Source organism: Amphibalanus amphitrite, unplaced genomic scaffold (genome assembly GCF_019059575.1).
Source record: "Amphibalanus amphitrite isolate SeventyFive unplaced genomic scaffold, NRLGWU_Aamphi_draft 001327F_arrow, whole genome shotgun sequence".
In the NCBI taxonomy this organism is placed as follows: Eukaryota; Metazoa; Arthropoda; class Thecostraca; order Balanomorpha; family Balanidae; genus Amphibalanus; species Amphibalanus amphitrite.
In genome coordinates, this window is record NW_024882820.1 from 4,211 (window position 1) to 131,922 (window position 127,712).

General features: G+C 49.0%; 4 protein-coding genes and 1 long non-coding RNA gene across 8 annotated transcripts; all 5 read right to left on the minus strand.

Moving 5' to 3' along the window:
- Positions 1–9,844: 9,844 nt before the first annotated feature.
- Positions 9,845–10,677, minus strand: LOC122372188. The gene is made up of 2 exons (XR_006254832.1): positions 10,541–10,677; positions 9,845–10,104 (listed from the first exon to the last, which is right to left on the minus strand). It is a non-coding gene; the product is annotated as an uncharacterized LOC122372188 (long non-coding RNA).
- Positions 10,678–24,969: 14,292 nt separating this feature from the next.
- On the minus strand, positions 24,970–26,360 carry LOC122372186 (AN1-type zinc finger protein 2A-like). Its single transcript, XM_043349089.1, has one exon. It carries the CDS (start codon positions 26,219–26,221, stop codon positions 25,475–25,477), a length of 747 nt encoding a protein of 248 aa, XP_043205024.1. The 5' UTR covers positions 26,222–26,360; the 3' UTR covers positions 24,970–25,474.
- Positions 26,361–31,621: 5,261 nt separating this feature from the next.
- Positions 31,622–44,372, minus strand: LOC122372182 (dual specificity mitogen-activated protein kinase kinase 4-like). Of its 4 annotated transcripts, none has more exons than XM_043349084.1 (11): positions 44,164–44,372; positions 42,626–42,755; positions 41,102–41,192; positions 40,877–40,943; positions 40,421–40,534; positions 37,002–37,121; positions 35,911–36,030; positions 35,073–35,252; positions 34,049–34,112; positions 33,540–33,702; positions 31,622–33,152 (listed from the first exon to the last, which is right to left on the minus strand). In XM_043349084.1, the coding sequence occupies exons 2-11, from the start codon at positions 42,723–42,725 to the stop codon at positions 32,993–32,995; spliced, it is 1,179 nt and encodes a 392-aa protein (XP_043205019.1). In that variant the 5' UTR covers positions 42,726–42,755; positions 44,164–44,372; the 3' UTR covers positions 31,622–32,992. The 4 variants fall into 4 exon arrangements, with proteins under 4 accessions (XP_043205019.1, XP_043205017.1, XP_043205016.1 ...); XM_043349082.1 differs by having other exon boundaries at positions 41,102–41,201; positions 44,164–44,367; XM_043349081.1 differs by lacking the exon at positions 44,164–44,372 and adding an exon at positions 44,021–44,122 and having other exon boundaries at positions 41,102–41,201.
- Positions 44,373–45,703: 1,331 nt separating this feature from the next.
- Positions 45,704–79,276, minus strand: LOC122372183 (meiosis regulator and mRNA stability factor 1-like). The gene is made up of 29 exons (XM_043349085.1): positions 79,133–79,276; positions 77,681–78,222; positions 75,828–75,971; positions 74,624–74,784; positions 73,908–74,037; positions 73,303–73,490; positions 68,811–68,920; positions 68,159–68,375; positions 67,507–67,649; positions 66,831–67,054; positions 66,241–66,419; positions 65,669–65,785; positions 64,506–64,587; positions 64,059–64,246; positions 63,351–63,517; positions 62,759–62,867; positions 62,305–62,410; positions 56,244–56,460; positions 55,830–55,936; positions 55,367–55,522; positions 54,913–55,014; positions 53,035–53,136; positions 52,520–52,642; positions 52,138–52,245; positions 51,641–51,872; positions 51,025–51,186; positions 50,474–50,520; positions 48,505–48,727; positions 45,704–48,078 (listed from the first exon to the last, which is right to left on the minus strand). The coding sequence occupies exons 2-29, from the start codon at positions 78,014–78,016 to the stop codon at positions 47,936–47,938; spliced, it is 4,323 nt and encodes a 1,440-aa protein (XP_043205020.1). The 5' UTR covers positions 78,017–78,222; positions 79,133–79,276; the 3' UTR covers positions 45,704–47,935.
- LOC122372184 (techylectin-5A-like) lies at positions 58,017–60,668 on the minus strand. Its single transcript, XM_043349087.1, has one exon. The coding sequence runs from the start codon at positions 59,858–59,860 to the stop codon at positions 58,565–58,567; it is 1,296 nt and encodes a 431-aa protein (XP_043205022.1). The 5' UTR covers positions 59,861–60,668; the 3' UTR covers positions 58,017–58,564.
- Positions 79,277–127,712: the final 48,436 nt, after the last annotated feature.

Here is a 127,712-nt window from a genome sequence, read left to right on the forward strand (position 1 = left end):
TGCAGTGTCTCCTCTAATCTCCTTTACCGTCGATCTTGTTTCTTTCTGGGGCTTCTCGATAGGTGCGACTCTGCTGATTGCATGTTGCATTTTGTGACTGCAGTTCCTTTGAATAACTGGGTTCAAATTTGTCCCTTTGATCGCAAACTTCTTGAGATGTCATGATGGTTCTTCATCTTCTTCAGTCTTCTTTCTCCCCTTCCTGGCTCGGTTAGGTGAAGCACTGTTGATTGTAGGTTCCGTGCAACATAACTGAAACGCATCTGAACAGCTGGGTACGATTCTTCATTCTTGATTATCAATGCCTGGAACGCAACGTCAATGCTTTTCTTAATTTTACCCGTCTTAGATTTCGCTTTCCTTGATTTGGATTTGTGCAACATTGCTGAGTCCATGTTGCTGTTGCATGCAATAGAACTGCAACGCCACCGTACGACTGGATCCGTCTTTCCTTCTTGCCCGCAGATTTCTTGGACCCAACGCCAATACTTCTTTTTACTTCTCCGGTCTTCGGTCTCGTTCTTCTGGATTTGGATTTGTGCAACATTGCTGGTTCCGTGTTGCATGCAACCGCATTGCAATGTCTCTGAACAGCTGGACCTGCTTCTGTCTCCTTGACCACTAACTCCGTAATTGTTAATGTTCCTCCTTAAATTTTCAAGTTTTGACCTCGTTCTTCTGGGTTTGGATATGCGTAACTTCTCTGATTGCATGCAACAGAACTGCAACCTTTCTCGATAGCCGGATTCAATTGTGTCCTCTTAACCTCAACCTTCTTGGATGTTATGAAGTATTTTTTGAATTTCTTCTGTCTTCGGTCCTGTTTTTGGCTTCGGGTATGTGCCACATTGCTAAATTGTGTTGCATGCAACGGAACTTGCAACGCCTCGAAACAGCTGAAGTACTTTCGGACATCTTGACTATCACCTCCTTGAATAGTGTTCTTGAATGTAGCTTGTATCCTCCTTGATTTCTAGCGTTTGGTTTCGTTCTTATTGGTCCCTGTATGTGCAACATGGCTGATTTTCATGTTGTGTGCAACCGGATTGCAACTTCTCTGTACTGTTGGGTTATATCCTGTGTTCATAGCCATGACCTCAGTTGATACGTGGTTCTTCTCCGTAGCTCCTCCGGTCTTCGATCCTGTTTTTCTCGGGCTCGGATATGTGCAACTCGGCTGATTGTATGTTGCATGCAACTGAGCTGCAACTCCTCTGGGCTGTTGATGACATCCTGTTTTCATAGCCAGTGGATACACCGTGTCTCTTCTCCGTAGCTCCTCCAGTTCGTCGATCGTATTTTTCTTCTTGGGCTCTGGTATGCGCAACTCTGCTGATTGCATGTTGCATGCAACTGGACTGCAACTCCTCTTCCTCCTCTGGACTGTTTGATGATGTCCTGTCCTGTCAGTGAGTACAACCTGTTTCTTCTCTATTGCTCGTTCAGTCTTCGGTCTTGATTTTTTCTTGGGTTCGGGTATGTGCAACTCTGCTGATTGCATATTGCATGCAACTGGGCTGCAACTCCTCTGGGCTGTTGATGGCATCCTGGTTTCATAGCCAGTGGATACAACGTGTCTCTTCTTCGCAGCTCCTCCAGTCGGCGATCTTATTTTCTTCTTGGGCTCTGGTATGCGCAACTCTGCTGATTGCATGTTGCATGCAACTGGACTGCAACTCCTCTGGACTGTAACTCCTCAGGACTGCTGGATTATATCCCGTCTTCATAGCTAGTGGATACAACGTGTTTGCTCTCCATAACTCCTCCAGTCTTCGAACTTGAATTTTTTTTCTTTGGGTTCGGGTATGTGCAACTCTGCTGATTTCATGTTGCATGCAACAAAGCCATTGCCCCACGTTGGGCGCCAGAGTGTGATGATGCCCCCCTGGGGTCCGGAAGCGGTGGGGAGTATGTTTTCAAAAAAAAATATTGTTTAATAAAATTTCGTTCATCGGGGGTGTTTTCTGTCCGAGATGGTTGCCGACCTGCGCCGTGCTCTGGAACGACCTCAGGTGAGTGTTTTCGGCTGGTAGATCCTCAAATGGTTGATTAATGAGTTGATTTTCTTGCTGTTTGATTTCTCTCCTGTTCAAACGTAATTTACACACCCATTTTCCAATTGCTGATCGGTCCGTTGGTTTCAAGCTGACCGATTCCTTTCTGCCACCGTTCCTTGCGCCTGGGGCTCGTCACAAACAATATTTATAATGAGGCTGGCTTGTCGCTTGTCAACATATAGTCTTCACTGCCTAGGATGGTATCTGTCTCATAAGGAATTTAGGACACGGATGTCTCCCCAAAGCATATAATTTTGATGCCTCCCTTGAGGACATAACCTGAAGCCACCATCTGATACCTGATAGCTACCCACCATTCTCTCCCTTTCTAATGCCTATCATCCCAAAGATAATCGAGTACATCCCCATTTAATGTCGCCCTCAATGCTGAGATTAGATCTCCCGCTGGTCCTTACACTATATGACGCATACCTCAATCTCCCTCAGACTCACGCTCTTTGTCATACCTCTCTCATCCCACTACAATAAATTTGATCCCGCGTCGACCTCTCAGTCCCTCCCAGCAATTGTTCTAACTCCCTCCAGCGGTACATATCAGGGACAATAAACGCAATTTGTCAATAGACTCCGTGATTAGTGTAAATTTCATCTAAGCTTACTCTTACCTCCCAACGACTTATCGCGCCCCATTCCAGCATTGGAATCGTGTGTGCTCTTCCTAGCACCTCTTGGGCTCCCTGGCCCAATATCCTCGAACACCTACATCACCTGACCCTGATTACTTGTCTAAAGGTGCAACGCAGGTAGCGATTACATTATTAGCGTTCGTCGATGGATGTGATTGGTTCAATCAATCTCTGCCGGCCCACTCTCTTCGAACACCTACATCATTTGACCCCGATTACTTGTCTAAAGATCGACGCGGGTAGCGTCAGTTATTAGCGTTCCTCAGTGGCTTATGATTGGTCCGTCAACCTCTGCCGCTCACGGCACATCTCTGTTTCCCTACTAAAACCCCGCGGCCGGACGTTGGTTACTGACCCTTGCAGCCCTTCTGTGAGAGACCGTCTTACGCGTTTTCACCTAACGAACCGGTGGACACAAGCCTGCTACCCCGACGACCGCAGTCTCACCGGGCTCATAGACAGGTACCTACTCAGTACTCTCATGCAGTCATGGCACCCGCAAGTGGCGCCTTTGAATCATTGACCGGTGTGACTCGAAGACTCCATGACTGAATCTATCCTGCAATTTTATCCGACGCCGTGGAATTCTGTCCTGCAGATGTGTTTTCAAGCGCGTTAGCGTCATGAGTGATGTATGCTGCGATCTTTCCGACGGTGGACTTATCACTTACCTCATCCCGGCGGTATTACTCCTCGCCTTATTATTCTATCATCTTCTTCGTATTTGTCACTCACCTTGGGCGGGGTGCTCCCTCGCCCCGTCTCTCTCTGACCCACCTCTCAGCTTGGGCGTCTTATGGCGTTCTTCGTTCCGATATCTGCCTAACATACTTACTTCTTCCGTAACGTGAGACAGTTCCGATCCTAGTAGACTTAGACGTATCAGCAGAGTCAAAAACACATGAAAGTGTTGCAACATACCTCCTCTTCGGCTAGCATCCATCCTTAGATCCTTTCCTCCTTGTGTAATTCCGGTTTCAATATCTATCGACCACTTCAAAGTCACTCCTTCTGTATCTCCTTACCTGTCTGATCCGTAGAATCCCTTCAGTCCATGTGCGCACCGCTGCGCGGTACGAATCAATTGTTACCCGCGACATGAACAACAGAAAAAAAAATCATTGGATAGAGAAATCTGCGCCGCCAAATACTCAGACCATCTACCATTCCTTTCATCTACACGATATTTACGCCTACCAGCCGAAACGTCTCCACCGCAGCTTGCTATATTCACTCAGTGACATCATATTCCAGGAAACAGACTGTGTTTACGCTTGTTGATCAGTAATGACGTCATAAGATCGTGTCGTCGGCGGTTTGGTACATCCTGACTTCTCATCGTCTAACCTTGGACACGCCAACTTTTGGTCGGAATTTCAACTTGACTCTCTTGAGTGTTCCACGTGGTTTCAATGAAGCAATTCTCGGTAGTGCCCAATCATTTGTGATCATGAATATTTTTTTATGTGGATTGTTGTCTGGCGTCCCTCGCCACGCTGTCGCAACTTTCTCTGGGGTCGTAAGTATTTGCATCAAGGGAACTCTAAGGTAGTGCGCCGGATTAGTCTCAATTTGGCATTTCGGTTTAAGGACAATCCAAATCATGTGATTTCATGTTATGCCACTGAACCGATTTTTAGAATCAATTGCATAATGCAGATTTTTATTGACATACTGGTCCAGATGATTTATTTAATTTGCAATGGACAATCAACTTGTGATGTTCTAATTAAAGGTAGCTCGGTTTACCGATTGCTATGGTGTTGAAGGTATACAGATTTGGCAAATTTGGTATCCAATTATTCAAATGGGGGACATCAGCAATGGGAAATGGCTATATCAAATCAGAGACAGGAGCAGTAAATTACAATAAGCTAATGGGGAACTGACCATTGGAGAATGATGCTAATTTTTAAACTAAATTGATGGCTCGGCAAAGACTGGTGTAATCAATAGTACGCTCATTGCCATTTCTCCAGTGTTAATGGTAATTTGATTTATTTACCTAGTGGGTACTTTTGCTGGCAAACCTGCTATTATAATTTCAGTCAAGGTAGCTGTCCAGGATAGAGGACAATCCGATAGACAGCCCTTCGTTGTATCTGTTCCGCCATCTGACAAAGTTTGTCATGTTCAATGATGCCTTATAAATTTCAATTCCAGGATATCCCTTTTAAGTGAAACCGCACTGGTCTGAAACTGTTTTGCTAGCATCCAAGGCCAGATATGAGATTAGTATGACCTGAGGGGTCAATGGTCATTGACATTGAAATTCCATGTTCAATAGATCATGTCAATAGAAAGAGATCAACTAACGGATGTTACTGGGAATAATATGACTTGAATTGTTGCATGTTACTGATTTATCATCTGAATTCATTAATTTCAGCGTGTCCCTCCAAAACTTTGTAAGTACAGTTGTCAGTAGCTTTTCACACCACGCTTGACATGAGATGACTGCTCTCCTAGGCTTGGGGTGGCAATGTCAAAGTTTTAGTGATGCGCGCTTAATCATAACACAATTAGTTTCCCCATTCCTGTTTTAGCCTATAATTGTCTGCTAATCTAATGTTAACCTGACTCGCGATGTAGAGTTTGGTTTCGACTGACGAAGGTAACCTGTTTCTCCCAGATTTAGACCGTAGAGTTGTTCACCAAGATTTACTAAAATTTTGATCGTATGTGACTGCTGTCAATTTCTCCCCCTTTTTTGACCACCCGCAAATTTGTCCGCCTTCCTACTGAGGTCAGCGTGGGTCAATCGTTGAAAGAGGGGTTCGTCCAGCTGTCTTACCAGATAATTCGTTTCTCTCAGCAGGTCCATGTTTGTGCATTGTTCGCGATTCCGCTGAGCTGAGGGCTTGCTGGGCCAGCGCTCTCCAATCCGACGGGACTGGATGTGAGATCTACTGCCCACGCCCTTGGCTTCCTCTGGTCTACATTAGCAATTCACACCTTGCCTACTGATTTGCAATGAAGTATCATACCCTACTCGGATGTTTACGATAAATTAAGTGTAATTTCAATGCAATGATCACTAAATGTTATTTAGATCATTTGAGAATGTGCCCTGTGATCAAAAGCTATCTTGTTTGATTCCCTCATATGTTAGATGTTGAAACGAAGTTGAAACTCAGACCTTTGGTTTGTTATTGCTCTGAGTCCTTTAAACAAAAGATATTTCATCGAATCTATACGATATCTGTAATTTAAGCCAACGCAGAGAGTTAGATGATAACCATTTTTAAATGCTTGTAATTATGAGCTTAGCGGGGATATGACCTTGTTCCACACCTGACCGGCGACCATTCTCGACTCATCGACTCATCGAGCGTCGACTCATCGACGCTTTTGGCGCCGCCTAGTGGATGTAGTTGTAGGTTACACGGGCTAGGTGGCAGTAGAGTGCCACGCATCTCATTCGTACCAAAAGCTTTCATTTATGGGGTCGATCTTTGTAAAGACTGAATTAAAACGTTTTGCTTCGACATCCTCCTCCCTCTTTCTCTCTCTCTCTCTCTCTCTCTCTCTCTCTCTCTCTCTCTCTCTCTCTCTCTCTCTCTCTCTCTCTCTCTCTCTCTCTCTCTCTCTCTCTCTCGCTCACTCACTCTCTCGCTTACTCATTCTCTCGCTCACTCACCTTCTCGCTTACTCACTCTCTCGCTCACTCACCTTCTCGCTCTCTCTCTCTCTCTCTCTCTCTCTCTCTCTCTCTCTCTCTCTCTCTCTCTCTCTCTCTCTCTCTCTCTCTCTCTCTCTCTCTCTCGCTCACTCTCTCTCTCTCTCTCTCTCTCTCTCTCTCTCACTATGATCATTCACATTCGCCCTCTCACTCACCCACTCATTTCAGTCAGTCACACGCAATTGCGTGCCGACACGAGGGACCTCTTGCGGCAGTTTAGGGAACCAGCTTGGTCTATTTCACGCTAGGCGGCACTGCTAGTACTGTCAGCTGCATCTGAGCGCTGTCGGAGTTTGTGCCGAAGGCAATGGATCTTGTAGGTGGCGCTAGTGGTGCTACCGTTGGTGCGTCAATTGACCTGTTAATTGTTTAAGGTCATGTTTAAGGTCAAGGTCATACATTTTTCATTTCGCGCGGACTACAATCGCTCAGTTTAGAGAAAAGCTCACAGGTCCAACATCAGCTAATTAGGATCTGCATCTCGTTCAGTAAGGTGGCCTGGGGACAATCTGACCTGAATAGAACAAATTCTTTATTCTACATGAAGGACATGAGCTGCGGTAATTTCTCGCTTCCCTCCGTAACCAACTCTAGGCGTGTGCAAGCAGGGTGACATTTTTGACATAATCACGTCACATTGAACGGTAACTCGCTTGATGTTTATGATCCATTGTCTCAAATGATGCATCAATTTAGCAACCGTAACATTTCCACGTTATTCTTTGATATACCTCGAAGGGGGAGCTGGCATCAATATCCGTTAGGTACTGATAATGCTAGGAGAGAAAGGGGGATTGATTGACAGGTTACGAACAGCGATAAATTTATAACGATTGAAAAGGTGATTCAGATTTGTATCGGTTATATGAACGCGAATCACGAAACGACTCAATGCTGATTTAATAACAACCCGGAAGGCGATTCAGACCCCCAGCGTTCTTGTTCTGGCGCTGAGCTGCCGAAGGAGCAGAATAATGTTTGATGTTTATGTTTACTCTCCTTATCCGAATGTAACTGAACACGTCACGACTTCTTGGGCCGCCTTCGTATCAAACCTTATCCAAATGGTGAATCTGTCCCAGGAATGTGGCGATCCTACGCTGACCGTCGATTTATCTCGAATAGCACTTGTAAGAATTGAGAATCGATTGACAGACTTGGAATTAACACTAGATTGACAATGGATTGATACGCTGGCCTACCGAGTTCAAACTAGTTAGATTATGAAACAACTTATGCTGACCTGCTAGCTTCAAAAAAAAATGTATCTGTGATGGTCGCGTCGTGAGGGGTGATCATTGCATTTCCGTTGATTGATGATCAGACGGCCGTGGCGTAGTCCCATTTAACTCCAGTGAACCTGTGGTGTGAGGCCGGCGTGAGGCCGTGTGATCGACGATGACGACTCAATGATAATTACGTTAGCGGTCTCTGTGAATCCGAATCAGCAACATATCTGGAGTAACCCTCCCTTCTTTTTTTTTTCAGACAGATTGTTAAATTTTCACGCTATATTTACAAACGGGCGATACAGCAGTGGTCAAGCTCAAGTCCTAAACGGTGCATTGCGATCGAGATAGTCAACTCGCCATTCTCGATACAAACCTAGCCTTAAACCTAATCCTAGCTCCCTCACCGCAAAAAAAAGATTAATTACAAACATCGCCAATTGAACTGTCATGACGTCATCTGACGTAGTTTGACGCGTCAATGGTGACCAGCGCCCCAAAAATGATACCACCTGACCTGTTCCCCTCCCCTCGAATCCCACACCCCACTGCGGCCGGACCGCGCGCGTGATGGCCGACAGATAGTGCCACCCCAATACCAATGTAATGGTGAGCCATTAGCCTACACTGACCATTACTAACCCGCCCCGGCTGTCCCTCTAACCCCTCTGTCTATCCCATAGACAAGGCCGGACCAGTCAGGCCCATTAGCCCCTCCCCGTCTTTACAAACAGACGCCCCACTGCCGCGCTGCTCGGTCGGGAGCGGAATGTAGCGACCATCTGCCCTCCCTTCCCTGCCGAATAACACTCCCACGATGTTAAATCCATTACCCTCTAATGGTGGCTCAGGTTAGACCCCAGGGAGTGGCATTTGTAATCCAGATCAGAGACATCCGATGGGTAAATGGGAGGTGAATTGTCCATGACGGGGAGGCAGTCTTGATGAGGCGGACAGATGAGATGACTCACTTGACAGTGTTTGATGATTGCTGTCCACTCCAGCTGAGGTCCGGTGCAGTGATGATCCGATCAGCAGAGAGGCCGCTCCGGCCGAAGCCGGGCGGGGCGGTGTCCCGCGCCGAGTCCCGAGGCGTTCTGTCTCTGGTGGTCGGCCTCCGGTGGTCGGTCTCGGGTCTGTCTGAATCTCGTGGTCTGATCCCGTAGTCTGTTCCCCTCTCTCCTTCTCCGCTGAGTTTTGTTCGCCTGTGATTTCCGGGCCGGAGGTTCCGGGCGTCGCCGGGCCTCCCCGACCGGGGCAGAAAATTGGCGACATCCCGTCTCGCATCCGGAGTCGAGACCGTCGTCCTCCTCCTCCATTCCGCCGGAACGTGACGTCTTCCTCACTAGCACGGCTCATCCGTCTCAGCTGTCTCCTGCCGGATGACGTTTTCACACTCGATTTTCGCCGGATGTCGGTCCCTGCCTGTGCCGGACGGCTGACCGCAACGGCATCCTCCCACCTTCCTGTCAGCTGCGTCGGCAGGATGTGCGTGGCGCCAGGCGTCGGGAGGCTGGTCGAGCACCGGGAGCAGGTGTTTCCGGCTGCGTTACGTTTGTCGGCGGCCACTGCGCCGGCCCGGATGGGTGTGTTGGAACTCCACCCTTCGGCGAGCCTTTGATCTTCGCTTAATGGTGACCGGCCGACGGTCGGGTAATCGTTTGGTCGACTCCCTCCCCACGCCGGCTCAGCGCCGCGGCAGGCAGTGCGATCGTCCTTACGTATAGAGTGTGTGAGATGTCCTTTTTGACGTACGGAGAAAAAATGTCACAGCTTCCAGCTGTTACATTACCAAACGTTTCTGTTTAGAGGGTGGAGGGAAAACATGTTTATATTTACTCACTCACTTGCTTACTTCAACTTACTTATTTTCTTAAACCATAGGCAAGCTGATTGCGTTGTTTATTTATTTATTTCACTTATTTTATTTATTTTACATTGCAAGTGTAACTTTAAGCGGTGGCTGACCGATAAAGAAGGTTAACGATGGAACAGATACGCACTTGCAGCTACGAGTACATATGGACGGTTACGTTCCGAGTGTTACGTGCTGATTACCAGTTTCACGAATTTGTTATTGGCGATGTCCTATAAAATATCGATTCCTCAATTTCGATCTTGCCTGCCACTGGAAGAAGGTTACCGATTGCTTTTTTGTTTCAAATTGTCAGAATCTAAAGTTTGTTTGCACAGGGAGTTCTGTTTTTAACCGATAACAGCAAACACGACTAGGTTTCTGGTGTATATTTCACAGCACAATCAGTGCACTGGTAAGCCCATCCAGCTTCCGAGCCTCTGTCTACCAGGATCGATAGGTATCGATTGATCTGTATACAGAGACCTACAGGCATCCGGAGGCTTACGCTCGTAATAATATACACCTTTGAGGCGGTGCTTCATTTAGCGTCCACCGCCACCGCCGCCGCCGCCGCCGCCGCCGAAACCACCGCCGCCGCCGCCGCCACCGCCGCCGCCGCAGCAAGCCTCAGCTGAAAAATGAGAGAAAGAACGTCAGGTCATCTTCATTTCAGCTAGTGTGATTGTGTATAATAAATGTAGATTGATGTAAGATAGCGCTGTTTTGAGGCTCATGATTAAAAATATAAATGTTATTAAAAACTCAAGCCTCATGCTAAAGTATATTTACAAAAAGGCCAAAAGAATTAGACAATTCATTTGACCTTTTTGTTAATATACTTTAGCATGAGGCTTAGGTTTTTAACCACATTTATATTAAATGTAGATCCATTCATTTGTGTAAAACAGACTCAATGCATTGTGATAATCAACGATCAGGTTCTACTCGAGTCTCGAATGACATAGGTACTAGACTGTTGAGACTGACTACAATCCTATAGCTCTAAAAATGAAGGCCATCAACTGAAGTTGGGTGGCATAAGGACGATTGTTATTTGTTCAACTCACGGGCGCCTGAGGCTGCCGCCAGCAGCGACAGAAGGAGCACAGCCAGGAACAGGGGGCTGAACCACTGCATGGTCAACTCTAAGCCAACTGCGGTAGCAGCGGGCTCTTTATACCACCGGGATAATCTGCTCCAGGGGCTCCGACTACCATAGAGTTGTGGCGAGGTGCGGCGCCCCTGGACAACCCGCTCGTGACAGCGAGTAGATACCGATTCAGGGAAAACAGTGCCTCCCGGGCCTCTTTTGTCGCGGCACCTTGCCACGTGATCCATGCGAACTTAAAAAGTAGTAAGCGATCATAATTAGATGCCTTTCATCGCACGTCGTCTAGCATTCTCTCGAGCACCATGAACTAAACCAACATGGTGTACTCTCGGGCGCAATTTGGATGCCTATCCACACGCCAATTTTCAGTGCAATCGCCCCAGTAATTGACGAGTTTTGTAGTGGGAGTAAACTTGACACCTCTTCATATTGCATTTTGCACGTGCAGTGTGGGTCACCCTGTACATCGAGAGTGGTCCGATAATTGAAAGAAGGGATGCAACTACCGTAAATACACTGGCGGATCCAGGGGGGGGCGGCAGGGGCTAAACCCCCCATTCGAAACTCGACAGGGGCGGCAATATAAATTAGCCCCCCCCCCCAAATGCACCGGGATTGGTCATTAAAATGATTGATTGCTGGTAAGTTCCAGCCTTCGATAATGAAGTTCCTTTAGAAACTCCTTTCCGCTGTTAACACGCGCACCGACGGGGGATATCCGCCCCCCCCCCCCTGAGGCGAAATTTGGTACGACTATTCTCTCATCAATTTTACACATGGAAGTGGGAAATAGCTCTTATTAAATGGGGATGAGAGTGCAAAGTAATTTTCATTTGGATGTCAGTTCGCACCAAATAGACAAATTTTGGGATACTGGTGTGACCTGGACTGGAAGGTCAACCAATGATCTTCCTCTCGTTACTCACGGGCCACACGCTTGTTTTTTCCGCGAAGCTCAAGCTTGATCAGGGGCCGAACGGCAGGGGTGTCCAACCGACACCTCCCGGCCCGCGAAGGCTGCGCCAAGCACCGACCCGGAGTGGGCTAACTGGTCAACAAAAGCAATTTTAAGTGTTTTTAAAGTAATATAAAGGCACGGGTCGGGTGGGCTACCACTTCTATATTTTTTATTTTATTTTTAGTTTAAAAAAGAAATCGTCTCAGGGCTGTGACGAAAAATAAGTGGCCATACATGGAAACGCAGGTCTGGATCCGCCAGTGCGTACATACATACCTAATGACCGGATATCAATCAACCCCAGCGGTTACTGAGATATAAGCCTTTCAAAAGCGTTACAGGCCGGTGCCGGGCCGGGTCGGGCCGCTCGTAGGTACTGAGATTTTTCCGCTACTTAAAAAGGCTCGCTCGCGCTTCGCGCTCGCTCGTAATGACACAAGTTTGAAATCAACTATAAAAACTACCCAAGAAACATGTAAAACTTGAAAGTGAAACAAGGTCATCTAAGGTCAACTGCCTGTGCCTGATCTTCGTGTGACCTTGACACTCACCAAAACACATAGGACAAACATCATTTCATATATTGGAACGCTTACAACCACAAAAAAGACTGGAAACGGGCACGGATAATAGCCGTTTTCACGACGGGCTATCTGGCGAATGCACCTAGTTTGACCAAAACTGTACCAAATATCTTTTACAGCAAATATCTTCAAATTATGGATTCATTTCAGTGTTGTAATCGATGATAATGTCTGATACTATGACAAAGAAGGCATATACCCAAGCATTTTATAACCATCACATTTTATTTATTCTAATCTATTTATGGTGGCAATAAGGCAACACTTAAAGCTGCTGAGAATCGCATTTGAATCATTTAGTGATCTCAAACACCCAATTGACCTTTTCAAAAGCACCTATATCATGCAAAGCGCCTCAACATGATGAAAACAGTTATGTTTATGTATTCCGTATGATTTAGGTGCATTCCCAAGCCAGCACTCCGCAACCATTTTGCCGAAGCTGTTAAAAAACAATAAGCAAACAAGCAAACAAACAAACAAACAAACAACAAACAAACAAACAAACAAGCAAACAAATAAACAAACCCCTGGATAGCGACTTGGATCAGATCGTTATGAAGAGATATGATGTATGATATGCCTTTGCTAAGGCCTCTTAACTTCTATGCCGACTTCAGCGAGCGTGTTACGTAGTTAAAAACTTAAAATTGAGCAATACACCACCAACGCCGCACCATGCTCGCCACAACACCTCATACGGAGTGGGCCTCCCGGTAGATAATCCAACCGGTTCCAGGCCCCTCATTGGCTGAGCAGTGCTCACCCATCGCCCACCGAGCCCCTTCATTGGCCAACAGCGCAGCTACATCGCCACCATCTGAGAAGTAGGTAACCGCCTTCACACGGTCTTCCCAGCCGTGAACACGATTCGTTGAAAAGTATGCACTATGGTGGCGTGCAGAGACAGAAATGTATGCGATAGAAGAGGCCATGATGTGAGGCGCCACTGTAGGTCATTGGAAGGGTAGCTGGACGACTGCTTGTGGTCAGGGGCCGATCAAAACAACAGGCCCCCTGAAGCGACCGATGGGCAAACAGGGATGTCCCTGTGTTCACGAAGAGCTGCGCTATTGGAATTTCCGCAAAAACAAGAGGAGCACCTTGTGGTGAGCTTTATTCTATCGCTTGGTCAGTAGTTCCACGAAAGCTGCGCGATCAGTTTCTCCTTCGCACCAAGCTCCGTTTTTCCGAGACGAAGATGGGGCTTTTAATGTTTGCCAGGTAAAGATAGCGGAGATAAGAGCATCCATCACCTGGCTTGGAGACTTTCTATTGCGACATGCCAGTCTTCAGCTGTGGAGATATTTCAATTTACGCTGTCTCTTTTGAATATTCTTTACTAGGTATAGGTTATCGTAAGGCCGTACCTATATACGATATGATACCTAAATTTGACATACCTACAACAGTGCATACATCATTCAGTAGCGGCGGAACACCTTCAATTAAGCTGTCTGTGGCGCTGCCGACTTTTGGTCCCATTCTTTCCATGCAACGCCCATAGGGCTAATGTTAAAATGCCAAAAGCAAAGGGGGCACGGTGCCCCGGTGCCCTCCCCGTTCCGCCGTCTATGACATCATTCAGCATATGGTAATGGTGTTAGTACAACAAAAAGGGTATGTAAAGTTGCATGTGCTTTGCCACATTGAACAATGAACATTGCTAAGATGTGACGGGTTATGCTTTATGAAGCTCAACGAATATCGATGCGATGCATATATTGCTGTGCGTGAGCACTTACTTGAAATTCTAGTAGGCTATCGAATCTTTCAAAATTAAGACGGCTGTTTGATACACATTTGGTGCATATTAGATGCAGATTTGGGAAAAATTAGTTTCATAGTTTTTTTTTGGCTTTCAGCTTACTGCTTAGGATGAAGCAATCATTGATCATTTGAATGATTTTACAAGTTAACAGACGCCAACTTTCATGCAAGCATTTACCTAAATCAATTAAATTGAAATATAGGCACATTAAAAAACATTCAATTAGCAATTCAACTAGCGTAGTCACAAATCATATAGAGCTTCCAGCCACACATTTTTCATTTAATTCTGGTACAGTGCAGACATCTACGAACCAACAAGACCAAAAATATTTTAACGAAAATTTATGTCTGATTACTTGATAACTCATTCAAATGATCAACGATTGCTTCCTAAGCTGGAAGCCTAGCAAAAAAAAAAAAACTATGAGACTAATTTGACCAAATCTGCATCTATGTTATCGTCATCCAACTCTGTACGACATAGTCGTCGTGAAAATGTCTATTTTCAAGCTCATCAACCATAATGACTTCCGTAAATAATAAGCATGGTATGAGATAAAATAAATGCAAAGGAGTGAATGAATCAAAATGAATGAACTAATAAATGAATGAGGGAATGAGGAAAAGAATGAGTGAATCCAAATCAATGAACTAATGAATGAATGAGACAATGAATGAGGGAGCTGCAACTATTCGCTGTTATTGCCGTCAGCGCACTACTACTGCAAACACGATCACTGCAACAGAAGAGCGCCTTATCCCTTCCCTTACAAGTCCATCCGTTCACGGGGGTAGCGGAGGGGTGGGGTAGGGGGAAGCCAGGAGGGGCGGGGCCTGTGGCAGGGTAAGGGTACATAACCAGAGCGTCCTGCCGGGGGCCCCACACCTCGCCATGCGAACGATACTGGTGGTTCTCGCTCTGGCTTTGGCCGTAGCCGTCCAAGGTAAGATGTAAATCACATCTTCCAAGGTAAGTGTGATTGGCTAACTTTGTTTGTTGGGACTTCGGAGTGCATCGACAACTTTACTTTACAACATTCACTTACTTTGAGAGATTTGGAAGATGATATTCTGGTAGCATCAAGTGCTCATCGGGCTAAAACTGGAATTTACATAGAAGCAGGCGTACTAACAAATTGTGTGATAGATGACAAAAAAAAGACAAAAAGGCGGAACGTCGGCAAAAAGAAACTCACTGTGGGCTTACCGCCATAGTATAGTACACTACACTCTACTCAAATCCCTCTAGCGCTCCGCTTACTAAAATCATTTCCCTCAGGCGGCGGTGGCGGCGGTGGCGGCGGTGGCGGCGGTGGCGGCGGCCGAGGCGGTCCAGGAGGATATGGATATGGATATGGCGGATCCGGAGGTGACGGCGGTTATGGGTATGGTGGATACGGAGGTGACGGCGGATACGGCGGTGGATACGGGGGATCTGGTGGTGGATACGGCGGCGGATACGGCGGTGGATACGGCGGATATGGTGGATACGGTGGATCTGGCGGTCGGGGAGGCGGCCCGGGCCAACCGGGCCAACCAGGGCAACCGGGCAGCTAGGATAACGGAGAAGACCGGGACTGGGACAGCAGGGCCAGCCGATACAACCGGCGAAAGTGGAGGCGACCGGGACGGTCTCGGCTAACGGAGGGCCACCCGAGACCGCTGGGACAGCAGAACTGGTGTGTCACCGCTGATACCAGCCCAGGACCAGCTCACAAAACGCTGCCACCCAGCTGTCGCGACCACACACCAAATTCGACCGCATACGACCGAACAGATCTGTGTGTTTATGCATGTGTAATCTGCTCCGATGGATTCGCCACTGGTGCTAGCTCTGAACTCAAATTTGCAGGAATGCGACACGTATAAGTGAACTCATTCTCCAGAGTTTACTATAAATGTACTTTTTTAAGCTAGAAATGCAATACACATAATAAGCAAAAAATGTTTTTAAGTGGGCAAGGAAGGTCGATAGCAGGAGGTTTCGAGCAAGCTCGTTAAATGGGCATCGTTTTTTTCTTTTCCTTGCTTTTGGGGGGGGGGGGGTAGATAAATAACCTACCACTTTTGATTTGGAGAGGGGTATAATATTTTTTCTGCCTTGGATCATCCAAGATATATTAGTGTAAAGTGGCCATTAATGCCGCCATTGCACTACAGAGCCGGCAGCTGACCCACGAATTTCACGAAGCTTCCTCCTCGTGTGAGCCTGCAACAGTCAGCTGATGAGAGTGGGCGGAGTCGGGGGCGGGGCGTGTGGTTTGACCGACCAATCAGATCGGTCCGACGCCGCTCGGCGCTGGGGAACCCCTGGGCTCCCAGGAAGTCGGGGCTTGTTTACTTCGTGCACCTTTGCTGCCGGGCCCGGCTTTTTGCGTCTTTCTGAAATCACAAACCTTGTTCAGGGTTCACCCAAAGTTGGGCGAACTAAAGGTAAAGTAGTCAAAATGTCACAACTCTCAGTCAAACAAGGAATGAAGGGATGGCGCTGGTAACTGGTGCAAATTAGGTAGGTACTCTTCAACAGGCCTTCCCCACCAGCGACCAGCAGTTCGAGTTCCTCATGAAACTGCCGCTGCCCTACCGCTACCAGTGGTTCAGCATCAACGACATACAAGAGGAGCGCGTCTACATCTACAAGGACATCTTCAACAAGACCGTCGTCAACATCGACAAGTGGATCAGTACGTCTTTCGACTCGTGGTTTCACAACGACACTGTTTGAGATGGAGTCGTACTGGTCACGAGCAATGGGCTGGAGAACAGGACCCTTTCTCACGAACAATACTCATATGAGAGAGAGAGAGAGAGAGAGAGAGAGAGAGAGAGAGAGAGAGAGGAGAGAGAGAGAGAGAGAGAGAGAGAGAGAGAGAGAGAGAGAGAGAGAGAGAGAGAGAGAGAGAGAGAGAGAGAGAGAGAGAGAGAGAGAGAGAGAGCGAGAGCGAGAGCGAGAGAGAGAATGATCGTTATGGAAAGAGCCAACCGAGAGGGACAGGAAAGGGAGGGTTACGATAAGCAGTTGATGACACAGCGGTGTTCCCTGCCAAATCTACAAATCAATAGTATCGTTAGTGCGGCGAGGAGCGGTGGGACGCGCCATTAGGTCTCAGTCCTCTCCCGTGCTATGTAAATATGCCTTCTGTATGTTCTGTCATCAGCGAATCTCCAACACTAGGCGCAACTGGATCCAGGGGGTGCTGATCACTGATGCCTGCTAAATATATAGGCACGAAAACACTCGAGACACGGCACATCCGTGGATACGAGCTTCATGTGTTTTAACCCACGCATGACTGGGGGAGGGGGGGGGGGGCTCTACAGAGACCCCCTTCCCGTTTTTTGGCAATATCTTCTAAACCGTTTGAGGGATCAACACAAATCTTGCGGTTACCTCAGCGGCATCAATTTGACACCTTATTTAAAATTTTTAACTTTCTAGCTACCACGGTTTGGCCGGAAATGACGCCAGAGTGACGTCATGTCGGCCGATTTTGATGCAAAATATTGAATTACGGCAAACGCTCTCAATAACTTAGTTTTAAGGCTAGATCCAATTTCTTTGTATCAGTTGACTACAAATACACGTAGCTATCAAACTGCTATCTCAAAGTTTCGAAATTTTCAAAATTTTGAAAAATATGTTTTTACAATTACAAAAATATATATTTTGATGTTTACAAAAAAAAAACCGCAACAACCGGAATATATGTGATAGAACACACACTGATAAACTACTCAAGCAAGTTTTAGCCAAATTTCTTTAAAAATAGCCAACTTATTAGCATTATTGTCAAAATTTTACAATTATGTATTTTTCAAAACCATTTTCAGTACGTTTTTGACATCGCACAGCAATATAAATGGCACCATCGTATTCATGAGCTTAAAAACTGCATCTGATAGGCACCTTTTTGTTGAAAAATTTCATTTTTAAAATTTGACCTTTTCTGACCTGAAAGTAACCTAACCTCCGGTAAATGCAGCTGAAAGACACAGACACCATTATTTCCGAAATATACGAGTGAAATGGACCATAAAACATGCGTCACGTGACCGATACATGATATACAATTTTCGTGACCTAGGATGACCTGGCCTTGACCTGAAAAATTCGAAGTAAGAGTTCGGTACCCTTATGGTATCTAAAGCATATATTAAGGAGTGCATAAACCAAAAATGCGCCTGATCGGACTTGTCAGCCGGCGGCCAGAGCCTAGATTGTGAACAAGCAAAAATGCCGATGCTATTCACTTTGACCTGACCTTTGACGTCATCGGTGACTCGAGGTCAATGAAAATAGGTTTCGTTCGACAGTTTTTCTAGGGCTATCGGACCCCGTTTGAATTTTGACGATCAGCCCAGTAGTTTCGGAGATAAGAGGGGGGGGGGGGGGCTCTGGAGAGCCCCCTCCCCCAGTCACTCGTGTTATGGAAAAATGCTCCAGTCATGCGCGGGTTAATGAAATGTTGCGCAGTGGCTTTTGATGACCCAGAGATCTTGCATTGTTTCTTTTCGTTGTTACAGTACATGGAAAATCAATTTGATTATTTAGTCTAGGAAGCAATGTCACTGTAATGAACGGTTGCCTTGGTGTTCTAATTACAATGCCTAAAAGAAACCGATCCCAATGCAAATGCTACTAATGTAATTTTCCGTATTAGGCGTCTTATGGCCGATAGTCATGCAAGACGTAGCCGATCCACAGGCATGTAACAAGAATAAGTGTTTTGAGTTGTGCATCACCGTATCTTTGAATTCACATAAAGACAACCGTCAATAACAGCATCATTGCTTACAATTTGCCCAACTCGTCAAACTGGCCTGCATGAGTTACCTGTCGATATGGACAGCATGAGTGGCGAATGTCATCGGCCTATAGGCCGATGACACACCGTCTATAATAGACGGTCGCACGATGAAGGTCTATCGCATTTTATGAGTTAGATATGCAACCTCAGGTAATAGAAATCCATTGACGGCAGCTCAACTCTAATGTCTATGGTATTGGTAAAACCATTGGGCATTGCATTTCACTCACTGCAAAGTCACTGCAATTGCAATCAACTTCATGATGCGTAGTTTGGTGTTTTATCAAGTCTGCAGTCATGAGTCTTTGCTGTTTTTTTTTGTCAATTTGAAGCTGTCGTTCTGTCTCTGCTGAGTTTTATGAAATGATTTCGATTGTCCTAATGCATACCTACATCATGGTGCCTGATAATTTTGAATTGACGTTGACAAAAAGTATATACGAGCAACATTTCATTCGCTCAGTACTTACACACAATGGCTTTCTAATAAACTAGCAAACACTGCAAATTGCAATGCATTTCATGTTTTTTTTTTATAATTCTAATCTCAGTCTTATGGAAAATGTTGCATCCTGAATAGAGTACCTACCTAGGAGAGGTTCATGGTACTAGCCATAAAAATACGCCGTAGCTATCATGCTAAGCATCCTGGAGTGAAAGCGCTGCTCGAAGTCTGGTTGGCGCCGGGGAGGACTGAGGAGCGACCTTACCTCACGCGCATACGATTACGAACAAGGAAAAATATCCGGGAAAAGTTGATTTGGTCACTTTTTACTTCTAATGCAATAAAAGAAGAACGTAGAACCATAAATGCTTTAAACTTTCTACGAACAAAACCTAAAAACTTACCTGCTGCTCACAAAAATTTCAAGTACTTTAGCGCAGAAAACACTTACATGTTACGAACCTCTTTTGGGGGGGGGGGGAGTATGCCCGATATACTATGGTATGATAGGGGTGCATATAGGTAACATAGGTGCATATAATATAGGTGCATGAACCTACTGCGCCACCTGGGTGAAATTCGGAAGCCTGAAGATCTTCAGATTGCCTTGCTTGTTATTGGGCCATAGGACTTGGGACCTTGGCCTTCTGGGCATTGGGAGTTTGGGAGTTTTAGGAGCGTAGGGCGGAAGCCTGCCGGTCCCTCGGGACGCTCTATTCGTCGACCACCATTGACAGCACGCTGGATAAACAAGCTACGACCGACGGTTATTGCATTAGGACAGTGCACCACCCAATGAATACTGATCGGCGCCGCTCTCAGACCAGGATACGATCCATGACCACAGGAAATGAGCTGTGCCGCGTGGAATGGTCACCAGAGGCTGCAAAAGACGCAAAAACAATATCCGCTGAGCTTCTCGTGATGGGAGCATCGAGAGCTGTGAACAAGAGGGATGCTACCTTCATGTGTGGCGTTGAATACAGATTTTAAACTTGCACGGGATATGTTCCACTATACCTAACGAATAAGAGACGGATGATGGCTGCGAAGTTCTTTTTTTGTAGAAAGTAAAAACCCTCGTACAAACAAGGTCATTACAACATAAATTCGCACAGTAAGTAAGAAACTGCCGAACGACGCCTGCACTTAGTGACACAAAAATATTTTAGATAAATTATGATCGCCGCAATCACCGGTTGGCGATGGGACGTGAAAATTCTGCAAAAATAAACAAATGTTTATCACGAATAATGTACTCACTATTGTTCCATTGCATTGCACTGAAGTAATATTGTCTGCACGACAGACAGGATGAAACAGTAGAGAGGAAGGGAGCAGATAGCACGGGGACCCTTCGACCATCACCCTCTCTCTCTCTCTCTCTCTCTCTCTCTCTCTCTACTCTCTCTCTCTCTCTCTCTCTCTCTCTCTCTCTCTCTCTCTCTCTCTCTCTCTCTCTCTCTCTCTCTCTCTCTCTCTCTCTCTTCTCCTGGCTGCCATCGCCCATCAGCGCTGCTGGAGCACGCATCGCAGCTGAAGCGTCGCTAATCGCGCACGCGGGAAGGGGAGCGGAGGGGAGGGGAGGGGAAGGGGAGCGGAGGGGAGGAGGGGAGGAGGGGAAGTGCCCCTGCCGGCCAACCGTGCCAGAGGCGATTAGTAAGATAGATCGTGGCTGAGCTCCCCCTGCTGGGATTCAGTACCGATGGGGGACCGGAGATAAATAGAATTACATTGAATGCAGTATTCCGTCACCCTCAACTATGGTGCCGGTCTTTTTTTACTAGCATAGGATGAATGTATGTATTTTTGTAAACTTGTAAGTTGTAACGCAGACTTATCTATTATAAAGAAGTATGTGATTGTAATGATCGGTTGAAGCACCATTCTTGATCTTATAGACCGGCGGTGTGAGTTTATCTAAATAGCAAGCCGTATGCAGCTTAGGTTTCTCATCCCTAATGAAGTCCTCGACGGGCACGATTTATGATGCTTTAAAACCAATGTCCCGAAACAAAATAAACTTTTTGACAATCATTAAAGGTATTCAATCTTTTGTTCCGTCCAAACTAAACATCTATTCCATGCTTCTAGCTTTCAGCACGGAGCGGAATACATCCGCATTCCCATCCCATATCGCTTTCTGGCTCCATATTGGTGGTACCTATAGTGGCGACTAGTGATAGCTATCAGGACTATTCTCTGGAGAGCCCTGTGGCGTGACAGGCTATTGACTAAAACAAGATGGCCATGTCGCATATGCCAGTCGCTCCGACGGTATATGCTTCAACCGACTTACGACTTATTAGACTTACCGAGACCGGAGACGTCTTGGTAAGTATGGTAGTAGAATGGTAAGCAATATGGCATGTATGTATGCATATTTAATTATTTACCGTATGTGTAATGCAGGTATGTATGGATTTACAATCATTAGCGATCCACACTTGGCGTGACGCTGATGATAATGTGGGGGCCACTGTGTTTTTGTTGACTGAGAAGATGGCATGAGAGAAAATTGTCCTTGGGTCTACAGCATTTAGTCTCAGGACGGTGAATGTTTGATTGGCGCGGGTCACAAAAGTGCGACTGAAACATCCTATAGGGCTCGGCCAAAGCTCTCGAAGCCAAAGCTGAAAGCTCTAACATCAATAGGATTGCGACGGTTATATGCAGCTGTTCCACTATTGCATGTGTTTCACACACGCCGAGTTTGACAGTCCTGAGACCACACAGCTGGCGATTGATAAATCACCTCAGCAGTACCGCATTTATCACGAGATGATAAATTACATACAAGTGCAGCCTACTGACATTGCAATACGGCTGCCCCGCAAGCATGGCCATTCGTTGCATTAACCCTCGCCGGACCTATTGGTTTTCTACATACGCGCCGGCCGAGGGGGGGGGGGGGCGGGTACGACCCCCCCCCCTCGCCGTTTCGCCCCTGGTGGAGCTAGCGCGTCGCGGAAAAAACTAGCGTGTGCGCCGTTACGAGACGCAGAGATTGGTACCCGATTTTAAGGTCCTAGGTCAACCGGTGACCTCTGAGGTCAGGTCAAGTGCCCCAAGGTACGGTTCAGTTTTTGGTGAATAACTTCGCAAAAAACGGCCGCAGAGCGCCGATTTTGGCAGCATCGTGTTCGTCTCGCTCAGGCGCGTCGAATGATATACTTTTTGTCCGGGTCAGGTCAACTTGGGGTGTTGACCTCAGGTCAAGGTCAGGTCAGCACCTCCAGGTCACGAAGTTGGTCGAAAGAGGTCATGTCGCATATCATTCGATTCGGCAGGTCTTCCTGAGTCCATTGGTGGCTTTCCCGACTCGCTAGCTCAATTTGATCAAGAGTTATTGACGAAAAACTAATATGACCTTGATGACGTCATAAATGACGTCACGCAAGGTCAACATTGCAAAAGTGACGCATCTAACCTTGCAAGGAGTGCATCAAATCACGATTCTGTGTGCTTGAGATAGTTAGAGATCGTTCCCGGCGCCAGAATAGCAGTTTTCATTTTTCCCCATTGACTTATAATGGTGAGGTCACGAAAATGACCTGACCTCATATGACCTTTAGGAAAAATCCGAGATATACAAGTTGTGGGACTCATAATGGATAATAGATCCTGCAAGTTTCATTTCCCTGTGACATCTCCTCTGGCAGTGAGGGCGTTGCGAAGTTGCGACATCTGAAGACCGTGCAGAGGTTCACTTATGACGTCATAGGTCAGTGACCTGACCTTACCCAAAAATGCGGTTGGTGTCAAAAGATGTGGCTTGGATCAAAGGTCAGGTATGCCAAGTTTCAGCTCTCTATCGCCAGCGTGTTCGGAGCTATCGCGAAAAAACCCTATGGGGGGGGGGGCGGCACCCGCCCCCCCCCCTCGGCCGGCGAGGGTTAACTTACAGTCATTTGCAGTTTTGCAAGCTTGAAAACATTCTACCAGTAGGTACCGAGTACCGACCTAGTCGCGAATGTATCCCTATTTTGAATGCATTCAAAAAGGCCTGACCTTCCATTGCAACCGGTCCACTGATGGTGATGGGCTGGTCTACTCACAGACCACTACCTACACTGGTCCACATGCGGACCAAATCCCCAACCATTGACCAGGCCCTGCAGCCCTCAGGCTAGACCCCCAGCCGCTTATTTGGCCACTGATGTTCTTTCGCCGTCGGTCGCCCCGTCGGGAGCATCGTTTACTGGAGCCCATCGCTCATCCCCAAAGGCACTGCCGCAGGCACCGCCTTGGGGCACCGCCTTGGGGCATTGCCTTGGGGCATCGCCTCGAGGCATTGCCAGCAGGGGCGTGTGCCAATCAGCTGACCGAACGCTCCTAATGGAGCCCGATAGACACGATCCCCAAGAGACCAGATGCTCCCCTTCTCTGAAAAGGTGTTGGTTGATTGACGTAGCAACGGGGGGGGGGGGGATAGCATCAGAGACAGATATGGTATCCTGATAAAGGAGAAATATTTAGCCTGATATTCTCCCTATACTGTGTCCTAACACCGTATCCTCTGGTTTACTATTTTTTACCGAGCCAATAAGAAAAGAATAGAGCTGGTATTATGACTAGATAAAAAGGTGCACTAGAGAAAACTCTGTCAACCGTTTCCCACCGGTCGGTGCCCCGAAGATAAGGAAGAGGGAAAAGGGGTAAAACTTTTTTTTTTGACCCGAGTACAGTGCACCGCGGAAAACCAACAACCAGGAGAGGTGGTGGTGGGGGATTGCAGCACTGGAAAGGTAAACGAAAGGTATGCCTCCTTTTCAATTGTAATGTGTCTTCAAATGTGCGTTTTTCACGCTTGATTCGAAAATACGTTTGATAAAAAAGAAACGGGAGGTAAGCTATTTCCCTTCCGCCACTCTGGTCTCTGCCAAACGACCCTTCATCTCCGAGTCGTCTGTTCTCTCCCTCTATCGTTTCTCTCAGTCCCCCCCCCCCTCACCGGTCGACTTCTTGTCAGCGTCGAGACCGGCTCCCAGCCCCCTGGGAGGATGAAACTCGGCACGCACGGAGCTCATCAGGGGAGGAGAGGCCCGGGAGGAAATTGGTGGGGAGGACACCGGATGGAAGGTAGGTCAGGCATGCTAAGGAAGACAGCGGAGGGGAGGGAGGTCCTCCAGACCGCATGCGATGGGAATAATAATAAGATGGTCAGATAAAGGTGATAGCCAGACATTCGTGCTGTGCAATACGGTTTCTAGCCTAACAATGTCAATATCGTTTCAAGCAGTGATGTTGCAGATATATAGATTGCTGGTGCAATGGGGTACGAGAATGGCTGACTCAATGACCACTTTGCGCCCATAAGTTGCAAAGATGAAACGATAAAGAGCACGGCCCATCAGCTCGCATATTTCACGAGCGTTGTTTTTCGCTCTTTTTTAATAAATTTATTAAAGATTGAGCGAGTGATAAAAGTGGCGAGTCGTTAAGCTTGACGAATGGTTGCCAGCCGTCTATCACAACACAGCAGGGCGTGGCTATTAGCATCCGTACATCAAGCTATTGGATCATCTTACGATAAACGGCAGACAGCTCATACGGATACGATAAATTACTTCAGCAGGCAAGAGGCGGAGCAGCCGGTCTCGATCAGCGAGCCCAGCGCCACCTACAGTGACAGCTGTAGCGCCACCTGTGAAGATATTGACCATCGACGGACATAAATCGAGTAATGCGTCCGTGTTTTGCAAAGGCCCGGCCTGTGTATCGAATACTGGGAACGAAATATGCAAAGCTTCTAAAAGCTAGGCATTTGTTACGATGGGATAGCCGACAATCTGAACAGTCCCCACACATCGACACTGAGTTTATCTCCATTTATTTCACATATCACTCAGAAGCAAACGCAATAAGCTATCAATACAAGGTAAAGGTGCTTGTTCAAAATTCTGCATGATGTAACAGTGCCGCAGTTTTGAGTCACACTGCTCTAATTCACTGAGCCAAAGTTACCTAGTCAAATGGTCACCTAGAGACACTAATAGTGAATGGTGACACACACAGATTTCCACCTATTCCAAGGAATTATCACATTCAAAGCTTTCACCACACAAACCATGAATGGTGAAGGTAGCAAATAAGTGTGAGTCAGCTTGCAATACAAGGCAGCGATAACATTTGAAATAGGTTTTGCTTCCTACTCAGTGATCACATCATGTCCAGCAATTATGGTGTGGATTCTGGAATACCACAGACATGCACTGTGCACTTTGTACTGCCTGTCCAACTAATCAGTAATCACATCACAAAAATAGATGTCTGAAATAAGTACATAGGTATCTGACAAACCAGTTATCATTTATCACAATCATGCCATAGCACAGCTGTTGGTTGGTCTCTGTGCTCTGGCGGCTGGTCTCTGAGCCTCATCTGAAGCGGCCAGGGCCTGGGCGATCTCACGGTCCATTTCCTCCTGGGTCATTGGTCTGGATTCCGACAGAGACTCCTGGATAGCCCTGGCCAGTGCCTGATCTTCAGTCAGGTTCCCTTGCAGCTCTGCGGGAGAGGCGCGAGACACATTTCTACTCCACCTGCTGCCCGAGTTGGAAGATGAACTGCTTCCGGTGGATCTGGGGGCTGCCTTGGATGCCTGAAGCCTCTGCATGGCAGCCAGGCCAGCCCTGCTTGTCGAAGCTCCCTTTGCGGCACCTCCACACTCGTGATCTTGGGGATGCCGATGAGTGAGGCAGAAATTGAGCTGGCAGCTGTCACAGGTGACTTTGATCAGTTCCTTCACCTTGCAGCCCTTCTTGTTACACCTGTTTGTATAGATTTTCCTCTTCTTCACAGCTGGATCACTTTTGCAGTCATTGTCAATGTGCGCACTCACAGAGATATCTGGCATGTCCCCCCGCTTCATGGGTACTGGGACGTTGCACAGGGGGCAGACTGGCACCTGGACATCTTTCTTGTACGCAGAAGGGCATTGATGCGAGCTGTACGTGAAATGATCACTACAGAAAACTTTCTGACATGCATCACATTTTACAGGCAAGAAGTCGATTTGCCTGCAAAAGCTCTCCGAACAGTGTTTCCCCAGATCAGGAAATTCCATTTCTCCTCACTCGTGTCTCGTTGCTGCAGCTGTAGAGCCTGTTAAGTGACGACCCTGGGATTAGCTTGTTTAGGCTTTTTGAAGGATAATGCAACAAATACCAAACGAATTTTAAAATAAAGTAAAACCACGTACACCATCCACAAAGAACGTCAGCCAAGTGCGCCGCTATTTCGCCGCATTCGATTATAAGCAAGGATGATTCAGTTCGAGAAAAGACGAGAAGTGCATTAGCATGACTAGGCAAAATTATATGACATCATTAGACATTTATTCATAATGTTTACCATTTTTTGCCGTTGTTTTCACCAAGTTAACCAATATTTAAATCTTATCATATTTAATTTGAAAATGTCAAAGCGTCGTTCATTACGAAAAGACAACAACAGGAATTTTTATTCCGTGACGTAAGAAACATCGAATATCGCATGGGATGAGTGAACATGATTGTTTACAACTCGCCAGTCATCACAGTTCGCAGATTCCAGGACAAATCTTCGTATGGCATTTCTTCGTCGCGCAATTCTTCGTCCGCATTTCTTCGTCCGCAAATCTTCGTCGGCGCATTTATTCGTGTCGCATTATTTCGTCTCGCATTTCTTCGTAAGCGCAAATATTCGTAGCGCATTTCTTCGTTTCCGCATTTCTTCGTCGGCGCATTTCTTCGTCAAGCATTTTTTCGTCCACGCATTTCTTCGTCTACGCAAATCTTCGTCCGCATTTCTTCGTCCACGCAAATCTTCGTCTGCGCATATCTTCGTCCGCAAATCTTCGTCCCCGCAAATCTTCGTCCGCAAATCTTCGTCCGCATTTTTTCGTCCACGCATTTCTTCGTCTACGCAAATCTTCGTCCGCATTTCTTCGTCCGCGCAAATCTTCGTCCCGGCAAATCTTCGTCCGCAAATCTTCGTCCGCAAATCTTCGTCCGCAAATCTTCGTTAGCAAATCTTCGTCCGAATTTTTCGTTCACGCATTTCTTTGTCCACGCAAATCTTCGTCCGCAAATCTCTGTCTGCGCATATTTTCGTCCGCAAACCTTTGTCTGCGCTATCTTCGTCTCAGCAAACATTCGTCCACAAATGTGGTTCAATAAAACCATGAACAAATATCAGACCATCAAGTGATTGACGAATTTAATGCAATATGGAATGGATGATCGAAACTTTTGAAGTCAGATAGATGAGGTCTGTCAGGTGAAGCTATTGTATTTGGGAGCCGACAATTGTAACATTCCATATCATTTGTGTCCCGGACATTCTTTTTTTCGCGGTCGATGAATGACAATATAATCTCTTGTACCCTCGCCGGCATAGGCGGCGGAACGGGGAAAGCACCGGGGCACCGTTCCCTCTTTAATTTTGGCCTTTAAACAGACGTAGTCCTATGGGCGTTGCATGGAAAGAATGGGACTAAAAGTCGGCAGTGCCGTGCCCCCCCCCTCTAATTGAAGGTGTTCCGCCGCTACTGCTCGCCGGACCTATTTGTTTTCTACATACCTACACGCCGGCCGAGGGGGGGGCGGGTACACGACCCCCCCCCCATCGCCGTTTCGCCACTGGTGGAGCTAGCGCGTCGCGGAAAAAAACGAGCGTGTGCGCCGTTACGAGACGCAGAGATTAATACCCGATTTTAAGGCCTTCTAGGTCAAGGATCGGCTTACGGCCCGCGGGCCGGATCCGGCAAGGAGGGTGACGGTTGGATCCGGCCCGCGACCATCTGACGTCCGGCCCGCGGCTGGTATCAGCGACTTAAATCGTGTTCCGGCCCGCGGTTCCTTCAGAAATCGACTCCGATATTAAAGTGACTTAAATGTGCTTTGGCACAATAGTTCTTCCTTTGCACACTTCATGAGTTTATAAACACTATTTGCGGGTGTTCTTGTCTAATTCTACTTCTAGACAAAACTTGCTCGGGCCGGACGTCAGATGGTCGCGGGCCGGATCCAACCGTCACCCTCCTGGCCGGATCCGGCCCGCGGGCTGTAAGCCGACCCCTGACCTAGAAGGCCTTAAAATCGGGTATTAATCTCTGCGTCTCGTAACGGCGCACACGCTCGTTTTTTCCGCGACGCGCTAGCTCCATGCCAGTGGCGAAACGGCGGTGGGGGGGGGGGTGGGGTCGTACCCGCCCCCCCCCCTCGGCCGGCGTGTAGGTATGTAGAAAACAAATAGGTCCGGCGAGCAGTAACGGCGGAACACCTTCAATTAAGGGGGGGGGCACGGCACTGCCGACTTTTAGTCCCATTCTTTCCATGCAACGCCCATAGGGCTACTGTTAAAAGGCCAAAATTAAAGAGGGGAACGGTGCCCCGGTGCCCTCCCCGTTCCGCGCCTATGCCGGCGAGGGTACAAGAGATAATATTGTCATCAATCATCGACCGCGAAAAAAAGAATGTCCGGGACACAAATGATATGGAATGTTACAATTGTCGGCTCCCAAATACAATAGCTTCACCTGACAGACCTCATCTACCTGACTTCAAAAGTTTCGATCATCCATGCCATGCATTAAATTCGTCAATCACTTGATGGTCTGATATTTGTTCATGGTTTTAATTGAACCAAATTTGTGGACGAATGTTTGCGGAGACGAAGATAGCGCAGACAAAGGTTTGCGGACGAAAATATGCGCAGACAAAGATTTGCGGACGAAGATTTGCGTGGACGAAGAAATGCGTGGACGAAGAAATGCGTGGACGAAAAATGCGGACGAAGATTTGCGGACGAAGATTTGCCGGGAAGAAGATTTGCGTGGACGAAGAAATGCGGACGAAGATTTGCGTAGACGAAGAAATGCGTGGACGAAAAAATGCGGACGAAGATTTGCGGACGAAGATTTGCGGAGACGAAGATTTGCGGACGAAGATATGCGCAGACGAAGATTTGCGTGGACGAAGAAATGCGGACGAAGATTTGCGTAGACGAAGAAATGCGTGGACGAAAAAATGCTTGACGAAGAAATGCGCGTACGAAGAAATGCGGATACGAAAAAATGCGCTACGAATATTTGCGCTTACGAAGAAATGCGAGACGAAGTTATGCGACACGAATAAATGCGCCGACGAAGATTTGCGGACGAAGAAATGCGGACGAGGAATTGCGCGACGAAGAATTGCCATACGAAGATTTGTCCGGTTACGCAGTTCGCAAGAATGAATGACTCAGGAATGAATCGCTATTGAACTGCAAATGAATGCATGATTGGAGCCAGTGCCCGGAGTGTTTTTATATACCCTGATTGGAGCTGTAGGAGAACCACTTTCATCAGGCCTACACGCAAAATTCATAAAGATGGCCTTGGACAACGGGTTTCGCGATGCCAGAACAAGCAGTGGAGAAAGCTTTGCAGATCAACTGATAAATGCATGCCATCTCGCCGCCAAGACCTCACTGCAGCCTTGCACCAGTCTTTGACAGCAGTGCGGTTTTTCGAATAGTGGGTGGATTTGCATTTCGTGTAGGGCGGAGCCACGGACTGAGGCTCACAGCATTGGGCATTTGAAGCTCAATGCTGGTCGGCATGTCATCCCAAATAAACTGTTACTTGTTAGCAAAAAGCCTTTCCATCCACATTCCACATGCCCCTGTGATAAATATCACTCAAAAGTCAAAAGCAGCCTTCTGTCTGCATCTGTCGTCGGTAGTGTATGTATTTGCCATCGACGCGGCAGCCGGGCAGCGGAGTACAACATAAACATCACTAAACGCCTCGTGAACTGTCACTGACGAGCGCTCCTCACTACCTCAGGGCGCGGCCGTATCCCACACAAACAATCGACATCGCTACTATCGCCTCTCGACCGAAAATATCAGTCACATAAAATACAAACTGACTTCGCGGGATGCGCACAGCCCGCCATTGCGAAAAAGTCGGAAATCCTGTCTCGCTGAATGCGTCCACATTGGGTTGTGGTGGCGAGTTGACATTTGCCGTTGATCCTTGGATAACTTTAAAGCGACTCGCGTAGAGTTTAGGACGGGCCATCTTACGGACATGTTGGTGGAATATGGACATAGGAACGTCCTGGGAAGCAAGAGTTCAAACACACCCAATTGAGTTCTGACTGATCGATACGCAGCTATGATAAAGATATAGGTATAGTTGGCCTGAAGGCCTTGACAAGACGTGTCAGCTCGGCTCCAAACTATATGAAGGGATGGTTCATAAACGACTCATGGACACGGGGACATATTCGGATAAAATTGAACCAAACACTCGCATCACATAAAGGTATCTAAGTCGGGAGCTAAAAAAAGGTCCCATGAAAGATTAACACTATCTTGATACAGTTCCAAACGCAAGAAGTCACGTAAAATGAATGCCTCACAAATTCAAAGAACCGAATAAAAACTATAAAGAGTTCGTGCAAGGGTACACAGACATATTAAGCACCGACAAGTCGGAAAACAAGACAAATCAACCTGCACACGACGTACAATAAGCGGGAGGGAGCCTCCCCCGGCGACACTTGGACAAGCCTTCCTGGACCGGGAATGTGAATATTAGAGTCTAGTTCTACAGCACATCCTATACGACCTATCGCCAGAAGAATTATTACCCAGGGGACGGGATAGCTGACTTCACCGAAACACTCACTAGAACTCGCACTGCCCAGGGTACAGCAGTCTCACACACTGGAATGCTCTTCTCCATCATCAGTTCCAAAAGATCAACCGCCATGGCCTTGATGTAGCTTCCACGGGTTCAGCCATGGAAGATGCGTAGATGCGTAGACTGATGTAGCTTCTTCCATCACGGGCTAGTGTAGTATTTTCCGATGTCCTACGTTCGTGAGCGTAGTTAACAGCGATACATCAGCCTCAAAAGTCGCAGGAGGAGTGAACCGGCTCATGAAATCACAACCACACGCCTCTCTCTCCTCTCTCTCTCCTCTCTCTCCTCTCTCTCTCTCTCTCTCTCTCTCTCTCTCTCTCTCTCTCTCTCTCTCTCTCTCTCTCTCTCTCTCTCTCTCTCTCTCTCTCTCTCTCTCTCTCTCTCTCTCTCTCTCTCTCTCTCTCTCTCTCTCTCTCTCTCTCTCTCTCTCTCTCTCTCTCTCTCTCTCTCTCTCTCTCTCTCTCTCTCTCTCTCTCTCTCTCTCTCTCTCTCTCTCTCTCTCTCTCTCTCTCTCTCTCTCTCTCTCTCTCTCTCTCTCTCTCTCTCTCTCTCTCTCTCTCTCTCTCTCCTCTCTCTCTCTCTCTCTCTCTCTCTCTCTCTCTCTCTCTCTCTCTCTCTCTCTCTCTCTCTCTCTCTCTCTCTCTCTCTCTCTCTCCTCTCTCTCTCTCTCTCTCTCTCTCTCTCTCTCTCTCTCTCTCTCTCTCTCTCTCTCTCTCTCTCTCTCTCTCTCTCTCTCTCTCTCTCTCTCTCTCTCTCTCTCTCTCTCTCTCTCTCTCTCTCTCTCTCTCTCTCTCTCTCTCTCTCTCTCTCTCTCTCTCTCTCTCTCTCTCTCCTTTCTTCCTCCCTCCTCTTCTCACGTCATCGACAACGACTTTCCGTGTCTTCACCGCCTAAAACTCCAGCACAACACTATGGACTAAACAGCGCAGCAATCACTCTGGAGTCTGGACCAAATAATCTGGCGGCGGTTCGGCCGTCCTGGGCCGGAGGAGCACATCACTCGTCACAACTCTCCTGACGTGGCACCGCGCCTGCGACAGTCTCCGAAATCATTCGCGTCTAGCTGGGACGGCGACTCGACTAGCAGTAGACACGCACAGTGCTGGGTCCACTCTGGCTCAATCCTAGCAGAATGGGGCGTCCCTCGCCAGCAGAGAGCGCTGTAGCGCAGCTGGTGCATCTTCAGACCTCCTGGGTGTTTTAGTCCATGTTTCCAGCCGTCACACTCAGCAAAGGGTCAATGAGTGTGACGCAGCAACCTCCGCAGATGACATCGTCTGAGCACCAGGAGTTGCGTTTCCTAACGGTGTCCATTTCTCTCAACTGTCCTCTACTGAAGCAGGGCATGGGACATAACCGCAGTCTCTGGACAGGCCCATGGCGGATGGACATAGTCGCGTCTCATGCTAGTGCGCATAGTTCTAGAAGACGTGGCGATTCAGGGAGTTTCAACCAAGTCAGTCCACATACGCTGGATCGTAAAGCACTCTGACCACTTTTGGATAAAGTTCACTCACGAGCACTATTCCGATCACCCGATCTTCCGTGCAAGGGACCTCCACTAGGCGGGTTCATTGGCAAACGGGATGTTCAGCGCAGCCACAGAAGACTCCCTAGTCGGGACGTAGGAGTTCTTTCATAATGACTTCAGTGCAACGAACACCACCACTTTCATTCCAACATAACGGAACGCTGGATACATCGAATCCACAGAGCAGGCGATCCCACACGTATCTCTCGCATCGGACGCACACTGGACTTGCCCTTTTCGACACCATGTTGCGTCCTCTTCTTCAGCAATGAGTGCCCAGACATAAGATGACTTCTACGGAAACAGCCTATAGCGCGGCATCAGTCATCCGACTCGACTGGCACCTTGGATGAGCGCTCTGGTGGGCGCTTTGGAGACGCCCTGGGAGCGGCTCTCCAGGACACTCTGTAGACTCCTGGACACTCCGTGGCACTCTGGCGCACTCAGAGATGTCCAAACGCTCAGGGGCATTCGCTGGGCACTCTGAGACGCTCACTGGGCACTCCACGACGTTCCCGAGGGCTCCGGCGATCTCAGGAGCACGTAAGTGCCCTCTGGAACACTCGGGCGCCCCACGGCATTCCGGACACTCTCCAAGGCGTCTCTGTGATGCCCGGGGCGCCGCTCTAGCACGAGGCGCCTTCAGGTGGCATGTTGTGTGCCACCGCGTCCAGGTACATGTTGACATAGCCAGCCACGTCGACCGTTTCTGACTCGGAGCGGCGGATGAACGCGTGTTGGAGCAGGGTGTTGTACTTGGGACGGCGGCTTTCGTCCTTCTCCAGGCTGTCGGAGGAGCGGGGTGGGGAGTTAGATTCAGAGACAACTGAGACAACACTTGGGAGATAGGTGTCAAGCGTAATAGCAGCCCATTGGGAAGGGAAAGGGGCGTTGCATAAAGTTACATAGCTTCTGGACCGGCGGAGTGGTGACGAGTGATCATCAAAAGTTCAGCACTTTCTGACCCTAAACAATGATATCTTCGCATACATTATGAACGCATGTCATCGTTTCTCGTAGGTAGGGTATGAATACAATTTAACAAACCTCCTCGCGCACACAAAAACAATCCATAAGCCATCATAACACCCGTCTTTAATGGCGCTATTCTCTCGCCTATCTCTTACAAGTATCCTCTCGCTAGCCCCCATTGGCTTCCACTACGCCACTCACCATGTGTTGACGAAGTCGACAAACTCTGCCGTGAATGTGTTTCCGTTATCGCAGCTGGCCAGGCGGGGCGGGTCACCAGACACCACCTGAGTCAGCTGCTCGAACACAGAGTTCCAGCGAGGGTACGGGAACTGTCCGGTGGCCAGCTCGAATAGCGTGATACCTGCGATTGGGGAGATGAGACAGGTGAAAACCAGGCAAAGTACTGGCCGAGGCGTGATAATGTTCAACAGATTCAAGAGCAAGCATCGCAGACAAGGGCCAGAAAGCAATAATTGTACAGTAATCGGAACACTGTCACGAAAATCCGTGGATTTTTTTTTTTAAGTGTACCATCACAATTCTTAAAAAGATTCAAAGTATCATGAAAATCAGCGTTTCGTTGATTTTGCGGTTGTTAGTGAAGGAAGGAGGGGGTAGAACGTAACTAGCAGGAAGAGAGAAGAGACGAGAGGTGAAGGGAGAGTAAGAAAGGAGAATGGACTGGAACAAGAGAAAGCAGCACTTACCGAGAGACCACACATCAGAACGGACATCGTAAAATCGCGTCTTGGTCGGGTCAATCCGCTCCGGCTGCCGGCAAAGGTCACCGACAGGTCAACGTCAAGGTCAACGACAGGTCACGTAAGCGGTAGGGGTCAACCGCGACAGACCACTGACGAGTCAAGGTCAGGGATAAACGGACGCGGACAGAATAAAGTCGGTTTAATCATCATTTCTTGCAATAATTCATCTAGCGTTGGCTTAATTTCTGTTTACCTTTATTATTTGCCCATAGAGCAAATAGCAATGCATACTGTAAGAGTAACTACTCCCAGTGGCGGATCCGGGGGGGGGGGGCAAAATGGGCACTTGCCCCCCCTCCTCCCAAATGGCATAATTTTAACATTACGCCTATCGACAAGGCATGGAAAGAATCGATAAATTGTTATGGTTTGCCCCCCCCCCCCCCCCCAAAAAAAAAAACTCTGAGCTGGATCCGCCTCTGACTACTCCTGAGTGCTGAGCAGGATTCCTGCTCGTCCCTCGATTATAACCAGTGACATCACGTGAATGGTTTAGCACTAACGAGTCCATTTTTCCTTACAGATGAGAAGTCTATCTGTTCATCCATTTACCTCATGGGTTCGTATTTCGTAACCTGTTGGGACATTTACTGGAAAGAACGCATCTGGACAGGAATGACACGCTTTACCGCATGAGTGGTTAGGCAAATGAAGCGAGATCAGCTTCCGATTCTCCATATTCTCTGTACGTTTACTAAAGCATGAGCGAAAGTGAATATTTACTACATAGTAAGTGGAAGAGAATCGCAAACAACTAACAAGGGTTCCTTATTATTCTAAAAAAAACCCTTAATGTCATTTATCAAGAATAGAAGTCGTGAAAACGAAGAATTATGGAGACGAAAACAATAGAAAGCTAGAAATGAGATATCGATAAATTCAATCACAAATCAAGGAAGCAGTTTTCTAAAAAAGAGATACCGCTGCCGAACTAACATGTTAACATATCAGTCTCATCGATACTTACCGCCATATAGGGCCTGCATCCGGCATCCCTCGTCTTGGCGATGCTGTCCACCAGCTGCCCGCTGATGCCGAAGTCGCAGAGCTTGATGTTGCCGCGTCTGTCCAGCAGGATATTGGACGGCTTCACGTCGCGGTGGATGATCTTCAGCTGCTCCTTCAGGTAGTTGAGCGCCTTCACAGTCTGCATGGGGCGGAGGGAAATGCAAGGAAAGATAATAGATAATAATTCATTGCAAATATATAAATACAATTCATCACACCAAAGACGCTGTACGTATGACATGAAGAAATGAATAATACCGTAAATAATCATGAAGTTACTAGCACTGCACGTCGACCTTCTGCCCCAGCTATGGTAGCATGAATTATTCTCAGAACGATGCGGTATCGGAACGCCGAGTCTAATTGCAATGTACAAATCCCTTCTACGAACCACCTATTGCATGCTGCGAGCACGAACTTCGGCCCAAATCACAGGCTGATTTCATAAAACAATTATGTATGTGATCACCAGCCGCCTGTGTAATGTTGGCGGCGGTTAGCGTTCGTGGAATGTGCTAGCATTGTATCGCGGTGAATCCCCCTGTCATCGTAACAGCCTGGCTCGACGGGAAATTCTCGGTCTCAAAACATATTAAACAGCAGAAAGGGAATGCGAGGCAAACAGGCAGTAATCAAAAGGAAACAAAACAGCCAGTTACAAAATAATGGCTGATAATCTATGTTTATTCAAATACCTGCCACACGTCTAGCGATGAAAATTGCTATGTAAACAAACACGTTTTCCCAATCTAAATTAGCATTGATACCAGCCATCCGTAAGGCTCAATTATACTCACCGCGACAGTGATCTTGCCGAGGATGTTCTCCGGGATCCGCGAGTGGCCGTGCTCGTAGATGAACTTGTAGAACTTGTCCAGCGACGTGTCCATCAGCTCCATGCATATCCAGCAGTCGCCCTGAACGGATACACAGCGGGCAATGTTAGGGGATTTATTACAGTCGGGCCGACACAAAAGGGAAGCCGATGACATCAATAAACGGGATTGCAGTCTGCAATATAAAATTATGGTTCTTTTTCATTAAAGACGTGAATTAATGCCTGGTAGTATTAGACGTAACGAACGTGTTTATTGTATAACGACAGCACGACGGTATGTAATGCTATTTACCGACACTGATCTCACTGAAGTTTATACCTTCAACTGACATCCGAGTATGTGCGAAATAAAGTCAAGTTCGGCTGCGGCAAGAAAGAAAAAAAGACAGTGGGACAGCATGGCTAAGGGACAGATGCCGAAACTAGTACAGATGAGCCATTATGCAGTAACTAAACAACTCAGTTCAGGCTACCCGCTAACACAGTACGCACTGCCAGCGTTAAACGAACCCACAATGACACCACGACGTGGACCCACCCAAGCGATAGTGAAAGGAGATTCTGATATGGCTGAGTCAGAGGGGCACTCCCGATGAATCAGAGAGGGTACAGGTGTCGCCCCGGGATATGAGTATGACAGGGACGAGGTATATCATTCAACGCAGACAGCACGGCGGTAGCAGCACCAGGGGCGGTATCTGACTGATGACACGACCGAGCACTGCTGGCATTTGGGAAGCTGACCTGACTCTATCTGGTTCCGGGATCATTTTTATATGGGAGAGCTGAAGTATTTCATGCTTACGAAACAATAAAAGAAAACGATGTCACCTATCTAAAAAGACAAATCGCATACAGTGTATCCATTTTGTAAAAAGCGAAAAAAAAATTCACGGACACACAACCACCCCGGAAAACTAACTGCAAAAGAAAATAATCGTTATGAGAAAATGACCGCCTTTCATTGAATTTGACACCAAATACCTACGCATCAACCACACACACTGCGCACCCGAGCGCCTCGGGCACGAGCCTGGCAGCGTCACCCACCTCCTTGAATATGGCGCCGTAGAACTGTACGATGTAGGGACAGTCGTTGGATTTCATCACCACCTGGAGGTCCATCAGCAGCTGTTTCTGCTCTGTCTCTTCAACGGTAGAGCGGATCCGCTGGGGAAATACCAGAATGGTTAGAAACGGTGGTGAAAATGTTGGTGGTCGGGTAAGAAATATAAGTATCGGCATAGGTCACTGCAAGCCACTGGGGGAAAAAAAAAAAAAAACAGGCCGAGTGAGTAGCGTTCGAAACATATAAAGTGCATTGACTGCTGACTGTAGATCACTACACCGGAGAAACTACACAATACATAAAGTTATAAATATGTGTAAATAGAACAAAAACCTTCGGAAATCGTTACTACAGAATAGTCATAACGCCGTTGTAAAAAAAAGATCTAACTACTAACGATTAACGATTTTATGATTCGTGACGATGCAGCCGTATATATTTTGAAAAAGACGTAATTCATACGCATTACTCGCAGAAAGCAAGTAGTAAATAGTACGCACTGTCATCGGACGTCCGAACCAAGGAATGCCTGCATAAATCGATATTAGCGAGCTCTCTACGATTCCCCAGTTCCATTTCCGTACCAACGCCTCTACCCAGGAAACAAGACTATCAACTGGAGCGCCTAGCCACCGAGCACAAGCGCGCCTTTAAATTTGCCGACAGGAAATGTCATCCTTCGCAGCGATAACACGACGCGGAACCCATTCACGGTACAGACGGGGACGATAACGCAGAGGACGATGACCTATGATCTCAAAAGCCAGTCGAGAGTGGGAGGTTACGATCAACAACGACCGACAGCGGCTAAAAGCGAACAACAACGACCGACAATGACCGACAAGACTGACAAGGGGCGAGGGAGACGACAAATAGAGGATCTCCCAGGGGAGCAGTGACCAATTCCAGTCCTCCGATGGTTCGGGAGAGCAAATTGGGGGCAGTGGCTGACTGGACAGGCTTTTAGTTTGACAAGGTCCGTACTGGACGCTTTTAGCACAGTGATTCTGGCCTGTATGTAGATGAATAGAAGCTATGAAGGCATCATATATGCGACTTCATTTAACCCGGCACCGCCTGGGCTATTTCCGTACCCACATCAGCCTGGGGGGGGGGGGGGTCGGATCCGACCCCCCCCCCCCCTGTTATCTCGAGAACCAATGGTCGTATCGAACCCCGCGAGGCGGCGTTCGAAAGGTCTCTACGAGACCTTCTCAAAGCACTCTTAAGATTTTAGGATTGAGGTCAACTTTCGGGTCAAGGTCAGGTCAAAGGTCAAATTCAGGGGTTTTGCATGAATCGGCTTACGGACAGCGGAATCGACAGCTGCTGCTCGAAACTCACCAAAAATGACCTCAAAGGCCTAGTGAAGGTACCATGTGCGTATAGGGGTCATACTAGGTACAGGTCAAGGTCAGGTCAGGTCACGAAAGGTCACGGTTTTCACTTTCTGCTACATGGGCGTGCGACACATGTTTTATGGCTTATTTTTCACGCCAAATCCGATGGTAATGGTTATAAGCAGGGATGCGGAGCCGGAGCCGGAGTCGGAGCCGGAGCCGCCGGAGCCGGCATATTTTGCCCGGAGCCGGAGCCGGAGCCGGAGCCGTGAAACAATATAGACCGGAGCCGGAGCCGGAGCCGGAGCCGCCAAAAAAGGGGGCGACTCCGGCTCCTTTTTATTTTTTGAAGAGGAAAAAAATAATTGACCTAGTTCGGTTTGACAGTACAAGGCAGTGAAACATATGGTATGTTCTTACGTCATGGGCCATCAAGTGAATGAAAAAAGCCGAATATCCCCAGTATCCCACAGTACGCAATCAACTTCCTGTCTGCTCCTCCCCCCCCCCCACCCACGTCTACTGCATCCCCAGAACATGAGGACCGGTCATCAGGTGACGGCCATTGTTTTCAAGCCAGTGCAGTGGACTGCGACTCCCAGCACCGTCTCTGCCGAGACGGGTGTCAGCTTACGATGGTTCAGTGAACTCCGATTCGCGGCGACTGCGTTTCCAATGCCATCGCTTCCTAGTCCTTGTTCTGCCAGTTCTCTCCGAGGTGCGTTTACGCGGGGACGCGGTCATGAGCCGGTCATGGCAAAGAGTAACGCGTATAACCAATCCAATTTTTCTTCCACCCGTATTTAATTGATTGCATAGGGGATGTACTGAGTCGGAGCCGGAGCCGCCGGAGCCGGAGCCGCCGGAGCCGGACCATTTTACTCGGAGCCGGAGCCGGAGTCGGAGCCGCCATAACATTTCACCCGGAGCCGGAGCCGGAGCCGGAGCCGATTTTTTTCTCCGGAGCCGGAGCCGGAGCCGGAGCCGTCTGAAATTTCCACGGCTCCGCATCCCTGGTTATAAGTGACCCCAAGTCACTGTGCTGGTGATAAGTGTGCATTGAAAGCATAAAAAATCGTTTATACTATACATAACTAAACGAGGGCTAAGAAAAAAGGTCAATTTTTCAACTTTTTATTTTTGACATAAAAATGCACTTTTCTAGACGAGCTTTGTCCCAGGAATCTAGTGGTGCCATTTGTTTTCACATGCGATGTTCAGAAGTGCCTCTAATTCACGAAAATGCTTATGACGTCACCATGCCCTATGCATGTTGGGGCTATTTTTTACAATTTGGGGGTCAAAATTCAAGATAGAAAGTTGAAATTTGGGGCATCTAATGTTCTAATAGAGCTCTACAACATGAATTCCGGTTTTTTTGGGAATTTCCAAAATTTTGGATATTATTAGCTGTTTTCCAAAAAATATAGTTTTTTGAATTTTTAGGGGTGAAAAACGCATTTTATGGAAAATCCGAGATAGCCATCTTAAAGAACTTGTTGAGCTGCGTCTTTTGATGTCCTTAATTTGCAATTTGCTTCAAACCCTGATTTTTGGCGATTTTTTTAAACATTTACCACTTTTTGACTAAAAACGCCATGTAGTTACATCACTAAAATCGATATATCTCAAAAAGTTTTGAAAATTTTTTCTTAAAAATTGCACAGGAGACGTCAAATTGAAGGGGGAGAAGGTATGCCAAGTTTCAAGTAGATAGCGAAAGTGGTTCATGAGTTATTCAAGAAAAACGGAGGGGGGGGGGGTCGGATCCGACCCCCCCCCAGGCGGTCGCGGGTTAAATGCAAGACCAAAAGAATCATAATCGGCAGCGCGGAAACGTATCCATGGTTACAGATGGATAGGCGGTAGGTTCTGATGGATAGGATAGGGGATACTATATTTACGAACTTACACAACTTACACAATCTACAATATGCACAGCAGCATAGAAATATACAGTGAGCACTATCCCTAAGTTAGACCGATTGAACATATCAACAGCCCCCGCCCCCGCCCCCCCCCCCCGTCACCAAACCCGCCCAGCAGGTCCATCGTCCTACCTTGACGGCCATGACGGTGCCGGAGGCGCGGTGGAACATCTTGTTAACGGTGCCGAAGTTTCCGCAACCGATCTCCCCCAGGTTATCCAGGTCTTCGGCGGTGAACTGGTACACCTGTGTAGTGAAACATCGGTCAACACCAGACCCAGTTAGCAGTGTTCGTGCGCTAAGAGGAAGGGAGGAGACTCGTTGACGCCTCCACAAGTCTACACGGCTACCGATGTCACAGTGAAACCTGGGCTGCTTTCGTACCAAAGAATCACCAGTATGAGTTCTATGTGCATCGCAAAATATCGTTATCAGATATACACATGTTTGGAACACAGATGTAAATATGGTGTTCACGTCCAAGGAAACGTGATGTCCGTACGGGCAAAGTCCGTAAATAAGTTCGATAAATCACGATCATCAGTCACTAACATCTTTCATTTCATATCACACTGAAATGAAACGTACCTGATTGGGCGATATTTTCATCATCCCATGTTGTATGCTCTTGGGCACAAAATACTTCTCTCGGAGTCTGAAATGGGAGTAGAAGCGGTTAGCCTTGCCACATCCCGCGGACAGTACAGAACATTTCAGTTTCTATCACGTTCTACTCAGCTCTGATATCAGCTGCTGTGTTCAAAAACTCCGGGACGATCCTCTGAGCCATAGGACAACCCTCAGACCACTCACTGTGTGGTTGGCACTGGCAGGGGCAGCTTGGGCGTCTGTTTCAGGAGGGACCCCGAGTTGGTGAACGAAAGCTTCAGTCGGTTTCGCTTCTCTGCCGTGCCTGCAAAACAGGCATTACGTAGGTAATTGTTCAACGAAATAACATCACGACGTTGGAAACGGCAACACGTCATGCAATGCCAAAAGCTTACACACATTGAAGGAAGCACAGTGACGTCCTCTTATCAACGACCTGATAGACACTAATTCCTCTAAATGCCCCTTAGACACTTAGCAGCTTCCAGCCCAGACGCTCAGCATTCGTTACTCACTATCCCCAGGACTCCAACCCTCCCATATACCCATTCAACACTCCCTAACCATTCTAACAAACACTTTATATGTCACTCCCTGGCATTTCTTGGCTTCTCCCCTGAGACAGTCATTTACCACTCATCCCAACACACTCTCTAACCATCTTCTGACTGTCACTGGTCACACTCTCAGTCTTGCCCTCCCAACCACCACCTCCAATAGTGCCCTCACCCAGTCCAGGTCCCACCACCTCCAATAGTGCCCTCACCCAGTCCAGGCCCCACCACCTCCAATAGTGCCCTCACCCAGTCCAGGTCCCACCACCTCCAATAGTGCCCTCACCCAGTCCAGGCCCCAACACCTCCAATAGTGCCCTCACCCAGTCCAGGTCCCACCACCTCCAATAGTGCCCTCACCCAGTCCAGGCCCAACCACCTCCGACAGTGCCCCCACCCAGTCCAGGCCCCACCACCTCCAATAGTGCCCTCACCCAGTCCAGGCCCCACCACCTCCAATAGTGCCCTCACCCAGTCCAGGCTCCACCACCTCCAATAGTGCCCTCACCCAGTCCAGGTCCCACCACCTCCAATAGTGCCCTCACCCAGTTCAGGTCCCACCACCTCCAATAGTGCCCCAACCCAGTCCAGGTCCCACCACCTCCAATAGTGCCCCAACCCAGTCCAGGTCCCACCACCTCCAATAGTGCCCTCACCCAGTTCAGGTCCCACCACCTCCAATAGTGCCCTCCCCCAGTCCAGGCCCCACCACCTCCAATAGTGCCCCAACCCAGTCCAGGTCCCACCACCTCCAATAGTGCCCTCACCCAGTCCAGGCCCAAACACCTCCAATAGTGCCGTCACCCAGTCCAGGTCCCACCACCTCCAATAGTGCCCTCACCCAGTCCAGGCCCCACCACCTCCAATAGTGCCCTCCCCCAGTCCAGGCCCCACCACCTCCAATAGTGCCCTCACCCAGTCCAGGCCCCACCACCTCCAATAGTGCCCTCCCCCAGTCCAGGCCCCACCACCTCCAATAGTGCCCTCACCCAGTCCAGGCCCCACCACCTCCGATAGTGCCCTCACCCAGTCCAGGCCCCACCACCTCCAATAGTGCCCTCACCCAGTCCAGGCCCCACCACCTCCAATAGTGCCCTCACCCAGTCCAGGCCCCACCACCTCCAATAGTGCCCTCACCCAGTCCAGGTCCCACCACCTCCAATAGTGCCCTCACCCAGTCCAGGTCCGGCGCCGGTGGGGGAGCGTCCAGGCGCCGACCCGAAGGCTCCCGGCCGATGCAGTGTGTACGGAGAGTTTCCCTCACTGTCGGCCATGCTGGGAGCGGCAGCAGCGGCGTTTACAGCCTGCGGAGCAGAAAAGTGATTTTAGGCTGGCAGACATAAGAAGCCTCTCCCAAAAAATTGTTGCACCATACAATGTATATTAGTTTCTAAATGCTTAAGAATATTTCTTGAAAGGCCATCGAGAATCAAGACAGTTGGAAGGCTACTCCATCTCTCATCCTGTTTGAAATGAACAATGCAGTTTCTAGAGCACTTAAGCACTTTGACTTTAGCTCTGTTCTTTCCTGTTTGATATAAATATAAGCACATTGTGAAAGTGTGAAAAAACAATAGCTGTACTTCAGCAATAGACACAACATTCTAAACTTAGCTTTAACACATCACATTAATGCATCACTTCAATTTTTCTAACAAACTAGAATTATCAAGTCAGATCTCATCACCAATGTTGTAGCACAACAAGTTATTTGTTTCCCATGCAAGTGTGATGTTCAGTTCAAAGCATGTATTCGACCCAGATACAACTCTGCTGGGGAAGGATAAAACACAGTCACAAAATGCACAGTACACATTCGTCACATATATGTCTCACCTCAACCTATAAATAAAAATTCATACCTATTAGGTATTTGACTGATGGTCTGGATCATCCCCAGAATCAGGTCAAAAACATCAAATTATGAGATTCCAGAATGTGAAAACACACAAACACATTGATGATAGCACAAAACCACCCAAAATTAGCAAATGAAGGGACTGCAACAAGAAAGGCCAGTAATCTGGAAGCATGCTAATTAAAAGCTGACACCAAATAAGTAAGTATAAGTATAAGTAAGTATAACCAAACAATAACCATCCTAAATGGGTAGGTAGGTATAATGCTCCACTTCCTAGCCCAGCTCAAACAAATCAAAATGACGATCAAACCAAATAAAAAAAGAAATATTTGACAGCATCAGCTATTGCACGGAATACTGTGCATATTCATGTAGTATTATGGGCAGTGTCACACTTCAGCATTGAACTACAGCCATGTCTCATGCTTGGAATGGCACCACGGCCACTCAATTTGGGGCAACACCTTGATGACTGACGCTCAATCCTCATCCGCACCACACCATTAATCCTCAGTTTGCAATGCATCGAAGGACAGAAAACCAATTCAAAGAGTTAACCTATACACATGATATGCTGTCATATTTTACATGCTACAAGGCCCATGTCACATCACATTAGCCCAAAATAAAAGCAAAATTCCAGAAGCAACGAAAAGTGTTGTCATCACAACGCAGCACATTTGTCATATGCAATCAAATGAGCTTTACCCCCAAACTCAGTAAAATGAAATGTTTCCAGCCATATATCATGCAAATATGTTCAACTCCAAGAAAACTATCTCAACCCTCAAGCTGAGAACTCTGAAAAATGTGGTCCAGAGCGTCCTAACGAGAAAACGTAAAATACTTACGAAAAACGAGGCGCTCTTGCCCGTGAAATATCGAATCGTAGCGATGGTTCAAAACTTTCTTATAGGTATCTTGGTTCAAAACTGCGAACAAATTGAAATTAAACCGACAACGCCAACCATCTCAAGAAGTCGTTTGTTATTGCACATCGACTTCGAAACTCACGAACAGGCCCATGTCGTCCCCTATCTCTCTGCGTGTCCACTAACACGAATGACGTCACGCATGTGGGCGGAGCTATGGGCGGAGCCTAACGCACGCGGCAGTCCAATCCGCCATATTTGAATTTATATTTTAATAGAATCTTGCCGATATTTTGGGTGAAGTCAATTTATATGGATATCTTGGTGACAGTTTAGCTATACGAATAATAATTTATTATGGATGTGCGTATATTCAGCTTGGAATTGCAATTAAAGTTCCGCACCGCATAGATTCGAACTCGGGACCTTTGGAATACTGCGCGGGCACGCTAACCACTACACTACCGCGACCGCGCGGCGGCCGGCGGCAGGGAGGCTGCGGAGACATGGGGGGACATTTTACGCTTTTGTGAAAAAAGCAAAAGATTTAGCGAAAAACACGTAATAGATAACTTGCAGAAAATTGTCTGCTCTTTTAGATAAGATACTTAAGTTTGATATATCTTGTGCAGACTTCATTCTACAGTGCTTCGAAAATCGCTCATTTACATGGGGATTGAACGGGACTTCGAGACTTGACTCCAAATGACGTCACGAGCTGACGTCACGAAAAGGTAGAATCGCCGGACGACCCTACCTGGTATATAGGGCCTTGCTCACGAAAGAAAACACAACGAAGTCCAAAGTGCAAGGCAGCGTTCATACCACCAAGTCTTAAAAGTTAGGCTAAAACAGTAGACCATTACAATAAATCTTTGCTTGTTACCGACTACATTTATGCTGGTACAATTTGTAATGTTCTTGCAGCGCAATGTTTCTTTTTGGAAAAAAAAAACTGTGGTGTTCCATATTGATTCAATGGGATTTAAAATCGTAGCAAAAGTGGTAGCAAATGCATTGCGTCCCGACTCTAAGGAAAGTGCCGTGTGAACACAGCTTAAAGAACTCCTACGGCTCCTGCGCTTCTTTCCTACTGGCATCTGTCCCCAAATTCTACCAAACTAGCCGTATTTCTGGCAGAAATAGTAGAAAGGTTTCGGATTATCTTTACCTTACATACAGTACGGATTTTTTAGGTCCGGATCCCGTCACATGGCGTTCAGCACCAGGGATAGTATGAATTGCAAAGCTCGACGCGTAGGGCACTGACGCTCCCTGCCCGCTCTGGAGCTTTCAGAGCTCAGAAAAAAGCAAGTCCTCATATTTTGTGTCCGCAGCCGGCTTGGCCGTAACCTACATACTCCCAACCTATCAGTCACTTCACTTGAAACAAAATGACAATGGGCCGTACAGATCCTGTTTCTCGCTCCTCGCACTAATCACTATCCTCAGTTCCTTTGATATTGTAAACAGAACATGACCAAGCAGCGAGTTACACACTCCAGTGCAGAACACAAGCTTTTCGCGACACTCAACTTTATTCACAGAATCGTTGTGTTTCACAACGTAAAACACTTCTGAGCGAGGCAATGAAAGCCCAGGGTGGTCTGTTTCCCTACCATGCCGGGGCTCCGAGGTGTACGCTCGGGACCGGCGCAGCGCCTCTACCATCCAGCGCGCAACTCCGCAACAGGAAGCTCTCAGCGCGTGGGCCTGCGCGCACACCATAAAGATCTACAAAAACATACGCGCAACAACAATCGCGGCGATACAATGTCGTCTCGGCACAAAACACGCGGCGGTACAAGCTTGTCGGCGCCGACCACCAGGGCAGTTCCCTTTACACTCTACGGGCTACAGGCAAAACAACATAGGGGCTCCTGATGTTAATCAGGGAACGAGTGCTCCTTGCCTTCAAGACACCAGAGAGTTGCCAGTTCAACACTAACACGAATGCCTACATATCTGGCACAGCCGCGGCCAGGTCAGTGGCTCATCTCAGCGGTTCTTGTGCTATGATTGAGAACAATCAACCCATCACTCTAAGGTCTGCCTTCACAAGGGCAGCGCTGAGGATTTGGAACGCTGCCGTGCATCATAGGGAGGCATAGAGCTTTACAATGCGTCACATGCGCATTGCGCACATTATGCTACCTTTTCGCGGAACATGAACGTCCCCACTTTCAAAAGCTGGGAACAGACGTAGAAATTCAACAGTTTCTTCACTGAAGAGCAGGGGCCTAAAGCCTCAAACTGCGGGCAGATTGAACACCCGAAAAACATCCGTAGAACAAACCATCAAATACCAATCACCGAACACATCAATACCGCCAATAAATACTGAACACAATACAAAAAAAAAACTAAGTACAAGCCGATAGCATCATGGCTATTGTGCATTGTGACGTTTGAGCACTTCAACTGGCATGGTCCAGTAGAAACATAGAGCAGCCGCTCGCTACCTTAGGAAAAGGGACTTCACATAATCACATCGACCATTCTGACGAATTGCGAGTTTCCGCCACAGAACTCAGCCACAGACGCAACTAAACGCGCAGGCTCCGTGGTCTCGCATGCTGGACAAAATATAACTGTTCAAACTACACTGAAAAAGGAAATCGGTTCCGTGTACGAGACTATGCCACGTAGTCGATACATTTCTTCAGACATTTTTACCGCCTGGGGTTCTTGCCTAAACAGTACATCGCAAATCAAATCCTCAAAAGGAACGTGTAGGTACGACTGATATGCTGATACATCAACGATCATAATTGCAGCATCTAGTTAGGCTACCACGGTTTGAGACGGAATAAGACTAATCAAATACTGAAAAACCATCGCTATCAAGGTAAATAACCAGCGTGATTCAGAGAACTGAAATGCTGACGGCAGCTGTGATGAAGCAGGACGGTGGGATACTGGGTAAACGGCAGCACGGAATCAGTTTGTACCCAGCGGTTGGCGCGCGGCGCCGTTATGATTTGTACCTATTAACACCGCATCAATTACACAGATCACGTGCCGTGAGATGTCCCTCGCATCGCTGTAACATCTCACACACGAATGGCACAACCAGACAGGTTTCCAGACAGGAGCAACTATCTGTCTATGTTTGGCGAAATCCACCGGCGGGCCGAATGGGGTTCCACCTCTGGGACCGCTATACTAACTGCCCGTCACATACACAGACAATACCATGGACAGCGATAAACTATCCATGTGACGCCTGAAACACAGGTCTCTGTGCGCAGACTGGCACTAGCGGTGACCGAGCGGCACAACACAAAATAACCGTCTGCCAAGCAGACTCGTCTGGGTGCTGTTTCAGCCCCACATGCGTCACTTCAACTCTCAGTAAATTCTACCCTTTCTCTGGTTTACCGTAAACCCTGTTTTCAGTTATGCCCATTTTGACATGGTTCACTCCAGGCTTCACCCAAGCCATCACAATACCTGAACCAGCATAAGCCGCAATCACTACACTGAATGTAATAATCTATGAGCCCATCTCAAAGTCCACACCTCTCTAATCTAGGCTGTGTAGCGTAGATCCTATAGCGTTCTCCCGCCGTCGGAAGAAGTCGACAGTAGTCCAAGGTAGACAGTACACAGAAGCCTGTTCTTTCCTTCGACGCTAACATATACCGGTACTTCTCTTACCACCAAAAGCTACATCAGCTGAGAAGACTACCAGGCTGCTTCAGCCCCCAGTGCAGGCCGGTTTAAGCCAGACGAGCCCAGCATGAATCCACTACTTGGTCTTAGCGGCGGTGACAGCAGCAGCAGCAGTTGTGGTCGTGGTCGTGGCGGTTGAAGACTGAGCGGTGGACGCCGTGGTAGATATAGCGGCGGAGGAGGGGGACGGAGGGAACTGGGCGGCGATTCGGCTCCGGCCTGTGGCAAACGACAACAGCGAAAGATTAGTCTCTACAAAATGGTCGCATCGAATGACAGCTGAAAACCGCAGGCCGGAAGAATTCAGAGCATTGAGTGCGTTTATCTTTCATCTTTCAACAAGAAGCTGTCACAGTCACGGATCTGCGTAATTATAACTTGGGAAATATTAGTTAAAACATTCCCCACCTACAAAAATGGTAGTTACTCACGCTTAGGCTGTTCAGCAGAGTGAATACGCCTCTGGCGATTCTGTACCCCTAAAATGTACAAATACCAGGGAAGGTAGACATAATTCATAAACCATCCCAACAGGTCGACACTCTGTCATAGCCCCTGCTCCTGTAATTTACGCGCAGTTCCACAGCCGAGTGGGAGATTCTTAGCGCGTTCTGAACGTGCACCCCTCGTCCACCACCGACTCACCTCGCGATGAGCGCCTCTCCGGCGGGGTGGGGTGCGCTCCCAGAGGCGGGGGCGTCGGTTTGGCGGCCGGCAGGGGCGGCACACTGTCCGGCGCTGGAGCGGGCGGTGGACCCGGCTGAGGGGCAGCCGGAGGGGTCGGCGGCGGCGGCGGCAGCCAGCTGAACTGAGGTCGGGGCAGCTCGGACGGCGCCGGAGGGCTGGCCAGGTACATACAGCCCGTCTCCTGGCGCGCAGACAGACATACCGTCAGTCGTCAGACAGTGCGAGGGAGCTCGGTGCGAGCAGCTGAGATTAGAAGCCAGCGCCCAGCAAAATATCACAAGGTTCAAATCGCAATCAACTGTTACAAATGAATCACTTCACACAAGCAGCAGAGAAGGCAGTGCTGGTCCAAAATTCGAAATGGGAGCAAGGCGGAATCTATGCACGTTAAAATAATATTTAACAGACATCAACATGTGAAAGCGTGCACGCCAGTCGCCACCGATACAAAGAAATGACTGGCCTGCTGGTGGCTATTATAGGCCAAGAACGATAATCTCAAGAGACCCGGGACAAAATATCCCACAGCATGCCATAACTACAATGCGATCGAAGTAGAGCGTTCAAGCTGCCAAGCGGCATCGAAGCTGATCTGATGGCCCCAGATTTTGACACAGGAGCACCAACGAATGCAAACTAAACGAGCCTCACCAGCTTCTCCAAGGTCCCAGAAAGCAGAAACACACTATATACTGTCGAAGATGGCCAGGCCGTCACTGGCAGTGAGCAAGGATCTTGACAATCCAATGCAGATAAACTAATGAGCTCGACCACTCATGACAGAAAGACCAGGGATTCAATACGAAGCTTGGACAGTAGGAAAATAGAAACCAATACAAGTGCGGCTACAGCTACCATGTGTTGGCTACAACTGCACGGCAGCTACCGCCGCCACCAACGGAACAGAAACATGCATGAGTCGACTAATTGACTAACATCCCTCTGCACTCAAGTTGCGCGGATAATTCCATGCAGTGATATGTTTCGTAGCCAGCACATCACTGAAATGCTGTCAAAGAGCTGTGGCCGGTTCAGAGCTCTTCTAAAATGAGGCAATTGCAGCTGTTCTAGACTTCAATCAGTAATTTGTTTCAGAGTAAATCGAGTGCCAGATTTCAAATCCAGTTCACTCGGCACCATATTGTAAGGTTCTGAAGACGGAATCTGGCAAAATAAATTCTACGAAATTTCGAAAGCTCTAGTCCCCCGACTCAACTAATACATTCAGTAACTACGGGACCGGTTTCAGCTACTACGAAACACGATCGACTAAAATCCTTTACATAAGCGGTCGGTCGAAGCCCGAGCGGTGGCCGCGGCGGGAGAAACGGTGGCGCCATCTGGTGCGGCAGCGGTGGCGCCATCTGCGTGGACAGCCAGCGCGGCGGCGGAGGCGGTGCCGAAACCCAGGCTCGGCACCAAGTGACCAGCTGACCGGCGTACACCTGGCGCGCCACGCCCGACCGCGCGCACACCGGGTGCAGCATGGCCAGAGGCGGTGCAGGGCGGGTAAGAGTATAGGCGATAAAACGAGATATTTAGGGTATCAGAAGCTAACCGACCTGCGGCACGTAGTTTCATTTTGGAGAACAGGCTAGCCAATCGTATAACATTTCCCTGAATCAATCAATCCTTGAACAAAGGTCTTATGAAATAAGCGTGCGAGATGAAATATCAACATGCAACATGTCACAAACTAGCACAGGTGGGCTATGCCGTCGCATGTAAAATCACAATATTTTGAAACATGCCATCAAGGACAAAACGCAAAACATCCAAAGCAAGACCACGTCCAGGGAGATTAAATTTATTTTGAAACAATAATTAATGCTAAGACGCAAAACAGCAAGCACAAAAAGCTAAGCGACACAATCAGTCTGTTTCAGATCCAAACAGACCAGACCATGTAATCAGCACGCGACCTTACCTGCATCCCCGGGGAGGGAGGCCTCCGGGCGCAGTCGACGCTGTCACCTGAAAGAAAAGGGCCACAGATTACACGAGAAGTATAGCGGTGTTCGGTGAGTATATGGAATAACATCAGACCAAAAGAGCTGATGGTCAAGCTTCAAGACTGTCATTATCGTACCCCGAATGGCCAGGGACAGTAAAATAACTTGTCCTCCGCGACGTTGTAAGGGTACGTGATCAGCGAACTAAGGTGTTCGGCGAATGACTTCCATCCACCATGGCTGAATGTAATGCCGTGCGACAGTGATAAGAAATGTGACATCTAAGCTGCAGCATCCCATTCCACTTGGTCATCAAAGCCGCCTGGCTTTAACAGTGATATCCCTGCCCTGCCCAAGAAGTCATCGAGTCATCTGAGGACTGAGCTAACCATATTCGAACTTTTCGAAGTCATTGACAGACAGTAAAGCAAGCACCAACACATGTCATATATAATCATAAGCTGGCCTGCTGTGACAATCAGCTAGGCAGTCAGCTTATCCACTCAGTGTTCCCCGCTCCGCTTACCGTGAGGACCCGGCACGGGAACCGGCGGCGGCGGCGGACCGCGGGCGGACGGCTGGGGCTCGGGAGCGCCACCGGCCGCCTGCGGTCGTCCGTCGCCCGAGCCCCCGTTCGAGTCGCAGCCAGTGGTGAACTCTCGGAGGAGATGGATGGACCGCTGGGCGCCTGTGGAAACCGACGGGTCGGTTACAAAGTGGCGTTCAGAGAGCTAACCGGTGAATATTAGTCCCACACTTTACTTGGAGACTCCTTTTGAAGGAAACCATAACCGATAAGCACAGCAACAGCTGAGTAACAGACCATGCAGAAGAGGTCAGCTGGCCTATAGCCTTCATGGCTCAAAAGTTACTAAAGCAAGATATGTGAAGTAACCAGAAATAGCCTATGGCCTGGGGTCTATCTAGGAGAGTTACTACGACAGAAATTATCCTATATAAAAGTGCCGATCCGACAATCTGCCAGCAACGTAACTCATAAGTGCCAAAACATTATAAAAAGAAAACAATGATGCCCGGATCAACGCTCAACAAACGGATCTTTGCCCATCCAGTCTTCAACAGACCGCCTCCTTAACTTCACTAACCGCCTTTCCTTCCCCAACTGACCCGCTCCAACTAACCTCGTCCACGCAGAGTGACGGTATCATCCAGTGCCTCCAGCAGCGCCGGGGTACTATGATAGCCAAACTGAGCCGGCCGTGCCGCCACGCCAAACTCTGCCAGAAACGCGGCGTGGAATCCGGCGAGCTGCAGTCTCCCACCGTGTCGGCGGAGGAGTCGGACCACGTCCCTGGCCAGTAGTTGGAGAGGGAGTAGACGGACGTGGCGGGCGGATGGCGGGGAGCCCTCCACCTGCGGCACGGCACACAGACAGGGTACAGCAATGTTACATCTAAATGCACGGTTTTATTTTTATTGGAGCCTGGATGCAGTGGGGTGTACGGGAACTTCTTCAGGGAATCGCTCTATTTTTCCACAAAAGATGTTCGACTCTGATCACGATGCCCTTCGGAAGCAGCTTAAGACATTGAGTCGACATTTAAGTGTATTATCCAATCCTTCAGACACCGAAAGGGCAGCCCAGGGTCTGTATAAACATTAAAGAGGCCATTATTACCTTGAGCACGTGCTGCAGCTCGGCAGTGAGGGTGTCCAGACTGAGCGGCTGCTGGTATCGACAGGCGTACTGTTCCAGCAGACGGTCCAGCGGCATACAACCCTGGGGCTGAGGGAGGGGAGCGGGCGGACAGTTCGGTCAAGTCACGTGACAGTCCTGGGGAGCAAAATGAACATCTCGTCAAGGCGTATGGTAAACCCCGCCTGGTAACGATATGGTCAAGAGTATCGTACACCCCAGCCCTGGGTAGGGGCTATAGGAGCAGACATTCAAATTTGGACATTCAAGGTTCAAACCCAGGACGTGATTGACGTACATTGCTATATATTAGCCACCCCGCCGACACCAGCCGGGCTGTTGTTGTCATTTTCAGTCAACGCACCTGGTCCATGAGCAGCAGCCGCACGTTGAGCGCCGTCTGTTTGAGGTGCTGTCTGTTCACTAGCAGCACGCGCAGACTGTCGGCCGGACCGGTCACACGCACCACGGCACGCAGCTGCGAGAGCTACCGGAAGGGGGGGGGGGCACGTAAGAAACTTAGACAGACGTGTAAGAGACAAATGTTACTACCATACGTGAGCATGGATACCAATCATTACCCACTCGTATTGGGAGCTGGCAAAATATTTATCAGCGATTCAAAAACCTGTACAAGTATCATTCAGCACACGACATAGAGTATCGGGCTTACACAATGTTTTTTAGCGATCATATGCTGCGGGGAACTTAAATCGGGCCAGTCACGAATTCTGAATGATATGGCTCGGAGACCAGCGCGAATATCAAATTGTACATCACGTCCGCATACAGAACGAGGTGGCGGAAACAGAAAATGTGGGCAGCTAGCTGTGCGCGGTGAAATGACGAAACCGAACGGAGGGTGGCAGCCGTACTTACCAGTTCCCTAATGTTGGCGGCTCCGTACATGGCCGGACTGAGTCGGTATCCAAACTCCCGCAGAAACAGCTGACACAGCTCGTCCAGACCCACAGACTCAGACTGCCGGCGGACAACAGAAGGGAAATCATTAAACAGACGCAAAGAGTGCCCGGGAGTTCAATTACAGATGTAACCCGTCCCAACAACACAATATTGGACAGCAGTTCCACAGCACACTGATAAGTTCTCCGATAAGTTCTCTAGATTCTCTAGATAAGTTCACTGATAAGTTCTCCGTGTATCTGACGGAGTCTTTGGACAAAGGGCAAATTGCATCTCTTTCGGCAATTGACACCTCTAAAGCCTTTGACAGCGTCGAGCATGACCGGCTCCTGGAAAAACTCGCGTGGTATGGTATTGAGCAGCACTGGTTCTGTGATTGGCTGAGTGGCCGCAGACAGCGTGTGCGGGATGGTCATGATGTTTTGCCGCTGAGTCATGGTGTGATCCAGGGATCAATTTTAGGACCAATTTTATTTTTATTATTTACAAACGACCTTTCATCTCACATCACTGGTTGTAGGCTCATAATGTACGCGGACGATGTGCAGTTCATCCACACATGTCACCCAAAATATTTTACTAAGCTGAAAGAGCGCATTGAGGAAAGTATAAGGATAGCTGACGCCTGGTTCTCGCAGAACAGAATCCCACCAAAACAGATTTCATGCTGGTGCATGCCCACCAGCGGCGCTCGGTAGGCACGTTTTCCATCGACTTTGACTCATCCACTATTCAACCCTCCCAGTCCATCAAAACATTAGGCGTCGTTGTCGACAAAAACTTGACCTGGGAGGCACACGTGTCAGCTGTAATCAAGCGCTGTTATGCATGCATCTGTGGTTTATCAAAATTTTCGCAAAGACTGACCGAGCCTGTGAAAAAGAGACTTACTGAAGCACTTGTGTTTCCTCATTTAATGTACTGTTTGACTGTGTGGGGGAGCTGCAGCAGGGCCCAGCGGCACCGCATCCAGAAGGTGATAAACCATTGTGTTCGTATTGTGAAGGGTGCCTCGCCGGTATGATCACGTGACCCCCCTCCTGACGGAGCTGGGCTGGCAGCGATTTGACGATCTGTTACATCAGCGTGATTTGGCGGCGATGCACATGATTCTGCACTCGCCTCGTTCGCCTGTGTGCCTGAGAGAGCGTGTGACTTACCGTGAGACCGTGTCAAGCCGTGTCACTCGAGGCACAGCCGACAGACTCTTGGAGCTGCCCAGGGTCCGTACAGAGATTGCTCGTCGCTGCTTTGCATTCCGTGCTGTTTCCGCATGGAACAGCAGCAAGTCGGTATCGCGCGACTCGGCGAGCTCGCGGACTTGTACTCGGCGGGCGCAATGATCGCACCACCAGCCAGCCGATATCTGATGGCTCTCATTTTATTTGTACCTATTTCTACTTTTTATTTTTATACCTACCTTTTATTATGAATGTGAATGTGCATGAATGTGAGTACCATTGTAAAATGTGACGGGTAACCGGAAGAGCCACCACGTGGAGTGTTATAAGAATACATGATTGATTGATTGAAGTTCTACCCTACGCTAGTTGCGTCTGTGTCATTGTATGACGAATACCCATCACGCTTCAAATCCACTACTTCCCAAAGTGTCCAGTAGAAATACAATGTGATACTCTCCTCACTGTAAGACACCTACAGTCTGAGCGACAAAGAACAAACACTGAACAAACAAACAAACAAACAAACAAACAAACAAACAAACAAACAAACAAACAAACAAACAAACAAACAAAGAACAAAGACAAAAAAAACAGAACGACTGAGAGCAACAATGAGCCCTTCACCTGCCCTCACTTCTGCCACACTTACCGCCGCCGTTTGTAGTACTGCAACCAGCTGATCGGAGAGCACTGAGAGCAGTGCCGGTCGGGTGAGCTGAATCAACTTCTCACCGTCCTCGTCCGAGCTCACCTGGCAGAGGTTAAATGGGAGGTTAGATATTTTAATTATTGAGGTCAGACGGATATATGGAGGTGATATGGAGGCAGATGGCTAGAGACCAAACAGGAGCCATAAGGAGTACAGACGGAGTTACATGTAGGCCATAGAGGTCCCAGGTGATGAAATTTAATGTGAAGATAATGAAACGGATTTGGTAGGGCTCATTCAACAGGCATCGACAAGTAACAAGTCTGAAGTCACACAAAATAATCCTACCAAGACAATCCCGATGAAGGATATTCTTAAAACAAAATTCATCGATAGATCACTGCCAACTCAAATCAAACCACATCATCCCGCCTTCTTCCAAACATTAACAAACCTGCACCGTTTCTGGCACAGCCTCAAACAGCTCAGCCAGCTTGCCGAACCCGTAGTCAGAGACCCGGCACTGTCTGCCAAAGTGATGGTGGTAGGCCGGGATGAACTTGTTGAACTGCATCTGACAGAAGGGCACGTGACGCAGCAGCTCCTTCACCTGGTGAACATGGTGGAGGGTCACGTGATCAGTGGTCATTACACACGGTTAGCAATACCGTATGGGAACAGGGATAAAGCACATAAGGAACGAAATTCTCTAAATCTAAGCAAATGATGAGGTGAGATGTTCACCTTAAATCAATTGAAGCATAAAGGGTGCGGTTCATACAATTTATCGGTTTTATTGAAACAATGCACCATAATTCGACTTCCTACTCCTGCCCGACTGGAGCCTACCGCAGCAGTAGTCAGCCGGCAGCCTATCAGTCGGCTGTGTACTGTCACCGCACCGTTCGGTGTCTCACCTCAGTGGCGAAGTGTTTGGTTTTCTGCATCTCTTCTGGCGTCTGTTCACGGCGAGGGATGGCCACCTTCAGTTCGCCCTCGTGTTTGTATACCACCACGCTCTCACCTGAAACACGGGGAAAAGGTGAGTTCATACATAGGTAACCACAATATCATAAGAAAAAAACATAACTGAATAAAGGCGAGTTCAATACAGCAAACTCATTAAAAAATATTATCTAGTCACTTTTCAAAATAGTGCTAAATAGTGCATCAAGAAGCCAGCGTCATTGTGTCAGACAAGCATTTCTCATTCCTTTCTTACCGGTGTCCACATATCACTAAATCCAATAAATAGTTACCATTTGATCATTGTGATCAATTAATAACTGTCAACACCGCCCAAAAATTGCCCTCGTCGCCCCATCACCCACCGTTGACTGTCCTCAGCAGCGTGTGCAGCCGGGTCGCTCCATAGTCCCACACGGCGAACTCCCTGCCGAGCACCTGACCGAACGCCTCGGGCAGGGCGGCCACCGACAGCTGCTTGCTGTGTTGGGCCTTCAGGACGCGCAGGAGGTCAGAGGCGAACCGGCGCTGCTGGGCGCGGGGCGTGAGAGTGATGACACGCCGGTGACCGCACCCCAGCACCTGGGGGGGGGGGGGACGGGGAGAGGGGGTCAGAGGTGGGAAGGCACAAATTTTAGTTTATATGCCTTATTGACATATAATACTCGCATTATCAAACTGATGTTGCCACTTTGTAGTTCCAATGCAATAACAGAAGAACGAGTAGTCAGATGTTTGAAATTTTGTGCGATACATTAATGGAAAATAAGTCACATACAACCAGCGAAAATTTAAAGTAGGTATCTAGAGCATAAGTAACGTTGTCAGGGAAGCCTCAAAATTCAGAACGTTTCTATGGGGGAAGACAGCCGGTACACAGCTCAAAATACCGCCAAGGACGGCCAGCTAACAATGAACGGTATCCATAGCTACACCACCCGGCACTATCCCTACTACCGCATCGCCGACAAAGGATGGCAGGTGAAAATGCTGGGGTACAAACAACCACTGGCAACTTTGCCTCATGCACGACAAGTGTATTTGATAGTGACAACGTTGAAAGGAGGGTGGATGTTTAGTGCCACCCTCCCACTTGTTGAAAGAAGACATGAATAGAAAAAAGCACATTTAATTGCATCATTTGGTAGCTCGTGTGACCCGACCAAAAAGTGGCCGAGATGAATGCATGACGATACATTAAAATGTAATATAAATATACATTATATATAAATATCGTATGTTGTCCGTAAGGAAACAACTTTCAGCCAACACGAAGCTGGCTACTTTGCCCCGTCAACTTTACCCCAAGCTTACCGTTCGAGACAAAAATATTCAAGCCCATCTGTATAAAATGCATTGAAATTCGTGAACGACATCTACGATAACCACACAATGCATGATGGAGAGCTGAAAATTGAAATAAAATTCAAAACGGTTGATAAAAACATATTTAAAACCGTTCAAATAGTTTGTAATCTGGCAAGCCTTTTCTGAGTTTTCGTGTATCGTACAACAATGGCGACGGGCCGAACCCCCCCCCCCCCCCCCCACTGGCTCATGCGAACGACCGCAAAGAGAAGCATAACTGACAACCATAAATAGGGGCTGACGCCAGATGTGAAGGGCTAAAAGGATGGGTGGCCGCAGAGCCCCCGGGTGGCCGCGATAGAGTGTTGTAATGTTGCCGATGTTGCCGTTCTGTACCAATGCCATGTTCCATGTTCCCTGGGTGGCCGCGTTGTAATGTTGCTGTAATGTTGCCGATGTTGCCGTTCTGTACCAACTCCATGTTCCATGTTCCCCGGGTGGCCGCGTTGTAATGTTGTTGTAATGTTGCCGATGTTGCCATTCTGTACGAGTTGCATGTTCCATGTTCCCTGGGTGGCCGCGTTGTAATGTTGTAATGTTGCCGATGTTGCCGTTCTGTACTAACTCCATGTTCCATGTTCCCTGGGTGGCCGCGTTGTAATGTTGCTGTAATGTTGTTGTAATGTTGCCGTTCTGTACCAGTTGCATGTTCCATGTTCACAGCCGTTGGCAGTGTGATCTGTACCGCTGTCAGGTCAGCTGATTGGTAGGAAACAGATTGAGGTAAAAACTCTACGACGTAGAAGACAAAGCAAAAATGCGTCATACATCGCCATAAAATACCGTTTATTATATCAAACAGTGAACGGAGGACAGTTCTCGCGTCGCCTGGTGTTAGGCACTGGCTGCAGCCACGCTCCACCATTGGAGACTGCAGCGCCTGAAACCTTGGTTACGGACAAATTCTGAAGCTCTGTGCCACATGGCATGCTACTACGAGACTAAAATTTCCCTGTTAATGTTTCCTCAACAATACATATTACCTGCGCGGGTTGTGCATTATATTTGGAAGTTTTTACACGCCTTATTATTTATACACAAACGCATTAAAACTACATTATAATAACACATGAGTACGCTTACAGATGATTCGTAGCTTTCTGCGTAGTTAGTTAACACTTAAGTGACCCCATTCTGTTTGACAGCCTCTAAGCTCCGTGATTAACGCAAAGGTCCTAGTGTCTTCGAGATAAAATAGCATGCAGGTAGGCTACGACACAAATATGCAAAGCACGTCAAAATGAATCATGATAGAGAAAGCATGGATGTGCTGCGGAATGTTAAAGAACGACTCCAATAGTTACCCGATTCTGGCAGCTTATGATGGACGGATTTTCATTTCAGCACTTTTAAGGGAATACCGGCCACCTCTCCAAGTATTCCATATTAAACCTCCCCACTTGGCATCATTATTTTCTCTTGGCATATAGACGCCATTCAAGTTTGAATAATAGCAATAGTTAAACCACCAGCCACAGTTAATGTATTGGGCGCAGTTTTTACCAAAGGCACTGTCCTGGTCCTTGTCCCTGGTCGAAAACTGCTGCCCGAAGTGATGACTCATGTTGTCTCCAGCATTTCCTGTGTAGCTCCCACCAGTTATACGATATCCGTCAAACTCTGACGAAATTCTGAAGTTCTCATACCTGGCGTATCTCTTCTCTCCGTCAAAATCTCCCAGATCGACGCGCAGCTCGTATCTCCTGTCCGGCGTCCCAGTGAGCAGCCACAGCTTCTCTAGCCCCCACCAGAATTCTCCTGCGAGGTCTCCGAAGCCGTCCTTGTACTCGGTCCAGTTCCGATAGAAGTCCTCCCTTGGCAGAATGTCTTCGCGTCGCTGAAACACGGTCCAACCGCCGCCGTCCGTTTCCATATCACAGAATACCTCCACCGGGCTCCTGCGGCCCCACTCGGGATGAAGAGTGTAGACCCCACTGGGGTAACCGCTTGGCAGTTCGCTGCAGTCTCGTGGCCCGGTGGTCGCGTTCTGCTGTATCTCTGCCAGCTCTTCCAGTCGTGTGCCGAACGAGTCCAGCCGGGAGGTAACCGAGTCTAGCGCAGTGTGGAGCTCAGAATGCAGATGTCCGAGACTGCTGTTGGATGAAGTAAGCTGAGAGCCGAGCTCCGCCTCCATTGAGTCGAGTTGAGACGTGACTTGCTGAAACTGAGATTCCAATGTCTCCGGAGTAGAATCAAGCCAGGCATTGACAGACAGACTTTGAGACTCCAGAGCATCTTGCATGGAATCAAGCCGGGCAGTGACGAGCTGAAATTGAGACTCTATGGCCTCCTGGGTGGAATCAAGCCGTGCATTAGTTGACTTAGATTGAGAGTCAAACGTAGCTTGAACAGCATCAAGTCGAGCACTGGCCGATTCCGCCTGAGTGTCACGGCTGCTTAACCTGCTCAAGATGTCGCCCAGCAGCTCGCGCTGGCTGCGGAGCTCGGCGGAGATGGGGTCCACAGCCTCTCTCACCGCACGGTTGACGAGCGCCAGCAGATCATCCAGCGCGTCGTTGGTGCCAGCACCGGCGTCGTCGGCTAGCGCGCACGGGAAGACGGCGCAGAGCACCGCCAGCAGGCAGACGGAGCTGCTGAGCGGTCGGGCGGCCATGCTGCACTGGATAGCCCGGCAGTAGACGGGCCGGGGTGCACCGTCCGCCTCCGAGCCGGGGAGCTAACTGCTGACCGGCGGCTGGAGCGGGTTGGAGAACATCTCTCCCCGGAATCCCGGTAGGGTGTTGTTTATCGTTCGGCCCTGGCATGCAGAAGGGTGGCTCCGTGGGCGGCCTGCTCTCGATTTGTTTACATTCCAAACGGCTGCAGCACGGCGAAATACCAGATCATTCGGTAAACGACTGGTCAAGCCAGGTTGTTGAACACCATCAATACTTTTTCATAGCTCCATTTTATTGATGGGAAGCAGACGGCAAACTCGATAACACTAAAACCGTCAATACAATCAGTAGATGTAGAATATTTACTTTGTATCTTGCCCGTCAGTGCTTCCAGTTTTCATAGAAATGCTCTCGAGCGTATAGGAAGTTATAGTATGTATACGCAGACACGTCCGTCAATAAATTTACGTTTTAAATAATTCTGTTCTTTAGTTTTGCCAGACTAGGTATGTATGTATGTATGTATGTATGTATGTATTCATCTAAAATCCGTCCACATGATGGCTTTTCGGGATTTGCGTCAATACAAGATAGCACACTCATAAAACGACAGAATAAAACGTGACATTAGAGCAGACACTCGCCATATTCATAAAATACATAAAAAGGTGAAGGTTTAAAATGTGAGGCTAAAAGCGAAGACTTCGCACATTGTGTTGCATGAAAATTAAACACAAAATGAATGCACTGAGTGACGAATAGTAGCGAGAGATCTATGGTACTTTCTATTGAATAGCGCGTTTGAGTTCTCGGGCAGATCTGATGTTGGTGACAGTTGGTGACAACATGTTCCACGTTGCCGCGGCACGATATCGAAATCCGCGCTGGGTGCCGACCAGCCGGCACCGCGGCAGTTCAAGGCGGCCCGCCTCGGTGGAACGGGTGGAGCGGTGGGAGACAGCCGATCGGGCCACGAACATAGATCGGACTGCTGGTGGTCCGAGCTCCTGGGTCAGGAGCTTGTGAAGTTTGATGGCGTCCTTCATCTCGACCAACCGCTCCACCCGCTCCCATCCCAGAGCCCGGAGCGTCGGGCCAATCCTGTCCGTCCGCCGTGCCCCCGTTACCACCCGCGCAGCGAAGTTGATAGTTTTTTGGATCCTGAAAAGTTGATTTTTGCTGGCTCCACCCCAAACCGAAAGACAGTAGGTGATGTATGGGAAGACGTGAATGTTGATAAGTTTTTGTAGTACGTCTTGGGGGAAGTGGTGCCGAAAACGATAGAGGGAGATGAGAAGACAGTTACATTTCTGAACAACGTGACCAACATGTTTCTCCCAAGACAGGACTGGGTCGAGGACGACTCCCAGCATGCGGAGGGAGCCAGAGGGTGTCACTGAGACGTCGTCAATGACGATGTTGAAGTCCTCCGTTTTCTGAATGTTTTGACGAGAGCCAATCATGATAAATTCGGTTTTTTGAGGGTTCATTTTGAGTGAGTTTGAACGGTACCAATTTTGCATGATCGAAAGAGTGTTTTCAAGCCGTGCTTTAAGAGCGATTAAATTTTGAGGTTCAGGCTTAGCCCGGTCCAACAAGTGAATGTCGTCGGCGTAGATGACGGGTTCGACGTCAAGGTGAGACGGTAGGTCGTTGCAGAAAAGACTGAACAGGATCGGCCCGATTATGGATCCCTGTGGCACGCCGTGGGAGACTGCAACCGGGGTGGCGCTACCACCCCGGACCACTTGGCTACGTCCGCCCAGGTAGCTGGCAAACTACGAGGGATCCACTCCATACCACCCCAGTTTGCACAGGAGGGCACCGTGGTCGACGCTGTCGAACGCCTTGCTCAAGTCAGCAGCGATGAGAGCTGATACGAAGCCGGAGTCGATGTTTTGAGCAATGCAGTCGACAGCATCGAGCACGGCGTCCTCGGTGGAGTGGCAGCGGCGGTATGCGTACTGTCGTTTGTAGAGAAGATTTGTGCGTGAAATGTAGACAGAAAGCTGATTGGAGACAACTTTCTCCATGATTTTTGACAAGTGTGACAATAGGTAACTAGGTAACTATAAAGCAGCAATCATTTTTCAGCAGCTTCTTGTTGTGTTCGATGCTGTATCTCATTCTGTTTCCACTTGCTGGTTAAAACAAAAAGAGTTGGCTCCTTAACTTTACCCATCAAGAAGCAATTGTGCTTCAATTCAATTTGTTCCACACCCGATGTGCTTACCATGTAAGGTCCGCGGATGCAGGCTAAGTGCACATTTATTTAATTTGCTCAGTCCCTTCGACCCCTTTCTCCAGTTGGAAAGCCGCATCGCTCTTCTGTCGCTTTCCCAACAGAGAGACCTACGGGCTACGCAATACCTTCCTCAGCGATAACCCTCTCCACCTATCCAGTGAACTTCCCCACCCCCCTCACCCCTGACCTACTAACCTGGACGATATGTGGCAGGGCGTCAAACAGATCGGCCAGCCGTGTGAAGCCGTAGTCGGAGACCCGACACTGGCGACCAAAGTGATGGTGGTAGGCCGGGATGAACCTGTGACACCGAGACAACATTGAGCCAATGTCACTCAGTGATACGGCGAGACTATTCAACACGAATTGGACCACCACATTCATTCGGTCGATAAGATCGACGAGGAAGCTGATATACATTATACAATATAGATGTAGCAAATGAGTGGAAATTACAAAACCGGTCTCATTGCACCGTAAAAAGCGACGGGACTTCTTCTATTTCAATATTTGAATGCAGTACCATACCAGGAATGGTAGTCGCTTCCCACCTACCGGTTCACAAACGAGCTCATTTATAGGCAGTTTGACTTTTGGTGTCACAACGCTCGTCATTAACCGCCCACCAGTTCCCCGTTTTATCACGCACCTGTTGAAGGGCATCCTGGCGCGCGGCGCGGCCCGCAGCAGGTCCACCACCTCGCGGGAGAACATGACCACCTTCTGCTGCAGGGCAGGGTTCACGGGCGCCGGCTCCTCTGAGATAGAACGGCGGCAGGGCGTCAGACAGGTGGTCATATTAGGTCACAATGGTAATATGGTTGTAATTAGTCACACAGTCAAAATGTGCAACAAGGCCAAAAATACAAAGCACAGTCATATTAAAAATGTAGTATACATTACATAAGTAACATGACAAAAGCATGAAGGCATGGTCGAAATACGGATCGTTTGTTTATTGGGGCTTTAGGGCGCGCCGAGTACAAGGTCATTTTGCGCCCATCGAAACACGGATCCCGGTCAATTAAATATGAATGATAGCAATTAGCATGATAGCATTAGTTAGAGCAAGGTCACATGTCATCAAAGGCGAGACTTATTCGCTCCCACTGCACACACAAGACACCGGCTCAGAGACAAAATCTCACTAAAGACGTAATCTAGCATATAATTTTCAAAAAACACGAACATACAACCAGCCCCCAAACAAAACAACGTATCTCTCCCACCCCTCCACTCACCTTCGGGCGCATCCCGTGCCCACACGACCGCCTTGTCCTGACTACGGGTCACTACCCGCACCTCAGGCAGCCACGTCAGTAGGTGCTCCAGGCAGACTGCGTTCGGTTCCAGACGCAGGCGGGACAGGCCCGGGTCGTGAAACTCCGCAGAGTAACAGTCCAGCAGGCTGTGGGGGCAGAGGGGGGCGTCGAAGGTCAGGTCAGGTCATTGATCACGGGATAGGCCTGGTCGTGAAACTCGGCAGAATAACAGTCCAGCAGATTGTAAGGAGGGGCAGCGGTCAGTATTCACGGGTTACGGACAACGGGCCAGGTTCGAGAAATATTTGTGCTATCAATGCAGCTAGTTACAGGCTTTTAAAGGCCAGACTGGGTAAGTGTAAATGGATGAGATGATGTGTAAACAATGCAGCAGGTTTCTCAACTGGTGAATGAATCTAGTCTGAGCACCACGTTATCCAAATTTTCAGAAGTGACAGAATGCGATGCAACAATGCAGCACATCATCCGAGGAAGTCGCTGCTCAATCATGTTATAACCTAATTCACCTCAGCCTCTACCTTCGCTTCCAGTCATTCCATCGCCCTTCTCAGACCTTTTACCGCTATCCTCCAGCCACGTAATCTCCCAGTCCCAGCCCTCAACCTCCGGCCTCCTCCCCCTCCCCCCCCACACACAAACACATGCCTGGACAACAAGCACACATACCTGGACAGGAAGAGCACGCCATCATGCGAGTTCAACAGTCGGTAGATGATGGGTTCTAGTTCCTCCAGCTGAATCTCACTGTTGGGAAGGACGCTTGGATCGTCTCGCTCGGCCCAGCCGACGGTGGCGCCGCGCTGCGGCGGGTGCCGCAAACAGGCGGAGCCGGCTGCCGGCCTACCCGACACGCCCTGTCGAACATACCAGTATTGAAGTAATTGTTACAGCAGAAAATATAGGTGAAAATTGAAATGATGTTGGCCCCGACGACGCATGAAGTGATCATTGCACAAAAACCTATCGCACTGGGCAGGTAAAAGCACACAAGAAAACAGTTATAGCTACAGGTATTCTAACGACATCGCTATCATCTGAACGGTAACATCTGATATAACATCTGCCTTTTAACCTAATTGAATCACTGACTGTCTCCCCACCCGTAGCACTGACCAGGTCCTGTGTTTTCAGTGCCGGGTTCAGCTGGATCACCCGACCGCTGCTGCTGTCCACCACTGTGATTGTTTCCCGCATCCTGTCGGTACATACCACGTCAGTCTTATCAGTCAGTCACTCCCAATATTTTAGCGAAGTGAGACGATTGTTTGAGTTAACTGGGCCTGTCGTCCGGTAAACAAAGTGCATGACAAATCTGTTAGTGGCATCACTGGTCATGTTCGACTGAGAGTTTTCGGAATTAACGAAAGCCTGAAGATGCAGCATTCACTCGTGCGGAGGCGGAGACCGTCTCAAAACTGGCCTTATTTGCTTTTCAAAAAAAAAAACTAAAGAAAGCATAAATGCCGTTCTTGAAAAATATCAAAGAGATCGAAGCTATCTTCCATATTTCTGTATGTAAAATCCATTTAAAACCACATTGAAATATAGGCTGTAGCTTGAATGTTACGAGCAACGTGTATAAAAGGACGGGAACAATCATAAACAGCCACGTATTAGTCACAAGAAAGCAGAGAGGCGCCTGAAAAGCAAAGCTTGTAATAGGCAGCAAAAGAGCAAGGATCCCTGCCACCATACGGCAGCGAGAGACAGTCACCCAAGTCAGCAACAGCTGAAGTCCTGTGAAACACAAATCGAGCATCTGCAAAGCTACGGATTAGCACCAAGCTCTAAAACCTCTCAGCCACCTCGCCCCAAGCAGGAGCGACGCACCGTGACTACCCCGCGGATCAGAATGTATATCGAGCATAGACGCGGCTGTTTCCAGCCTTCCACCGAGCCGGCAGAAAAAAAGCGCATTTCACCAAATGGTTATGAAGCACCCAGCATCTCACAGCGAAGTAGACCAACAGAGCTTTGAGGTGTCATGAATCATCGAAAAACACTCAGCGGCCTAATACATAAAGCGGATACAGCGAGAAGCATCCAAAGTCCTGCGAAGAGACTCGATGTATGCATCGTATCGAGTAGAATGATGTGATGTAACGCATCGAGAAGAAGTAAAAAGCACTCTGAAGCGGCCAGATGCCAACAAGACACATAAGCAGCCCTGCCAAGCAAACAGGCGCAATGTCAAGTACCCTGTAAAGAGGCCTAAAGCAGCGAGAGCCATTATACAGTGTCAGCATGACGTGTATTGTGGATGTGTCTTGTCTGACCTGAAGAGGTCTGCGATGCTGACTGTGCTGTGAAAACGCTGTTCGTACAGCTCCATGAACTTCACCAGCGGCAGCTGGCCGGACGGCACGTCGTTCAGCAGACGAATCACCTGCGCCCTAACAACGCCAGAGCCAATCAGAGGCAGCGGGACGGGACAGACGGCCAATCAGAGCGTGGGGACGACACAGACGGCCATTCAGAGGCCCGGGACGGGACAAAGATCCAATCAGAGGCGGGAGATGGCACAGGCGGCCAATGAGAGGCCGCGAGACGACACAGATAGCCAATCTGAGGCCCGGAACGCGACAGGGCAAATCAACGAACACTTATACAATCACGCCAAGGCAACCTCTTAAGTACCAGTATGACTCATCCATACGAATAGCTTTCACCACGGTTAAGCAACTCCAACACAGAATATATTTGTTCCACCCATCCCACTCCAACTCACACACATATACATAAACACATAGTATGCTCCGTAAAACTGCATACTCTACCCTCACAGCTACTCATTCTCCCATTCCCTTCGACTAATGAACGTCAGTCACAGCCTGGCACTCCTACTTACCGTATCTTGTACGGCCGCTCTGGTTTGTCAACCCTCGCGTAGGACAGCATGATGCGCTTGTTACCGATGACTGCTCGGTGCATCTCTGCTATGAGAGCCTGTGAGTCGAACTGGGTGGGTACGACCACACTGGCCACCATGGAACCGTCGGATTGGCAGTAGACCGAGAGAGACTCCACCTGAAGAGAAAATATGGGGGGGGGGAGGGCGGGGTTATCGTCGAGCTACATTGGCAGCGTTATAGTGAAGCAGATCTGCTGATGCCCGAAGCGGTAGAGGGACAGCTTTAGACGTGGACTAAACTGGTAAATGGGAAGATTGCGAGGGCATCAAATCAAACCCACAACCCACCCTTCCATATTCAAACATTAAAAAATAATATAGAGCTAGTATAAATACGATACAAATCTTGTAACAACTACAAAACAAGGTCAAACAAACTGCCTTTTTCACAGTAACATTGGAATTACACAGAAGCGTCCAAAAGTTCACCCTATCCAAGTCAGCCTGCTTTGACATTTTCCTTCAGTACTTACTATTCCCAATTGTATCGTCCCTTTAAAGTGGATGCCAGTTCCACCAGTAAATACCTTAGTGTGTCTGCTGGCCAACTCCAATAGCAACTTCTCCATATCTCTCGGGTGTCTACTCGAGTCCAGGTTGGTCACAGTCAGCTCCACGGGACCGTCCAGACCTCCGGAGCTGCCGCCCACGGCCGGGGAGCCGCTGCGCGCCCGGCCGCCCCCGCCCCCGCCCACCGGACTGGCGCCCAACGGCCGGGCGGGTGGGGGAGGCGGCACGTCCATGCGGCCCACTGAAACGAGGGGCGAGGAGGAGGTCAGGCAGTTAAATAAAAGAAGGAAGGATGTGTTAGTAAAAGCAGATTAGGAAAGTGAAGACAGCAGAGGATTAAAAAAGAGAGGGCACGGATAATTACAAGGACAGCACTACAGGGGGACGCAGTCTAGAAAGCAAGGCTTGATTCGGACAGTCAGGGCCGCAGGGAAGAGCTTTACACGAAACGTAAACTGCCTTCAGCTCTTCACACGTAAACCAATGGGCTGGGCGACATATCCCGTCGACGAATAGCGTGCTGCACGTAACAACTGAGTGAAATAGAAAAGTAAGATCCCGTACTGAACCAACCGGCGCTTCTCGCAACGAGCACATTCCCGATTGTCTGGACAATACGCGCCCAAAGCAGTTAGCCAAGACCCCCTTCCGCGCGTCAAGGCGAGTTTGTCCCGGTCAGCTTTCCTTCCTCACCTCTGGGAGAGCCGTACGGCGTGTCACCAGCGCCGACTGGCGGACGACTCTGGAACCTCTGGTCGTAGAGGTCCCCGCGCCGCGGCGCTGGTGTTCGGTCAGGATTCCGAGGGGACGCATCGGTGCTGGGAGAACTGCCCAGGCTGCGACAAACGAGAGTGTGAATAAATAAGAACTATTCAATAACACCGTTGACTTCTATAGGAAGAAAACAACGGTAAGAGCACGGTGACTATAAGGTAAGAGTAGCTGTATCTGTATGGAGCAACGCTGCAAGTCTGAAGTGAGGAGAATCAAACGAACAATAACGAACGAAAACTGGTTGCTGACGCTCGAAGCTAAGCATATGCCTCGATTTCCTCGCAGTCAGACAAATTATGAACATCCAAAGTAAAGCAGAATATTTACTTCGTTATGATTAATGCAACAAAGCTGAGCAGTGGCCACGTCGTCCCCCCCCCCCCCCCCCTCTTACTCTTCTGAATCATAGACTGATCCCTCCCTTCTATACAACGACCCTTTCCCAGCTGGCCATCGCCTCGCCCTCAGGCCCAACGCCCCGCCAACGCCCATAGATCCCTCCCTCGACCTGTCCCAAGCTGCCCCCTCCGCTCCCCCCCCCCCCCCCAATGGTCAGCCGCCGGTCACTAACCTGCTGGCAGTCAGCTGTCCATCCGGCGAGGTCTGAGTAGCCACAGAGGCTGCCGAGTCCGCACGGCTCGAGCCCGGCCTCTCCACCGCCGGTTCAGGAGACGTCTGTGTGGACACAGAGCTGCTCCTCGTGCGGGGCTCGGGCGGCCACAGTGCTGGAGGAGGCTGCAGCGGGGCCTCCTGAGCCGGTGGCAGGCTGTCCTGGCCCATACCCGAGTCTGGGGAGGGGAAGGGGTTGATACGCACGGGCGGTATGCATGTAATCGATCAGATAAAATTAGAGCGCTGTCAAGTATCATTCCTAGGCGAAAATATTGGGCGTGTACGTTAGAACGCCGCAAATTTTTCGATAAGATTCACTGAAGATCCATTTGAGAAAACTGGCATCCTAAGAATCATAAAAGAAAAAACACGTTGCATCAGGACGTAGGAGCTCAGAACTGCAGAAACGAACGCGTATTCGCTAGCTCATCCTTCCCTCGCACAACATGCACAAATGCGGACACGAAAATAGACGACTAGGACTCTAGCAAAAATAAAAACACATTTCCATTCCAATACAACTTGGGCTTAGGATATAAGACACCTACTTTCAAAGTCGCCCAGATCAATCAAACGCCCATCAATCTACGAGGGACAGTCCTGGCACTCACCGATATCTGAGCGCAGTCCCTGTCGGGAGGAGCGCCCGCTCGATTTGTAGTAGAACGTCACATACGTCTGTGAGCCGCAGATCACAACATGGTGCAGCCGGTGCTTGGCCCTGGCGAAACGGAGAGAATGACGTCACTGGATCGTAGCGGGGAACGGAGTCATTAGATTGAGCAGGTAACCGACAGAATAGGGTCGAAGCCAGCACCACTTTGTAGATATAGGCATTTGGCATTTAATTGACCATTTTTATCGACATGTCAGATTGCTGACCTATTCAGATTTTCGTAAGTGTAAACAAACAAGCGGATCGTGATCTTCACCAAAAATGGGCAAAAAAGTCAGCAAATAGATTCCATTCATGACTGGCTCAGCAGAGCAGAGTAGGTACCGACAAATACGGCCATCGAACACCACACCAATCAGTGTTGTAAGCTTCATTAATTATCATTGTTTGTTAGGGTTTTAGGGCGCCTCGACGGCGGGGTACTTATGCGCCTATTTACATGAATTATGTAACCATATGAACCGCAGGAAAAAAAATCTCAAAAATAATATGCTGCGACGGCAAATAACGCATTTTTTACTAAACCGCAGCCCCGGCCTCGCTGTCAAATTCCCCTCGCGTTGATACCACAACGCGTGCCAGTATCGCACACCGTGTTGTGGTTTTTAAAAAGAAGTTTGAACTCACAGCTCACACATCTCAAGGCATCATAAGACGAGCTCACAAGTCACAACTCACCTTCCCAAATCGCGCTTATCCTACCCAACTCAACACAATACACACATGCCAATCACGTGATATCTAACGCGCTCAACAATGCGCCACAAAGGCACGAAGTTCCTGCCTTGTCTCCGCGCTAGAGATTGAACGTCCGCCGAGCGCCGCCGCGTGCGTTACCGGTCAGACGCAGCCTCGGGCAATAGACGCTGGCCTTGGGGACCGACCGGCCAATCAGAGGCGAGCCCGATTCAAGGCAGCCAATGGAGAGGCGAGCTGGGTGTAAGGGTCATATTACCGGCACAATATGGGGAGGTAGCGGTGCTATTGACATAGAAACCCGGCGAACCGCCGCGAGATGCAAATTTTCAGGTTAAATGCAACCCACTGTTAATGACGATTTGAACTCAGTCATGGATGAATGGCAGGGACAACGCATTACCAACATGGCAATGTTAGCAGTTAGCACGCCCCTTTCCTGGGGGAGGAGAGAGGGCATTTATGCCCCCCTTCATAACATCTCAAAAACTTAAAGGAAATAGTTCACTTTTTAACATGGGTTTTGAACTGGAATAGCAGTTCCGTAGCTTGGGCTGAGACGAGCATAAATCAGGAGCTTTTACGGCCCAACGATCACCCTAGGCAAAGATATTCTATTTCTCGTCCCGAAAAAGGTGTCTCACGTTGAGGATGTGTGCCTTGCATATATTTCCATCCAGTATGAAAAGAGCATGGGTCCCGAAAATTCTTCAGAAACTAGAGAAATTATCTACGAGAACTCTAGAGAAATTCTCGTACTGATCAATTAGGACATTCAGGGGAACATTATCAGATCGAGCAGATCGCCCAAATGCCGGTGGCTGCGATAATTTCTCTGTTTCTGAAGAATTTTCGGGACCCATGCTCTTTTCATACTGGATCGCGTGAGCCTTACAGAAACTGAAAAGTTCTTCCTATATCAAAATATAGAAAATAATATTTTGTTATAAAAAGGTTTTATTTTCTTTGCTGATTATTTTGAACATAAAAAATCATAAATCCGTTGCAAAAAAAATATTTCGTGAAAGTGAACTATTTCCTTTAAGTTGTTTTTGACGTGAAACTTCTTGCATATCCTTCCTAACTATTTTCATATTGTCCGTGAGAAGTTAGTCTGTTACTATCGAAAAATATACCAAAATTTGGAACGTTACTTCACCAAAGTTTCGGCCAAAAACTAGCCAAAAAAAACTTTGGCACCATGTCAACAGACATTTATTTGAACACCTACATACACTAGCGTAAAATGACAACCACTAGAAGACAGCATTGTAAAAAACTTCAGTTATGAGCCCAAGACTATCAGTTCATAAAGCGGTATTTTACGACAAAATTTCAGGTTAAATTTCCAGTATACATCCATGATTTCAATTACTGTTGATGCGTCCAGGGCCTCGTTTCATAAAGCGAGACGCCGGTTTTTGATCTTGTATTGCAAGTGCATGTGAAGCGATAAATCGATAAATGTATTTCCACTTCTCCCTTCTGTTCTTGCTTGCAAGACAAATAAATTCAACGAATCAAACTAACGTCATCGCTTCACATGCACTTGCAATACAAGACCAAAAACCGCCGTAAGTTACGGACTCGCTTTATGAAACGAGGCCCAGCACTACACAGGTACAGAAATGTACACAAGAATATATTCACGGATGACAACATGATGTATGTATTCATATACAATATACATATCCACGATACATACAACATGCATGCACATTGCACATACATGCATATAAAAGCAAACAGGCCTACAGGGTGTCCCGAAATTGATGCGCGGTTGTTCTATCCTCAAAAACTTATAAAGTGCTCGAATTTATTTCACGGCTTATATGTTATCATAGTCCCCATTCAGTTGCATACACGGCCTATTGCACTTAAGCGTGTCACGTTTCAGGTTGTCAAGAGTCTCTCCTTTGAAACAACGCCATGCCGTTTATATCTTCTGAAACAACCTCTTCTCTGAGCTAGCCCGTGGAAGCTTGCTGAGCTCTTTTCTGACGAGCGTCCAGATAATTTGGATCGGGGACAGGTCCAGACTGTTGCCAGACCATGTCCCCTTCTCCCAGAGGCCTGGGAGCCTCGCTCGGCACCAGTCCTGGGTCTTCCTGGCGTGATAAGCTGGAGCCCTTTCTTGCTGGAAAATGGCCCTGGACATGTCCGACAAAAGTTTGAGTCTGGTTTTTGAACCATTTACCTTTTCCCTCAGCATCTTTGTGGCATCAGTCTTCTTCAGCACCTCGTTGACATAGTAATAAGCAGTCACGGTCTGTCCCCGAGGCACCTCGTGAAGCTCAGAGCGCCTCTGTAGCTCATAATGCTCCAAATGAGATTCTTCAGCAGACGTTTCACCGTCTCGACAGCGGACTCCTCAGAGCTGCCGTTGGCCCACATTTCGATCGTTTTGGCAGTTAGGGGCTTAGAGACCACAAAGGGCACCTTGTCACTGAAAAGGACGCATCTCCAGTCCTGAATGGTCCAGTTTTTGTGGGTCTTCGCGAAATCCAGCTGCCTGCACTTCTGGACCACGGTAGGCCAAGTCTGCATCCTGAAGCTGAGCAGCTTCAGCTTCAAGATAGTCTTCAAATACTGGTGGAGGGTCGATTTGGATGCTGAGACATGCATCTCATTCAGTTTTCTTGTCAGCGATGTTGAATGGTGCTTTTTAAAGGTCGACTTTGCAATCACGATTTTCGCCACTCGGCTGAAGGCAGTCTTCCGCCCTCGAACTGTGCTGTTCTTGAGTGTCTCTCCTGATCGTTTGCAGTCCATGCAAAGTTTAATTGTCGCAGAGTTGACGCCAAATTCTCTGGCATCCGGAACCTGGGTCACACCGTCCTTGATCATCCCCACCGCGCGGTAGCGGATCGGTAGTTTGTGCCTTTTCACTTTTGGTGATAGGCGGTTTCTCCACGTTGCCTGTCTGGACAAGAGTGGCCTCCCGCGCCCACTACCGGCCGCGGTCGGGTTAGCCGCTTGGTTCACGTGATCGTGTGACCAGCAAGATGTCCGTGGTGCCAGAGCCGGTAAAATTGCAGTTGTTCAGCACTCGGGAGGGACAACATAACATGCGGCACCAACCGCGCATCAATTTCGGGACACCCTGCATGCAGCACAAACAAAATCTTGCGAGAATCCCTTTTGGTATTGAGCTAAAGTGACATGCATTTGTTTGTTTGCCATGATCACCAAGCTAAATATTACCCAAAGACAGAAAAAGAAAAAAGTCTGCTGAAAAGGGAAAAACTTCAACATTGACGGTTCTGACTCAGGGCGTGTTTGTTGTTTTGGATAATAATCACGAAACGATACGTTAGAAAACCAGTCTATCAGAATCGTCATCAACAAACGGCAGTTACGTCAATAAACGGTGGGCAACAGAACTCAACGGGCGTGTTGCAAAACGAAGAACTCATAAAGCAACGTTGCTGGGCAACACGATTTACTGGGTAGCTTCGCTAAGCAACATTACTAAACTGGTACCGTTCCTAGCCGACGCGATTCACTGATTTGCGTTGCTAGTCAACAAGACTCCCTGGGGGGGGGGGGGGGGGGGCGTTGCTAGGCGGCCGAACTCACCTGGCGATGGTGCTAGGCGACAACTCGTACTGAAAGCGTTGCTAGACAACAGACTCAACTAGCAGCGTTGCTACGCGACAGAACTCGCTTTGCGGCGTTACTAGACAATAACTCTCACTGGAGTGCGTTGCTAGGCAAGCAACACGACTCACCTGGCTGCGTTGCTAGGCGACGGGAAGACGACGATGGCCTCTCCAGCAGGAAGATTGACTCGCTCCACTCTTCCTCCACAGTTATAAACCAGCTTCTGAATCTCGTTCACCACCTTGGACTTCCGGCCGTTGGGCGAGAGACCGGTCAGACGCAGATGGCAGCACAGTCGGTCGGCCGATCGTGCCTCCTGTCAAAGAAAAGACCAGCTTCAGCGAGGGAGCATCAGGAATCGATCTAAATATAGACGTTGACACTGACGTTTGACGAACCCAACGGCCTATCGCCTTGTAAAGGAGTTACTCTAGTATTTTGGAGAGCGATGGTACATATCAGACTCCAAATGTCGCTGTCCAATTGCGATGTTAGGCCATTGGCGAACACATGTGCGTTGAACTTTATATTGCATACTATGGGCTGCACACGGACTGCGATCTTAGGCGCCGAATGCGCGATGAAGCGCAGTCCGCTGCTTATTCGGCGGCTGGTCGGCGCCGAATCACCCGCTGACGAGTTAAATTCCACTATTCAGCGCGTAACATCCGCTCAACGACTACACGCTGAATCAATGGGCGCCTAGCCAGTGGACAGCCACCGTTCCACTGACCTGAACCTGTTGTGGCCGACTGTCTGGCAGCTGCGCCAAGAGGTCGTCAAAGAGGTGTCGCTCATCAGCACAGTTGAGCAGTGCCGGTCGTGCCTGCCTGTTGTGGATCAGGATGACACGGTGCTTCTTCCTGAAATTACGACCCGGTTGGTGAAGAGGGAGGGGCAGACAAAGTTGCCAGCTGCAGGTGAGAGCGATGAGGTTTATGGGAAGGGTATGACTGTTATTGTTACTTATTGGGCTTTCATGACATGACTTATACGGTCATTATGAGTCCATGGTGATTGTGGGTGACCGTATGAGCAGACAATCAAATAGGTACTAACGGTATGTGAAGCGATAGGGGCGTGCAAAAATAGCACACGCGTGAAAGTACGTCAGAAAATAGTTACTTAGATGTTAGTGAAGCAGCATACTCAGCCATATTCAAAGAACGGCCGAAAACAACTTTAACGAGTCAGTGTCGCTGAACTAATTTCGTCCCAGTATTTCCACATCACATGCTCCATTGAATAAAACAATGGAGAACTAGGAGTATTATAAACATCCATTGCTATATTGCTAGCTAGGACTCTTGTTAATTGCCCGATACATGGCACGTCCTAATAGCACGTGATCGCTGACAATACTTAGCCAGCCCTCAAGCCAGTCTCCGTTGAGAACCACGCCAACTGACACGGACTTTTGACACATTGTGACACTGCCCCCGCACTGACCTGTGTTTGAGGAAGTTGAGATCGGGCGCGAAGTTCATGTCTCCAGTGATGAGCAGAACGGTGGCCGGAGCCGGGTACTGGTCAGAGAACCTCCGCAGGCTCTGTTTGACCTTCTCATCGGCGGCGTTCTTACTGGTGGCTGGCACGTGCATCACGCTCACCTGTAAGGTAAGAGGTTGAAAGAAAGGTAAGAATTATTTATTTGCTGAATATCTACTTCAACTTCATATATTCTCATCTGCCTGTATAGGTTACATTATAATAAACCACCGGTGGAAACCGGAAGAGAGGTGAACTGTCAGATCTTATCAGTGAACGACATGCGTGGTGCTCACTTCAGAAAACGCGGACGGGCAAAACTTGTCATTGTCAGTCCGTCAGACGGAACGGAACGGGGACAGGGGCAGTGCTGGAAATGAGGCCGCTTTCTGGTCCCGGCGTTTTATTCTCCAGGCGGGCTTATCCCGTCCAGCGTTTAGCCTTTCAGGACCCACTCAGGGTCGTGGTTGTTTTCGCCGCTCGCCCCAGTCGAGATGCAAAGTTGATAGTCAAACGAAGCTTATTTAGGGTCAGCTAAACCAGCCTTGTCTGTGGCTACTGTTTAATGTATGCATATAGATGAAGGAAAAAGGTTTTGTTGAATCGATTAATTTCGAAGTCGTATATTCAGATGCCCCAAATAAACTTTGTGTGACTATCAACTTTGCATCTCGAATGGGCCGAGCGGCAAAAACAGCCGCAGCCCTGAGAAGGTCCCGTAAGGCTAAGCGCTAGATGGGGCTAACCCACCAGGAGAATAAAACGCCGGGACCAGAAAGCGGCCTCATTTCCAGCACTGGACAGGGGTGATAGATGTACGCGCGGCAAAGCACGCGTTCAGCAACAATGTCCCACACCCATGTTGCAAATGTATGGGCAACAGGTAAGGCACGGGTAATGGAATAGGCCTTAGGTCGAGTACCGGCCTGAGCTCAGGATACTGCTGCTGGATAGTCTGAGCCACTAGCCAGTGGCACTTATGACATGCATCAGAGTTCAGAATCAGGCGATAATCAACGACACATAACGGCTAACTTCGAAACGACTTTCTCAAAAACGACTTTCTCAAATTGAATGGGTACGAGTCATGTGCATGAACTATGGACCATATGTATGCCATGGCCTTGACGTCGCCGTGTTCAATTTACTGGCCTCGTTCCCTCACCTGTGCGTCGTTCAGCTGCTGCAGGGTGGCCGGGAATACCTTGCTGACGTCACAGGCACACATGAACTCGGCCTCCCAGCAGTTAGCGTAGAAATGGTCCCGTATCAGCGAGACGAAATCGCCGGCAGAACAACGACGCGGTACCTGAATGATGGGGGGGGGGGGGCGAGAGGTTAGCAACAGAAACGCAGCACATGATGGGTCAGGCAGAGTCGAGATTCATCGCAACGGTAGGTATTAGAGTTGGTGTGACGAGCTACAAGATATCGCGAGGATAACTGATAAAGAAGTAGCAGACAGTCCCAGAGATGTGTCCAATGTCATAGGACAAATGATTTAATACGCCACTAGCCAGCTTAGAGCACACCATTCACGCACGATTGATTGACTGCAACATCTGGCATCTTCATATTTTCACACCAGACATATGGGGCGTTCCACGACAAATCGACAAATAAAAAATTAAATTTGCACCCTCATATTTTATTTTTCGTTGAAAACTGGTGTAAGGGGTTGTGATGGGCGGGGAAGCCAGCTGTGGCAAGGATTTTTTTTTCTTCGAACAACGGTTTCCGAGATATAGCCTCGGGCAATTCCTGGAGGTCGCGCTGCAGCCCTATGTTTGGCGGCCTATAACTCAGAAACTATCGGTTTTCTACGATAAAACTTTATATGGTTCAACTCACAATCAACCAACAAACATTTTGGCTATCTCGGATTTTCAATTTATGAAATTTTTGATCACGTGACCTTTTGACCTATTTTTCGAAGAGTGACCTTGATATTTTCCCCACTGAAAGTTGCAATGTTGTCTGATGACGATTAAAGCCTTCACCTAAGGTCAACTTTTGACCTTTCGACCTTTCGAGGTCAACATACATATGCATCGATGCGGATCGACGAGAGGATCGCGATGGTGCTATTAGTTTGTTCCTAGCTGGGATACCTTGAAAGTTATTCGAGAAAAACTTCATATATATGTAGTGCCGCAATTTTGACTTCCTTTTTGCTCCTGTGACGTCATCTTTGACCTGACCAGAAAATGACCTCAGTAAAAATTATAGACCTTATCCGTTTGTACCCTGCACCGTTTACCGCTTGTCGCTATCTTGCTTTATTCTCGAGATCTCGCTGTCGCTCCCGCTCGTAATAATAGACAGGTCATAAAAATGACCTGATGAGGTCAACGCAGGGCGATAGCCACTTTTTTATTTTCGCATATGAATGACAATTGATAAGGCTTTAATCGTCTTCAAACAAAATTGCAGCTTTCAGTGGGGAAAATATCAAGGTCACTCTTCGAAAAATAGGTCAAAGGTCACGTGATCAAAATTTTCAAAAATTGAAAATCCGAGATAGCCAAAATGTTTGTTGGTTGATTGTGAGTTGAACCATATAAAGTTTTATCGTAGAAAACCAATAGTTTCTGAGTTATAGGCCGCCAAACATAGGGCTGCAGCGCGACCTCCAGGAATTGCCCGAGGCTATATCTCGGAAACCGTTGTTCGAAGAAAAAAAATCCTTGCCACAGCTGGCTTCCCCGCTCATCACAACCCATATGACCAATTTTAAGCAAAAAATAAAATATGAGGGTGCAGGGCACTTGTCGATTTGTCGTGGAACGCCCCATATGAAGGCAGAAAAGGTCTCCCAGCCCACAAGCCTTCAGCAGTCATGTGACAATTTTTGACCAGTAAAAGCAGCCCCCAGATTCTGACCTTGCAGTAGGCCTCATCGGTGAGTCGACAGTCCTCGATGTCCCAGAATACATTTCCCTCCCAAATTAGCTATTCATCGGTAAACTTACATCCGATAACGTGGTATTTCCGAAACCCGCAGTCCAAAACACTCACCTGGCAGTTCTCGATGTCCCAGAATACACCAATCGGCTGCAGCTGGTAGCACACACTATCACTCTTCGTCGAGCGTACTTCATCGGCATCCGCTCCATCGGCCGCCGGGGTGGACTCTACACGAGTAGAGGCCGTCTCAGCCCCGTCTCGTCCCGGCACACAGCCGCTGAGCCACGCCTCCACCCAGGCGGTGGAGGGGAGAGGCTCGGCCGCGCCGGGACCGGCGCCGGACGTCACCTGGGCAGGGGTGAGCAGCTGACGGAGCGCTGCTGCCGAGCCGTCCAGCACCGAGGGGTCGCTCCAGTTGGAGGTCATGTCGCCAGCTGAGCGATTCATGAGTCGGCCAAACTCTGAAGTGGTGGTATGAATGCTGCTTGTGGTGCGGTGGCCTGAGGTGTATGCGCAGGCAAGAAACCCGGGCTGAGGGCCTCAGTCCTGCCCGGCAGTGTTTTTGCCAGGAAATCACACCAGGGTTCTGGTCCTCAATGAATGAGCATGTCCACGGCCTGAAGTTTTACACATCTTGCTATCAGACCAATTACCTGGAAACACAAAAGCTTTTTGAACCTTGCTGAATATTTACAGTACCTACACTAGGTACACACAATAGGCAGTCAAGGCTGATTATCTTTCCTCTTTAGCTTCAAAAATGAGTGTTGGCCAATTGATATAGACTCTTGCATCATTTCTTACGAAAAAAATCAATCAAACAAACAAACAAAACATACAGAGAGACAAACAAACAACAACGTGCCAAAAAATGTAAGCAGCACCATAGTTTTAAAATGTCATTATTTTTATTATTTTGTTTATGGCTTTTCCAATTGTGGTTGGATTATTATTTTAAAATTAAATATCTTAATTTATTGTAATTAAATTAAATCTTTTAACACTTTTCTTTCAAAACACTGAACCATTAATGGAATGGCGAGCTGATTGTGACGCCCAGAACCTGCAGAAGCCATTTTCCTATCGCCATTTTCAAGTGAATTTGTCAAATTTAATCAAATCACGTTAATTCTTAGCAGAAAATGGAAGCCTTTTCTCTCCGATAAGTGGACGCGATACCGCAGGTACCGGCACATCCTACAGTTTTTCACCCGTAGTAGCAAGGGCTGCATTCATGTCCATAGATGGTCATCAAAAGTATATTTATTGACCGATCAATTTTTGGATCTTCGACTCGTAGTTTCCCCAAACGCCCCAAACTGAGCTAGCGCCTAGCAGTTTGCCATACTTTGCACTCTGATTAGTAGGGAACATGGCCTGCCAGAAAAGCTAATGATAATGAACTACAGACAAAAAATTAAGCTCGAAACAATAAAAACCAAAAAAGGTAAATAATTCAACCTCAACCCTTTCCACAATCACAATGCTTTGAAATGATCGCTTTTATATCATGATATATTGATATAGGTATGAGGTATCTCGATCTACGATTTGTTCACTCACCCGCAAACATGAAATTATTGAAATAAAGTTTGAATGCGTCTGCTCATAAAACAACCGCTTTTGATCACATCTTCCGTCCTCGTCCAAAAAAGAACCATTAGACACCATCCACTTTGCGCGTATAATAAAACCAATAAAACTAAAAATGCAATCAAAATGCAACAATAAAATGCGCAAGGAGTTGCGCTCAACTGCACTGATTTCGTCGTCAAATACCCCTGGGCTCGAAATAGACAAGGCTACGAAATACTAACTTCATAACTTGAAATACTAAATTCTAACTTGAATACGCTGGGTCCGCTGGGAGCACTGGCGGTCCCGTCCCAGGGGGGGGGGGGGGGCCACGGGGGCCATGGCCCCCCCTTTGGTGCTGAAAGGTGGGGCCATACTATCTTTTGGCCCCACCTTTCAGATCGAACAAAAGTCCTAGAAAAACTTTTTGTATGTTTCATTTTCTTTCTTGCGCCATCAAAGGACGTAAATTTCACTCATGAGTGGACTCAGTTTCGTATTCTGCAGGGCCTATTTTAACATGTTAACTGGGGGGCAAATGCCCCCGCACTCAACAGAATTGCCCCCCCCCCCCCAGTCGTCGAGATGTGCCCACTATAAAAATGGGCATAAAGGAACACGGTGACAAACATACAGGGTGTTGCAGCTAAATTGGGAATTTTTCCCGCTTACACTTAAAGTGGCATAACTCAGTAGAATGAAGAGACAGAGCTTTCAAACTTTGAACGTGTATTGACGCACATGTTCTCTACCCTCTCACTCAATGTGGCCACCATGAGCCTCCTTCACCATCTCCAGGCGGCGTCGGAACGCGCCGCACGCGCGCTGAGCCTCCATAGGATCGATGCTGCTGGCTGCCTTCTTGATGGACTTCTTGAGGCTCGAGATGCTGTCATGGGCACGTGCGTTGGACCTCTCCTCAATCGCGCTCCACATCCAAAAGTCGCACGGATTTAGGTCGGGTGAGTTTGGAGGCCACGTATCCTTTGGGACATACAGAGGGATCTTCCGACTAAGGAAATCCTGCACCCTCCGGGAAGCATGAGCTGGAGCCGAGTCCTGTACAAGTGTGACTTTCTTCAGGTCGTAGTACTTCGCCATCCAGGGCAAAAGCACTTCTTCTAAGATGGCCAGATACTCCTCTGCGCCGATTCTTTCTCCAGCAGGTATGAAGTGAGGGGGCATGACGCGACCGTCGCTCGCGACGGCTCCGAACACCATCACAGAGGCTGGATTTTTGCTTATCATCACTGGTGGAACATCACCGGGGTTCGAGGCGATGACTCTTGAGTTCCGGCGGTTGGCAACTTCGTCTACCACAAACTTCTTTTCGTCCACAAAGACTCTCACGTCTCCTCCATGGTTCTTGAGCTGGTTCAGAACCATCGGGACCCTCTCCTTCCGTAACGCTTTTAGACGCTCCGTCAGAAGGTTCTGCCGTTTCCTACTATACGACCTCATCCCGAGGTTCTCCTTGACAGCCCTGCTAATGGTGCTTTTGCTCACCCTTCGGTCTCGCGCTAGCTTACGCATTGAGACACCTGGTTTGGCCTCAATAGACCTTTTCAAGCCCGCGAGAAACCGAGGATTCCGTTTGCGGTCACTTCGCGGCGCATGGGGACGTCTACTGACATCTCCTCCACCGTCCATAGTAGCGACAGTGCGATATACCGTAGACTTCGGGTATCCTGTTGCGATAACGATCTCTTTCGCGCTTTGTCCAGCGCGAACTAATTCAGCAACTGTACATCTACGCTGTTCCTCCATGACTGTTATCGGTTTTCGTGCATCAAAAATATTAGCACGTGAAAGAGCATTGTTGAAATAGTATCATGTCAAATTTTCAGCCATATCCTCCAAATAACAAAATTGTGATTAGGTTACGAACTTTGTCCCAATTTAGCTGCAACACCCGGTACAACTGTGACTTGTTTTGCAATGGATGTCAAATGAGTCAGTCTGCAAGTAATGACCAGTGGTGGATCCAATGGTGGGTCATATGGGTTATGACCCCCGCCCCCTTTGGCCCGGGGACACCACAGGCCTGCCTGGGGCACCACCGGCCTGTCAGGGGCACCACAGACCTGTTGGGAGCACCATCGACCTAGGAAGAGCACCATAGGTCTGCCAGGGGCACCACAGACCTGCCAGAGGCCCCACCGGCCTCGCAGGGGCGCCACCTTGGGCCTGTCAGGGATACCACCACAGGCCCGCCAGGGGCACCACAGGCCTGCCAGAGGCACCACAGGCCTAGCAAGGGCACCACGGACCTGTCAGCGACACCACGGGCCTGTCGGGGGCACCTCAAGCTTGTCAGGGCCAAGGGACACCACAGGCCTGTCAGGGGAACCAGAGGCCTAGCAGGGACACCACATGCCTGGCAGGGGCACCACCGGCCTCGCAGGGACATCTTGGGCCTGTAAGTGGCACCACGTGCCTGTCGGGGACACTCCAGGCTTGTCAGGAGCACCACAGTCCTCTCAGGGCCCAGGGGCACCAGCGGCCTAGCAGAGGCACCACCGGCCTAGCAGGGACACCAACGGCCTCGCAAGGGCATCATGGGCCTGTCAGGGGCACCACGGGCCTGTCGTTGGAACTTCAGGCTTGTCAGGGGCACCCACAGTTCTTTCAGATGCACCGGCGGCCTAGCACCATGGCACCATGTTTGGCCGGGATTGCGATTCGGCGCATGTCGCCTCGCATTAGCCGCTCGTTTGCAGTCTTTTCGTGGTTTCAAACGTTCAAACATGGGATATGATGTTGCTCCCATGCATTAGGGTGGGTGTCAAGGTCACCGGAAGGTCAGGTCAGGTCATTTACCTTTGATGACCTCGGTTCACATTTTCGAGTTCTATAAGATTCTAGGCTAGTTTTTGGAGCTAAATTCGAATTTAGCAACCATTTGACCGTTTGCGAAGTAGTTTTGGTGCCTTCGTAACATGTTACGAGGCTGTCAGAGGCGGTTGCCACCTACTACGAACACCCGGCAAAACCCTTACTGGTTGACCTGACCTGACCTGACCCGACCTGGCCTAAATGCATGAAGACATCATCTTTAATCATAACTAACGTGATATTCGTGATCATCACCCCGAAAAAACATAGCAGCCACCCTTTACGATGCTCTAACAGGTCTCGATTTTCCCGACTTTTGGGTCATTGACCTGACCTGGAAGGTCAAGTGATGACGACCTAGGACCTTAACACTCGCCGGCACAGGCCATTTTGCGTCCTTCGACGGCACAAGGGGAGGTTGGTACGACCCCCCCCCCCCCCTCGCGTTTGGCCCCTGATCGAGCTAGAGCTTCGCGGAAAAAACGAGCGTGCTGCCCGTCACGAGAGGAAGCCGATGATATCCAATTTTAATGTCCTAGGTCATCGGGTGACCTTCCAGGTCAGGTCAATGACCCGAAAATCGGGAAAATCGGGACCTGTTAGAACGTCGTAAAGTGTGGCTGCTATGGGGTTTTTCGGGGTGCTGATCCGAATGATATGTGAGTTTTGATCACAGATGATGTCTTCATGCATTTAGTCCAGGTCGGGTCAGGTCAGGTCAGGTCAACCAGTAGGGGTCCTGCCGGGTATTCCTAGTAGGTGTCAACCGCCTCTGACAGCTTCGTAACATGTTACAAAGGCACTAAAACTAGGCTTCGTAAATGTTCATCGGGCTGCTAAATTCGAATTCAGCTCCAAAAACTGGCCTAGAAACATGTAAAACTCGAAAAAGTGAACCGAGGTCATCAAAGGTCACTGACCTGACCTGACCTTCAGGTGACCTTGACATCCACCCTAATGCATGGGAGCAACATCAAATCACATGTTTGAACGTTTGAAAGCACGAAAAGCTTGCAAAAGCGCGGCTAATGCGAGTCGACATACGCCGAATCGTGATTCCGGCCAAACATGGTCTCGGAAAGTAGGTCACAGGTCAAAGGTCATTTGGGTCAGGGTCATGAAATTTTCAGGGTAGGTGTAAAATTGATAAATGCGAGGGTACTGAAAGTTTCGTTGCAATCGGCAGCTTTTTACGCGAGTTATTCGCGAAAAAACCTTAGGGGGGTTGCATCAATCCCCCCCCCCTGTGTCGGCGAGGGTCGGCGAGGGTTAAAATTGGGTATCATCGGCTTCCTTTCATCACGGGCAACACGGTCGTTTTTTCCACGAAGCTCTAGCTCGAGCAGGGTCGAAACGGCAAGGGGGAAGGTCCAACGGACCCCCCCCCCCCCCATATACGTTCGCAGCTGGAAAATACCAATACGGGCGAGGGTTGATGGATTATAAGAGACAATTTTCCAGGTTGCCCCCCCCCCCCCCCAGTCAAATTCCCTTAAAATAGGCTCTGGTATTCTGTCAATTTGGCGGTCAGCGTCGCTGGCACCGGTTCACGAGTATGGCCGCATCTTACATGGAATATCAGCGTGGGCTTACTTGAGGCTCTCGTAGGCCCAGCATTCAGCAATGGCTGGCATGAGACCCTCTTCGGCAGTGGCGGGTGGGCCCTGCTAAAGGAGATTGGCTCCAAGACACTAAAGTAAGACCTCATGGGTTGGTGCTGTGCACCTCAGAAGCCCGGTGGTGACGCCGTATGCCGGCTTGGTTTCTTAAGGATTAGCGTGGGATCTCCGGGGCCTGCATAGAGTTTGCATTAGCTAGTATGTAATTTCAGAGGCCTGTATGCAATGTGTACACAGTGGCGGTCGCGGGGGGCATCAGGGCCATGCCCTCCCAAGGCACATAAAGGGGGCCATCATATCATTTGCCCCCCCCCCCTCAAGCAACCGATGGGCCCCATAGGTGTATGGGACCCTGGCCCTGATTCGATCGTCACGAGGCTAAAAAAACACGCCCACACCGGTCTTTGAGCGTCCAACACTGACCTCTGAGTGAACTTCAGTGGCGGTCAAGCGCCCACGTTGACCGCTAAGAGCCCACATCGACCTCTGAGGCCCCACATCTGACCTATGAGGACCCCTTACCGGCCTCAGGGGCCCCAACCGGCGTCTGAGGGTCTCACACCGGTCTCTAGTGGCCTTATTGCTGTCTCTGGTGTCCCAAGACGAACATTTAGGTGCCAATGAGGGCCCCGCATTGGCTGCTGAAGACCCGATGCTGGCCTCTAAGGGCCTGCATTGGCCTCTGAGGAGGGCTCATCTTGGCCTTTGAGGGCCCTCTGCTGGCCTCTGGGTTCCAACGACAGCTCATTCCGGTCTTTTAGGGCCCCACGCTGACCTCTGAGGGCCCCATGTTGGCCTGTAATGAGTAGGACCCACATAAGCCTCCGAGAGCCCAACTCGGTCTCTGATGGTTTCAAACTACTGGCCTTTGCAGTTTGCAGGCCCTGTACTGGTCTCTGAGGGCCCTAAACTGGCCTCTAAGTGAAAACATACATGGGTGGGCTTCTGAAGATCACAGGGCTCACGCAGACTCCTGCACAGCCGTACGTTGGTCCTGATCGAGATTACTTTACGTCCTGATGGTCCCGCGCAGATTCCCTCATATTTCGACGTCGGGCCCCATGAGCCGGTGTGGGTCCTGGGGCTGGCAGAGACTGATGAAGTCCTTAGGGCTCAGGGCCAGTCTTTTTAGCAGTAGGACTATAAGGCAGGTTGAGTGAGCCCCAATAGAGCCGTTGCGAGGCCCCGCGCGAGTCGTGCGCGGCCCTCAGATGCCAATTTTGAAAACCAGGAACCTGTGGGGCCGGGGGTCTCCAGAGGTCGGTGTACCTATTCAGGGGCGTAACTTTGTAGGTATACTTTTGGGGAGGCAGGTGCCCCCCCCCCCCCAACTTGAAATTTTGCCACCCCAACATTCCGTTTGCCCCCCCCCCCCCAACCTTGGTGGGCGCCCCCAGGCCCGAAAGGCGCCCTCACGGGCCAGCGGCGTCATAGGAGCGCGTGCGCCATCTTTCAAGGGGGCGCCATCGCCTATATGGAAATGGGATGCGTGAGAGGGGAACCTCTGAGGCCGTGGAGGCGCCTGCATGCGAAAGAGGGGCGCCCATGAAGTCCTCAGGGGCGCCTCAATGCAAAACACGGGCGCCTGAGATGGCTACAGGGGCGCCTGCATGCGAAAGAGGGGCACCTTATTGGCCTCTGAGGCCCTTCGGGGTGCCTCTGAGGTCTATAGTATAGGGGGCGCCCACATGAAAAAGGGGCGCCCATTAAGGCCATAATGGCGCCCCAATACGAAAGAGGGGAGACTGCATGCCAAATGGGGGCGCCTCCGAGGCCCATAGAAAGAGGAGCTCCAGTTGAAGCCCAAAGGGGCGCCTCAATGGGAATTAGAGACGCCTGTGAGGTCTATAGGGGCACCTCTGATGCCCATGTCGAGAGAGTCGTCAGTCGTTTGTGTAACGTTCCTCAGGGATGGTGCGCCGCTTGCGGCAAGTAAAAACTTAGCTAAATAGCGTGCCCCATTGGTTAAAAAGCAGAGCCTATTTTAAGGGAATTTGACTGGGGGGGCAACCTGGAAAATTGTCTCTTATAATCCATCAACCCTCGCCCGTATTGGTATTTTCCAGCTGCGAACGTATATGGGGGGGGGGGGGTCCGTTGGACCTTCCCCCTTGCCGTTTCGACCCTGCTCGAGCTAGAGCTTCGTGGAAAAAACGACCGTGTTGCCCGTGATGAAAGGAAGCCGATGATACCCAATTTTAACCCTCGCCGACCCTCGCCGACACAGGGGGGGGGGATTGATGCAACCCCCCTAAGGTTTTTTTCGCGAATAACTCGCGTAAAAAGCTGCCGATTGCAACGAAACTTTCAGTACCCTCGCATTTATCAATTTTACACCTACCCTGAAAATTTCATGACCCTGACCCAAATGACCTTTGACCTGTGACCTACTTTCCGAGACCATGTTTGGCCGGAATCACGATTCGGCGTATGTCGACTCGCATTAGCCGCGCTTTTGCAAGCTTTTCGTGCTTTCAAACGTTCAAACATGTGATTTGATGTTGCTCCCATGCATTAGGGTGGATGTCAAGGTCACCTGAAGGTCAGGTCAGGTCAGTGACCTTTGATGACCTCGGTTCACTTTTTCGAGTTTTACATGTTTCTAGGCCAGTTTTTGGAGCTGAATTCGAATTTAGCAGCCCGATGAACATTTACGAAGCCTAGTTTTAGTGCCTTTGTAACATGTTACGAAGCTGTCAGAGGCGGTTGACACCTACTAGGAATACCCGGCAGGACCCCTACTGGTTGACCTGACCTGACCTGACCCGACCTGGACTAAATGCATGAAGACATCATCTGTGATCAAAACTCACATGATATCATTCGGATCAGCACCCCGAAAAACCCCATAGCAGCCACACTTTACGACGTTCTAACAGGTCCCGATTTTCCCGATTTTCGGGTCATTGACCTGACCTGGAAGGTCACCCGATGACCTAGGACATTAAAATTGGATATCATCGGCTTCCTCTCGTGACGGGCAGCACGCTCGTTTTTTCCGCGAAGCTCTAGCTCGATCAGGGGCCAAACGCGAGGGGGGGTCGTACCAACCTCCCCTTGTGCCGTCGAAGGACGCAAAATGGCCTGTGCCGGCGAGTGTTAAGGTCCTAGGTCGTCATCACTTGACCTTCCAGGTCAGGTCAATGACCCAAAAGTCGGGAAAATCGAGACCTGTTAGAGCATCGTAAAGGGTGGCTGCTATGTTTTTTCGGGGTGATGATCACGAATATCATGTTAGTTATGATTAAAGATGATGTCTTCATGCATTTAGGCCAGGTCGGGTCAGGTCAGGTCAGGTCAACCAGTAAGGGTTTTGCCGGGTGTTCGTAGTAGGTGGCAACCGCCTCTGACAGCCTCGTAACATGTTACGAAGGCACCAAAACTACTTCGCAAACGGTCAAATGGTTGCTAAATTCGAATTTAGCTCCAAAAACTAGCCTAGAATCTTATAGAACTCGAAAATGTGAACCGAGGTCATCAAAGGTAAATGACCTGACCTGACCTTCCGGTGACCTTGACACCCACCCTAATGCATGGGAGCAACATCATATCCCATGTTTGAACGTTTGAAACCACGAAAAGACTGCAAACGAGCGGCTAATGCGAGGCGACATGCGCCGAATCGCAATCCCGGCCAAACATGGTGCCATGGTGCTAGGCCGCCGGTGCATCTGAAAGAACTGTGGGTGCCCCTGACAAGCCTGAAGTTCCAACGACAGGCCCGTGGTGCCCCTGACAGGCCCATGATGCCCTTGCGAGGCCGTTGGTGTCCCTGCTAGGCCGGTGGTGCCTCTGCTAGGCCGCTGGTGCCCCTGGGCCCTGAGAGGACTGTGGTGCTCCTGACAAGCCTGGAGTGTCCCCGACAGGCACGTGGTGCCACTTACAGGCCCAAGATGTCCCTGCGAGGCCGGTGGTGCCCCTGCCAGGCATGTGGTGTCCCTGCTAGGCCTCTGGTTCCCCTGACAGGCCTGTGGTGTCCCTTGGCCCTGACAAGCTTGAGGTGCCCCCGACAGGCCCGTGGTGTCGCTGACAGGTCCGTGGTGCCCTTGCTAGGCCTGTGGTGCCTCTGGCAGGCCTGTGGTGCCCCTGGCGGGCCTGTGGTGGTATCCCTGACAGGCCCAAGGTGGCGCCCCTGCGAGGCCGGTGGGGCCTCTGGCAGGTCTGTGGTGCCCCTGGCAGACCTATGGTGCTCTTCCTAGGTCGATGGTGCTCCCAACAGGTCTGTGGTGCCCCTGACAGGCCGGTGGTGCCCCAGGCAGGCCTGTGGTGTCCCCGGGCCAAAGGGGGCGGGGGTCATAACCCATATGACCCACCATTGGATCCACCACTGGTCATTACTTGCAGACTGACTCATTTGACATCCATTGCAAAACAAGTCACAGTTGTATGTTTGTCACCGTGTTCCTTTATGCCCATTTTTATAGTGGGCACATCTCGACGACTGGGGGGGGCAATTCTGTTGAGTGCGGGGGCATTTGCCCCCCCAGTTAACATGTTAAAATAGGCCCTGTTAAAAAGCGCCCCTCGAGCCAAAGTGGTGCCCCTCTGACAACACGCACGTCTTATGTCATCTGTTTTGCTAATAACTAATGCCCCCGCATGCAGAGCGGCGCCCCATCCGTTTATCAATGTGACCCTTCAGGTGGATGAAGCGCCCCTCTGGCCAATACCTTATCATCATTGTTGCTAGAACAGCGCCCCCAGTCCGTAGACTGCCCCATTGGCTCCTGAAGGCGCCCCTCGTGCCCGTTTTGGCGCCCCTCTGCACTGAGTAATGAAATGTATTTGGCCTACCAATTCTTAAGGGCGCTCCTTGAGTCATAATCATCGCTCCTCGGGGAGGGGGGAGGCTAGAGGGCCTAGATACCATAGCACGCTATAGTGTGTTATGGCATCCCTGCTGCTAAAACGGCACTTTTAGCTAGGTTAGCGCCTCAACGGTTCATACAAGCGCCCCTCGAGCCGAAGTTCGCGCTCCTCTGACTTACATAATTTCCTTGCTAAGTACGACGCCCCTCGCTGGGCATGGGGTGGCGCCCCACCAGTTTACCAACGCGCCCCTTTAGCCACATGAAGCGCTCCTCTGGTCAATGCGGTCAATACCTTATTTCATCACTGCAGCTAGAGCGGCGCCCCTATTTCGGTGGCTGTTCCATCGGTTCCTGAAGGCACCCCTCGAGACAGTTTGGAGGCCATCTGCAGTGAGTATTAAAATTGATGTGGTTAAGAATGGCGCCCTCTGCACGGTGTCGCACCGATTCTAAAGGGCGCCCCTTGAGTCAATGTAATCGTCCCACAGGGCCTTGTGTGTTATGGTATCCCTGCTGTTAAAGCGCCACTCTTGCTTGGCGTAGCGTCCCAACGGTTCATAGCACCCATTGAGCCAATGTTAGCGCTCCTCTGACTATACTGGTATCCTTCATCATCTTTTTTGTTCAAAGGGTGGCAAAATGTGGACCCGAGGACCCGGTCAAAAGAACCGGTCTGGACCCATATGGGTCCGGACCGGTTCCTGGAAATTTTCTGGCGGGTCCAACCGGGTCCTACCATAAACCATACATAGTGGACACTACATATGATTGCAAAATATGAAGTGAATGGAAAGAAAACATTTTCTCATGTATGTTCCTTTGCACACTGTAGTTCATAAGCATTATCAGTGGGAAAAGGGCTGTTTTACACGATGCAATTAATGATTTCTACAAACGGTTTGTATTAGGTAATTGACTTTTGGGGAACGGGTCCAACTGGTTCCGATTCCAACTTAGACCGGGTCCGACTGGTTCCAGAAATGTCCAGCCGGGTCTGGTTCGAGTCTGGTTCCCAAAATTTTCACGTTTTGCCACCTCTAGATCAAAGCAGGAGTAATTTGTAGGGGAGAGCGGGGAGAGTTGTATCATGTCCAAGTTGTATCAGGGCGAATTGTGCCAAACTTATCCAATGGATGGCGCTCGCGACACGACCAGCCGACGAGGTTTTCCGGGCGCCATCTTTCCCTGTTCTGTCTTGTGGCTGAGTGGACGCGTCTCGAGGTGAGAGCCGATTTTATGTTTTTTTTTTTTAATGTCATTCTAAAAAAATAAGTTGCAAGAAAATGTGTGTTTTGGGCATTTAGATGTGCACGAATTTGAAAGATCTCCGTAGCGGTGGTGAGGGTAGGTTCTAAGGCTGCGTGAGTGAAAACGGATTTCTCCAGCTGTCCGCTGTTTTTTTAGCACGAGGATGTTTTTCCAAGATGGCGGCTAGGTACATGTTGTATCAGAGCCGGGTGGGGTATGTTGTAACATGTATGTATGTATGTATGTATGGGTATGTTGCTTTTGATCGCGAAAGCTAAGCCCTGGCTCGCGTTTGTAGGTAGCTAGTCAATGCTCGTTCCATTTCGGCACAATGTGTTGGCTTCTTTGCTCTTAACGGGCCACTTTTGCGTCTAGTCTGTTGATGTTTCGTTCGGATTGCATTGACCTAAGTTTGGTCTAATAAAGTGAAGCCTTTGAGCATACCTATACATTGTATTAACCCCATTTAATGTTGCTGTTATGTTCAAAACCAGTAGCAAGCACACTCCCTGAAACGTGAAATAGTGATACAAATTACCCCACCATGTGATACAACTCACCCAAGCCATGGGGCAAGTTGTATCAAAAACATTGTTCTATTCGGCAGACCGTAGAAGAAAAACTGGTAGAGGTAGCGGAAAAGTTACTTTGCACAAAAAAGCAGAAGAATCAAGGAAGGGGACAGTATGGAAATAATGAGTTTATCACGGATAGTTACGAGTTTATGGGTCTCGGAGTAAAAACTGATACAACCCACCCCACTCTCCCCTATCATTTCGTGATAACTTGATATCACCTGGTGAGCCACAGACTTCTGCATGTCTCGGTATACAGAGGTATATGGGTGACCTAAGCTTGAACGCTCTCAGCCTGGGATTAACCCGCGCCGGGCTGGTGCTCCGCGACTTCCGCGCCGGGCGGTGAGGGGGGTGTCTGGTCTAACTCGGCTCCTGGGCCACGTAGCGACACGCAGTAAGCATCATTCGAAAGAGCGTCAAAAATATGACGGAAACACTTCGGTCATTTTTTGGGTCAGGTCAAAGGTCAGGTCGCCTGAGGTCATCGAAGGTCAAATGTAGGCCATTTCAACAATTTTGGAAACTGCAACGGCTAACACGGGACCAATAGAGCTACAGCGCCGCGGAAAAGCGCATTCGATAGCCCTTTTACAGACCTTTCTGACCATTGTTCTCAGATTTGACCTAAGGTCAACGGTTTAGCCTCCAAAGGGCAAAAACTGTAAAATAACAGTTTTCACGAAAACTGTTTTTCGGCAATAACTTTTGACTTAAGAGTGCCACGACATTACTTTTGGCAGCATCATGTTCCTCTCGTCGAGACGCGTCGAATGAACTATTTTTTGACCTTGAAAGGTCATTTTTCAAATTTGACCTCAGGTCAAGGTCATAACCTGACCGAAAAGGGTCATGTTGCATATCAGTCGATCCGTATCGTCGAGCTGAATACATCTGAAGTGTTTTCATCGCTCTAGCACGCCTTTATCAAAAGTTACAGCCAAAAAACTGGTGGTGACCGTCTATGACCTGAGATGACCTCAAGGGCACACAGAGGGGTCACAGGTGCATTTTTTTCCGATTCAGTGTATCATGTTTACCTATGAAACGATGTTTGAGAGGGTTCTAAATACCATTCGTCCAAAAAAGGCTCATTTCAATTTTCTCCCATTGACTTATAATGGAGAGGTCGCAAAATTGACCTGACCATAGGTCATTGATATCAAAATTCCGAGATAAACATTTTAGACATACTGTTACTCTTATCAATCGCTGAAAGTTTCAAGGCGATCGTTCAGTCGGTGTAGCTATGACGAGGATTGCAACTTTTTTCTGAGGTGAGGTCTTTTGACGTGACCTGGTGACCTGACCTTGAGAGCTCTGGGTCTGAAATTTGCACATGTGTAAAAAAAAAGATGCATGAACAGGTGTGCCAAAAACGGCGGCGCGGAGTTTTGAGATATCTGCGAAAAACCGCAGGGGAGGTGTTCACTCCCCCCCCCCGGCCCGGCGCGGGCGGGGGGGGGGGGGCAATTTTTTATTTTTTTCGATGAGGGCAAATTTTTGCCACTGGTTTGCTTCTAGAACACGTGCGGAAAAGATGCAGTATGAAGTGTGTTCTTAACTTAAAAGGGGAGGCGTAAAAACGTCCCTTGCTTCTGCGTGGGGTGAAGTTCTACAGATTTGTTTCTTTAATCTCGCCTTTTTATCAGTTGTTTTTTCTTTTCTTTTTGTCAATTCATCAGTTCGTCTCGTTTCTTTAGAAGAACTACCATATGCGTTGTTTAATAAGGCGTCACTACCCTGGTCCCCAATTCCACTACCCGCCCCCGGTCTCTGGTCCCCAAAGTGCTTTCAAAATGTATTTGGTTACAAAATAATTCCGCGCTTTTGGCGCGCTATTTCAGAAAAAAACTGCAACATAACGTGCCAAAACACGACGGCACAAAAACAACGAGCTATGGTAAAAAAAATGCTGCCGTAAACTGAAATAAGACTTATTTCTAGACAGTCACGGGGAGGCGCCCCCATGCCCTTAAAAAGGCGCCCCTGACAGCGTTGCCCCCCCAACGAAAACCAAAAAGTTACGCCCCTGTACCTATTCTCTCCCGCCGCCAAACAGCTATATGGGTAAGTGTCATAGTCTGAAAATGATCTCTGGGTTTCACATGCTTGTTCAAAGCAAGAGGTATCCGTACTTTTCCGAATTGTTTTATTGTGGTAAGGTCATGAATCCGCGTGCCCGACCTTCCAGTATATGCTACACCGATCCGTCGCCATGGTGCAGTGGCCCGACCGGTGGAAACACCGTGGGACATGAAATGGAACTGGTGCTTTTGCCTTAAATTGAGCTTAAAGATTTCACGCAAGAATGAGGTGGATGAAGCATAAGTAATGCCAACTGCGCGGCGCCTCGTGGACGTAAAAAATTAGCCGATCACCCCCCCCCCCCCCCGGTGACTGATAAATGTTATGTCCCGCGAGTGTGACTTTGGCCCCCCCCTTTTGCGAGCGGCTGCGACCGCCAGTGGCTGGGAGGCCCTCCATGTAGGTAGGTACAGATAGCGGCGGAACAGAGCGTGTTGCCCGTCACGAGAGGAAGCCGATGATACCCAATTTTAAGGACCTAGGTCATCGGGTGACCTTCCAGGTCAGGTCAATGACCCGAAAACCGGGAAAATCGGGACCTGTTAGAAAGTCGTAAAGTGTGGCTGCTATGTGGTTTTCCGGGGTGCTGATCACGAATATCGTGTTGGTTTTGATCAGAGATGATGTCTTTAAGCATTTAGACCAGATCGGGTCAGGTCAGGTCAGGTCAACCGGTAGGGGTTGTGACGGGTATTCGTAATACGTGTCAACCGCCTCTGACAGCTTCGTTACATGTTACGAAGGCACCAAAACTACTTCGTAAATGTTCAAATGGTTGCTAAATTCGAATTCAGCTCCAAAAACTGGCCTAGAAACATGTAAAACTCGAAAAAGTGAACCGAGGTCACCCGAGGTCACCAAAGGTCAATGACCTGACCTGACCTTCAGGTGACCTTGACACCCACCCTTATGAATGGGAGCAACATCAAATCGCATTTTGAACGTTTGAAACCACGAAAAGCTTGCAAACGCTCGGCTAATGCGAGCCGACATGCGCCGAATCGCGATTCCGGCCAAACATGGTCTCGGAAAAGAGGTCACAGGTCAAAGGTCATTTGGGTCAGGGTCATGAAATTTTCAGGGTAGGTGTAAAATTGATCAATGCGAGGGTGCTGAAAGTTTCGTCGCGATCGGCCGCTTTTTACGCGAGTTATTCGCGAATAAGTTATTCGCGGGGGGTTGCATCAACCCCCCTGTGCCGGCGAGGGTTAAAATGCCAGAATCAAAGGGGGCACGGTGCCCTGGTGCCCTCCCCGTTCCGCCGCCTATGGGTACAGAGGAGGCGCGTAGGTCGTAACATACAGAGGAGGCCCCTCCGAGTACCGAGGAGGCCCCTGAATGAATGAGGAACAGAGCGCACGCAGGAGGCCCCCGTTCACATGAGAGGCCCTCCATGCACAGAGAAGGCTTCAAGTTGCATAGTGTACAGAGCAGGCCCTTCGAGTACAGAGGAGGCCCCCTGAACGGAGGAGAAACGAAACGTACGCAGGAGGCTTCCGTACAAATGGGAGGCCCTCCACCTAAAGCGGAGGCGTGTCGTTTACAAAATGAGGCACTTTGCAAATGGGAGGCCCTCCATCGGAGGTGCGTAGTATACAGAGGAGGCCCTTCCCGTCCGAGTACTGAGGATGTTCCCTGAACGGATCAGGAACTAAACGTACGCAGGGGGCCCCCGTGCACAAGGAGACTCTCCATGTAAGTAAGCAAAGTACCTACCTACAGAAGAGGCGCGTAATAGTCTGTTCCATGTCAAGCTTGCAGCCGAAGTACCCTGCTGAAAGCAATGCGTGATTTCTGTACATACAGCTCTGTCAGCTCTTACATTCAAATACGCAAATTAATGAACGGAGGAGCAAACGTGCTGAAGAAGCTCCGACCGCTTGATATGGAAGAGACTAATAGTAGGTACCTATACATATGCGAGGCATAGAACACACGAATGAAAATGACATTCTACAGCATGTGTGTAAGTGGGTTTAGAAATAGATATAAGGAAATTTGAGAGTAAAATTAACCTGGTCACCTCAACCAACGTCACCCAACGACCCGCGCCGTGCTGGTGGCCTGAGTTTTCCTGTCATCCTCATGGGGTCAATTTTCGAAACACCAAACACCCGTGACCCGACGGCTAACTCGGGAACCAATAGAGCAACAGCGACGCGGAAAAGCGCATTCGATAGCCTTTTACAGACCTTTGTGGGTATTGTTCTCAGATTTGACCTACTGTTAACGCCAGACCCCTTGAGACCCTAATTTTTCGCGATTACTTTTAAATGCGTGAAGGAATTTCAACCAAGCTCAGGACATGGCCGTTTCAAGACAGGCCGAAACTTTTACAATTTAGATATTTTATCGCCATTTCAATATTTCAGGCACTTGTCATTGACTCGTAATGTTAACTGTTTTTCCATCCTGGATAGAGGCTTTCTACGTCATATGACATTAGGCTCCGCCCACGACTGCGGCATTGACCCGTGCCCATCAGCGACCTCTGTACAAACGACACCCCTGCCATCTGTGAAACTGAAGGACTATGAATTTCGCTGACGCTTCACGTGCTATGAGTCAATTGCAGCAGACGGTCAAGTAAATGTTAGGCTCTTGTTGACTCTTGTATATAGGACCAAGAGGACCATCACTCCTCAACCTACTACTCAGTCGTGCTTCGAACAAACGTTAACGATTCCTAACAAATACGATTTTCGATGTAGGGTATCTGTTTGAAATACGAGCGAGCCGTATGATGTGAAGCTCAGGCAATTAACTTATTATTGCGTTGTTCGATGGTTGCATAGCGATGTACAAATCGGCAGCTACTTGGTGACATCCGACATCCCATTATCGCATTATCTGCAACGCCATAGGCTTTAAATACAGGTGAATATTTCCTAGCCTTATGTCAGTTATATGCCATCTGCCCGTCATTTGCAGCTTATATAAAAAAAATATCAGCGAACATATCAGCATTGTAGAAGCAATGCGCATTGAGCATTTATGACTCCTTAGTCATCATGTCGCTCTCTGGGCACTGTCAGCCAAGACGCTACGCACAACTCCGCCGGCTTTCGGCACCGCTCGACCGTAGCCCGTCGCCGCTCCCCGCCACAGCGAGAGTGACCGCGCGCCGGCCCGAAACCGCCGCAGGCCAAGACCACAGAGGCGGGGTTTAGCTGTGACGTCATAACGTATCACAGACTGACTGGTGATAGCCTCTACACACCGGATGAAAATCTTGCTCGAAATTTAACATTACGAGTCAATGACAAGTGCCTGAAATATTGAAATGGCGATAAAATATCTAAATTGTAAAAGTTTCGGCCTGTCTTGAAACGGCCATGTCCTGAGCTTGGTTGAAATTCCTTCACGCATTTAAAAGTAATCGCGAAAAATTAGGGTCTCAAGGGGTCTGGCGTTAACAAAAGGTCAACAGTTTAGCCTCCAGAGGACAAAAACTCTAAAAATAGCCGTTCTCGCGAAACATGTCTTTCGGTAATAACTTTGGACTCAAGAGAGCCACGACATCAATTCTGCCAGCATCGTGTTCCTTTGGTCGAGACGCTTCGAATGAACTATACGTTGACCTTTCAAAGGTCATTTGGAAATTTGACCTCAGTTCAAGATGATGACCTGACCGGAAAGGGTCATGTTGCATTTCAATCCAGCCGTATCGTCAGACAGACAGACAGGCAGACTTATATTTCGGATCCTCCATACAATGGGTTTTTTGGTATCCACGTCATTTGACAGATTCACAGAACCCTTATATAGTAAGACACAATAAGACACAATAAAATCGACAAAAGCGGATTAAAACCATTCGCATCAAACACTGGACATGACATTAACCCTCGCATGTGTAGGGGGGGGGGGTCGGATGGACCCCCCCCCCCCCCATGGTTTTTCGCGAATAACTCGCGTAAAAAGCGGCCGATCGCGACGAAACTTTCAGTACCCTCGTATTGATCAATTTTACACCTACCCTGAAAATTTCATGACCCTGACCCAAATGACCTTTGACCTGTGACCTCTTTTCCGAGACCATGTTTGGCCGGAATCGCGATTTCGCGTATGTCGGCTCGCACTAGCCGCGTGTTTGCAAGCTTTTCGTGGTTTCAAACGTTCAAACATGTGATTTGATGTTACTCCCGTGTGTGTCAAGGTCACCTGAAGGTCAGGTCAGGTCATTGACCTTTGGTGACCTCGGGTGACCTCGGGTCACTTTTTCGAGTTTTACATGTTTCTAGGCTAGTTTTTGGAGCTGAATTCGAATTTAGCAACCATTTGAACATTTACGAAGTAGTTTTGGTGACTTCGTAACATGTTACGAAGCTGTCAGAGGCGGTTGACACGTACTACGAATACCCGTCACGACGCCTACTGGTTGACCTGACCTGACCTGACCCGACCTGGTCTAAATGCTTCAAGACATCATCTGTGATCAAAGCGAACACGATATTCGTGATCAGCACCCCGAAAAACCCCTTAGCAGCCACACTTTACGACTTTCTAACAGGTCCCGATTTTCCCGACTTTGGGTCATTGACCTGACCTGGAAGGTCAACCAATGACCTAGGACCTTAAAATTGGGTATCATCGGCTTCCTCTCGTCACGGGCAACACGCTCGTTTTTTTCCGCGAAGCTCTAGCTCGATCAGGGGCCAAACGGCAAGGGGGGGGGGTCCAACCGACCCCCCCCCCCTACACATTAGAAGCTGGCAAACGCCGCACACATGCGAGGGTTAAAATTATGTACACTACATACCAGTAAGGGAAAGATTGTAGTGCTTCGCTGCACGGAATAAAAAGCTACGGCGCGCAAACTCTGTGCTAACACGGGGCAACTGAAGCTGTCCGGTGTCAGTTGCCCTAGTTCGGCGAACAGATTCATCCGACCGCAGGACAAGTTTACTGCGCAAGATCTCAGGCGCATTTGACGCAGTTCGAAGGCGGCGCACAATGGCAATATCGCTGTCTCGGAGCACATCATCTACCAGGCCCCATCCGAGCTCGTGTAGCACGGGGGTTATGTGTTCACGGCGGCTTATTCCTGAAATGACACGGGCTCCAAAGTTAATAACTTTTTGGACGCGCTTCTTTTGGGTTGCACTGCAGCTTCCCCATACACTAATGCAGTATCGCACATGCGGGAAGACTAGTGCTCAGGGGCGTCGACGCGTAAGGAAAACTGGTCCGACTTTTTCTCGGGGGGCCCCCACCGGTGGGGGCCCCCAGGTGTCGAACGGCTTCCCAACGTACATTTACATACATACATGAGTATACAAATGTATAGTGCAGGGGTGCCAATTTATGGAAACTGTTGCGGGGGGGGGGGGGCGAAGGCCGGGGGTCAAGGTACCCCCTATCAAAAACCAAAGTCAGCGAATTGGGCCCACTATTTTTTCGAGAGAGGCCCAAATTCACATAAAAAAGCTAAATGTAAATAAAATTAATAACTTTCTGTTGGCGAGGCCCATGGCGAGGCCCATGGGGCCCAGGCCCATGGCCCAAAAGAATAAAAGAAATAAATGTTTCAGCATTTTGACATTGGAAACATCATTCAAATTGTGGTTATCTGCTTCTATTAAAGCTCGGGGCGATTGCTTTTTATCGTTTTATAACAACACCCTGCATTGTGCGCTTTACAAAATTGCTAAAATGCGATAAAACTGAGCACATCTACTCCCCATGTCTCGCGATTCACCTCCGTGGGTGACACAATAAACGACTCCTCCTGAGCTCGGCTGGCAAGCGGTTCCAGGCGGTGGTAGCCCGGCACATAAATGCACGGCGAGCGAGTTCTGTGCGCACGCGTGGCATTTGCAGCAGCATACTCTCCGATCCCCGATTTCGGCCAAGTTTCATGCTAAATTCTCTGATTTTGGCTTTGCTCCAAATACATAACATGCGCACATGACGTCGGCCTTGCATATGAGCACAACGGGACACGAGTACAACCACTACCATAATACATAAATATTCAGATTTCAGAGTAGTACAGTTACTCAATGGTGAGCACAATGCAATTTGCATATGCATGTAGTGCAGTACCTATTTACCTGACACTGCACAGTGGGGATTTTCCCGATCTAGCGCCTCTTAATTCAAAAAATCTTTTTTGGATTTTTGTTTATTTTTTGTGTCAGTGGGGCTAGGAAATGTCTGAATTTTTCATATATGGCATTGTTTTATCTGTATGTCCACAGCAAGACTAGGAAAAATGCGCCCAAAGTTAACACTCGTGCGTGATTATTCAATGGGGTCAGTAAGGCCCGAAAGTATAGCTCAATTTCATTGTCCTGTCCTGTTAGTTTTAATCTTGCGAGGTCTTAAGTTGCATATCTTCTGAAAGGCACCTTTATTGGGAATGGAATGGCAAACAGAAAGTATGCCACAACCTTACTAAGGTCACAAAAATGCCATTTACAAAAACCCTTACAGGCACCATGTGGAAGGAATGGTATTCTAAATAAATGTAGGAAATCAACAATGTTTTCCACACTTTTCCACTCCGAAATATATCCTATCAAATTCGCCACTTTCTCCTGCACAAGTCAACGCCTAGTTTGGCTGCCGGAACTTGCCTGAACACGGAATATTCACATTAGAGTATCTTAACACCCCACTCTAGGAGCGCTAGGGCAAACAGCACGATATAGGTATGTTCCGGACAGAGGCGAATAATTTTACTTCGTGATTCACGTATTTTCTGAGACACATTCATTAGGAATATGATGACAAGTGTAAATAATACATACCGTAACCTTATTAACCCTTGCACTTGTGGGGAGGGGGAGGGGTCGGATAAAACCCCATGGTTTTCCGCAAATTACTCGCGCAAAAAGCGGCCGATCGCGACGAAACTTTCGTTGCCCTCGAGATCATCAATTTTACATCTAACCTAAAACTTTCATGACTCTGACCCAACTGACCTTTGACCTGTGGCATATTTCTCGAGACCATGTTTAGCCGGAATCGTGATTCGGCGTATGCCAGTTCACATTATCCGCGGTTACCAGTCTTTTTGTGGTTTTAAACGCTCAAATATGTGAAATGATGTTGGTGCCATGCATTATGGTGGGTGACAAGGTCACGTGAAGGTCAAGTCAAGGTCATTGACCTTTTTTATAAATTTAGTCCGAATGGTTGAATGGGTGGATTTGAGGAGTCAGAGCCCGCACTAAGCATAGCTTGTTGTGCTGACCCTGACCCCACCACCCGATCGCGCAATTCCAGTTGTATGGCAGAATTTTGTCCGAACGTTTAACGTGCCCTCACGACTGGACACGGTCCCCTCCGCTCACTCACGCTACCTGGCTTCTGTGCGGCCCCTGCCACAGACACGCACGCCATTACACGTAGGAGCTAAATGTGGCCGCCCGCACCGGGGCTTGAACCGGGCTCTCACCACCGGCTTAGCGTCGAATTCCGGCGCTTTTATCCACTCGGCCACGGAGAGGACCTTTGATGACCTTGGTTCACTTTTTCGGGTTTTACTTGTTTCTATGGTACTTTTTGGTGCTGATTTCGAATTTAGCAACCATTTAAATATTTACGAAGTAGTTCTGGTGCCTTCGTACCATGTTACGAAGCTATCAGTAGTAGGTGACACCTACTATGAATGGCCTGCAGGACGCCTAATGGTTGATCTAACCTGACCTGACCCGACCTGGCCTAAATGCATAAAGACATCGTCTGTGATCAAAATTAGCATGAAATTCGTGATCAGCACCCCAAAATACCCCGTAACCAGTGGCGCGGGAACTTCTTCCAGACTGGGGGGGGGGGGGGCTGAACCATAGTAGAGATCAACCTAGGGTACCCCCAAATCTAGTTTTCTCACCGGTTTTAGGCCACTTATTTTTCAGACTTTGGCATTTTCAACAACAACAAAAAAAACGAAAAAAAATGGAAAAAAGTGAGGCATTCCGTCTCAGCTGAGTGAAGAAACTACCGTTTTGGCAACCTGGAGTAAAGGTTTTAATCTGCCAAATGAGTTGCCGAGCCAGTTATCGGAGTAACATGAGCAAGTAAATGCTATCAGGAACGGATTCTCCTATCCGCTCACCATTGTAGTCCGTTTGTAATGCGTATTAACTCTGCTCATGTAACCCCGAGCAATGAAAGAGGTGGATTTTTCACTTACATGCTTTTTTCCATTGTGACCCACAACCCCTAATTTGGGGAGGACAAGCTGCCCAACGGTTCCTGGCCTCATGAAAAGTTGTGGGGCACCGCCCCCACGGCCGCAGAGTTGTGGGGCCGCAAGCTTCCCCCACTGCCCCCTCCCCCGGTTCCCGCGCCTATGTATGAATCTATTGAATTATGTTGGTAGGTAGATTTCCGATTTCGATTCCTCCAGCTGGGGGGGGGGGGGGACTCAAATACATTACGAGCCCCCCCCCCCAGCCGAAAAGCTGGGGGGGGCTCAGCCCCCGCTAGCCCCCCCGGTTCCCGCGCCACTGCCCGTAACACACTAACTATGCGAAGTTTCAAGAGGTCTCGATTTCCCAACTTTAGTTGGGTCATTAAACTGACTTGGAAAGTCAACTAATGGCCTTGAACTTTGAAATTGGATATATTCGGCCTCATTTCGTCATAGGCAGCACGCTTGATTTTTCCGCGAAGCTCTAGCTTGATCAGGGGCCAAACGGCTGAGCCGGGGAACCCCCTATACTATGTTGACTATGCACATTTACAGGTAAAATTCTCACCAGAACACACCAGCCAACATGTCTGTGCACAATCTGGCTACATTATTACCTATGGTTTGCCCTCTACGAATAAAGACGTGCTAGATCGGAAAAATCCCCACTGTGCACTGGGCCGAAAATATGAGGAGAGTTTCTTCGAATGTCTTTGAATTCTCGTAGCATCTTCCGCTTTCGTTTCTGACACCCAGATGTGTAAGCTCTTTTACTCGAACGACCACTCATGGTTTCGAAATTATACAATTCGAGGAAATCAACAGAAATTATAGGTTAAAAGGCACTCGCAGCACTCTGAACCCGCGCCAAGTCGGCCGAGTTGACTCACGTGGGCAACAGGGATCAACTCAGTTCTGCTTCCCTCTTTCCATAGCAAGAATAATATTTATGTGTAAACATATAATTTGGTTTTCTCAGTCATATATACTTACGTTATATTTGGCTTAATAAATATTTATTAAATGATATAACTAGGTTATATTATTCGAAGATGATTTTAATCATTGTCATTCAATACATGATCCTTTTGTTAATATTTAAACCAATGTTGAAAATTACTCTTGTTTTTAAAGTCGACATTTTTTTTTAAATACATTGTTTTAGAGTAGTGACACTATATGTTATCCTTTTCGGCACAGGGAATTATCTTGATACCGTCGACCAGGGGTGTAGGAACGTCACGAAAAGTGGGGAGGGGGCAGCCCCCGGCCAGGGAAGCTTTGATGTCACTTTGTGAGAAACCCAATACGTGGGCCGCAGCAGGGTCCTCGTGTGCCGCAGAAGGGCCCATAGGCCGCAGCAACCCCCCCCCCCCCCTACAGCAGGGCCCCGGTGAGCCGTAGCAGGGGGCCCCTTGAGTTGCAGTTTTGTCTCGCGGGCCACAACAGGGTCCTTGCGGGTCGCAGTAGGGCCTCACGCGGTCTGCAGCAGGTTCCCCGCCAGCCACAGTAGGGCCCCGCGGTCTGCAAGACTAGGGGCCCCACGGGCCGCAGAAGGGCCCTGGCGAACCATGGGCCCAAACGTGGCGAGGCAGGGCCTCATGTGCCGAAGCAGGGCACCCTCAAGCTACAGAAGGGCCCCAAGGTCTGTAGAAGGGCCCCCGCGATCCGCAGCAGGGGCCCCCGTGGCCGCAGCTGGGCCCCCGAGAGCCCCAACAGGGGCCCCCGTGGCCGCAGCAGGGGCTCCTGCGGCCGCAGCAGGGCCCCCACGGGCTGCAGGGGCCCCGCGAGCCCCAGCAGGGCCCCCGAGCCGCAGTAGGGCCCGCATTCTACAGCATGGACCCCCCGAGCCGTAGCAGGGCCCCCCGAGAGCCGCAGCAGGGCCCTCTCAAGCTACAGAAGGGCCCCGCGAGCCGCAACAGGGCCCCGCGAGCCGCAACAGGGCCCCGCGAGCCGCAGCGGGGGCCCCCCGTGGCCGCAACAGGGGCCCCCGTGGCCGCAGCAGGGCCCCGAGAGCCCAAACAGAGGCCCCCGCAGCCGCAGCAGGGGCTCCCGCGGCCGCAGCAGGGCCCCGCGGTGTCTAGCAGGGCCCCAGAGGCGCAGCATGGGCCCCGCATTCTGTAGCAGGGGCCCCCCGAGCCGCAGCAGGGCCCCCGCGAGCCGCAGCGGGCCCCTCGTGGCCGCAGCAGGGGCCCCCGTGGCCGCAGCAGGGCCCCCGAGAGCCCAACAGGGGCCCCCGCGGCCGCAGCAGGGCCCCGCGGGCTGCAGCAGGGCCCCCGCGGGCCGCAGCAGGCCCCCGCGGTGTTTAGCAGGGCCCCAGAGGCGCAGCAGGGCCCCCGAATTCTATAGCAGGGGCCCCCGTGGCCGCACCAGGGGCCCCGTAGTCGCAGCAGGGCACCCGCGGGTCGCAGCAGGGCCCCCGCGAGCCGCAGAAGGGGCCCCCGCGGGCCGCAGCAGGCCCCCGCGGTGTCTAGCAGGGCCCCAGAGGCGCAGCAGGGCCCCGCATTCTGTAGCAGGGGGGGCTCGAGCCGCAGCAGGGCCCCGCGAGGCGCAGCGGGGCCCCCGTGGCCGCAGCAGGGGGCCCCCGTGGCCGCAGCAGGGCCCCCGAGAGCCCCAACGGGGGCCCCCGCGAGCCGCAGCAGGGGCCCCCGTGGCCGCAGCTGGGCCCCCGAGAGCCCCAACAGGGGCCCCCGCGGCCACAGCAGGGGCTCCCGCGGTCGCAGCAGCAGGGCCCCCGCGAGCCACAGCAGGGCACCGCCTAGTCGAAAAAGTGGTCCGACTAGTCGGAAAAGTCGGACTGGTGTCGACGTCCCTGCTAGTGCTTCGATCAGCAAACGTTTTGTGTCTTTCGGGATTCTGTTGCGCATTCTAGCAAGGCCTACTAGAATCATGTTACACCGCTAAACGATTGTAGTGACATGCTTGTCCCACGCCAGGTTAGGGTCGATGGTAACGCCCAGGACCTTGACACTGACAGATGGTGAGATTTGATCGTTGCCGAATCGGACAGAAAATCTGGTCTCCGTTCTTTGGCGACTGGATTTCAAGATAGGTAATCATTTCAGTTTTAGAAGGATTTACTTTAAGTCTGTTTTGAGTGAACCATTTCAAAGCCAGAGAGAGGTTATCTTCGATTCGCTTTTTAAGTCCGTGCTCTGCTGTAGTCGGATGGGTGGGAACGGAATTGCCCGCTGTCTGCTGTCCCGCGGTTGAGTGGTTTGACTTTGAGCTGTGCATCGTCGCGGTCCATGACGCCTTTGCAGGGGTGTCGTTTTCCGAAAATGATTGGTAGGGCCCAAAGGCGGCGGCCGGCCACATGTGGCGGGGCTTAAAAGGTAGGGTACCCCCAAATCTGCCTTTCTCATCGGATTTCGGCCACTTATTTTTTTCGCCCTGGTCATTGACAAGACAAACCAAAATCTAAAAAAAAACATTTTGGAAGTCTAGGTCCTCAACGAGCTCCATGCACAAAACGTGCAGTTAAATAGGCAGTTATAATAGTGTCGGAGGAATGCACGCCATTCTGAAAGAGGCCCACGCCGACTTAAAAGCACGGCTGTGCTGAAAGGGGCCAGGGACGGTTTTGATGGCCCAAGCCGAATGAAAAAGACGGCTACGGGGCCAGGAACGGCTTTGAAGGCCCACGCCAATCGCAGGGTTCGACAACTAACGAGGTCTCGAAACACCACGATAGTTAGAAAGACCTGCTTGCCAAAATAAAAGGATGACGGTACAAGCCGGCATTCAGAAAGTTACATGCCCGACCATGAAGAAGCAGAGAGATACCTCATCGACCAGACTTGTGATCAGCTCAGTTGAGCCGGCTCAAAAATCAGCTCAGCTCATGAGCCGGCTCAACATTTTGCCAAATTGTTGAGCTGTGAGCTGAGCCGGCTCAGTAATGCATTGAGCTGAGCTGCTGTCTGAGCTGAGCTGAATGAGCTTGAGCTGAGCTGAGCTGAGCTGAGCTGAGCTTGAGCTGAGCTGAGCTGAGCTGAGCGAGCTGAGCTGAGCTGATTGAGCTGAGCGAGCTGAGCTGAGCTGAGCTGAGCTGAGCTGAGCTGATTGAGCTGAGCTGAGCTGATTGAGCTGAGCTGAGCTGAGCTGATTGAGCTGAGCTGAGCTGAGCTGAGCGAGCTGAGCTGAGCTGATTTAGCTGAGCTGAGCTGATCCAGTTCTAATTCTTTTCAGTTCATGCTTGGAAATTAACTCAGGATTTGATGCTCCAGCTATGAGCTAGCTATGGAGTGAGCAATTACACTGCCTTCGTGATCGCACTTAAAAATATCAAAACTCTAAAGAAATCAATATTAATCACTAATCAAGCTTAATTTATTTCATCCATATTGCATGGAAATTGGAAGACCAGGGTCTTGGCCAATTTACAGGCTAATACAGCCAGTCTCAAGTTTCAAGTCTGACTGCAAGATGAATACCTACTGTCAGGCTTTGATGCTTCGCCTTGACACTCTGCTCCGCAATGTACAATTCAGCATCCTTCACTTTGTTATTTAAGCAGTTATTTAAATTAATTCTATCGATAAGGGTTCTTACCTCTGCATAAAATATTTACAATTAGGAATTAGCAAATAATGTTCCTCTTCGTTGGTTGAGTGTGGGCTAAGCAACCATATCCTATTGAAAGTGGGGTGGGGCAGAGGCGCTAACTGGAACTCTCACCTTCTGATGTCCATAATATGGGAAAAGATCCCTTATTCACACGCCGACTATGAATTCTAATTGTGTTGACATTGCCTTGGTTGAGATCAGGGTGGTGTTTGGTTTCACTCAAGGTTTCACTGATAACAGCACGCTGCTATCACACGTGTCAAATGGGGTTTCCATGGAGATATAAACAAACTCTTATCTCCAAGTTCCAACACTACCCCAAAATGTAACGTCAGCTCCTGGCAGGGTGCCAAGAGCGGATGGCGGCGTGGGCGTGCTGCTCTCGGCCGTGAAACACCGCCTAGTTGAGATGATTCCATGGCGTTTTTTTCGTCTAGCAGATTTTCGTCCGACTTTTCTTCGTCTGGCATTTTTTCGTCTGTACATTTTTTTCGTCTGTAAACTTTTTCGTCCAGACTTTTTTCGTTCGTATATTTTGAACTTGTAGGTATGTTATGTTAACATCGCGGGTGCACACTCTGATAACATGTGATAACACTGCCAAGAACAGTCCATTTCATGTAACTATAGTCTGAGTCCAAGTAGACGCACGACTCGCAAAGTCTCAAGGTCTTAATGAGCTTATCTCTTTTGCCCATTGTGTAAGTTGCCTCGCTCCTTGTTAGAGGAGACTTGCTTATGCGCCAAGAGTTGGTCTGTTTTTTAACCCTCGCCCGTATTGGTGTTTTTCCAGCCGCGAACGTATAAGGGGGCGGGGGTCCGTTGGACCCCCCCTTGCCGTTTCGTCCCTGATCGAGCTAGAGCTTCGCGGAAAAAACGAGCGTGCTGCCCGCGACGAGAGGAAGCCGATGATACCCAATTTTAAGGTCCTAGGTTATCGGTTGACCTTCCAGGTCAGGTCAATGACCCAAAAGTCGGGAAAATCGGGACCTGTTAGAACGTCGTAAAACGTGGCTGCTATGGGGTTTTTCGGGGTGCTGATCACGAATATCATGTTAGTTATGATCACTGATGATGTCTTTATGCATTGAGGCCAGGTCGGGTCAGGTCAGGTCAACCAGTAAGGATTTTGCCGGGTATTCGTAGTAGCCTCTGACAGCTTCATAACATGTTACGAAGGCACCAAAACTGCTTCGTAAATGTTCAAATGGTTGCTAAATTCGAATTCAGCTCCAAAAACTAGCCTAGAAACATGTAAAACTCGAAAAAGTGAACCGAGGTCATCAAAGGTCAATGACCTGACCTGACCTTCCGGTGACCTTGACACCCACCCTAATGCATGGGAGCAACATCATATCCCATGTTTGAACACTTGAAACCACAAAAAGACTGCTAACGCGCGGCTAATGCGACCCGACATACGCCGAATCGCGATTCCGGCCAAACATGGTCTCGAAAAGTAGGTCACAGGTCAAAGGTCATTAGGGTCAGGGTCATGAAATTTTCAGGATAGGTGTAAAATTGATTATCGCGAGGGTACTGAAAGTTTCGTCGCGATCGGCCGCTTTTTACGCGAGTTATTCGCGAAAAACAGAGGGGGGGGTCCGTTCGACCCCCCCCCTATACGGGCGAGGGTTAAGCATGTCCGATTTAAAAAGAACGACTGAACGATCTAAGCGTGAATTTAACTGAGCGGAAACTGAGCTAAGCTGAATTGAGCGGAAACTGAGCTGAGCTGAGCTGAGCTGAGCGGAAACTGAGCTGAGCTGAGCGGAAACTGAGCTGAGCGGAAACTGAGCTGAGCTGAGCGGAAACTGAGCTGAGCTGAGCTGAGCTGAGCGGAAACTGAGCTGAGCTGAGCGGAAGCTGAGCTGAGCTGAGCGGAAGCTGAGCTGAGCTGAGCGGAAGCTGAGCTGAGCTGAGCTGAGCGGAAACTGAGCTGAGCTGAGTTGAGCGGAAACTGAGCTGAGCTGAGCTGAGCGTGAGCGGAGCATAGCCGGTTTGAGCGGAGCGTGAGCTGAGCTGAGCCGTGTTAAACTGAGCGGGAGCTGAGCGGGAGCGGATAAAACGGAGTTGAGCTGAGCGAGCTCACTTTTTTCTTGAGCTGTCACAAGTCTGTCATCGACTTATTAGACAAAAAAGTTCATTTATTCAAATAACCACCGCTAAGACAAACAAATTTCGCGCAGCGCTTCGGCCTTCGGGTGAGCCCTCAAAGTCTCCATAATCAATTGGGTTTTGGACCCATTCCACGTCCAAGACGGCTGCTTTAGTCTCCCTGCAGTCAGCGAAGCTGCCACTGCTAATTTCCTTATGTTGGGGAAGAGGTGGCAACCAGAGGGTGCAGGGTTCGGAAAAAAAGTGGATGCGACAACAACTCGAAGCCACATTTCATCACTTAACTTATCGTCACCCCGCGCAAGTACGCAGGTGCGTGGCCGTGGATCAGTTGCACACTTTACATATGTCAGCTTCCCTATAGCCTCTCCTCGATATCTATCGAATGGACGCACATCATCAATTGTGCGCCCCTGTTTTAGAAAGCTGACAAGCAGAGCCCCGTCGGCATACCAAAATGTAACCACTATCACTTTGCCGACTAACTTCAACTCGTACCACTCATTTGGTGGCCGTTACTCGGTGTGCACTGTGCTTCCACTTGCGCAACTCGGCACGGTGTCCCTTAGTGTCAACGTGTGACGCCCACAATTCCTTTATGGTGACAAGTCAATGATATCTTCTAGATATTCGATAAGGGGCCAAACACCCCGCTAAGCCTCCTTTCGAGCTTGCCTTTTCTCAGCAGTGTCAGCAAACGGGGGATACATCTTGCAGAGATCTTAAACATAGCATGATATATTCCAGTGGCGTAGCCAAGTGGGGGGGGGGCACAGGGGGCGCGTGCCCCTCCCATCGGGTCCAGGGGGCCCTTCGGGTCCCTGCGGCGCCAATCGGCCGCTGAGGGTCCACGCTGGCCATATTTCGTCTCAAAGGGACCCCACAGGGCTCGTCAGAGCATCTCATGGGCCCCTAAGTGGCGTATTAAGATCTTCGTAAGTGCCCCACGCCGGCTTCTTAGAGCCCTTGTCACCAGTTAAGGCCCTAAGAGGCCGCCAAGGGCCCCTTACCAGCCTGCCCCTCACGGTCTCTGAGAATCTCTTGCTGGCCTCTGAGGGCCCATTGGTGGCCTTGGCTCTGAGGGCGCATTGGTGGCCTCGGCTCTGAGGGCCTATTGGTGGCCTCTGAGGGCCCTTACCGGCCTACTCGTATTAGGAGCCGGCTCTACGAGCTGCATGCCCGCCTGTGATGGTCCAACACCAATTCTCTTAGGGCCCCAATAACTGTGAGGAGTGCCTCTGATAGCCCACACCGGCGTTTCTGAGAGCCCACGCCGGCGTTTCTGAGGCCCCTTCTCCCCCAGTTCTGAGGGTCTTCATCGAGGCTCCTAAGGCCCTACACCAGCGACTCTGACGGCTCCACTGAGTCCACACTGGTGACTCTGAGGGTCCCAGTGGCGTCTAAGAATACTATTCCGGTCTAAAGGGACCCCTCGGCGCTCCTGAAGGCACCACCGACCTCTGAGGTCCCCTTGTCGTCCTATGAAGGGCCCGCACCAGCACTCAGCTCAGCAGCTCTAAGGGTCCCACGCATATCTGTGATGGCCATAAACCAGTGTATCTGAGGGCCCCGAAACGGCGCTTAAGAGGGCTCTCACCGGCGACTGTGCAGGTCCCACTCCGGCGCCTCTGAAAGCCCCACACATATGCATCTGATGGACACCCACCAGTGACTTTTGCGTGGCCCACACCGGCAATTCTGAGGATCCCACCGGAGTCTGAGAGTACCGTGCCGTTCTCTAAGGACCCCACTGAACTTCTGAAGGTGCTGCCAGCCTCTGAAGACCCTTTGCCGGCCTGAGGAGTGAGGACACCTTGCCTTTCCCTAAGAATCCCCTGCCGGCTTGCGAAGGGTTCGCGACAGCAGCTCCTATGGCCCACAGGCCACACACATCTGTGACGAATGTACATATATGCTTATTTGCTTATCTGTTTATTTTGATTTTTTTTACCAAGTAACAAAAGATTGGTAGAGCTCAGCGAACACTGGTAGGGCCCAAATAAACATTGGTAGGGCTCGGGCCCTACCAGGCCTATACAAAACGACGCCCCTGCGCCTTTGGTCTGATTGGTGAACAATGTAGCAGCGGAGACGAACGAGGGAACATGAGACTTCGCCGTCGTGTGCTTTCCCAGAACAAAAGAATGGCTGTCTGTCACGAATCTTCGTTCTTCTTTGCGAGAGACATAGCTCACATACTTATTTCTTGTGAATATATTGTCCTGGCTCGTCTCCTTCATTTTAGTTCCCACTTCCCAATCGCTGTCTCAATAAATATTCCTTGAATCATAGATAGTATAAAAACACGAAAAATATATGCTGAAATCTTGGGTGCGTTCGGAGAGCGCGGAATATTCCCCGTCATCGTGAAAATTCCCCGTGTTGCGTTCGGAGACGGACATTCCATACCGCCAATTTCAAGGATCGCCGCTACTGCGCCAAGTTGAGTTCGTGGGATTTTGTTTGGGTTATTTGGGTTATTTGGTTATTTAGAACGCTACATCTATGGCAAGATGTAATAAGAATGAAGCTCTTGAAGAAAGAAAAACTAAGAAAAATCACAATTATTTTCAAAAAGTCCCATCTGTACTGTGCCCCCCCCCCCCACCCCAAACACACACAACACAACACTTCAAATTTTCGTTTTCATTGCTTCCGCAACTGAGTAAGCATTCTCAATTGTTGGATTTGCAATAAAACTGATCAGGGTGGAAACAAACGCAAGAAATATCCATTTATATTCAATAATACACTCACTCGAGCATACCGATGGGCGCCGCCATCTTGACGGGAACGACGCGTGAGATGCTTTTTAGATTCCGCGCTTTCCGCGTCCGTTCCGCGGAACTTTCCCCGGGAATCGCTCTCCGAACGGCACATTCGGCGGAAATTTCATGCCGGCGTGGAATATTCCCCGGGAATCTGCCTAGACTTGTGACAGCTCAAGAAAAAAGTGAGCTCGCTCAGCTCAACTCCGTCTTATCCGCTCCCGCTCAGCTCCCGCTCAGTTTAACGCGGCTCAGCTCAGCTCACGTTCCGCTCAAACCGGCTGCGCTCCGCTCACGCTCAGCTCAGCTCAGCTCAGCTCAGCTCAGTTTCCGCTCAGCTCAGCTCAGCTCAGTTTCCGCTCAGCTCAGCTCAGCTCAGTTTCCGCTCAGCTCAGCTCAGTTTCCGCTCAGCTCAGTTTCCGCTCAGCTCAGTTTCCGCTCAGCTCAGCTCAGTTTTCGCTCAGCTCAGTTCAGTTTCCGCTCAGCTCAGTTTCCGCTCAGCTCAGCTCAGTTCAGCTCAGCTCAGTATCCGCTCAGCTAAGCTCAGCTCAACTCAGTTCCCGTTCAGCTCAGCTCAGTTTCCGCTCAATTCAGCTCAGCTCAGTTTCCGCTCAGTTAAATTCAATGCCACCAATTGCCGAATGCCGAATGCCACCCACATCTCCGTAACGTGTCGGGGTCCGGCCAATGACGTCACGGCAATGCGTGTGCTGATTGGTCATGGACATCGAATCATCGGGACACAGGTCGGGACATCACGCCGCAGTGGATAAGGATACCCAGGATACCTACCAACCGAACGGCTTGCAACGGTGCGAACGGGGTGCAATAGAGGAATGTAGCGATTTCCCGACCGATCGCTTCAGTTTGCGGTGTCGAACTACATGGCCTTTCGCCTAGTGACGTCTTTGGTCTGTATATAATATTATTTCCAGTTTATCATGTTTCTAGTGTTTATAGTGTATCAATATTCAATGCACATTGCATTCGGTTTTATATTTTTATCCGTTCTCATCATCTTCCAGTGTACCTACTAGAACTGCGGCCCTGGTGGCGCAGTCGGTTAACCCTATTAAGGCCCCCTGAGGTTTTTTTGGTTATTTCTCCCAAACGCGTTGAGCTAGGAAGCTCAAATTTTCTGACTTTTCCTAAAAGGTTTCTACGCAACATGTCTGAAAATTTTGAGTTGATCTGACCTCAGGTCAGGTCATCAGAGGCGGTTTGGTGACCCTACCTCAGAAAAGTTTGCAATCACGCCAGAGCTAGAGTTTTTGACCGATCAATTTCTTCTCTTCAGGCTTTAGTTAGGGTACCAGTATGTGCAATTTGTATATCTCGGAATTTTGATATCGGTGACCTAAGGTCAGGTCAGTTTCGCGACCTCCCCACTATAAGCCAATGGGGGAAAAATCAACTCCCTGTTTTTACCACTAAAACGGGTCGGAATGGCCCCATATACCATACATGACTTCATATACGATCAACCTTCACTACCTTGAGGTCTGTTTTGCTGTTGGGCAGCTGTGAGGTCATGTGACGTCATCAAAGGTCACCAAAGGTTTTTGGCCAATAACTCCGTACAGGAACAAGATACAGACACGTGGATGGTCTCATTGTGTTCAGCTCGTCAAGACACATCGAATGATATACATGATGACCTCGAGGTCACGTGACCTGAGGTCAACCTTTGACCTTGACCTTTCGAGGTCAACATATATATCATTCGATGCGGATTGACGAGAGGATCACGATGATGCCTTTAGTTTGTTCCTATCTTGACTAATTCGAAAGTTATTCGAGAAAAACAACTCTCTCCATATCTAGCGCCGCCATTTTGACTTTTTCGACCCCTGTGACGCCATCTTTGACCTGACCTGAAAATGACCTTTGTAAAAATTGTAGATCTTGACCGTGTGTATCCGATGCCGTTTACCGTTTGTCGCTGCGATGTGTAGTTTTTGAGATCTGAAGGGGGGCCGAATCGGCCCCCCCCCCCCCGCCAGTTTCTTGTCCCGGCGGAGCCCGCCAGGAAGGCGTCGACCCGCGGTGCGGGCGGTGCCGGGTTTCGGGTTCGATTCCCGGTTCCGCCCGTTCCGCGGGCGTCGTCCCCGGCTGCGTCACCAGGTGTGGGGTAGGCTCCCACTTCAGCCGTAGCCTGGGGGGTGGGGAATAGGACGGCGGGAGGAGCAGGTGCTCTCTCCTATAATTGGGACAAAGGGCCCGTTGGAGAGAGGTCCGACTAAAAAAAAAACTGGATCTCGCTCAGCTCAGCTAAATCAGCTCAGCTCAATCAGCTCAGCTCAGCTCGCTCAGCTCAGCTCAGCTCAGCTCGCTCAGCTCAGCTCAGCTCGCTCAGCTCAGCTCAGCTCAGCTCAATCAGCTCAGCTCAGCTCAATCAGCTCAGCTCAGCTCAGCTCAGCTCAATCAGCTCAGCTCAGCTCAATCAGCTCAGCTCAGCTCAATCAGCTCAGCTCAGCTCAATCAGCTCAGCTCAGCTCAACTCAGCTCAGCTCAAGCTCATTCAGCTCAGCTCAGCTCAAGCTCATTCAGCTCAGCTCAGACAGCAGCTCAGCTCAATGCATTTGAGCCGGCTCAGCTCACAGCTCAACAATTTGGCAAAATGTTGAGCCGGCTCATGAGCTGAGCTGATTTTTGAGCCGGCTCAGCTGAGCTGATCGCAAGTCTGCTCCGAACGCACCCATTCCCTGTTTCTGATTCGATCAATCTGCAAATACTTCTGTCATATCAGTTCGGCTTCGAATGCCAAACCTTGCCATGCATCCATGGAGTGACGTCACCGACCACTGTATGACGTCACCGGTCACCAGTGTGACGTCACACATCTGACCATCTTCACGGCACGGTCACGGCCCCATCACGGCGTCGGCACGCCCTCTAGCGGCGGCGGCTGAGGGTGTTTTTGTGGTCGTTGGAGACTTGGAGAGCGGTCTAGCACGCGCAGTGGAAGGGGGGGCGGATTTCGCCCACCCCTCCTGTTTTTCGCCAATAACTCGCGCCGCGAACAAACTATTAATGTGAAATTTTGGCTACCTGTCCAGAATTGAATTACGGATCTTCTCGTGCAAGAAATAAGAAAATCGGTTCGCAACTTTTCTAGTAATAGCGGTGTAAAGACAAACATCCTGCCGCCGCGGCGGCGCGGCGGCGCGGCGGCCGGCGCTAGCCGTTACGCGCCGCCTGAATTATAGACTGCGCCGGGGCGGAACGGTTCCGTCTTTAGATCGCGCTCATTACCGCTGATTATATTCGATTCACGTCAAATTTGGTGAGAAGGCTAAGAAATGTACAGGCAATCTTGTGGTCAAAGAATTTTGAAAATCGGCCGGTAAAACCTTGAGTTATGACTTATGAGTGTGGTGTGTAAACACAAAATTGTGATTGCCGCTTTTCCCGCGTCCGCCGATCCCGCTTCAGCCGGCGTCATCTTACCCTTAGCAGGCTTCTAACTGCCATATTTATTGTTTGATTAACTAGAAATTCACCCTTCATACTCAAAAATGTATGTTATTTCGTACAGTGAAAGACAAAAGAAAATCGGCTGGTAACTTTTTGAGTTATCGGCGTGTAAACGCAAAAAAGTCGCTCATATGGCAGATTTGACCACATTTGACCTCATTTGACCTTGAAGATATTGACCTAGGGTCATGAAATTCACGCACAACAGAGTTCCCCAGGGCCCTCACCTACCCTCCAAATTTCGTCTTCCTAGCTCCACTGGGAGCTGAGATCTTAGGGGGGGCGCCATCCGCCCCCCCTTCCACTGGGCGTAGTACTCGCAACCCTTCCACTGCGCGTGCTAGACGAGATCGGTCGGTGGTCGGCGCGACGGGTCAGTTGAGCCCCTCAACTCGGGACGGTGAGACGGGCGGACAGAGGGACGGAGCGAGCGTCGGTGCCGGTACTTCTCCGCTGCTCTACCGTGCCACAGACGAGGTGAGGGTCGGGTCTCCGACATTCTTTGGGATCCATGTGATCGCAAGGCACCTCGCAGTTGCGATCAAACGTAAGTTGAATCGGAACAGATATTGGAGGGATCCATCACATCGTAGGCTAAGTAGGTACGCAAGTTGTATCGCAAATGGTGAAGATACGAACTAACTTAACGAATCTTCTCGGTCGATCGGAAGGCCGATCGTAGCAAAGTTTTACCTCTTTCTCAAGAGAAAAATAAAAGAAATTTTCAAAATTTTCACAAAACCGAAATATATGTTAAACAAATATGGTTGATGAACACGTGTGCAAAATTTGAAGTCGATTTCTTCAAAAATGGCTGCGCTAGAGCGTTTTAAATTTACACGTTGAAAATGGTCACTTTCACATCATTTTTGATTTCTTTCAATTTTGAAATTTAAAAAGTGTTTTGGGCAATTTTTCGCGTTAATTGTGAAAATTTGACCCAAAACATGTATCGCACCATCAATGATCCGATACGCCATCAGAGGCCGCGCCGCGGATAGGTGGGCGCGGCGATACCTAGGCCGCGTGGGGGTTACACTGGTGTTCGGGAAGGGCTATATGTCAACGCGAGGCAGGCCGCGGGGGAGCCGGCGCGGTGGCGGCGCCGCCACCGCGCCGACATTTGTCGGCGCCTAACAGCGGTGCGTTAATGGCGGAGGGAGGGGAATCGGTGTAGTGTCGGCAAGGTCGCACACAGGAGAGGGCACACCCCATTCGAGTTGGGGCCCCTAATCTTTAGACCGCCGAAGACCATGTAAAATGAACTGAAATAATGATTGAAAAGACTGGGAGGGCCCAACTCGTTCCCCAGCAGGCCCATACGAGTCCATAAATGCCCAGTAGCGCAGCCAGGGGCATTGTGGTGAAATTTCAATGGCCCTCAAAGGACCTCAAAGGGCCCACAGATGGGTCACAGGGTCCTCAGATGGTCTCGAAGGGCCCTCGGTTAGCGTCAAATGGCCCTCATCTGGTGTCAAAGGGCCCTCAGATGGCCAAATGAAGGGCCACAAGATGGCCTCAAAGGGCCCTCAGATGGGTTCAAAGGGCTCTCAGCCAACGTTAAACCTACCTCAGAAGACCTTAAAGGGCGTCAAAGGGTACTAAACCTGCGTCAGAGGGCCCTGAGCTCGCGTCAAACGACCCTCCGAAGGCCTTAAGAGTCCTTAGCTTGTGTCAGAGGGCCCCCAGCTGGTGTCAGTGAGCCCTCCTCAGCTGGCGCCAAAAGTCCATCTGAAGGCCTCAAACGGTCGTCAGCTGGAGTACAACGGTCCTCAGATGCCGTCACGCGGCCCTCAAAAGCCTCAAGGAGCCCTTATAAGGTCTCAAAGGGCCCTCATTTGGCCTTAAAAGTCCCTCCGCTAGCGTTAACCGGACCTCAGAAGGCCTTAAAGGGCCCTTATCTGGTGTCAGAGGGCCCCCAGCTAGTGTCAGATAACCCTCAGTTGGCGCGAAATGACCATCAGAAGGCCTTAAACGGTCCGTAACTGGAGTCCAACCGCAACGGTCCTCAGCTGGCGTCAAGCGGCCCTCAACAAGCCTCAAAGGCCGCTTAGAAGGCAGCAAAGGGCCCTCATATGACACCAAAGGGTCCTCTGCTGGCGTCAAACGGACCTCAGAAGGTCTCAAAGGGCGTCAAAGGGCCCTGAGCTCGTGCCAAATATAAAAGCGCCCTTAGCTGGTGTCAGGAGGCCCCCAGTTGGTGTCAGGGTGCCCTCAGCTGGTGTCAGAGAGCCCTCAGTTGGCATCTACTGGCCATCAGAAGGCCCCAAACGGTCCTCAGATGGCGTCCAATGGTCCTCAGCTGACGTTAAGAGGCCCTCAAAAAGGCCTCAAAGACCCTTCGGCTGCTGAAGAGGCCCTTAGCCTCAAAGGAAACTCAAGAGACGTTAAACGGCCCTAAAAAGGCTTGAAAGGGCCCTCTGCTGGTGGCAAAGGGCTCGCACATGACGTCAATAACACCATTGTCAAAAACAGACCTGAGAGACCTTGCCGGTCCCTGGTTATAAGGGACTCCTGTCTCTTGCAGTTACCTGAGTGGCCCCCGTTTACTGAAGGACCCCTGGTTATTGAAGGAGTCCCTGGTTACTGGAAGGGCCCCTGGTTATCAGAGGGTGCCCTGGTCACCTGGTGGATCCCCGATCAATTGAAACCTCCCGATCATCTGAGCGCCCCCTGATTGCCTTGGTCTTGGCGTTGGCGTACAGTTTAAAGTCGTCGGCACACTGCGACCTCCTCTTTCTCAACAAGTCCCTCTATTTCTTCTGCAGCGAGGGCGATTTCGTCAAAATACTCCTCCATCGCGAAGCCTCGTGCGCAGACGCAGTCTTCGGGGCGCTCGCTGCGCCAACTCTTGACGCCAACTGACGGGCTCCAAATGGAACAGATGGACTCCGAAACGAACGTGGGAATGCCGACACATGATCCCTCCAAATTAACAGAGGAGAAGATGTCCCTGACAGCCCATTTGCAATAGGGGTCACTTTAACGCTATAGACGATTGGGGAATTCGACCTTATCGACATGGTACTACGAAGTCAGCTGATCTGCTTGGCATTCAAATCGTAGTAAAACTGGCATTTAAACGCTGCGAAAGAACTTACGTACAGCCCTCTGCAAACTGCGTGGTAGGTATTCCTTTTTCGACAAAAACGAGAATAATGCGAATACTATGCTATCGGTCATTCGCAAATCGTAACAGGAAGACACGCGAGACTCCGCACCTTAGATTGGCATCATCACCGTATTCATTTTCCTTCTAGCTCGGCAACATAATCCAAAAGTTAATATTTGCCCCCAAAACAAACTTTTGCATTTTGTTGCCACACAAGGCGTATACTTTGTTTAGTGATACACCTAATCGAAGGAGTGGAGCATGGCGCATCTATTTGCAGTGAGTTCCGACCGACTGATAGCATAGCCTCTGAGTTATTATCGGTCTTGTCGATAAAAAAGAATACCTACCACGCAGTCTGCTGAGGGCTGTACAACGTAGCTCCGATGGGCCGCTCTTTCTTTTTCATCCCTCCGATTTTCTTCCGATCAAGAGAAGTTTCGTACCGAGAGAAGTATCGCAGCCACGTCCGATATAACTTACGAAAGCACGGATCCCCCCAGCTGTCCTGCACAGGAGGCGAGGGTCGACTCTTTCTCTACTCTTTCCTCCAATAGACGATATGAGGGTCGGTTCTACGATGCTTACTCTTTCCAGTCGGAAGACGATTTGGGGGTCGCCGGTCGGTACTCCCAGTCCCTAGTCCCTTGTACTCTTTCCGCGACAGAAGAGGTGAGGGTCTGGTCTGGCCGCTACTCTCTTCTCGGAAGGGCGGAATGAGGGTCGAGGTTGGTAATAAAACGATTCAGGGAATGCCGGTATGGGATGGTACGGGGTGCAGTCTCATCTGTATCGCAAGCTCCTCACCTCCTTTTTGACCTATGATTTGGCCTGCAATAAAGCCTTATACATATTACATACTCGTATGTATGTTGATGATAAATCATGCGTCAAACGGTTGACTAATTCCCGTGACAACTACGTGTTTCGCTGGCAATCTCTATACTACAAAACACGTGGTCCCATGTCGCTCCATGACCCCTCTAAACATGTGAGATTTCCGGCTAGCACAGGATATAGCGTTTAACCCCACAACGAACCAATTCTAGTTGTAACGATCGACCAACCAACGAGGTGGCTCCGGCGGCCTGATAAGGCCTGGAATATTGGTCATGTGCCGCCGTCTGCCGTTGCTGTAGATACGAGCAGAAAGCGGAAGGCGGCTGCTCGCCCATTTCGGGCCTGCAAATGTGCACGGTGACTGTAAAGACAAATATGTATCGTGCCATGTGTTCTTATTAGCAGCGTCCCTCTCATTAGCGTGATTTGTATGACTAAAATGCATCACACCTAAATGCATCATAAAAATGCACGACACCTAAATGCATCATATTGCATATCACTCGACTCGGCTGATGAAGAAGAACACAGCGATACCATTTTTGAAGCTCTAGCTTCATTGTCTGTCGCGTTATCTGCAAAAACGTAGTTTGACCCTAGTTGACCTCAGGTGACATGACTGTTCCTGTAGCATACAAACATAAACTTAGTCACTTATTGATATAAACTGATGGAGGGTAACTAACAACCGTTAAAATGGAGCGGATATCTCCCATGTTTTACATTACAGTAAAAACCAGGCAAGCAATCGCCCTTCATCCATACCTGATATTTATAGGCACTGGAATAGAGCGACAGGCCGAAGAGGCTTTGTCTATGACAACATGTTTATTTTCGAAATTTATCTTTGATCTAGGTGTAAACCAAACCTACTCAGTACCTATTATCTCATGGAAAACAGTGGTTTAGTGGCATTGCTCTCGGTTGGGGGTAAGCTTGGCCACTCGCCCGGGGTTACCCCAATATGCTAATTTTTATTTAAGAACAGCGATGTTCGAAAAAATGTCATACTTAAGCCAGCGTGCCTCGTCACCCATCACTACAAACACTTAAACGGTCCTTACATAGCATTCGTATAAATATTAGGACTGTATGGTATAACATTAACAGTGCAGCATATCTCACTTTTTAGCTAAAAACCCTTAACCCTATTAGTGGCAGGGGGTTGTTTTTATCCACCCCTCAGGTTTTTCGGGAATATCTCCGAAACCGCTGAAGCTACGATGCTGAAATTTTCTGACTTTTCCTAAAACTAAATTGGGCACATTCCCTGAAAATTTCAAGTTCATACCTTTACCAGGGGCGGCTCCAGAGCACTGGGAATTGGGGGTCCTATTCGTGAAGCGAGTCATTTGGGGCGAAGATCACGATGCTGATGTATTATAACTGTATATACCAGTTTTACGAACATTGAATGAAAGGTATCATGTGATAACATATACAAAGTTATTGTGCATCCTCTTTTGACACGTTTTTGCTATAATAGGCGGATCCAGGCGTCCAAAAAGGGGGGTTATGTTTTACCTCCCAACATAGGTGCCCTGACACCGCCTATGCATGACCAATACAATTGTAGTCATTTTCTCATAAGAAAATTGTAACATAACAAGACCATTGCCACCCTTTTTAGAAACAGTACCAACAAAAACCTTATTTACTATACTTTTTGTGTACCCCCAATCTCAATTATCTGTATCCGCCTATGATTTTTGAAAATGCATATTTTTAGGATCCATGTGAATTCCTGGTTCATTCTCTATCGATCGGCAAAAGTTGCGTTAAGATTGGTTCAGAAACCTGGCCGTGATAAACAGTCTAAAATTTATCTGCAATTTGCCCGTTTTTACCCCCCTCTACCCCCCCTATTGACATTTTTTAATTTTTATTTTTTAGAAATGTAGATCACGTTGAGCGAAATCGAATGCCGTTTGAATTTTGAAAATCGGCCCGTTAGATCTCGAGATATCAAGGGGGGGTCGTAAACAGCCCCCCCCCCCCCTGCCACTAATAGGGGTAGCCAGGAGCCGGAAATTTAATTTAGCCGGAAACGGGGTGGCCGGGCTTCCCCCGCGCCCGGGCTTCCCCCGGCTTCCCCTAATGAACGTTTACTCAGTCCATTGGGATATAATCCTCAAAAGCTGCTGTATGCATTAAAGGGACTATCCCACCTTCTAAAATGTTGTTAAAACCAGTTAAATTGTGCCCGACTTTATAGATTGGATGACCAGGAACACGGTTCTGGCATTTATTTTTCATTAAACATCTTAGGCTTCCCATATTCCAAACACAAACTTTCAAATATGTGACGTCACAGCCCAAAATTACCTCCTTCCCCAGGCCACATTACTGTCATAAAGCTGATTCTTTTTACTCTGTAGGCACCACAACAAAGTTCAGACCAAGTTTTAAGCGATTTTTCAACGAACAAACCCATTTAAATCAGAATGACTAAACGAGGTGACGTCACACTAACGGTCGCTCCATGTTGAAGATAGGGCCTTGTACAAGGCCCATTTTCAAATGAAGGGAACGAATTTCTTCAACACCAAGAGGCCACGGGGGTTGCAACCTAGATAGATAGTGGTTTCTGAACCTCGCCGCAAACTTGGCTATCTCAACTCAAACCCCATGTTAAAGATGGGATAGTCCCTTTAAACATTTGTAAGTTATAAGTGATTACCTTTTTAACCTAAAGGTATATTTATTCGATAATTGTGCTCATTATTAACCTTTCAAACATAGCGTTTTTTTCTGCTATACACTATAATTATGCATATCGACCCAGTGGTAATGACGTTCCGCCACAATTATGTATGTACACTGTCCAAATAACAGTCCATGCTTTTAAAACGGCGTCATATGGATACTGCTCTATCGTTGTAAAGACGGCGCCGTGGCTAGGCTTTTTGCCGTTCCACTTATCCGTTGTTACCGTGGCCTGAGATGGGGCATCGATAAAGTGTGTAGAGCGCGCTGTTTTTCGGTTATGAACGTTCATGACCGTGACTTGTCAGCGGGTTGTCACTGCGCGCTATAGAAATAAAAAGCATAACGTAAACGGACCCACAGATGACTTGATTTTTAGTCCATTCCTACAGACGGAGGACCATTGGTAGGAATTGTATTTTATGAAATAAATATATAGCAAACATCTTATATCAAGGGACAGGTATACGGGCGCAGTAAACAATTTCATCGTCCCGTTTATTGTTCTTTGATTTGCCGGCACATTTTACCATGAACGAGGATTCGATTCGAATTCGCGTTCTCTGAATCCCATATGCATGGATTCGAATCCGCGATCTCACTCGCAATAAATCTTGATGATCTTAGCACCGGTATATCAGCAAGCCACTTTAACCATTCGAGCTTAAAGGGACTATCCCACCTTTAACATGGGGTTTGAGTTGAGATAGCCAAGTTTGCGGCGAGGTTCAGAAACCACTATCTATCTAGGTTGCAACCCCCGCGGCCTCTTGGTGTTGAAGAAATTCGTTCCCTTCATTTGAAAATGGGCCTTGTACAAGGCCCTATCTTCAACATGGAGCGACCGTTGTGTGACGTCACCTAGTTTAGTCATTCGGATTTAAATGGGTTTGTTCGTTGAAAAATCGCTTAAAACGTGGTCTGAACTTTGTTGTGGTGCCTACAGAGTAAAAAAAATCAGCTTTATGGCAGTAATGTGGCCTGGGGAAGGAGGTAATTTTGGGCTGTGACGTCACATATTTGAAAGTTTGTGTTTGGAATATGGGAAGCCTAAGCCATGTTTAATGAAAAATGAATGCCAGAACCGTGTTCCTGGTCATCCAATCTATAAAGTCGGGCACAATTTAACTGGTTTTAACAACATTTTAGAAGGTGGGATAGTTCCTTTAATTCCTTTAACCCGGCAGTTGCTGGGGTATTTCGCCACCCACCGTTTGCTGGGGGGGGGGGGGGCGTTAAACGCCCTCAGCCGATAACTCGAGAACCAATAGGCGCAGCGGAACGCACGAGGCGGCAAACGAAAGAACGCGACGAGACGCTTCAGATGAGTACTTTAAAGGTGAATTTTGAGGTCACAGGTCGGGTCAAGGTCAGGTCAAACACCTGAAATCGGGCTTTCAGTAGCATGGACTTCAGGACTTCGCAACACACACAGAAATATTGAGCGATGTCAAGTTCAATATACTCGTAAATAGTTCAAATAGCTTCAAAGTTCTGCTTCACTTAGTAAAATATCTTTAGTTTAAGTATTTTCGTGATAAATAAGCAAGGTATCCGTTGCACAACGCCATAATAAGTAAAGGCATCAAGAATAAGTTTGTTTTTATGCGACGTTTATTGGTTAACTAACAAACATCGGCAGCTTTATTACACCACGCAAGCATCTTTACGCAAAACAGGATAATGTAACAGCATAACAAATGCTCAAAATACCTAACTGATATGTTTCCATACAAAGCAAGTGTATCCATACGCGAATGAGTGTTGTGTCGCACTGGTAATTGCGGTACACATCCAGAGCACCGTTCGTTTACGTCAACCCGTGTAAATTTAGCGAAATTTTGAGCTAAAGGCTGACGGCGGCGGCGCCATTTTCGCAATTTGTCAGTTGTGCGCCGGGGACCGCGGGGGCCGACGGGGGAGTGCTGTGGCTGCAGTGCGCAGAGTGGGTTTGCCCATTCTTGTGCGATCAGTGAGATAAAACAGTGCTGTGGTGTTTATCTAGTTGGATAATAAGCTGAGTAATGAGTGAATGAGTGAATAATAAGTGAAATACTGCATTGTGGTCATCGTCTTATAACTGCAATCAAGACCGAGTCTGAAATCTGAAGCGGAGCGACATTGGAAGAGCTACTGGAAATTATCCAGCTTTGTCGGAGTGCTAAGGTGGGCTTGTAATTTTTCAACTGAACTGCTGTCGTGTTATGAAAATAATGGATGCACTTTCATGTTTTTCTAGGGTTGTGGTATAGGTATACTAATATTTTGCCAGATAGGCAATAGAGAGCCGATGGCTAATTAAATGAACGATAATTTTGGTACAGTGAACTAGTGCGTACTGCATACAGATGACATATTTTTTATTTATTAATTACGGGCAGTTGACGGGAGACGGGCGGTGGCTGCGGCCTGTAGCGGCGCCCATGCGTTGTGAAATATCCAGCTTATGTATATGATAAGGTGATACTTTTGCGCTAACCTAACTTTTATTTCCGTCAGATGTGATGTCGATTCTTAACAATAAACGACAAACAAACAAACGTGTTTGCAGCATGGGGTAGGCATTGATCATCATAATGTTTTGTTCCATTTAGCTAGGCTCGCGGCTGGCGACAACGTCCCGCCACGTGTCGCTTGCGAGTTGCGTTACAAATTTTGCGGGCCCAACATTAGCTTGACCAGAAAAAAACGTTATAATAACCATCATATTTGCGTAAATTTACCGCCATGAATTTGTGTACGATTACCACGCGAGTGTTCCTTTTGGTACTTTTTACCAAAAACACATATTTGTGCGTAAATGTAACGCGAGATCCGCGGTAAAGTTACACTGAAAGCGGTTCTCCTACACAATAGTGAAACACTCCGAAGCTAGCAAAACACACATTTAAGTGTTCTTTTACCCAGAAAACAGAGTAATTTTACACCAAAAAAATGTTCCTTTTGGTACTTTCAATTACACCGTTTTTCCGCTCAATATTTCTGTGTGTGAATGGGCGCATAGGTGTAGGAACGTTTTCGAAAGTGGGGGGGGGGGGGGCCAGGCTCCCAGAGGCACAAAACCTCACCTACCCCCAAAATCCATGCTCTCCTCGGATTTCGGCCACTTTATTTTCGCAAGCATGCTCAAATTGGTAAAAAAAAACGTGACAAGAAAAAAAAATCGACCAAAATATCGGGGAAACTCCCGTCCAGAAGTTAAATCTCATGGACGCGTCCCCCTGGCCTCCGCAGCCGCGTTGGCACCAGGATCGGATCCAGGAAAACTCCAAAGGGAGGGTCATGAATCGAAGTAGTACCCCTACCTATACCCAAAATTACCTAAAACCTCAACTGATTTCGGCCACTTAATTTTGGTGGGGCCCTATTTTCATTTTTTTATTCATTTGTTTTTGCCCTGGCAGGCCTGTGGTGCCCCTGGCGGGCCTGTGGTGCCCCTGCTAGGCCGCAGGTGCCCCTGGCAGGATTGTGGTGCCCCTGGAAGGACTGTGGTGCTCCTTACGAGCCTGCAGTGCCAGCGACAGGCTCATGGTGCCTCTGCGAGGCCGGTGGTGCCCCTGCGAGGCCGTGGTGCCCCTGCTAGGCTGCTGGTGCCCCTGGGCCCTGACAGGACTGTGGTGCTCCTGACAAGCCTGAAGTGTCCCCGACAGGCACGTGATGCCCCTGACAGTCCCAAGGTGCCCCTGCGAGGCCAGTAGGTGCCCCTGGCAAGCCTGTGGTGCCCCGGGCAGGTCTGTGGTGCCCCGGGCAGACCTGTGGTGCCCCTGCTAGGCTTCTGGTGCCCCTGACAGGCCTGTGGTGCTCCTGAAAGGACTGTGGTGCCCCTGGGCTCTGACAAGACTGAGGTGCCCCTGACAGGTCCGTGGTGTCCTTGACAGGCCCAAGGTGCCCCTGCGAGGCCGGTGGTGCCCCTGGAAGGCCTTTGGTGCCCCTGACAGGTCTATGGTGCCCCGGGCAGACCAGTGGTGCTCTTGTTAGGCCGATGGTGCTCCTGACAGGCCGGTGATGCCCCTGTCAGGTCCGTGGTGCCCCTGATAGGTCGGTGGTGCCCCTGGTAGGCCTGTGGTGCCCCCGGGCCCCAAGGGGGCATGACCCATGTGACCCCACCTTGGATCCGCCACTGGTTGGCACCCATACGAATTCCAGAAGCATCCAAAAACATTTTTTTATTACGAGCGAGCGTGAAACGTGAGAAGTGAAAAATCAGCAAAAGGTGTGTGTGCGTGTATCATGGTCGTGAAGTAGTCACGAGAAATTGCCAAGATTCAGTTCAAGATTTTGTAAGATGCGGAACGATAATCAATAATCGAAGATAGCCATATTTGATTGTTCATGGTATTGGCAGTCTAATGGCGTTTACGGCATGTCTGTATGTCTATTCTGTTATTTTATATCATTTTTTGAACACATGCCGTTTTTGGTCGAAAACTCAGAAATCATGACGTCACTAAAACGTCGATATCTCAAATATTTTCCGACCAATTTTTTGGAAACTTTGTCACAATAAACTTCAATCAATTCCCTACAAGTACCTGAAATTTGGCTGCGCCTGCGACGCGCCGTTTTTATGCTATGGCCCGGCGAAAAAAGTGGGGGCGTTTAACGCCCCCCCCCCCCCCCCCAGCAACTCGCGGGTTAAGGGCCGGAATGTTATTGGGAGCATCAGCGTCAAGGAACTGGACGTCATCAGCGTACATGACAACCTTACCATGCGGTACATGCTGTGCGAGATCATTGGTAAATACGAGGTACAAGATCGGGCCGATTATTGATCCCTGAATTACGCCATGCGTGACAGCACGTGGTGATCCCCCTTTGATCACCTGTTCTCGCCCTCGTAGCCAGTCCGCGAACCAGTCTTGTGTGATGCCATACCAGCCCAGCTTGTCCAGGAGACGCCCGTGCTCGACGCAGTCGAAAGCCTTTGATGTATCAGCTGTTACCAGTGATATCATCAGACCTCGGTCGATGTTCTCAGTGGCGTATGTGACTGCGTCGAGCACAGCCGTCTCCGTGGACATGCCGGGCCGGAAGCCATACTGTTGCGAGCATAGTATGTTCTGGCAGGTGAGGTATGTCGTAAGTTGAGAGCAGACAACGCGTTCGCACAACTTGGCCACGACGGGGAGGATCGATATTGGCCTATAGTTGCTAGGGTCGCGTAAATCGCCCTTTTTATGCAGAGGGGTTACAACAGCACATTTCCAAAGACTAGGCATGTCACAGTGAACAATACATGAGTTTACGATGTGCAAGAGATGTGGGCCAACTACAGGAAACTCGTCGAGCTGGACGCATCTGACTTGTTGGCACTGCTCTAGCACGTCTCTATCAAAAGATGTAGTCACAAAACTGCTGGTGACCTTTCATGACCTGATATGACCTCAGGGGCACACAGAGGAGTCACAGGTGCAAAAATATGAACTAATGTTTAAGAGGGTTTAGAACGACATTCGTCCGAAACTGGCGCGTTTCAATTTTCGTTCATTGACTTACAATGGCTAGGTCGCAAAATTGAGCTGCCCCTATAAGGTCACAGATACCTATCAAAAATTCGAGATATACATTTTATAATTACCTTCTGCTACTCGTATCAATCGCTGAAAGTTTCAAAGTGATCATTTAGACAGCGTAGCTATAGCGAGCCTTTGAACTTCTTCTGAGGTAAGGTCATACTGAGGTAAGTCATACTGAGGTAAGGTCCTTGTGTTCAGAATTTCGAATTTCGAATTTCGCAACTTTATTTTAGTTCCACAAAACCGAGTTTTTGAGAAAACACGGCCAATACTTATCTAGCTGACAGGATATCAACATTTTATACAGCACGCAACATATGTCATAAAAATGAAAAAGAGCTTACTATGCCGGGCTTCCCCCGACTTCCCTATAGGTGGGCACATAGGAGATCTCGCCCCTGTGCAAATTTGGTTGCTCTAGGTCAATATTTAGGGGTTTGGGCCGGGGGTACAAATGTAAAAGTTTCGCTAAAACAGGTGAAAAGTTTTTAACTTATAACTTTTGATCTAATTAAGATAGAGCAAAAATAAAAGCACCAGTGACCTCAGCACGGCCGTGCGCATCCAATGGTATGCTTACTTTTTGCAGGTTTAAGTGAACTTGTAATTTTCCTAATTTTTAAGATAACTTAAATTCATTAAGTTCAGGTTAACCAAATTGTATCAATAAGCATATCATTTGATTCGGCTGATCACCAGGAACACAATGACACCATGTTTGAAGGTCTAGCCTCATTGTGTGCAAAGTTATTAGCAAAAATGTAGTTTGACCGCATTTGACCTCAGCTGGCCTGACCTAAGTGTTTTTTTTTTCAGCAAGCAGGCACCGAATTCATCTTAAATGGAGCTAAAACAATACACAAACGTTGAAATGGAGCATATGTTTACGATTGGAGCTATTCAGACAAAATTTCTTAAAATTTGTAGTGACCTACCTCCTAGATGACCTCAGGTCACCCGAACTTAAACCTGGACGTAGGTTATACAATTCGGTAAGTTGAGCATATCCTGCCAGTTCGGAGTCAAATCGACGAATGACTCTACATTTCATTGACAAAATGGCGTATTTTCAGTGCCATTTTGACCGTGTACTGGTTTTAATGACCTCAAAACTTCTAAAGAACGTGTCAAATGGCTGTCACAAGCTGAGTCTGATCTTTGATGGCTGTAAGTCTTACGGTTCTTACACTATTGACGATAAACTCAGCGATTCCGTTGCCGCTAACATAGTCCAATTTCACACTGACATTGTCCCGGTTTTGGTGACCTGGTGACCTAACCTGACATGACAAGGACCTAAACTTTTCAGGGAAGGTGCCAAAAGGCTGCCCCAGAGAGCATACCAAATTTGGCGGCGCTACGCGCCGCCGTTTTTTTACGTTATTTGCGAAAAGCAGTGGGATGCATCAACCCCCCTGGCCCGGCGAGGGTTAAGTGACACACACGGGGATACTGAGGGCCGCACGTAGGCTCTTAAAATGTCTCAGTGAACTCTAAAAAAGGATCCCACGCTAGCTTCCGAGGGAACTCAACTTCTGAGAGCCCTCAGGCCGTCACTTGTAAACAACACTCCGTTCTCCCACTTTTGATTTTGAAGCATCAGGCGCATATCTTTGAGGGCCACTTTGGCAGTCCTGCACGCCTCCGCCGGCCTCAACGACCCATATTGGCCTCTGAGGGTCCCATCGGTGTCCAAGGGCCCATGTCAGTCCTCTGAGGGCCCATCAGGGGTATAACTTTATGATATTGTCAGGGGGGGGGGGGGGGGCTCAGCAGTCAGCAGCAAAACTTTCCATATTTGGGATGTCTGTACGTACCTACCTACGGGTTTTCGACAGGGGGACGGATCAGCCGGCTAAAAGCTTAAACCTATAGATATTGTTACTGTACTTTGTCAGGCCGATGCACTATATGTCTAATGGTATGGGCCAAATGCCTACACAGTACAGTCTGAAGTCCGTTTCCATTTCACACCGTTAACGGTAAAGCTTTTTGTCTTCTACGAGGTATACATGTTTACAATTACATGTGCCACCGCAGTCTGATAGGTAATGCCATAGACCACTATATACCTATATACGATATATAGTGGTCTATGGTAATGCATGCATATACTCGTGCATGCCTGCGTCTGCGTGTGAGG

What these genes read in the sequence shown, in the direction of transcription:
- LOC122372186 (XM_043349089.1), bottom strand. Translation starts at nt 26,221, where the DNA reads ATGGAATTTCCTGATCTGGGGAAACACTGTTCGGAGAGCTTTTGCAGG.
- LOC122372183 (XM_043349085.1), bottom strand. Translation starts at nt 78,016, where the DNA reads ATGAATCGCTCAGCTGGCGACATGACCTCCAACTGGAGCGACCCCTCG. An exon ending in GCCAGGATGCCCTTCAACAG is followed by an intron (nt 62,411 to 62,758) that starts GTGCGTGATAAA and finishes TCGGTGTCACAG; the next exon opens with GTTCATCCCGGCCTACCACC. An exon ending in GCTGCTGAGGACAGTCAACG is followed by an intron (nt 55,937 to 56,243) that starts GTGGGTGATGGG and finishes CCCGTGTTTCAG; the next exon opens with GTGAGAGCGTGGTGGTATAC.
- LOC122372182 (XM_043349081.1), bottom strand. Translation starts at nt 44,062, where the DNA reads ATGATATATGGCTGGAAACATTTCATTTTACTGAGTTTGGGG. An exon ending in TGAAAATATCGCCCAATCAG is followed by an intron (nt 40,535 to 40,876) that starts GTACGTTTCATT and finishes TTCACTACACAG; the next exon opens with GTGTACCAGTTCACCGCCGA. An exon ending in GCACCGTCATGGCCGTCAAG is followed by an intron (nt 37,122 to 40,420) that starts GTAGGACGATGG and finishes GTATTTCCCCAG; the next exon opens with CGGATCCGCTCTACCGTTGA.
- LOC122372184 (XM_043349087.1), bottom strand. Translation starts at nt 59,860, where the DNA reads ATGGCCGCCCGACCGCTCAGCAGCTCCGTCTGCCTGCTGGCGGTGCTC.